This window comes from Triturus cristatus, chromosome 12 (assembly GCF_964204655.1).
Source record: "Triturus cristatus chromosome 12, aTriCri1.1, whole genome shotgun sequence".
Lineage (NCBI taxonomy): Eukaryota > Metazoa > Chordata > Amphibia > Caudata > Salamandridae > Triturus > Triturus cristatus.
In genome coordinates this window covers 492,174,182-492,318,360 of record NC_140595.1, presented here as the reverse complement: position 1 = coordinate 492,318,360, position 144,179 = coordinate 492,174,182, and the positions used below count along the sequence as shown (strand labels likewise).

Sequence of the window (144,179 nt, the reverse complement as noted above, 5' to 3'; positions counted from 1 at the left end):
GTACCCGGTGGGCTCTTTCCACTTCAAATTGGGTCGACAGTGTTCCCTTTGGCATGAGGTCGCGCTGACAGTTCTCCACATATTGTTCCGGGTACCGCCCCTCCTCGCCTTCTGGCAGTCCCACAGCGCGGATACTGTTGCGTCCTCTGCTCTGTCCTCCAGGGTGTGTATGCGATCCAACATATCCTGCAGGGCAGCGGCATGGCTTTGAGTGACCGATTGCAGTTCCTTGAGTGTTTGCCCTTGGGTGGTAACTGTGTCCGCCACTTTGCGATGATCTGCATGCAGGAGCGTGAAGTCAGAGGTGACTTTGTCAATACGTTTTTCCAGGGATGTCCTGGTGTGGTCTAAGGCGGACCCTATTTTCTCCACTGCTGCAAGGACAGAGTCCATTTTGGCTGCGAGTGCTGTGGTCGTCGGCTCTGTTTCGCTCTCATCTCTCAGGTGCACGGGGGTCGATAGAGCTCGTGCGCAGCAGCCCCTGCTGCATCTTGGCACGCATATGGCCCATCACCAGTTGTTGTGCCGTGGGCATTCGCACTCAGCGTCCATGGAAACGAGTGTACGGATGGTGCAAATGCGTCAGCAGTGCAGGAAAGAGGCTGTTTGACTGCTAGGCGTGCGTTTCTCAGAGGATGTGACCGGGGGAGGCCTTGAGTGCGACCCCAACAAGGGAGGCTGCCAACGCACCAGGTTCACGTCTGTTTGTTGGACGGGTCTCCCACCCGTGGCAGGTCGCCGCAGCCCCCAGCAGCAGGTCCACATCCGCGGGGGTCCTCTGTCTGGCAGGATAGTGGCGGAATGCTCGCCTCCTTCACAGCAGCCTGTTTCAGCCGTAGGCCGCGGGAGCCACCAGTTCACCAGCCGTGCCCCTCCCACGGAAACAGTGTGCAGGCCAACACTCTGCACGCTGTGTGGGGTCCACGAGGCAGGATGGCCTCGACTCAGACCCCGCATCATCCCGGTGAGTCTGTCAACACCCCACGGCCCCGGCCAGCACCACAGGGGCAGCCCCCTGCTCCGCACACCTCTCACCAGATACACCGCCACCAGGCGCGGGTCCGCAGCTGCCCAGAGGCCCACAGGTCTCGCAACACCATACCTCCGGGTCTCAGAGGGCCTCCGCTGGGTGGTTCACTGCCGACCGCAGCGGCGCAGCGACATCCGCCTCTCCCGCTGGGTCCAAAGTCACGGAGGAAGCCCTGCGCACACTTCTCGCCGGTGGGGTAGTAGCACAGCGGCAGTCTCGATGTCATCACCAGCGGTCCTCCAGAGGTCGCCGCAGTGTGGCCTCACCACGCGGAAGCCGTGCTAGGCCTCTTGCCTGCAGCCGCTGCTAAGGCGATGGAGGTAGCTCAAAAGGGCACCGTCTGGCTGCAGCAGCTCTTCCTCCGTTGGATGCCATGTACTACCAATGTGGATGACGCACAGGTAGGATAGTTGTGCCGGATAATAGGGGATATTGGCCGGAACGTTAGAAATCTGTGTCTGCCATGTTGGCCAGCTAGCCACGCCCCCGTGTCTAAGTAGTTTAATGAGGGAGTGTGTGAGTCGCTGAGTGGGTCTGGGAGTGGGTGCGTGAGTGTCTGAGTACATTCTGTTAGTAGTGGCTTGAGTCTCTGATTTGTTCTCTGTATGGGTCTATGAGTGGGTGTGTGAATCACTAAGTGGGTCTGTGAGTGGCTGCATGAATCTCTGAATAGGTCTGTGAATGGGTGTGAGAGTCTCTCGGTGGATCTGTGAATGGGTGTGTGAGTCTCTGAATAGGTCTGTGAGTAGATACAGGAGTCTCTGGGTGGGTCTATGAGTGGGAGCATGAGTGTCTGAGTAGATCTGTGAATGTGTGCAGGAGTGTCTAAGTAAGTCTATGAGTGAGTGTGTGAGTGTTTGAGTGGGCCTATGAGTTAGTGGGTTAATGTCTGAGTGAGTCTGTGACTGGGTGCATAAGTCTCTGAGTATGTCTGTGAGTGAGTACGAGTCTCTGAGTTGGTCTATGAGTGGATGCATGAGTGGGTCTGTGAGTGGGTGTCTAAGTGTCTGAGTAGTTGTGCGAGTCTGAGTGGGTGCATGAGTGTCTGAGAGGGTCTCTGAATGGGTGCATGAGTGTATCAGTGTACCAGTGAGTAGGTCCATGAGTCTCTGAGTGGGTGTGTGAGCCTCTGAGTGGGTCTGTGAATGGGTGTATGGTGCTTGATTAGATCTCTGAGTTGATTGCGTGCATCTCTGAATGGGTCTGTGAGTGGGTACATGAGTCTGTGTGTATCTGTGAGTGGGTGTGTGAGTCTCTGAGTGAATCTGTGGGTATGTGAGTGTCAGAGTGATCCTGTGAGTGGGTCTCTGAGTGGGTTAATGAGTGGGTGCATGAGTCTCTGAGTGGTTCTGAGAGTAGGTGCATGAGTATCTGAGTGGTTCTGTGAATAGGTGTGTGAGTCTCTGTATGGGTCTGTGAATGGCTGTATGAGTGTCTGAGAGGGACTCTAAGTAGGTGTGCAAGTATCTGAGTAGGCCTGTGTGTGGGTGCATGAGTCTGGGTGGGTTTGTGAGTGGGTGCTTGAGTGTCTGAGTAGGCCTGTGAGTGGGTGCATGAGTCTGGGTGGGTTTGTGAGTGGGTGCTTGAGTGTCTGAGTAGGCCTGTGAGTGGGTGTGAATGTCTAAGTAGGTCTATAAGTGGTGTGTGAGTGTCTGAGTGGGTCTGTAAGTGGGAGTATAAGTCTCTGACTGCATGAGTGTCTGAGTACATCTGTGAGTCAGAGTAGATCTAAGTGGGTCTGTGAATGTATGTGTGTCTCTCTGAGTGGGTGCATGAGCATCTAGGGATATCTGTGAATGAGTGTAAGAGTCTGAGTGGGTCTGTAAATAGGTATGAGTCTCTGAAGGGGTCTGTGAGTGGATGCATGAGTGTCTGAGTGGGTGTGTGAATGAGTGGGTTTGTGAGTAGGTACATGAGTCTGAGTGGGTCTGTGAATGGATGCATAAGTGCCTAAATAGACCTATGAGTGAGTGTCTGTATGGGTCTGTGAATAGGTCAGTGAATGTATGAGTGTGAATGGGTGAATGTCTACAAGGGTCTGTGAGTAGGTGACTGAATATCTAAGTGAGTCTGTGAGTAGGCGTATAAGTGTCTAAGTGGGTCTGTGAATGAGTATGGTAGTCTGAGCGGATTTGTGAGTGGGTGAGTGAGTGTCTATGTAGGTCTGTGAGTAGGTGTGTGTGTCTGAGTGGATCTGTGAGTAGATACATGAGTCTCTAAGTAGATCGGTGAGTAGATGCATGAATGTCTGCGTGAGTCTGTGAGTAGGTACATGAGTATCTGTATGTGTCTGTGAGTGGCTGTATGAATACCTGAATGGGACTTTGAGTGGGTGCCTGAGTGTCTGGGGGAATCTGTTAGTAGTTTCAAGTTTAATGTATTGCATACTTAATTAAAACCTTTGCAATCCAAATATAATCATCAATTAAGATTGGGAATGTTAGTATGTCCATGTTTCTCTACATGGGTGTGTGAGTAGGTGTAACAATGTGAATGGGTCTCTACGTGAGTCCATTATTGTTTAAGTGAGTATCTGAAAATATGTTTTTTTATTTTTTCGGCAATATTCACAAATTTGTCACAATGTTACGCTGAGCGTTGTGACGAATTTGCGAATATCGCATCTGAAAAAAAACAGTTTTTTGATGTGTTGTACATATAAGTGGTCCCTCAAAGACCCCTTGATCACACCACTGGAGTCAGGGTACTTCTACCCTGACCCCTTATATAACTTGCCACCTTTATTTTGAGCCCCCTGGACCATGTCCCGTTATATGAAATGGCAGCCACAACTTTCTAATCAGGTTGCGGCCAGCCAATCACAGCATCCCTGTTGGTGTCTGTATTTGCAATGTATAGCAAATTATTTATGAAGGCGTCATGTTTCTAGATATACAAATCGGCCTTCCCCAGAATTTACAATTAATATCCCAAAAATGAAAGAACAGATTAACACCAGATCACAAACAGGGCTCGCCGCATGAGAAAAAATATTTTTTTAGGGAAATTTCTTGACTTTCATGGGTCCCTCTAGGACTCATTTAACACACCCATGGGGTCAGGGTACCTCTACCCTAACCCCAACAATCAGTTTACATTTTAAATATTAAGCCCAGGGACCATACTCCGATTGATAAAATGGTGACCAAAACTTCCTGTCAGGTTGCAGCCGGCCAATCATGACATTGCTGTTAGCTCACAGATTCGTGAAACACGACGATGAATAGGCGTAGGGTCCGGGTCCCTAGATATTCATATTTATTTTTTCTTCAATAACTCCACAATTACTTAATGGATTTACACCACATCACAAAAAGGGCTTTTTCTGGACCTCGAGCTAGCTTTCTGCTAAATTTGGTGTAATTCCGTTCAGTAGTTCGGGCTGTAGTTGAGCTCAAAATCAGAATGGGAAATTGTATGGGAAAACACATTTTGAGCCCCCCCTTTTTCTCATCTCCCACTTGACAAATCACCCAAAATCTTTCCAGACAGCAGCTGAATTGAGGTGTACAATAGTTGTAAAAAATTCATGAAGATCCGTTGAATGGTGCCAAAGTTATTAGCCACACAAAATCTTTTTCTTACGGAAACTAGGTCCTAACTATAACTACCTGCTGGTGAACACCAGTAAGTTTTTTTTTATATATATATATATATACACACACCATGGCCTTTTAGACTTTGTGTGCTGCATAAATAAATCAAAATCGAAGTAGGAAACCCTGAGTAGTTCACAAGTTTTAGGGAAAGATCACCGCCTATATTATTTTATAAGCAGCTCTCTACAGCACCTCAGACACTCAAAATATGCTCAACTAAAATTTGATTTTCAGATTACATTTTTAAGCATACGATTAGCATAGTACCGTCCGTGCCAAAACCTGCGAGCTACCAAAGTTTATTGTCAAACATGATTGGCACTAAAGGATTATATTTCATTTTACTGCACATGTTTGATTGCTGAATGTATTTGTGACTCTCTATTTTATGTCTATGTGGCAAGAAATGAATGTGTGTGTGTTGCACATTTAGTTTTTAATGTTTAATTTAGATGTCTTAAAAAATACCCATAATTAACCCAGTCCTTCCTAGGGGTATTCTTCCAAAACATTATATTTTAAATATTGTGCCACATATATATTGCAGCAAAAATATTAACTATAGCATAGTCCACTAATTAAGAAAGTAGCCATTTTCTATGTCTCCAGCAGCTGTACATTATATTATTTATAAACACATTACGCAATTTGAGTCATGGCTTCTTCATTGAAGAAGCCCACTGTTAACCAATTTGTCTAATGAAAAGTTTACAAACTGGCTCAGAACTGGAAAACTCAGGCTCTGAAATTTGTTGATGAACTTCAAATGTACAACTGTCAGAAGTGGCAATCAAAGCTTATTCCCAAGTTCAGGGCCTCCCCTGAGGTAGTCTCATCATTTACTCAATTCTGCATGTTTTACATTTACTCAATTCTGCATCTAAATATATATAGGCAGGTATAGATTTCCTGCTCTCACTCCAAATATATGTACCTAAGAAATATCTTAAAGGTATGTAGATATGGAGTTTAAAATAATAAATCCATACCTACCTAAATATACTTACTATGATGATTATGTGGCAGCCAATAATGTGGTTATGATTCTTCTCCCCAATATTCGGATATACAACCTTCAAGGGGGTATCTCTTTACTGTCCCAGTAGCAGATTGATCATTAGAGAGAATCTACCACATGGTGCTAGTAAGAAAGACACCTTTGAATCATGTCATTACTCTACTCATTTCAAACTAAGGATCTCCAATGTCCTCTACTTATCCAGTGTTTTCCCTGGTAGAGATAGAAGTCTTGTCATCATGCTGACTTCTCATCCACTCAACTGACTATGAATGTGTCTTTCAGAGACCAAACAGAGCCCATTCAAATCTATTTCCACTGCAAAAAAACCTGAATGTGAAATTGCACAGTGGCAGGGTCACCACTCCAGGAACCTTGGCCCTAAGTTATCAACACATTTCCTCCTTCACACAAAATGAGATTTCCCTTTGATATAACAGGCCCCTTACTCACATTCATATCATCCCATTCTATTAATTACAATCCATTCAGGGCAACAAACCAAAATGTATAGTATAAAATGCAGATGTGGCTCATGCATGGGAAATGGACCAATTAAAAGAAATGTACACTGAGTTCCAGTTCATTGTCGAGACCTAGTCTCTTCATTATCCTGTTCCTCCTTCAAACTCAGCATCACGGAGGACTACTCCATGATACATAAAAAAGAAACCTGATAAGAATGGAGGTGTCCTAGTAATCATCTACAAGGACAAGTGAAAAGGAACTCTTTTTGGCAGACATCAGCTCTCCTTATTTGAACTCCTGTTGTTGCTGCTTGAATTGAAATTCCTTAAAAATCAAAAGACAAGAGGTGTTTGGCAAAACAGAAGAGTTTGTTTAATTAAATAGCTCAGCTGAGAGAAAAGTTACAGGCACTAGGTCAGAGGACTGTCTCAATTCGGGTTTGTGCTCTTGTATATAAAATTACAACAAGCAATAAAAGGTTTCCCGCGTATCATATATGGTAAGGAATGTTGGTTGCTGCCTTTAGAGCCATAAATTAATGGTCAATGGTTACTACAGGTGGGTCTTGACCTGCGTGAACACAGTGTGATGATGGTGAATGTGTCTAGATGTCCAGCATGAGGAGCGAGTGATCACAACGTGTGCTAGACCTTGATTGGCTATGTGTTCTAATTGTTGCAGGGATTCTGCTCAGGAATGGAACTATGCTTGGGACCATAGAACAAAGGGCTGATTGGAATTAAACAAATGTTCCCGGGGTGGACGAGACACAACAAAACTTTTAATTTGTTGACAGATGTCACAACCTAAAACATATTTTCGGGTTTGCTGATATAGACCTTGCTACCAACAATGTTCCTGTAAGAGTGAAATAGTGGCAGCAACTCCCTCATGTGCGGATGTGAACTCCTTGATGGGTGGCAACTAATAAAGTGTGTCTGCAATCAAGGTTGGGGATACAACGATCACCAGTCCCAGGTATAGTCACGAAAGGAAGATTTTGTTCATTTAAAAAATAAGAGTATTTTATAAAAAAAACTTTAGGTAAAGTGGTGCCGACTTGAAAAGCATGCACAGTAGCCAAGATGTCATTATCAATACATGTTTTGGAACACATAGCTGCTGCTATTTTACATGTGGCTACTGCAGATTTGGCTGCCTCATCAGCCATAGAATGTCCTACTGCGTGTGCTCCCACATGTTGATGATCCAATGTATAAATTACATGTGCAGGTGGTCATTTATTTTTAAAATCTGCCACTTTAAACCAAAAACACTTTATGCTTGATTGTGCTACCTTAGGAATTCCTAAAGTCATTTTGGCGCCAAAAATGTAAATTATATTTAAATGATTGTACACAATGATTGTACACAATAAAATGAATCACACACTATAAATGTGGGGAATTCAGGATTTGTATGTTCAAGTGCAAGAAAACCTTCAGTTCAGCCCATTGTGCAGTACAGTTGCCTAGAGACCAAGTATGAGTAATAGTAGATTGAAAATGCTGGGAAACACCTGTTAAAACGCATGCTTTACTACGCAAGATTTCACCCCGCACGCCACTACAAAAAAATGGCTAGGGGATATAAGGTGTTGGGTTTAACTCCAGCACCTTCCCCACTGTTGCACAGACTGGAGTTGAAATAGTAAATTATACTATTCCAAACTACAGCACGCTCCCGACAGCAAGTTGTTGTAAAAACTTGCCTTGTAACGGCATGCGGGGTAAAAGCATGTGTTGTACGACATACAACCAAAAAACGCCATCTGACATAGTACCTAGAAGGATAGCACATGCAGCAGAGTATTGCTGCTTAGAACTTATAGCAGGTTGCGCTGAACCATCGCTATAGATAATACACTTGTATTCCTCAAGTGGAAGAATTGATGATGGTGCAGGAAAAACATGCTCATACTGTGACAATTCCTGTGTCTGTAAAGAAGAGTCAAAAATAAAGTCGGCATCAACTGCTACTAAGGACGTAGCCCATTGAATCCACTGGGGATGAAGGGCTTTGGGATTAGGAACACGAGCTTTCATGACAGCGTTTAAGACAGGCACAGGAGAAAGAGAATAATTCGCCTACCTTGAGCTAAAGGTCATTCCTTAAGGATGGTCATTTTACGGCTGTTAGTATTTTTTCAACGGATGCAAAACTCATTTATACCTGGGAACATAAATGGGAATCATTTGCAGTAGGAACTTATCTTCCTCATTAAATGTGACTGGTAAAACCAATAGAACCCGGTACAATCTGGGTGACCAAATTCGTTGTATTCAGACATATATGTAAGTGTCGCATTTCAAGTAAATCAGATTGTAAAGATCTGAGAACCTTAGTGTGTTCAGGCCTCCAACAGTACGCTGAAAACTTTGGACATATCAAGGCATATAGTGATTTAATAAGTTGAGCATAGTCTGGAATGTAAGTTCTTCTGAAATTAAAAAGCCAAGCAAAGATTGGTCAATTCATTACCAGGGAAAAGGACACTGGTGAAAGCAATGTGAGATTTTGGGAAATTGAACTTGTAACCAAGGTCAGCAAACTGCAAAATGATGCGATCTACTCTAGATAAGTGAGGATTCAAATCATCATCTGTTAAGTAGATGTCATCAACAAAGGACAAAGCATTAGGGTCAATTTCATGGAGAATCAACACAATTTGATCTGCAAAACCGTCTGGGCTCTTTTTATACCACATAGGCAAACAGGCGTGTCGCCACTGGGAGCCAAAAGTGGGAAATGTGGACCATTCACAGCTCTCAGGAGAAATTGTGACTGAAAAAACCATTAGGAATATCAAGTGTGGTTTTAGATTTTTTACGAACAATATTATTAATCAAAGCTGTACTGTGTGTATTTTGGGCAGCAAAAGTGTGAGTATGACTGTTCAAATTATTTATTTATTTATTTATTTTGAGATTTATAGAGCGCCTGGTGACCCGAGGGCATCCCCGCGCTATAAGAATGTAAAATCCAGGACAGGCGGAAACCAGGAACTATTTGGGGAAGAGGAGGGTTTTGAGTTTTTTGCGGAAAAGTGCGTGGCTAGGTTCCAGGCGCAGCAGGCGAGGGAGAGCGTTCCAGTTAGAGGCGGCCTTAACCGAGAAGCGGCGGCCACCGGTGCGCGACTTCTTGAATCTTGGGACTGTGGCCAGATGTTCGTTGTCCGAGCGAAGGTTTCTGTGGGCTTTATAAGGTGTGATCATATCTTTGAGGGCGGCAGGTCCAGCCCCATTGATGAGTTTGTGCGTGATGCACATGGCCTTAAACTCTACTCGCTGGCGGACCGGAAGCCAGTGCAGAGATTTAAGGGCCGGTGTGGTCGGGGCTCTGGGAGGAAGGTTGAGAATGAGTCTCGCCGCGGCGTTTTGTGTACGCTGGAGTTTGGCCAGGGTGGATTCAGGAGCGCCGAGGTATGCGGCGTTGCCGTAGTCCAGACGTGCTAGAATGAGCCCTTGAACTAGAAGTTTCCTGGACAGGGGGGGCAGGAGGGGGAGGATCTTACGAATTGAACGGAGAAGGCCAAAGCAGGTCCCCGCGGTCTTGACTGCCTGGGTCTTCAAGGAGAGGTCCTGCTCCAACCAGAAGCCCAGTGTTTTAATTTCTGTCTTAGGCGTGGGGATGTCACCGAAGGAATCCGGCCAGACTGAAGGAGGGACGGAGGACCATTTGTTGCCCAGAAGCATGATTTCTGTTTTTGTCCCGTTCAACTTCAGCGAGGATTCGCACATCCAGGTGTGTATGTCTTGTAGGCAGTTAAGTAGGATTTTAGGGTTATTGTCCAGCTGGGAAAGAGAGACGACGAGTTGGGTGTCGTCGGCATAATTGACTATTTTTATCCCATAGGGGGTAACCACATCCTCTAACGGGGCCATGTACACATTAAACAAGGTGGGACTAAGCGAGGACCCCTGGGGCACACCACATGTGAGCGGAAGGGGGTCTGAGCGGGAGTTGCCGTCCCACACCTGAAATGAGCGACCCGAGAGGAAGGATTTGATCCAAGCATGTGCCGTTCCCACAATTCCTGCCTTGGCCAGGCGATGGAGAAGGACACGGTGGTCCACCGTGTCGAATGCGGCACTGAGGTCCAGGAGGATCACTGCCACTGATCCTCCTGAATCCAGGATACACCTAGCCTCCTCGATGACGGAGAGGAGTGCGGTGTCTGTGCCGTGGCCCGGCCGGAATCCGGTTTGTGACTGACGTAGAATTTTATTCGTTTCGAGGAATTGGGAGAGTTGCACGTTGACTAATTTCTCAGCCACCTTGCTGATGCAGGGGAGGAGCGAAATGGGTCTATAATTTGCCATATCGTCCGGGTTCAGATTGGGCTTTTTCAGCAAGGCCTTGACAACTGCGCTCTTCCAAGAGGAGGGCACTGTGCCTTGGGCAAGAGATGTGTTAATCAAATCCCTAATGGTAGGTGAAGTACTGGGAGAAACGGTTTTTAAGAATCTGACGGGTGCCGGGTCCAGGGGGGATCCACTTCTCATTTTGGCCAGCGTGGTGGTGACCTCATCGAGGGAGACTCCTCTAAAGGAGGACAGCCGTGGGCTGGTGGAGCAGGCGTCTGCATCAACCGGGATGGGGGGGCTAATTGGGGGAAGGGACTCCAAGATCCGCGTGATTTTGGAATCGAAGTATGAGGCTAAGTCCTTGCATCTGTTCGGTGGGGGAGGAGAGGCAGCGGGAGATGAGGGGATGTTGAGCAGTTCCTTAACTATCAGGAAGGATTCTTTTGCCGAATTGGTCGCATTTTTAATTCTGTTGTCGTAGAAGGTGGTCTTGGCTAGTTTAATGGCCGATTTGTAGCGTCTTACCGCTATGTTGTAGGTATCTTTATTACTATGTAGCCAGTCTTTCCTCCACAGTCTTTCCGCTCTTTTGCATTCCTTGCGGAGGTCTCGGAGTTCCGGGGTGTACCACAGGGCATGGCCCATTGTCCTATCTTTGATCTCCCGACTTTTTATGGGAATAAGGCTATCGAGGGAGGAGGAGAGCCAGCCTCTTACTTGGGTGTCAGCCTCGGACGGGTCAGCCGCAAGGCTCGGGGTAGAAGAGTCCAGAGCTATGGACCAGTCCACCGCAGAGAGTTTGGCCCACGATCTATCTTTAGTAAAGATGGGGGCTTTATGGGGTTTCTTGGTGGCCCCAGGAATGTGGAAAGTGATCAAAAAATGGTCCGTCCATGGAAGTGGTTGGGAGTTAATAAATTGGAGGGAGGGGATGTTCGAAAAGACTGGGTCAAGAAGGTGCCCTTTAACATGTGTTGGACCGGTGTTGGCAAGGAGAAGGCCATGAGATGCCAGGTCACAGATAAGATCGGCAGCACCTGTATCCAGCGGGTCGTCAAAGTGTATGTTGAGGTCACCTGTTATGAGGAAGTTTGATGACAAGTGGGCTGAAGAGGAAACAATTTCCAAGAGGGAAGCTGCGAAGGGGGCGAAGTGGCCGGGAGGATGGTACACCAGAAGGCCTGACAGGGAGCTGGTCGGAGTAAGCTGAAAAGTGAAGAAACAGCTCTCTGATTCCGGGGTTGCCATCGTGTTGATGCGGCAGGCGAGGTGGTCCCTGAAAATGATGGCAATACCACCTCCTCTACCTAAAGGGCGTGGTTGGGACAAGATGAGAAAGCCGGGGGGGAGAGCCAGTACCATGTCGGAATTGGAGTGCTCAGTGATCCAGGTTTCTGTCAAGAAGAGTATGTCCAAGTTTAGATCGACCATAAGATGATTAATATGCAGGGCATGCTTCGGGAGCGATCTGCAATTGAGTGTCGCCATTTTGAGGACAGGCGGTGGGACCGGGGATTTAGGGAGGAGTAGCTTCGTCGGTTTGCAATTGCTGCAGCTGAGGTAGGGAAGGTTCGGATCTTGCGGAGCGTGGCATGCGCTGCTTTTTCTAGGTCTAAGGCTAAGTAGCTCTCTACGAGAGTAGCTTACCTTTGTAGTTGGAAGGACAGGCATAGAGTCTGGCCCTGGGCCCGATCGTGCGCGGACTGGCGCAGACGGGCTTGCCTTAAGCGCGCCTTCGGCGCGCAAACGGCGCTCCCGCTGCGCTCGTCCACTGCGCGTCCTGTGGTTGCACATCTTTATGGGTAGAAAAGGGGGCGGGTGGGCGTGGCCTCAAAGTGGGCGTGGCCTCAGTTCCTCGCCGACAATGGCGGTCTAATGTTTGTTTTTAAGTTTTGATCGGTGCAGCGAAGGAGTCGCTGTTCAGGCGAGTCTCGAGGTGTCAACCGGGTGAGTGCCCAGTTAAAAGTACAAGAAATAAGGAGTGATACAAAGAAATACAATTTTTAAAAAGCGGACGTCTCCCGGCTTCCGCCTCAGGAGATTAGAGGTTCTGATCAGTTGGCGCTGATGACAGCGCTTTAGTACTGTGGCGGGTGGGCGTGGCCTCAAAGTGGGCGTGGCCTCAGTTCCTCGCCGACAATGGCGGTCTAATGTTTGTTTTTAAGTTGTGATCGGTGCAGCGAAGGAGTCGCTGTTCAGGCGAGTCTCGAGGTGTCAACCGGGTGAGTGCCCAGTTAAAAGTACAAGAAATAAGGAGTGATACAAAGAAATACAATTTTTAAAAAGCGGACGTCTCCCGGCTTCCGCCTCAGGAGATTAGAGGTTCTGATCAGTTGGCGCTGATGACAGCGCTTTAGTACTGTGGCGGGTGGGCGTGGCCTCAAAGTGGGCGTGGCCTCAGTTCCTCGCCGACAATGGCGGTCTAATGTTTGTTTTTAAGTTTTGATTGGTGCAGCGAAGGAGTCGCTGTTCAGGCGAGTCTCGAGGTGTCAACCGGGTGAGTGCCCAGTTAAAAGTACAAGAAATAAGGAGTGATACAAAGAAATACAATTTTTAAAAAGCGGACGTCTCCCGGCTTCCGCCTCAGGAGATTAGAGGTTCTGATCAGTTGGCGCTGATGACAGCGCTTTAGTACTGTGGCGGGTGGGCGTGGCCTCAGTTCCTCGCCGACAATGGCGGTCTAATGTTTGTTTTTAAGTTTTGATCGGTGCAGCGAAGGAGTCGCTGTTCAGGCGAGTCTCGAGGTGTCAACCGGGTGAGTGCCCAGTTAAAAGTACAAGAAATAAGGAGTGATACAAAGAAATACAATTTTTAAAAAGCGGACGTCTCCCGGCTTCCGCCTCAGGAGATTAGAGGTTCTGATCAGTTGGCGCTGATGACAGCGCTTTAGTACTGTGGCGGGTGGGCGTGGCCTCAAAGTGGGCGTGGCCTCAGTTCCTCGCCGACAATGGCGGTCTAATGTTTGTTTTTAAGTTTTGATCGGTCGAAGGAGTCGCTGTTCAGGCGAGTCTCGAGGTGTCAACCGGGTGAGTGCCCAGTTAAAAGTACAAGAAATAAGGAGTGATACAAAGAAATACAATTTTTAAAAAGCGGACGTCTCCCGGCTTCCGCCTCAGGAGATTAGAGGTTCTGATCAGTTGGCGCTGATGACAGCGCTTTAGTACTGTGGCGGGTGGGCGTGGCCTCAAAGTGGGCGTGGCCTCAGTTCCTCGCCGACAATGGCGGTCTAATGTTTGTTTTTAAGTTTTGATCGGTGCAGCGAAGGAGTCGCTGTTCAGGCGAGTCTCGAGGTGTCAACCGGGTGAGTGCCCAGTTAAAAGTACAAGAAATAAGGAGTGATACAAAGAAATACAATTTTTTAAAAAGCGGACGTCTCCCGGCTTCCGCCTCAGGAGATTAGATGTTGATAATCTATTACAACACGATAAGACTGATCAGGTTTTGAAACTGTAAAAAGGATTTTTCATCTGTGACACACATGGTTCAATTACTCCACGGTATTCCAATTCAGTAAGATTGTCTTTAACGGGTGCTTTGGCTACTGCGGTTGACGCTGCGTAGTGGACCATATAAGAATTACATGGAAAGGAGGATCTTCGTCCCATCCAGCCTGTTTGTGATATAAAGCAGGAGCCAAAGCAAGGGCCCATTCAGAAGCATAAGCCTGTTTAACTGCATCTGGAACAATATACAAGAATGAAGGGAGGATAACATCCTCACCTTGGGGACAAGCAAGAATAAAAGGAGGAGGCAAATCAACCTCGCCAAAAGATTGTCATAACAAGAAGCTAAATTGTCCCAAAAGATAGCTTTAATGGTGCGTTTAACGTCACCTTCAATTTGAATATCTAAGTGATAGAGTCTGTCAGGGGGTGCAATGCAGAAGTACGTGGTTTCTACCATGACAAAAGTTTCAGTTGCTCTCGCCTCCAGGAGCTGGTGGAGTATCTTGTGCATACGGTTACTTCTGCTGTGCCGTCGAGGAGAGTCACTGCCCAATTCCTGTCCAGAAGAAGGGTTCTCACCATCTGGGGCATAGTTTGCTGTTAATGCCGCAACTTTCTTGTTCTGAAAGGGGGGCTTGTAAGGAGATGGTTGATCCTCCTTTTTGATTTTCACATCAAAAGAGCATTGTGAGTCCCGTTTAGGTTGCACGTACTATCCTTGTCTACAATTAGATCGCCCTCCTCTGACATATTGTTGATCAGATGAGTCGTGAAAGGATTGAGTAGAATGGGGATCAGGAACCTGAAAGCGATTAGGAGTTTTAATCTTAGAATGGTCACAAAAATCATAACGCCGTTCAGAGTATTTCTGGGGTGGTGTACCGCCACAAAGTCTTTACTTTTGTTGTGGTTGTTTAAATTTATCCCATTTTTCTTTGCAAATCACGGGCAGGGTGAGTATCTTTGTCGGAAGCAGGTTTTACAAGGGTGGAGACTGGAGGTCTGGTTCCCAAAACTATTACGTCATAATGACGTATACACTCGTGAAATAATAGTAGGCAACTCGCACTCATGGTCTGCAATTGCCACAGTGGCAAACCGCTAGTGTATAGCCAAGGAAGCTGCTTCACCTTTAACATTAGAAAGAATAATTTTGGAGACTACAGGAAAATTCCCAACAGGTTTTATCCCCAAATTACAGGCAGGACCTGCCCCATGTTCATTCTGTATTTGTTTGAGGATGTTCGGCTGAACACCCATCAAGAGTGAGCCACAACAGAGAGTATTCATTCACTGTGACAAACACACTCCTAGGGGCAGCTCCTCCTCTAAGGCGTGGGAATATCACCCGCCTGCTCTCAGAGCTGGAGAAAGGAAAAATAAAATGATAATAACCACCAGGCTGCAATACACAGCTTGGTGGTGAACATGTCCAGGCTCCCTGTCCCCATCTGAGCACCGAACCATGGCACTCATACCAATCCCAACACTGCATTGCAGTGTTGTGATTGGCTTAAGGGACAGAGCCTGTGTGCTTCCAGCATCCACTGAAGCTGAGGAGAAGGCTGCAAGAGAAGGGACCAAAGCTGTTGAGAGTAGGCGGCCGGCACAAGGTAAGTGATTTATTTTATTTTTTGTCCACTCCTACCGCCTACCCCGCCACGCCCACCACCCCTATTCCCTGCCAGCTGACACTGCACATGTTTTCCTGTGGGTCTGTAAGAGGAAACACAGCATCAAGCTGATCAATTTTTGCGGCAATCCAAAATGGAATGCCTTCACGATAAGGTGAGCGTTTGCCATAACTGAATTCACAATCACCAGACTAATAGCAAGTCTTGCAACTTCTTGAGTCGGAGCAGGTGTGCCAGCTCTAGCTGGACCCGCCAGAACTGCACGGGAAACACATTGTGTCAAACGTCTATACAAAAGAACAGCCTGGTCACAAAATGCATTCGTTTCAGTCAAATTTAGAGCAGCTAAATTTGGATAAGGTGTAAAGCCAGTTAGAGTAGGCCTGGTTGTCCTGTCAATACTTAAGGGGCCAATATGAACAATCCCGGCGACATGGGAAACGGCGTCATTAAACCAAGGCTGGTGTTACAGACCATAAGAGGAATTTAAAGAAGTGCTTATGGATGATAAGCATTCAGTACTGCAGCAGCAGTGTAAGTATGAAACATATTATCATTAGCTTTGACAGCCAGAAAGGTGACCCTGGAATAAAACACTTCAAAGCGGTATGCTGCATCCGCTTCAATCACACACACTACAGGGGCCCCCACATTAGGGATACCATGGTGAAGTAAGTGTTGAGTAACTGCCGGGCGGCAATTTGATTCAATGGCTACAGCCATAATTTAAAAGCAAAGAATTCAATAAGGCAGCACAAAAGGTGGTATAAACCTTTTAGTATTCAAGTTTGAAAACCAACAGAACTAGGTAGTCCCTAAAAACTGTGGAGGGAAAATCCCAAACACCACGGACGTCTCCACAAGACGGTGCAAGGGTATTGTAGACAACCACAAGCGCTACGCAGATTTCCCGCAGGTAAGTACCAGACCAAACGTTGGCAGCGCCATGTTGCAAGGATTCTGCTCAGGAACAGAACTATGCTTGGGACCATAGAACATTGGTAGAAAGGGACTAAGTCACCATGACACCTCAATACCATTAGCCCAAGTCCTATTAGAGTCTTATTTCCACTCCTACTCATAACCAGAGAGACAAGTGAATTGACACCCCAGAACACAACACTCCCGACCTTCTCAGGGATCACGGTGACAGGACACTCCCTTGCACTCACACAATCATGCCCGTCCACAATAAGATATGAAAGAGACACAAAGGAAGTCTGACATGTTTATTTAAATTATCGTGCTCTAGAAAGCAGTACACATTCCACAATCAGAAAACAACTGCCGAGCAAAAATGCCCTCAGTGTTGAGAATAAACCATATGCTATGCAAAGCCCTTTCATAATATAAGACAGACTAGCCTAATCCCCCTCCTCATCTGCAGAAACAAACTGATTATACTGCAAAGATATCTGGGTTTAGCACCGGACCCCGTACCACATCATACACAGATGGACGTTCTACATCTCAGATACAGCTGTGATCGTCTCTCTGGAAATATCTGTCTCTTTCTGTGTGTTACTTTGCTGTGCATACCTATATGACAAGGTTCACATGTTCATAAACAACAGCTGCGTTTCGGTGCTGTGTCTAGGTGCAAGTGCCTGACCAGAACAAAATAACAAGGGGCATGTACTGCTCGATTTTTCCGGTCTTATTGTGTTGAAGGGTGATTTAGGTGACTTCAGTCTCTTTCCATTCAAGTCTAAGGGTTAGAGTAGTGTATAGAGCCTATTTATTAGGCACTTCGACATGATCCTGTGTTCTTCCCCATAGATCAGGGTTTGCATATATATCCTAGGGGATAGATTCGTTAGCATTAGGGGTAATCTGTTCTGTAGTGAGGGTATTTCATGGAGCCGTGCTGAATTCAGGCCTGGTAGGCCTTAAACGGGAGAGACTCCATCTTTCCTCCTGCTCTGGCAGCTTGGGATGTTTCTAGGTCATAGGCAGTGTTTTAGTTAGGAGGTGTTATTCGCTTGGAGAGAACCGGTTCAGGCCGGCCCTTATCGAAGGATTGTATTTTTCTTCATGCCGAAGACACTACATCAGGCCGGCCGGCTGGGAACGTGTCCTTGGCACGGGGAGGTACAAGAATTTGGTGGGCGGCAGGTTACGGGCTGGAATTTTCCATGAGGAAATGCACGTCTATATTAGTAAAAGTTTGAGGCAGATACTGGCACTTGCTTCTAGTCCATAGGCGGCACCTGGCCGTTAGTAGTAAAGCTGCTACTTATTCCAGGGAAGACAGATGACAAACTTGGAGGTGGAGAAAAACCGAGAGATAGATATTCCAAAGAGAAGAGAGTAGCCGATGAGGAAGAGGTCCCAGTGACTCGGAGAGGGAGACGGGAGTAAACCCGTGATTGCGGAGGTGTGACTTCCAGGCGAAGCCGAGGCGCAGACGAGAAGGGAACCTAGATGACCATTGAGTGCAGGCTACATACGACCAAGGTGATGTCAACCCCTTACTATTAGAGTGTACAACTTAATCTTTCACTTTTCTTTGCAGGTTATGTGATATGTATTATGTTCCGTGAGTGTGCATGTAATAACTAAATAAAGTATTCCGTTTGAGGTAAAGCAATATGTGCTACGTGTTCTTGTGTAAGAGGGTAACCTATTCTTCTAGTCAGCTGTGACTTGACATGAACAGATGTTAATCCTGATCAGGTAGGTGGTAACTGAATAAGGGAGAAAGGAGCCCTTCGAACTGGGGAACAAGTTGTGCTCAACTAGCTGTATAGTAACACTGATTCCCTTGTTGTATGTCGTGGTAATTATAGGATGAACTCGTGCTAAGGCTGCCGTCTGGGCAGGAAGTCCTGGGTCCGTTTGGGACCGCGAGGCTGTGGCTGCCGTCTGGGCAGGAAGTCCTGGGTCCGTTTGGGACCGCGAGGCTGTGGCTGCCGTCTGGGCAGGAAGTCCTGGGTCCGTTTGGGACCGCGAGGCTGTGGCTGCCGTCTGGGCAGGAAGTCCTGGGTCCGTTTGGGACCGCGAGGCTGTGGCTGCCGTCTGGGCAGGAAGTCCTGGGTCCGTTTGGGACCGCGAGGCTGTGGCTGCCGTCTGGGCAGGAAGTCCTGGGTCCGTTTGGGACCGCGAGGCTGTGACTGCCGTCTGGGCAGGAAGTCTGTGGCTGCCGTCTGGGCAGGAAGTCCTGGGTCCGTTTGGGACCGCGAGGCTGTGACTGCCTTCTGGGCAGGAAGTCTGTGGCTGCCGTCTGGGCAGGAAGTCCTGGGTCCGTTTGGGACCGCGAGGCTGTGACTTGTAGGTCTTGGTATATATAGTAGGAATTCCCTGTCCTTAGGTGGTACATATATGTGGTTATTTAGGTGTAAATAGGCCCTAGGGAGGGGGTAACGTTCTGGTTTGGGTTAGAGAGGCTCTGCTGAGCGGGTTCTATCTGATCCGAAAACCCAAGCAGAACATTTGGCGTCACGAACCGTTTACGAAACCTGTGTGCGTTGTGGTTGTCTTGTGTTTGCTTTCGGCGCGTGCGTGGTTTTGTTTGCATTTTATTTTTGTATATTTCTGTGTATAGTTTTTATTTTTCTTCCTTCTTTTCTTTTTCTTCTTTTCTTCTTTTTCCTTTTTCACGATGTTTTCTAGAAGGTCTAAATCTACTTTTAAGTTGCCCGTTGATATTCCCGGATGGGATTCAACGCCTTATGAAGCCTTGGCCCGTGAGTGGGCTGATTCTACTGGTTTGAGTGAGAATTGGAATTCTTCTTTGGAGCTGGCAGAGCCGGCTAATGTGATTGCTTGTTTGCAGAAGGCACCCCTATCGAAGGGTGAGGAGATTCCCATTTTGGGGCGCAGAGGTTGGATTCTTTTGTCTGCATACAGGATTCTGCATGAGAGATTGTTGAAGTTACAGATATCTCTTAAAGATGTGGAAGCGCACTTTGTTGAGATTCAGAATTCTCATACTTTGTTGCGGTGTCAAAATAAGTTGCTTGCTGATAAACTTGAGACTTACCAAACTATTGCCGAACGGGTGGCTGTGCGATTTGCTCGTTATAAATACAAGAACAGGCGCGGTCGGGTTTCGACGCGAAAGGTGCGTCTGGTCGTGGCGACAGCCGGGCTGGATTGGAATCCTGATGAATGGGATGGTAATATCTGGAACTCGACTGATTCTTGTTCCTCGGGTGAGGAGTCTGCCAAGCGCGAGTCTTCTCGCTCCCGCCATGATTGTAAGTCTGCTTCTCGCACCTTTGATGGTGCACCCCGTGATTACGCTCGTTCTTCGAGTGGGATCAATGCTTCTTACACTGATTGTCCCTCTACGAGTACTGATCGGGCTCCTTGTGATGCTCGTCCCGCGGTTTCTGCGCATCCAGTTTTCCGTCGGAAGTTGCAGCAGTCTCCCAATGCTCCGCAGGGTATTTCTTTGGACTGTTTAGAAGACTTTACTCAGCAGGAAATTAGTGATATTTTGCAGCGATTTCGGCAGCGAGCTGGTGAGTCCTTGCTCACATGGATGGTGCGCCTTTATGAACTGGGCGCTGCTGGTATTATGTTGGATACTGGCGATTGTTTAAAGTTCTGTTCCTTGAGTTTGGATTCTACTGTGCAGGATCATTTTCGTAACTATAATGGTGTTGGTCAGATTTCTTTACTCCAATTGGCGACTGAGGGTTGTAATCTAAAATATCCTACTGAATCTGACTGGCCTGTGAATGACAAGCCGTGGTATACTTTGCGTGATGCTGCTCAACGTCTCAAAGAGGAGGTGATGAAAACGGCAATTTTTCTGGGTACTGCTGACAGGTTGCTTGATGGTTCGTTGACATCTTCTGTGCGGAACCGTATCATTCGATCTTCCCCTGTTGCCTATAAGCAGGTCATGATGACTTTATTGATTAATCAGACTGGTAACGTGTTATCTATGGTTTTGGAATCGGTGCGCCAACTCGGTGAGTTGGGTGAGTGGTTTAAACCTGAACGTCAGTCCCGGCCTGACACTCGTACTCCTGGTGAAAATAAACTTACTAGACGTGATATTTTTTCTGGTCTTCTGGCTGATGGTGTGCGGAGGGAGGACATTGATGGTGAGACTACCGCTCGTTTGTGGGAGTTGTTTCGCAAACGTGGGTTGGATCGAAAGGAGGGTGCCCGGCGTGTTCGGACCACTGAGTGTGATCGTGGTGGTTCTGACGGTAGCGGTGATGACGACCGCCGTGGGCGCTCTGTTCGTCGTGATGATCGACGTTCTGCACGTGATGTGTCCCCCCGTCGAGAGAGAGACGGGGAGAGAGAGGGGGAAAGAGAAAGGGGGAGAACTGACTATGTTTACAGCAGACGTAGAGATGATAGGGATCAATCCCCTGAGTTGAGGAGGAGAGAGGATCGTCACAGTTTGGTCGATCGTAACCCGCAGTACAATGCAGAAGATACGAATCCGTTCCGTACTGGGAATGGATATGAACAGGAGGTACCGATACCTAAGAAGCGTGAGAGTCTTTATCCTGATTTATCCTGGTATACAGAATGCAGTAAGAATGATTAGGAAAGAGGTCAAGCTCCGGTACACAGATGGGCTCACAGAGATAATAGACCCTATGTAGATATTGACATTTATTGGAGACATCGTAATATCCAAAGGGCCCGAGCATTGGTAGATACAGGAGCGGAGGCCACTCTTATTCATGGAAAATCGAAGAAGTTTACAGGTCAGCCTTTTACTATTACCGGATTAGGTGGAAAAGAAACCCCTGCAGTTCAAACTTTGCTTGAAATGAGAATAGGTAGAATTCCTAGAAAAGAGTATTCTGTACTAGTAGTGCCACTTCTAGAATTCATAATTGGGATTGATATTTTGAGAGGAATGACTTTGCATCTAGATGACGGATGTTACCAATTTGGAACAACGCATTATATATCGTCCAGACCTATACGGGTTGGTCGTTTAAGAATGCCCCCCATACAAGTTCCCCATGCGACAAAAGTGGTTTGTCAGAAGCAGTATCGTATTCCAGGTGGTCATGAGGAGATTAGTACCACTATTCAGGAGTTAGTGGATGCAGGAGTCATAACCCCAGTTACTTCTGCTTGGAATAATCCTGTTTGGCCGGTGCGTAAGAGTGATAACTCTTGGCGCATGACCGTTGATTATCGAGAATTGAACAAGCACACACCCTCTTTGACTGTTGCAGTACCGGATGTTATTACACTAATTGAGAGAATCCAAAAGCATCCAGGTACATGGTACGCGTCCATTGATATTGCTAATGCTTTCTTTTCAATTCCGATTGCCCCAGAGTGTCAGGAACAATTCAGTTTTACGTGGAACGGGCGTCAGATGACGTTTAGAAGTCTTCCCCAGGGCTATGTGCATAGTCCTACGATATGTCACCGGCTGGTGGCAGAGCATTTGGCTGAGGTACCGGTTCATCCCCAAATTCAGATATGTCATTATATTGATGATGTTTTGATCCAAGGCAAAACACAAGAGGAAGTTCAGACCCAATTAGACAGAGTCATTGAGTGCCTGCGTGAGAAAGGTTGGGAAATCAACCCAGATAAATTGCAAGGTCCGTCCCAGGCTGTAAAATTTTTGGGTATTAATTGGCATGAAGGGCACCGTGAAGTGATCCCTCAGGTTAAACAGAAGATTCTTGATTTTGCAGTTCCTAGAAATAGGAAAGAAGCCCAGAGCTTCATTGGTCTGTTTGGCTTTTGGCGCCAGCATATTCCTCATTTGAGTCAAATATTGGCCCCCTTGTACCGGGTCACGCGTAAAAAGAATGCATTTGAATGGGATAAACCACAGCAAGATGCGTTTAGTCTGGCAAAAGAGGCAATTCAACATGCTCTGGATTTATGGCCTGTACGTGATGGTGACGTGGATTTGAATGTGTCTGTACAGGGCCTTTATGCAAATTGGAGTTTGTGGCAGAAACAAGGCAGGAGTAAAGTACCGTTAGGTTTTTGGACCAAAAAGTTACCTGATGCTGGTGAGCGTTACACACCCTTTGAGAAACAGTTACTTGCTTGTTATTGGGCTCTGGTGGATACCGAGCAATTGACTTTGGAACATGATATAGTTCTGCGTCCGGAAATTCCTATCATGCAGTGGGTTCTGAGTTCGCCGAAAACTCACCGAATTGGACACGCTCAAGAGGCGAGTGTGATTAAATGGAAATGGTACATACAAGACAGGGCACGTGTGGGCCCGAAAGGAGTTGCTTCTTTACATGAGCAGGTGGCGCGAGCGCCATCGACTGAGACTGAGAGTGAATGTTCCGTACCTTTAGCACAGGAGTCTCCTGTCAAGTGGGGTAAGCCTTTTGATGATTTGTCCGCAGCGGAAAGAAACCATGTTTGGTTCACTGATGGTTCAGCGAGGTTTATAGGGATGACACGGCACTGGAAGGCGGTGTCCTATAATCCGGTCACACAGAAATTGTTGAGCACAACTGGTGAAGGTAAAAGCAGCCAATTTGCCGAGCTTTACGCTGTTTACCAAGTTTTGAAACAAGAGTTACCTGGTACATGTCATATTTTCACTGATTCTTGGTCTACTGCCAATGGACTGGCTGTTTGGTTGCCAACTTGGCATTCCCATAATTGGAAGTTACATTCCAAAGAATTATGGGGAAAAGAGTTATGGCAAGAAATTTGGGAGATGCTCCCACAGAGTACTGTTACAATCTTCCATGTGGACGCTCACACCCCGATAGATTCTCTTGACAAATTTTTTCATAACATTGCAGATGAGAAGTCTAAAATTGCTGAGGCAGTGGTGGACAGGCAAGATTCTGATATTGCGGGATTGGCGAAATGGGCACACCAGAAGGTAGGACATTTTGGAGAGAAGGCCACTAGCAGGTGGGCTGCTGATCGAGGAATTTATATTCCCTTAGATTTAATCAAAAATGTTATTTTACACTGCCCCGTTTGTCAGCATATCAGACGGCGTAAGGTGCCCCAAATTGTTAAAGGTCATTTACATCGCGGCAAACTGCCCGCTCAAATTTGGCAGATCGATTACATTGGTCCACTTCCCATGAGTAGGAATTGTCAATATGTTTGCACTATTGTTGATACATACAGTGGCCTGCTGGTAGCCCTTCCCTGTAAGCAAGCTACCCAATTGAATACCATTAAAACATTAGAATTAATTATGATGTACTATGGTGTGCCATTCCAAATTCAATCTGATAATGCATCCCATTTTCGTGGAAGATTGGTACAGGAATTCTGTGCGGAAAACAATATTGAATGGATATTCCATATCCCCTACTACCCACAGGCCTCGGGCCTGGTGGAGAGATTGAATGGCCTGCTAAAGGACCAGCTGCGTAAGTTAACGGATGACAAGTATAAAAATTGGCGAGACTGCCCCAAGCACTATTGATTTTGAATAATCGTCCTTTTTTAAATGCTGAATCTCCACTTATGCGTTTGTTTCCCCCGAATGCTGAGGCTATGCCTAATGAAATCAGAGAAACTGTGATGTATTGGGAAATTACTCCCGGAGCTTTGGCTCCATGTAGAGCGACCCCAGGGTCGGCAGGTTTAGACTTGCATGCTATGGATGACATTGTTATAAAAAGTAGAGATCGAGTCATCATAGAGACAGGTGTTGGTGTTCAGATACCACCTGGAAATTTCGGATTGATCGCCCCTAGATCGGGGCTGGCTGTAAAAGGCATTCAGGTGCTTGGAGGAATTATCGACAGTGATTATCAGGGAGAGATTAAGGTGCTCCTGCTGAATAGCAGTGAGGTTGACTTACTGATACATCGCACTGACCGAGTGGCTCAATTACTCATAATGCCTGTTTTCAGTGGTGTATTAATGAAAGGCACTGCTCCAACGTTGCTAACTGTACGTGGCCAGAAAGGTTTTGGCTCCACGGATAATCCTGGGGCCAGAGTTTGGGTGCAGTCGCCTAAGAATCCCCCTGAACAAGCAGAGGTCATTGCCACCGGTCAGGATAATACCATTTTGGTTATGAGACCAGGGAAAGATAGCTGGGAAGCGGTCCCGGCTGATAAATGTTATTTACGAGAATGATTAATGCCTGTATTTGGTTCTCTTTCAGATCATTCTTTGGATTGTTGCTGCAGGATGTGTCGGAGCAGGACTGTTTTCGGACTGGTACGACGAGAAAGGAGGGATCCTATCAACCCGGGATGAACTGGGAACCCGAGTGTTGCGTTCCTTCGCTGCATGGGATTCATCATCGAACTTTTGGACCGCACTTGCTAAGAGGGTGACTGACGCCCCTCACTTCTGTTTGACACCGATGAGATCTGTACATGACATTCTGGCGACCTGCCTGGTTGCTGTCCCCGCCTCATTGGAAACTTTAACTCATATTTTTAATGTCTCGAAGGCCCGTCCCAATATTCTCCTGGGTGATTTTGCTACCCATGTATATTGCCCCCTATGTATTGAATTGCCGAACGAGCAAACCCCCATCCAGTCCCAAATACTTACTTATAATATCACACAAGGTGATTTGTGCTTCTTTCTTACGTGTAATCCTAGTGCGATCTCTGAATGTCTGCGCCTAAAACTAAAAGGCGCCACTTCGTTTACAACTCACGAACGGACTTTGTGCTTTCAAAGGACACCGACCACATGTGTTTCAGTTCAGAACAATATGACTTGTAATAGTTTGGTAGTTACCCCCAGTCACTATCGCACGATGTTACTACCTGCCGGATGGCTTTTCTCATGTGGTAATACTTCCTGGCCATTTGTCCCTGCAAACATTTCTGGAGGCCCTTGTGCCATTACGAGACTCAGTTTGTTGATGTTCGCATCACATCCGAATGCCAACTCTCGTGTGCTTCGAGATACTGTAATGTTACAGGAGGATTGTGACCCATCTTTGCATTTATATTCCAAGTCTGAATACCTTAGCTTAGCTGTTTCAATTATTGGTGTTCCTGCTTTGGCGGTTTATAATGCCAAATCTATTGGGAAAATGGCCTGCTGGATGGTGAAATCTATTAATCATACTTCTACAATTTTGTCTGACATGCTATTAGACGCCCAGGGTGAACGTAGGGCCATTTTGCAAAACAGAGCAGCCATTGATTATCTTTTGCTTAAACATGGACATGATTGCTCGGACTTCGAAGGTCTCTGTTGTTTTAACTTGTCTGACCATACACAATCCATTCGTGCTCACATCGACAAGTTGCGTGACTTAACAGAAGAAGTTAGAAAACACATTGACCAGGGCTGGTTTGACTGGCTCTTTAATTGGTTACCTGATATACACATGCTACGCCAAATATTAGGTGGTATTTTGATTGCTGTTGCTGTTTTGATTTCTATCTGTTGCTTTATTCAGTGTATTCCTTCATTATTTCAATTCTGCACACTTGGTACTAGACATAGATCAGTTAGCTTTGTTTCATATTATTCTTCCACAGATGTTAGCTCCATTTAATGAATGTATAATAGACTGAAGTCAAGGGTGAAATGTACAGCTCGATTTTTCCGGTCTTATTGTGTTGAAGGGTGATTTAGGTGACTTCAGTCTCTTTCCATTCAAGTCTAAGGGTTAGAGTAGTGTATAGAGCCTATTTATTAGGCACTTCGACATGATCCTGTGTTCTTCCCCATAGATCAGGGTTTGCATATATATCCTAGGGGATAGATTCGTTAGCATTAGGGGTAATCTGTTCTGTAGTGAGGGTATTTCATGGAGCCGTGCTGAATTCAGGCCTGGTAGGCCTTAAACGGGAGAGACTCCATCTTTCCTCCTGCTCTGGCAGCTTGGGATGTTTCTAGGTCATAGGCAGTGTTTTAGTTAGGAGGTGTTATTCGCTTGGAGAGAACCGGTTCAGGCCGGCCCTTATCGAAGGATTGTATTTTTCTTCATGCCGAAGACACTACATCAGGCCGGCCGGCTGGGAACGTGTCCTTGGCACGGGGAGGTACAAGAATTTGGTGGGCGGCAGGTTACGGGCTGGAATTTTCCATGAGGAAATGCACGTCTATATTAGTAAAAGTTTGAGGCAGATACTGGCACTTGCTTCTAGTCCATAGGCGGCACCTGGCCGTTAGTAGTAAAGCTGCTACTTATTCCAGGGAAGACAGATGACAAACTTGGAGGTGGAGAAAAACCGAGAGATAGATATTCCAAAGAGAAGAGAGTAGCCGATGAGGAAGAGGTCCCAGTGACTCGGAGAGGGAGACGGGAGTAAACCCGTGATTGCGGAGGTGTGACTTCCAGGCGAAGCCGAGGCGCAGACGAGAAGGGAACCTAGATGACCATTGAGTGCAGGCTACATACGACCAAGGTGATGTCAACCCCTTACTATTAGAGTGTACAACTTAATCTTTCACTTTTCTTTGCAGGTTATGTGATATGTATTATGTTCCGTGAGTGTGCATGTAATAACTAAATAAAGTATTCAGTTTGTAGTAAAGCAATATGTGCTACGTGTTCTTGTGTAAGAGGGTAACCTATTCTTCTAGTCAGCTGTGACTTGACATGAACAGATGTTAATCCTGATCAGGTAGGTGGTAACTGAATAAGGGAGAAAGGAGCCCTTCGAACTGGGGAACAAGTTGTGCTCAACTAGCTGTCTTTGTGTGATCTGATATATAGTAACACTGATTCCCTTGTTGTATGTCGTGGTAATTATAGGATGAACTCGTGCTAAGGCTGCCGTCTGGGCAGGAAGTCCTGGGTCCGTTTGGGACCGCGAGGCTGTGGCTGCCGTCTGGGCAGGAAGTCCTGGGTCCGTTTGGGACCGCGAGGCTGTGGCTGCCGTCTGGGCAGGAAGTCCTGGGTCCGTTTGGGACCGCGAGGCTGTGGCTGCCGTCTGGGCAGGAAGTCCTGGGTCCGTTTGGGACCGCAAGGCTGTGGCTGCCGTCTGGGCAGGAAGTCCTGGGTCCGTTTGGGACCGCGAGGCTGTGGCTGCCGTCTGGGCAGGAAGTCCTGGGTCCGTTTGGGACCGCGAGGCTGTGACTGCCGTCTGGGCAGGAAGTCTGTGGCTGCCGTCTGGGCAGGAAGTCCTGGGTCCGTTTGGGACCGCGAGGCTGTGACTGCCGTCTGGGCAGGAAGTCTGTGGCTGCCGTCTGGGCAGGAAGTCCTGGGTCCGTTTGGGACCGCGAGGCTGTGACTTGTAGGTCTTGGTATATATAGTAGGAATTCCCTGTCCTTAGGTGGTACATATATGTGGTTATTTAGGTGTAAATAGGCCCTAGGGAGGGGGTAACGTTCTGGTTTGGGTTAGAGAGGCTCTGCTGAGCGGGTTCTATCTGATCCGAAAACCCAAGCAGAACAGGGCATTGTTGCTTGACCTTTTCTGCTGTTCAGACTAAATCCCAGGAAAAAAAAGAACAAGAAAACAACTGCAGGTTATGTGTGAAAATATAATGTGGCACAGAAGGAAACATGTGTATTTAGCAATGTGTGCAAAGCTAATGCAGCCTATGTCATGCATAGTTAGACTAACCTACGGAAAACTACAATGGGCCCTGTACAGGACACATGATAGCATCTGGCTTTATTGTGTTTTTAGGAGCGCACATACCCCCTCCGGCCATGTGTGCTTTATTAGGGCAATCTTCCCTGACCATTGTAATGTTCCTCCGCCTGTCTGTGGGACTGATCAAGAGTTTCCTACCTCAATGCTTGCCTGCCAGCTATGCACCCTCCCACCTGTGACCCGTCAATTAGAAATCCCGGGCCTAAGTCGCAGGGCCTGCCTGACTACTTACTTGAGTGTCGAGGTAGATGTGTATTTCAGAATGGGCGATACTTTTAATGAGGATGATAGTAGATTTTTATCGATAAGTGCATCGATATGACATTGTCAACCATCAAATTTTCACACAACATTCAAATGAAACAACCTACTGATGATTTGCAAACAGAGCTAGAATGTGGCATTACAGTTCTGAGGGTGGGGAAGATGCAGACCCCTCAGAAAGTGGCAGTATGAAGGTTATGATCTGATGTGGTGCAGTTTTGAAGAGATGAGTCTTCAGCACAGAATGTCTGAAGCCCAGACCTTTCTTTCCTTTCTTTTCTTATTTCCCATCTGACTGTGATAGTTGTGCAAGTTTTGCTGGGTGTCTTGGTCAAAAGGTTTGGTGATGTATTGGAGTTGATAGTCTTGTAGATGATGTAGCAGGTTTTGATTGTGATGCATGCAGGCAGTGGTCCCAGTGGATTTCTTTAAGAGTTGGATTAATTCTGTCATGTTTATAAAGACCTTTAACAAGATAGACTGCTTCCTGTAGAGCACTCTTCAGCGATGTCTTCATTGCTGCAGTAGATATATATAACTTCATATCTGTGGAACAGAACAAAATTAGCCACTTTCATTCTTTGGGTCCAAAGAATTAAGTAATATAGGCACATGCAAAAAGGAGTTATTACAGGTGATAATACTGTTTTCAATGCAGTTATAGTCGATTTTGATCATTATTTAGTACCAGAGAAGTGCATTGGAATAACTCATTATAACTTTTCTAGATAGAGCAAATGTAAGGGGAACAAGTAGATGGCTAAATTTTGTTCTTTAAAATCTGGCTTTAGTTTACAGTTTGACGGTGGTCCTCCTGTAGGACCGCAACTGCTGAGTTCTCAGGATGACCGGCCAGCCTGTGGGGCACCTGCCCAGCTGATTCCGCGTTGAATCCAGGGCAGGCAGGTGGCACAGCGGCGCTGTCATGGCAGCGGTCTGTTAGGCCACACAGTGCAGGAAAATAGGTGTGAATATACGTAGGCTCAACATGTGCCCCCTGCATGCATTCCCATGGGCAAAATCATCCAGGGGCTTTGTTAATACCCCCTTACTTACATGCCCACCACCCTTTTCATGGTAAGCTCACCACCATGAAATGGGTGGTGGAAATACAACTCAGATTATGCTCTGCAGTGCCGTATTCGGCGCCGCCAGCATATCCTTGCCCCTTTCCACATCGCCACTGCCGCGGGATCCTGAATTCCGGAGAAAGCGGCTGTCCTGTGGCGGTCCGACTGTCACACTCGAAATGGGGGCGGTTTTAGAACACAGGACAAAGACAAAATCTAAAGACTTGTTATTATTTTACAGATGTGATGGTATAGATGAGCATATAGTAAATTATGCCCAGCAGCTAAGCAAAGATGTGCAGTGTGCAGTATAATAGGACATTTTGGGAAGGTGTGCAGCAAGAGAAAGGATAAAAGTGCATATTATATGGAAGAAGGAAGTGCCGATGAAAATCATCGTCTGAATGCAGAAATGAATAGTATGGCTTATAAAATGCATTCCAGTGGCAGTTTTGTATTGAACATCACGGATGCCCCATTTTGTCAGTAACAAACCAGAATGTGTGATGTCAGGTGGGGGAGGGAAATTAAATTAAATTGCTGTCTCAGGTTAACCATTCAATATCGTCAATGGAATCGTGTGGAGAGAGAATTTTATAAATAGAAACAGAAGGAAAGAGTTTGAAGCTGGTATTCACCACCACCGACAACACCACCACTACTGATGATTTGGAAATAGAGCTAAAATGTGGCATTACAGTTCCGAGGGTGGGGAAGATGCAGCCTCCTCAGAAAGTGGCAGTATGAAGGTTGTGATCTGAAGTGGTGCCGTGTTGAAGAGATGAGTCTTCAGCACAGGAAGTCTGAAGCCTTGACCTTTCTTTCCTTTCTTTTCTTATTTCCCATCTGACTGTGATAGTTGTGCAAGTTCTGCTGGGTGTCTTGGTCAAAAGGTTTGGTGAGGTATTGGAGTTGATAGTCTTGTAGATGATGTAGCAGGTTTTGATTGTGATGCATGCAGGCAGTGGAGCCAGCGGATTTCTTTAAGTGTTGGAGTAATTCTGTCATCTTTATGATCTCTGAGGTGCCAGCCAGCAAGGCATTGCCACCCTTGCACCTTTTAACACTAAGGACTTAAACTGAAGAAAATAATTAACCAGAAAACTAAATACACAAGTCTCCCTACGAAAAATGACAATACAGAGAAAATTAAACAAGGATCTTTTACTCTACTTAAACAAAACTCAGTCCAATCCAGCTGCAAATCACCCCTAAATATGCTTTCTATTCTAACAATTTCAAATGCTTGAATCCGACACCCCAAGGCATCGTCCTACAGTCATCTGAAAATGTTTACAAAATTGCAAACAGAGAAAATATTTAATGGTTCTGGAAACTGTTATGAATACTAAAATTCTAGAGCCTACTACAAAGAAGTTAACGTTTGCAGATTAGTATAGCGTGGCTTGTCATCCCTGAGGGTATTCAGTCGCTGCCCATGGGCACGGAGGGATTAAGTGATTTGCCCATAATCACAGGTTACTGCGCCGAAGCCGAGACGCAAACCCAGGATCCCCAACTCCTAAATCGCCAGCTCTGACCGCTGCACCATATCCCGCCCTAGAAACTTATCACATTTTATACAACGTGAAAGAAGGACTTGTTTAAAAACAAATTGAAGACTGTTCTTGGGTATCCATGGAATAGACATCATTATTTATGGGTAGGTATTTATAACAGTTACCATATCCTACTATTGGGAATAGTATGTAGTGGCAAGGAAAGTGAGAGGTGGAAGAAAATGAGAGTGTGGAATTGTACCTAAACATTTTCTGACTTTATTTCTACATTGTTTTTGAAAACTTTTGTTGCTAAGAAAGCCTCTTTTGTGGTCTCACTATGGACAAATCCAGCTGTCTGCCACAGACAGCATTGTACACAATACTGTGCAATCTACTCTTGCTCAAGATTAGATGGATTTTGTTAAAATTTCAGTTTCCTTTCTATTATTTGTGGCTTTCCTCCCTTTGTATGCTTTAAACAGGAGCTGTCTGGTTTCTCTGTCGGTAAATTCGTTATTCCTCTGAGGAGTGGCAAACTAATAAGATGTGCATCTGCAGACGCACCCTCCCCCCCCCCACCTCAGCAAGGTGCAACTGTAATGACTGCTGAGGTGCAGGGAGAGACAGAGGACAGTTGCAGATAGAGGAGTGAAGTGGAAGGGGTTTAAAAGCGTCCTGTCTGTCGGTCAGCTGCTGCACAAGTGAGCGCTGTGTTACTCTAGATCTGCTTTCACAACAGTCACATACACAATAGAGTTGCTCCAGTTCCACCACAACACTACTTGCATAGATGCACAAGTGCCCAGGAGGGAGACCTGATGCATCCCAGTGATGCATAATACACTGCCAGTGTGTTAATATTAGCTATTGCTTTCCTTGACCCACCTAAATCAGATGGAGGTGGGGACAGCACTGCCACTATTGTTGATGGGTTCTGGGCTTTGTTTTACAAATGAACGCAGCTTACACGAGGTAGGGTACAAAATATGTTTTAAGGAGGGTAGCACATACCAGATAACGCTCTTCACCCAAATGCAAGTTATCTAATCAGCACTAGCTGATGACCAGACGCAGAATCATTCATTAGATGCATTTGAGTTGGGTTTCCAGAGCTTTTTTTTCTTGTGAAGTGAGGCGAGTGCTGCAGCCACATGGAAACATTTTGTCCTTCCTTTATTCATTTATTGTTGTGGATGCTTGAGCACATAAAGGCGAACTGAAGTGTAGAACATGGATTGGGTGGAATGTGGAGTGTGGGATATGTAGGATTGAGAGGGAGATGGTTGGTAGGACCTAGGAAAGTGGTTAGAGTAGTAGTGTCCCTGGTTCAGTAATGGAATAAACTTACCGTAAACTGAACCTTGTTGTATGTTGCATCAATTAATATACACAACAAATATGGCAACGAGTTCTTGACTTGACAGGAGTGGAGTAAAGAAAAAAACGTGTGTAAATGAGATGTTTGTTTGCCAATGCTGACCCAACACTTTAAAGACGAATTCGGAAAAAAGGAGGCAACACATTTCCTGGAGGTTTTGGGCAATGAAGCCAGTTAACACGCTTTGATGGAAATTTGATATTAAGACGCAAAAGCAACAGATTTTGACTTTTTAAACCAGCTGTTGAGTAACATGCGTGACACTGATTTTGAGCAATGGGTAGACATAATTATAGTATGCACAGCCTTCGATTGGAATACACAAAGAGAAGTGAAATTCAGAAGTGTGCCACATCATTCCCCTGTCTGCTTGCGTTGAAGCCACCAATGTGACCTATCGTGACGGCATCTTGAATGGCTAATAAAGTGCTGCAGAGGGTTCACGTGTTGCATTGAGGAAAGTCGATAAATATATAGCTCAAAGAACTATGGCTGAGGGAATGAGCACCAGGTACTGCCAGAGGTGGGTGCAATTGATTTGGGATTTTATGATCAGTTAATGAGGTGAGAAAAATGTAGTGCTAACTGGAGGAGTAAGCTCTTAGCTATACGAATAGGTTTTCACAAATTAGATTGTATGCGGTTGCCATTTGCCTTATGAATGAAACCTTGACTCTGTGATGCAATTAACTAAACACAATTTGATTCTGTCCTTTAGGCTAAGGCATAATTTGAGTTATAATGTGGGAAGCAGCATTTTGTGTTATGTAAATACTGTGTGACCAGAATTCAAACACAGCATCGCCTTTTGGAAAGTATTTGTACACATTTACATCTGAGTGACCATGAGTGCTTAAAACTGCTATAAGTACATCTTTGATAGTTTGAGCATAGGAGAAGCACCATCCATGAGATAGAGCAAGGAGAAGTAGTATTTCCCAAATTTCATTGCTGCACTTGATGAATATAATTTTATGTCTGTGTAACAGAAATAAATGATCTACTTGCATTCTTTGGGTCCTCAAGAATTAAGGACATATAGACAAAATGCAAAAAGAAGTTATTACAGGTGATAGTACTGTTTTCAATGAAGCACTAGTGGATTTTGATGATTATTTTGCACCAGAGGCGTGCATTGGAATAACTAATTATAATTTTTTCCAGAGAAAGCAAACCTAAGGGTAACAAGTATATGACTACCTTTTGCCCTTAAAAATCAGACTTTAGACTTAGGGACCGATTACAAGTTTGGTGGTCCTCCTGTAGGACTGCCACCGATGCCCTCCCATGAGGACCGCCAAGCCCGTGGTTCAACTGCCCACTCTTTCTGAGTTGAATCCCAGGCAGGCGGTGCAGCGGCATTATCATGGTGGTGGTTTGTTAGGCTCATAGGAGAGCCTAAGAAGCAGACCCAGAACCTGACAGTGCCTACTGAATGTTCATGCACGGTGTGACATGTATCATGTCATGCATGCTACACAGTGCAAGCAAAAAGGTGCAACTATAGGGGGGCACAACATGTGCTTCCCGCACACACACCCATGGGCAAAAATGCCAAGGGGCCCTGTTAGGACCCTCTTACTTGCATCACTGCCATGAAATGGGGGGTGGAAAAATTCGGAACATGCTAGGCAGTTGGCATCACCACCGCCAGCATATTCCTGCCTCTTTTCACACTGCCACAGCTGCGGAATCCTGGATCCTGGCGGAGGTAGCGGACCGGTGGCGCGGCAGTAAGAACACCTCTGACAGGACAGCCTTCAAGACCTTCCTCAACCTCTACCACCGCCTGCAGGGGGCAACAAAGAAGATAGCCCTTGTCGCACGCATCAAAACCAGCGACAACAACACTAAGGAACTTTTCAACATTGTTAAGGAATCCTCCAACCAGGCTGCCATCGTAAGCAACATCACACCCTCACAGGAGCTGTGCGACAACCTCGCCCACTTCTACCATGACAAGATTACAAACATATTCAGAACTTTGAACCCCAACCCACACCTATGGACATCCTTGACAGATATGCCACCACCGTAACTGACATGAACCACACACTGACCACCTAGAACATCCTCTCCACCCTGGAAACCACTTCACCAAGAAATCCATCCACTCGGGAGCTCCCTTAGACCTATGCCCACACCACATCTTCAACCTCTGTAACCAGAGGATCAGCCAGGAACTCACCACCCTGCTCAATACCTCTATCACCATGCAACATTTCCGACACCCGGAAACACGCCGAAGTAAGACCACTAATCAAAAAACCCTCCGCTGACCTCAGCAAACTCATAAACTATGGGCCAATCTCCTTACTCCCATTCCCACGTAATGTACTTTAAACTCATGACACACCTGGAGCAGAACCAGCTACTAGATGTATCCCAATCTGGCTTCTTCAGCAATCACAGCACCGAAACCACCCTGATCGCAGCCACAGATAGTATCCAAACCCTCCTCAACAGAGGTGAAACAGCAGCCTTGATCCTACTCAACGTCTCGGTAGCCTTCAACACCGTATCCAACCACTCACTGATCAAAACATTCCACCACATCGGCATCCAAGAAGATGCTCTCAGATGGATCACTTCCTTCCTTAGCAGAAAAACCCAGAAGATCCACCTCCCACCTTTCACCTCTGAATCGAAGGAGATCACCTGAGGTGTCCCCCAGGGCTCATCCCTCCGACCAACGCTCTTCAACGCATATATGACCCCGCTGGCCAACATTGTCAGATCTCACAGTCTCAACATAATTTCCTACACAGATGACACCCAACTCATCCTCTGATTCACCTACGACCATACCACCGCCAGAATCAACTTCCACAGACGCATGAAAACTTTGCCGACTGTATGAAGACTAACTGCTGCAGGTGAACACAGACAAGATGGAAGTACTAATCTTTGGCAACAGTAGCAATACATGGAGCAGCTCCTGGTGACCATCAGACCTAGGACCCACACCCATTCCCTCCGACCAAGCCAGTAACCTTGGAATCATCATTGACAACAAGCTAACCATGAAATCACAGATCAATGCATTCTCCTACGCCTGCTTCCTCACTCTCCGCATGCTACATAAGATCTTCAAGTGGTTACTCCTACACCCGAGAAGCACACTGACAAAGGCCCTCATCACCTGCCGACTTGACTACGGCAACACCTTCTACATAGGAATTGCCACACACCTCCTACAGAGGCTTCAGACCATACAGAATGTCGCAGCCGGACTCATCCTCAGCCATTCTCTGTCGAACCAAAATCACACCCACCTCTGGCAACTCCACTGTGTCCCCGTACAGAAGAGATGCCATTTCAAGCTGCTTACCCATGCACACAAGGCTCTACACAACCAGGGACCAGCCTACATTAACCATCGCCTGAACATCCACCAACCATCGAGAAGATCACGCTCTACTTCCCTTTTTCTTGCCCATACTCCCCACATCTATCAAAGCAGAGGTGAAGGACGCTTCTTCTCCCGCATCACAGTAAAGACCTGGAATAGCCTCCCCATGCAACTCTGGACCATCACCTCACTTCTGGAATTTTGAATGACCCTCAAGACCTGGCTGGCCGAATGAGCCTCCTGGATCTGAAAGTGCCTGGATACCCTGTTGGGTGATTAGATGCTATATTATATGCTCTGACTAATATGGATGAAGTACATTTTTCCTGGAATTAGCAAAATTCTATTTTAGGTATGTGTCCAAATAATTTAGTGAAATGTGTCCTGTAAGACAGCTGAAGAAATTGAAGGTCAAATTTCAGTGAACATGAGTGTCAGAAGGATTTTAGAGTTGCCAAGGAGGTGATAGTGAAGTCCACGGTGCTGAAGGAATTTCATCTAAAGTTGGAGAATGTTATTACAACTGATGTCAGAGGAAAATAAATTGGGGTGGTGATGTCACAGGTGAATGACCTAGGGAAGAAAATATGACTGCTTAAGTTTCCAGATCACTATCTTCAGTGGGAGAACAATTTTCAGTCATAGAAAGTGAGGCATTGCCTGTGGCATGGTCTTTGGAGCATTTCAGGACATGTTTGGGGGAAACGAGGTGGAGTGTGTTAGGATCATAAACAAAAATAAAATGGTGGAAATGATTGACAACAGAAAGAAGAATTAATATAGCAACAAGAATCACCACATTTTCAATGAGATTGTAAGATTTTTATTGTAAGGTATCCTATGTTTCGGTTAAGAAGAATCACATAGCTGATTTTTTTTATATGCCCACACAACTGGAAGAGTGTGAGGAAGAAACGGAAATTAATTTGTACCTTGCTTTGTTACAAGATGAAAGTTTACTAGCAATTAGCAAGGAGCTGTGGGAATGTAGGTGTAGTCAGGAAGTAACAGTACAAAATGTGAAGAAGTTTGTTGGAAAAGATTGACAAAGAGGAAACTTTGGCAATAAACACTGGACCATACAGGGAAGTGAGAGCAGAGTTATCTAAGGAGAAGGAAGATATTTTACGTGGTAGAAGAGTAATTGCTCCTAGATCTTTGTTGGAGACTGCTCTGAAGCTAGGACATGATGGAAATGTTGGGATTTGGAAGGCAAAACAGGTAATTAAACAATTGTGTTGGTTGCTTGGAATGTTTGTTGAAAGAATTGTAAGCAAGTGTATCCACTGTTCAAAGTAAACACAAGGAGATGATGGACGGAGCGCTGAAACTTTTCAGACATTCATCCCCAGTCACAGATCTGGGTTGAATCCATCATCATTCTTTAGCTCACTACGCCACCTCAATTCAGACCCAGCTATATGCAAATCAGTCTTGACCCTGTGCCTCATGGGAACAGTCCAGCCCGAATTTCCAAGCCAGGTCTTCCCTGAACCAGAAACAAACACCCTTCATCAGCCAGGCTAGCTTGAATCCAGTGGCAAAGTGAGCAAGGGACCCACTTCCGGGCATACCCTGCCAACTTAGGGCAAACAAAGAAAATACAAGGAGATGATGGGCGTAGCGCTGAAACTTTTCAGACACTCACCCCCAGTCAGAGATCTGGATTGAACCCATAATCATTCTTTAGCTCACCACGCCACCTCAGTTCAGACCCAACTATATGCAATGGGCGCAGGGTCAAGACTGATTTGCATATGGCCGGGTCCAAACTGGAATGGCATGGTGAGCAAAAAGACAATGGATTTAGGCCCAGATCTCTAAACTGGGGTGAATGTATGACATTGTTCTGCATTCTGTCCATCAATTGTTCTTTTAGCATTTGTCACCCCGAGTGGGACGGGTATGCATAGACGTGACTCCCGTGCTCTCCATGCCACTGGAGTCAAGCTATCCTGGCTGATGAGGGCTGAAAGCCCAAAACCAGTCCTAGGATGCTTGTTTCCAGTCCATGGAGGACCTGGCCTAGCAGTTTGGGCTGGACTGTTCCCATTGGTTGCAGGGTCAAGACTGATTTGCATATGGTAGGGTTCTAACTGGAATGGCATGGTGAGCAAAAAAATGATGGATTTAGGCCCAGATCTCTGTACTGGGGTAAATGTACGACATTGTTCTGCATTCTCTCCATCAATTGTTCTTTTTGCACTGTTCAAAGGCAGATAAAAGTTTGAAAACTTTAAAGCCACCAATGTGTAATAGTGATGTGCCCATAAAACCTGTGAGAATGTGAGGCAGTAGATATTCTGGTTCCACTTGTCCAATCCTTTACGTATATAATTGCTTCTCATTGACAGTTTTTCTAGATCAGGGATCTCCAGCCTTTTCTATAATAAGATTTTCTTATGTTCAATGCAAATCACCCCGAGCTATTATTAGTGTTGCAATAGTGACTACATCAGCCAAAATTACATTATTAACCATTACATTCCTCGCTCCCTTGAACTCACATTTGAGAAACATTTTGAAATAGAGCGAGCACACAGGATTCCTCCAGGTAAAGCTCCCAACACCCCTTCTGCCTCATTGACGCAACCAAGCACAATGATTTTCTGCCCATTGCACTATCATCATACGGAAGCAATCCTATCTCACATGAGGAAAATCCAATACATTCATTGAAATAGAGCCAAAATATTCATAGCGTAGGACTACCCCAAAGAAACTGTTGCTAACAGGAAAGGCCCTGCACCAACTACTGCAAGATCTGTCCATCCCTTTCACCTTTGCGGGACAGGCCAAATTATATGCCCTGTTCAAAGGAAAACCTATGGGCCCAATTCACAGAACTAACTTCAGACAAAATCCTAAACTTACTACCATTTACTCATTTTGGTATTCACAGAAGGCACTTACTCATTTTGGTATTCACAGAAGACACTTACTCATTGATGAGTAAGTGCCTTCTGTGAATGCCAAAATGAGTAAGTGCAATTACTCATTTTGGTATTCACAGAAGGAATTTACTCATCAATTAGTAAGTGCCTTCTGTGAATACCAAAATAAGTAAGTGACTTCTGTGAATACCAAAATGAGTAAGTGCCTTCTGTGAATACCAAAATAGTAGTAAGTTTAGGATTTTGTCTTAAGTTAGTTCTGTGAATCTGGCCCTATGTTCTTCACAACCCCCTCGGATCTTCAATCCTTCATAGACACTGCAACTCAAACGGACATTGTGGCTTGATGCTGTGACAACTGGAGCCTTCCTGATTGCCTCCAGACACCTCACAACCTGTGTATGCTGTTTATCATGTTATACATTGCTCACTATAGTTCTCTCTCTCATGTTCTTACGTGGTGGAATCCTGAGCACAGATAGCATCTGACCTGAATCTCACTATCTTGTGCTTACGCCTACTTGGTATGCTCTTTATTTGTGTTTATATAATGGTGGGTGAACGGATTCCTTCAATAATGTTCTAGCTGATGTTTTAAATGTTTTACATATGAGGAGTGGGGTTCCATAATTGACTAGCGGTTCTTCCTCTTTTCTTACTTTTATGTTCGTCTCTCCTCTTCTTGCTGCCTTGCCCCGGCATCCTTTTTCCCTCCCCGCCCCATATGGATCTTTTTGGCATGACTGTAGCACGACTCAGCCCTACTAAAATCAGTATCCACATTTTTGGCAGTTATCCTATGTTCCCTGTAGCGTCCGGATTGATACGTGTGTATAAGCACACCTTACACCCCGTCAGTTTGATTAATTTACAGGCTAATACAAGTGCCACACACACACATGCTGACGTGGGGTTCTTTCCTTTTCTATCTACTACATTCACCCACTCGACTTTCTGCTCATCATATGGATGGTGCAACATAAGAATCTTTTGCTAAATACTAAGGGTCTGAATCACCATGTGAAGTGCAAAAAGATCCCAGACTACTTCATTAATTTAAAAGGGGACATAATATTACTACAAGAGACACTTCTCGAATTCAGCAGGAATGCCAAATTTTACAGTTCCTGGATAGCCGACTCTGTAATTTCCCCAGCACTGAATGAAAAAAATGGAGTCATCACTCTACTTTTTAAGGAAATCTGAAATTACTGTACTATCTCACAAATATGATCCTCAAGGTCAATGGCTTGTCACCAGGGTTGAAAGAAAAGACAAGGAATATGCTAATGTGAACATAAATGCCCCAAATGATAACTTGGTGGACTTCTGGAAATAACTCAACAAATGACTTTCAGAGCTCCCTGACAATCTGCAAATCCTCATAGGTTGGGATTTCAATCTCCTGATGGGCAGGAACTTAGATAAACTGTCAGCACACACATTTCTTCTGGATAGCAGATCCCACACCCAAATGAAACTTTGCTGTAAGTATATCTGCCAGGCAGTGTTTGCACATGTTACTTCCCACCACACCACTCCTTCTCCAGGATTGGTTATATCCTGGCCAGCAACGCACTTCTTGCAATGGCCCAAAGACCCAAAATTGATTTGATAATAGTCTCGGACCACGCTTGTCTATCTTTAAACCTCACACTTACCGATTTCTCTCCTCCCCTAAAACAATGGCACCTTAATGATGTCCTCTTGGAGGATGACAATACCAAGTAAAGAATTACTATTTTGATTACCCAATTCTTAAGAGAAAATGACCCTTAGGATACCTCTGCCACTATCAGATGGGAGGCCCTAAAAGCCTCCCTTAGAGGAACCCTGATAAACCTGGTCTTGATGCTCAAAAGTTTGACGGACATACAATTTGAAATATAAAAACTAAATTAGTCTCTTAGACACACTGCTAGTTCAGCCTCCATACCAAAATTGTGCAACTTACAATATGAGTGCAATAGGCTATTGAGCAAGAGTGCTTAGAAGTGGGTGGAGATCGTAATGCCGAGAAAGCAGTATCTAGAAACTAAGCTGGGAAAGTATTGACAAATTATTTGAAATACACTAAGACTAGGGCCATCACGTCTGCTATTAACATAATATGTTAGTTAATGTTATATTTCGGGCAAAGCTTGGGTTAGGGTTAGGTTTGACTATGAATTGGTTAGGCCCTTAAAGAAAATCAGAAGAAGGACTGGTAAAGGGATGGCATAACAAAAACATAGGAAGAAGGCATAGGACAAATGTGGCTCTGGGCATGTTTGGGAAGTGGAGGTTGGTATGGTTGGGCCATTGGGCACTGGTCAGCACCTCTTATATACATTAAACTGAATGGTTGAAAAGAAGAAAATTAAACATAGGAAGTGACATAATTAATGAAGGGGTTGTGGACCATTTATATTTTTGGCAAGGAAGGAATACCTTAACAAATGCAGCAATTGTCAATGAGAATAAGGAACTAGACTTACCACTGTCCCCAGCAACCTTTTGCTCCATTCGTGCCCTTTGAACCTGGTTCTCCTGCTGATTCTTCTCCACACTGTCCTCCTGGGCAGGCTCTTAAAAAGTCATATATTTAGTACTATCACTACCAAATGCACAAGCAAAAAAGAAATACTGAAGACAACACTGATGACATCTCAAATGCCACCACTGATGACATTATCCACAGAACAACTTACACACCCAATCACACCCCTATACTACCTCCAATATACCCACCCACACAACCACTAACATATACATTCACAGACCCATACAAGTACTCACACAACCACTCACTTATCCATAGAGCTACTCACACACCCACTCACTCATCCATACAGCCACTCACACAACTAGTCTCTCACACATACAGTTACTCACACAACCAGTCACTTACCCATACAGCTACTCACACACCCACTTATTCTACTATTCAGCCACTCTCACACCTGCTCACTCACCCATACAGACTCTAAAAACTGCCACTGACTCAGCATACAACCATTACCACATTCACTCACACACCAGCACAACCAGTTACATACCCATTCACACAGCCATCTATGCACCCACACATCCACTAATTCATCCATACAGCCATTCACGCAGGATCTCACTTTTAAATACAGCCACTCACACACAAACTCACTTAACCAAACACCCACTCAAACAGCCACTCCCTCACCCATTCAGCCACTTACACACCTATTCACTCACTCATACAGATATTCAGACACCTACTCACTCACCTTTACAGTCACTCAGATGTCATCAGTGATGTCACTGACCATATCATGAGTGATGTAATATATGATATCATAAGCAATGCATTGCGGGGTGTGAGTTACAGTTAGCTCAGGTAACTATAACTGCTGAATTTCACTGGTTTTGTACGAGTGAAATCTGAGTTTAACTTGAAAGTCCCTGTAAACTTTGTTTCTTTCTGTGAATTTCTAAGGTTATTTACATTTTATTTCCTTACTATAATGTCCTTCTAACATTTATTTTTTTCAGTGAATTTTGGAAAAATGTTTTAACGTTAAGTAAGATGCCCTTTATAATTCACAGTGGGGGGATTGATTACAGGGCTTAGCCTGGCATTGTGCTGCCTCCACACAAGCTTGCTGCTCCTGCTTGCCATCCATGTCCATGACCTCACTCCCTCATTACAGCCATGTGTGGCCAGTTTTCTGCCACTACCTTTTCTGCTTGCCCTAATAAGTTAGCTTGCTGCCCCATCTACCTCCTCCCCACCCTCTGTTGTCTCTGTCCATGCATCAGCCCCTTCTCTCCTGCACTACATGTACCAATGTGCTGCTACTGTCCTCCATTTAGCTTGATGTCTCTGCCCACTCTTCCTGTCCTCCATTGGACAATTATAAGCCTCCTCATTGCCCTCCTGCTTAGCCTTGTGCTTAGCTTGCCCCTGCCCTCCGATGTATGTGTGCATGCCCCTGCCCCCATCTTTTGACTCACCATGTTCCATAGACCTGCCACTGCCCCTCCTATCTACTCTAGGTGTTCTGTTGAGCTGCCGCTGCCTCTCCCACCTGCCTAGCACAGTCAGATGGCTACCAACTTTCCCTTTCACCTCCACCCTGCCTGTCCGAGATTCGTGCCCCTATCCCTTTCCTCCTGTACTCCATGGTCCATTTTGCTGTCACTCTCTTCTGCCCTCCATGCTCTATTGTGCTGCAACTGCTCCTCCTGCCTGCCCTGTGTGGTCTGTTGTGAAGCCCCTTCAGCTGCCCTCTTTTGTCTGTGTTCAGCCCCTATCCCTCCCTTCTTTCCTCCATGGTCCTTTGTGCATGCCCCTGCCCCCTCCCTCTTGCCCACTATGGCATGTGCTGCCACTAACACTCCCACTTGCCATGCATGGTCTTCTGTGCTGATACAGCCCCTCCTATCTGCCCTGTGTGGTCATCTTGCTGCCCCTGACCCCTCCCACCTTCCCTCAGTTGTCTGTGTGTATGCCATGATAGTCTCACTGTTGCCCCACCATGGTGTGTTGTGCCTTCGGTGCCCATCCCACCTGCCCTCCATAGTCAGCTTGCTGCTCCTGCCCCCTTGCCCCTGCCCTCTGTTTTCCATGTGCAGACCCCTGTCCCCTCCCTCCGGCTTTCTCTGGTCCATTGTCATGTTCCTGCCCCCTCCCTCCTGTTTGTCATGGCTCGTTATGCTGCAACTGTCCATCCTGTCTGTCCAGTATGGTCAACTAGCTGCCCTTGCCTCTTTCCTCTCTGCTCTCTGTTGTCCATGTGCATGGTCCTGTCCCCTCCCCATTGCTTTCCATGGTCCATTGTGCTGCACTGCCATCCTGCTTGACCTGTTTGGTGTATTGTGCTTCTGCAACCCCTGTCATCTGCCCTGTAAGGTCAGTTTGTTGCCCTTGCCCATCTCCCTCCTGCCCTCTGTTATCTGAGTCCATATCTCTGCCCCATTCATCTTTCTCTCTGTGATTCAATGTACCTTACTTCCCAACATTTTGAACTTGGTAAGAGAGACAAACAACCTGGGGAATTGATTTTCCTTATTGAATTACATAGCAAAAAGAGAAGAGTTTAGGCAAGAGATAGATAAAATAAAGCCCTTTTGGGCTTAAAAAAATAGGGAGTCTCCGGCTTGAATCGGGTCTGTTGACATGTATGGTTGTACTGCCACTGCTTTTTCCTTCTGCTCTCAATGGTAATTTAAGTTGCTACAGCCTCTCTTGCCTGCACTGCATGTTTAGCTTTAGATGATGTAACAGTATTAATCTTTTTGGAGTCATGGATGGGTACTTGAGAATTGCGAACTTGCAAATTATCTATGTTTACACATTCCTTTGAATTTTGTCATTGTAAAGTTATGATGGAATAAAACAAATGCATTCATAAAGTTGAGATATACCATACCAGTCTATGGACCTGATTATGATGTCGGCCGGACCATCACTGACAGGCCGTCGGTGGCGGCCCACCCGACAGTCAGACCATGGGTCCGACCGCTGCATTACAATGCAGGTGGTCAGACTGCAGCGGTCGGGGAAAAGACTGCCGCCTCAGACAGGATCTTCGGATCCCAACAGGGCGGTGGTCAGACTCCTATTCCCGACATGAGTCAGTGCTGAGACAGGCACCACCATCGGGATTACGGTATCCCTTTTCAACAGCCTTATCGTGAAAAGGCAGTCGAAAAGGGACATTGGAGTCCACAAACAGAGCCCCATCTCTCATGGGCCACTGCAAAGTGGCCCAGGGTACAAATGTATTGCCCCATGCATATCCATGCACCATGTGCCATGCATCATATGGTGCATGGCACACAGTGCATGGATGTGCACAAAGTGGTCATTTAGACTGCGGCTTGCGCTGTGGCCCTGGGCCACAGCACAAGCAGCAGCTGAAATAAGCACTTTCTGACCGCCACCACTGCAGTCATAATGTAATTGGGTGGTCGGAACGCCGACCACACAATATCCTAATCGGGCCCTAAGTCTTTTTGAATAGTGATTTTAATGAACTAAACGTGAAGAAATTAAACTGGGTGAAAATTAGATTAATGTAGGCGGATGTCCCCTTCTGCCGGTGAGGGGTATTCACAGTTGCAGGGCCTGGGGTGTCTGGCAGGTGGTTCTTCCTGTAGCAGGGCCTCCATTTGCTGTGGCTGTGGCAGATGTAGATGGGCCAGATGTTGTTAGACCACAGGAACGGGTAGATGGTGATGGGAAAGCCCTGCGCATATGTGTGTAAATGTCCTGCAGCACCCCAATCAGGGAGCCCATATTGGAGTTGTGAGCCTCAATATGAAAATTGAGCTCACTCTGCAACTGCTTCATCTTACGGAGCTTGGTGAGTACCTTGCCCATCCTGTCTTGGGGCTGTTGATGTGCTCCTAAGTCTTGGTTGATGATGGTCTTGATGATGGTGACCCCTGTGTCCCCTCTTTGCTGGACCACATTATACCTCCTATGGCCCCTAACCCTGCAACCCTGTGCCCTTGGCCCAGTGTGCCCCATCTGGCTGCTTCCTGGGTGAGCTGGAGCTGCTGGTGTTGTGGTCTCAACTTTATCCAGGACTGAGGGGCACACACTCAATGTCAAAGTAGTAGGGACACAGTAAGTGGAGTCTCCCATTTGCTGAGGTGTTACAGTTGGGGTGGAAGGTGTAGTTGTGGGTCCAGTGAGGGTCACTGAAGATGTCTTCCCAGACTGACCAGATGTACTAGGCTCCTAATCGTCCTCCAGATTACCAGGAGTTTTATCCTCACTGACGGCTTGACTCTAGGCTGGAGTGGAGGTCTCTTCAGTGGCAGATTCCTAGCCAAGTGCTCTGCCAGTTGGACCTATTGAGAAATTGACAACATTTTTATTAGAAAAAGTGTGTATTGTACAATTAAATATTTTGAAACAAACAATGTAAATACCTAGAAACAATAGGTAGAGATTATTGTGATTTCTTCAGTGGTATTACACATTTTACCCTAACGTTTAGCAATTATAAACAGTACAAATTCAGAAAAGCAGGTAAGAAGATGTCCTGAAATGTTCATGAAGTGAGAAGGAAGTATACCTAACATCTTCCAATCATTCAGGCCAACACATTGGAGAGGTGAAAGGTGTAATTGACAATCCCAAGGCCTAGCTGAGTTCAAAACAGAAATTTCAACAACTTGGATGGATGTTTGGCGTTAGTATGCTTAGAGTCAGGTTTTGCACATACCACTTATATTCAGCATAGTAATTAGCATACCATACAATTTTAGTGTCAACACAGTTTGATTTGTGAAACTCATGACATCAATTCAATTGTTTGAGAAGAACAGGACAACATTCAGAAAACAGCACCAACCATTTTCAGAAGAGATCATTGAGAGCATTGATCACAACATGACACTTTACCATATGATGAAAAATGTCCGACAAGATAGAATAAGCAAAATGAAATAGAAATATTCTTTTGAGATACAGAAATAGGGCATCATGGTAGTTGTAGTCAATTGAAAGACAACTTACTAACACTTGCAAAATGGCTACTGCATAAAACCTATGGAAAATACGGAGAGGAATTAGGGCAGACACAATTTGACACACATATCGGTAATGGGTTATTTGGTGTGGTAACACCTACAGGTACCATACCATCATGTGACATGTAATGGAGATTGGCATTTGCAATCTTAGATACAACAGAATACATTCACGCAAAAAATCTGAATGATCTGAAAGTGATAGTTTGAGGCACACATTAGCAACAGCTAACTTCAATGCAAAAAGGACATTGAGGCTTAGGGAGCGAGGGTAAAATGTAACTTGCCAGACTCCACTCCACCAGGTATTCCTATCAAGCTTTCAGGATTTAGGATCTGCAAGACCTTTTCCTCCCACCACCACCATAGGCCTCCAAGTGATGCTTGGAGGCCAGGGCACGCACCCTCCCCCGCAGGTTGTTCCACCTCTTCCTAATTTTCTCCTGTGTGCACAGGTTGTTAGCTACAGTTTTCACTCTATCGACTATTCTGTCCCACATTTGCATTTTCTGCTATAGGGGTGTATTTTGGACTTGGGCTCCAAACAATTGCGGCTCTACTCCTATGATTTTATCCACCATGACAGACAACTCGCCCTTAGTAAAACTGGGACTTTTGTGGCCTGGCATTGTGCAATAAAATAATACCAAATTAACAAATTGACCACAAGGTGAAAAATGAAAAAAAATAAAGGGACAAACAACAGAGAAAAGAAACAAAAAAGACCTGGCTTAACTGGGTAAAGCTCTGCTGGCAAGTGGCATGGTGCAGTGGAATGGCAATGGATCAGGGTCTGAAATGGGGTGTGTTTTATAATGTGGTATGCAGGTGTTGCCATTTGGCAATGGACATCAGGTGTGTTCTACTGGCATCCATCCAATTGCCACAGTGATGGTACATTGTTGAGCGCATACCGCAACAGACTCACTTCATCTGGGAACCACGGCTAGGAGACCACCAGCACAACTGTGAAATCTAAATCTGCTCAGCGGGAACCCGCCACCCTGATGCAATGGAGAAGTATTTACCAGCACTGGAGTCTGCCACGTCGGCAGTGGTGTGCAGTGACCATGGCAGGAAACACTCTGTCGATGCGGATGGCGAGGCAGCCTGCATGCATCTAAATACACCGGGTGAAAGACGGTTGATTTGGCGGAGTACTAGGGACTGCCGCCACTGCGCAACAGCGGTAAGACTGCCAAGATATGAATCGGGCCCACTGCCTTGCATGCCCTGGGTACCATATACTAGGGACTTAAGTAAGTCAGAACTTGCCGTTTGGGTATAGCCAATTCGACATGCACTTTGCAATGGTAAGAACACTGGAACTGAGGTCTGGTTAGCAGGCCTCACTGCACTCTCAGATTTTTTAAAAAAACACCAGCATCACTCCAAAAATGTGGGGGTGAACATGCAAAAAAGAGGTACTTCCTTACAACAATATTTATATTTTTTAATGTTATGTGGATTAGATTAATGTTTTTAATCGCTTTGTTTTATCACATTGAACTGTTTGAAAATTGATCATTCTGATTTTTTGATTTATATAGTCAATGTAATCACATTTGTTATATTTTTAATGGCAATATTTTTGCAGTAAATGTTTTTGTATTTTAAATAGGGTGTTTGAAAAGTCAATAATTTTGTAGATTCTGTTCAGGCAACAGTTTTTCCCCACAATATATTGGTTGTCAATGTTGTGACATACAACCAAGTGTTCACAATCTTTGTGAACTTCAAGGTTTCTTTCAGTCACAGTAGGGCCTGGTACAAAATAGCACCTTAAGCGATGACCATGATTGAGTCTTAAAATACCTACACTATACAAAAGTCCTCATTACAAACCCCTTCAAAACATTCCCTCAGTCCAGTCTCTGCAATTAGTTTTTAAGGTAGTTATTTCATACTAAAGACTATTTTTCCAATATACTTAAGTGAATGACTGGTCATGAAGGCAGCATTAGTTTTGAACATTTGAAAATGCTTCTCCATAGTGGACTATTAGGTTTCATTTTTTAATGGCCACACTAACTTCAAATTTGTAATTTGCAAATGTCATCCTTCTCTGGCAGGAAATTCTAATTTAAAAAAGACTCAGGGCCTCATTTATATGATTTCGATGTAGGGCCGCAGGCTTTCCTGCTGCGCTGCCCTACGGCAAAAGAAAGGGCCAGGAATGTGCTATATCTATCAGATACGGTGCATCCCTGTCCTTTTCCCCTGTGCTGGAGAACAATGGGCTGCCATGCACCAGTGCAGTCACCATTGCGCCATAGTGCAAGGGTGCCTGCATTGCAGGGATGATTGTTTTTGTTGAAGAAGGGAATCTTTCCTGCACAAAAACAATCACAAGAAGTGTTTTCCTCTTTCTATGTGTGCTGCAGAATCCAGCACACATATAAAAATGAAAAACGAGGAGAAATAAAGGTATTTCTCCTCGTTGAGCCTCCCTTATGCCTCCCCTGGGGAGGCGTATGTTTTTGGCGCTGCTTCAGAGTTACGATTCCTTGTAAATCTGGAGCTGTTTCAAAAAGCCATGGGTGTTGCTGGGAACACCCACAGCAACACCCATTGCATGCCCCTTTAACACAGAAAACTTTGTTAAAGGGAACAATATTTACAGGGCCACATTAAGCCACACAAAGTTACTTTGTCCTGCTTGGTAAATACGGAGCTCATTGTAAATGATCCCCTCAAAGTTAATATTATGCACTGTTTCTTTAAGGGTCTAAATAGCCATCAGTAACAGTTTCAAGGATTATCAAAACAGGTCAAAAGGAATGACTTCACAAAGGGCTTCTTGCCTCTCTTATGGCAGCCTCATCCAATGGTTTTCCATTGTTTCTTGCAGTAAGGAAACAGGAATGAACAATTCAGTGATAAGAAGTGGATACAAGATAGTGCAACATTGCGGTGGGGTGGTGAGTCAGGGAGGGGCGGGCAGGGGGTAGTCCACAGACGACGAAATAGGGAAAATTTAATAAATAAATAAATAATTCCTATTCTGCCCCCGACCCCACCCTACCCCACCGCGCTTACCTGCACAGACCTCTGCTGCACAGTGAGTCGATGATCAAGTCAGGAAGCAGCTGCAAATGTAAACAGAAGAGACAAAAAAACATTTAGGTTTGGCTCAACAAAAATGGATATTACAGACTGTATACCTTTCACAAAATTATGATTTCCAAACCAAGAGGGGTATATGTACATTTTACTTTAAACCGTAGAATTTAACTTTATATAAGTTGAAAACTTTGCGACCGCAGCAGCATTACCAATCTGTATGAGGTAAACACTTTTAAAGGTATACGAGTGAGACCATTCTGCTGCCTTACAATTTTCTTTGTGACTACCACCTTAAATAAAACATTTATATACCATAGTATCATGGGCAGAGTCAGCATCAAATTTACCCATGTCAAACCAGGTCAATTAAAGGCACATACATGTTCAGCAGGCCAACATTGATATCAGAATTTCTTAAAAGAGGGAACAGAAGGAAAGCATATGTTGAGGGAAAGTCCTGAAGGTCTCTGTGTTCTGCTCATAGACCTGTAGGCACTGGATAATGCATTATGTAGGTATACCCATAAATTATGGGTGAAACATAGTGGAAGGAGATGTTTTGGTACACTTTATCAGAAAACAACATATAGCCTCTGGGCTGAACACTCTAGTCAAAACCTCCATGGTGAGCCTCTTGCAGCCCAAATCTTCTTCAGCAGGCCAACCTGCTAACAGAGATAGAACCAGCTTGACAACGCAGAAGGAGCTGTTATGACAAAGACGTTACTATTTAAATGAATACTCCTAAAAAGGCCACAAATCATGGCCATCCTAGCCCCAGGGGTATCATCATTCGGAGTGTGACCAGAAGGAATGGTAGACCTGTTCAGTTTGACAGGGCAGATTTGCTCTTGTCAGAGAGAAAGGCCAGAAAATTGCTATATTGAAACCAGAGCAGCTGAAAGGGGATGCAAACTCCTTGCATACAGCAACATACACAGGGACATCAAGCTGATGAAGATGAAAAATCATTGCAAAGGGTTAAAAGAAATAAGGTTGAAGGTCAGACCAATATTGGGAGAAGACATCCAGTGAAACCACTTCAAGATCATATTGCCAGCTGATGAAGAAAGGGGGTTGATGGTTCTATTTCAGGACTAAGGGGTTTGAGGAGATGTGAATCCACTTTTGTGCAAAAAGTTATAGCTTGCACAGAAGTAAGGTATAAAGGAGAATCTACAACGAGATGTCAGCCACAAAAGGACAAAAGGAGGAAGAGAAGATGCCATGGGATCTTCTGGCTCCTCAGGGTTTCCGCAGAAAGAAATCTGGCCATCTAATTTATCCACAATCACAGGTGGGGCCTATAAAAAAGGATGGTTCCTGGAAAGGGAAAGCCCCTTAGATCCTTGACCCAAGCACAAACACAATCCGGACAGACTCTGCACATATGCTCAACCTTCTCAATTTCAATGAAGGCTCAAACATACTTTGAGTGTTGCACAAGGAAGCATGTCCTGAGATTTGGAGTCTTTTTTATGTTGAAAATTCAGGCAACCAGGGGATAGTCTTTATCACAATACCTTTTTATATTTGGTTGTGTTGGCATTGCCCAAAAGGACAAAGAGTGCACTGAAGCCACCCTCTAATGTCATCTATATTCAAGTGGGGGTCTGGTCAAGGGAACAATTCCACCAAATCTAAGCTTTTAGGAAGAGGTCCAGCTACATCGAAGGACCCGGTTTGAAGAGATTTTACCGATTTAGCCAGACCTTTCTAAGGGTTTTAGTTATATTTACATAAGAAGGAAATTACTTTATGGTCAAGGTCAGGTATCACTAGTAGCTTAGAGTCCAAAGAGAGGCAAAGGCACTCTGAGTGGATATGAATGTGACCCTCCGTGGGAATAACTCATTCAGTAATCCATGTAGTCAGTCATGATAGGTGACCACCTTGGATAGAAGAAATTATGAACAGCCAGGAGATTGAAGATGGGAGGAAGTCTTAGTATCTCCTCCTTTGATTGTTTATGTGTATCCTTGGATAGCTTTCCAAAGCCTTTCCAGCGTATATAGTGGCAAATCAGAGTACGCAGTGTCAGAAGGGTAAAGGTTTGAAGAATAGGAAACATAAATCTTTCTAGCTTCCAATGAATTATCGCAGAGGATTATGGGCAAAGACAAGCTGATGAAGCACTCTCTAAAGGAAGTGCATAATGGGGACTAATAAGGCATCTAGTGAAAAGGTGCTGGTCTTAGCATCCTATTGAAATTTGTTAGAGGAAATCTTGAAAGAGATATGAACAATGTCAAGGGATTAACTGTCTATCCTGGAATCTTGTGGGGCAAGGTTAGTGTCTTGCGCTATCCATACAAAGTGTGAAAAGAAGATTTTGTCACAAAACTGTGGCACCCAAACAAACCTTTTCAAGGGATTACTGATGATAACTTGTAATTTGGATGGAGAAAGACAGCAATGTGTGGAGTCCTTTGAGGAAACAGGGTCATTAATAAGAAAAAGAGAACTCAAAATGGGAGTTAAATTACACCTGCCAAACATTGTAAAGAGTGCTGATAAACCAGATACCCAAGCTTGAAAAAAGCCCCAGAGGAAACATCTTGCATAACCTTGATCTAGGACTGACTAAAACCTTTACAGAGGTGACAGAAAGGGTGAGCATCTCTTCATTGCATAGGTGTAAAAGCCTTTTTAGGGTAGTATGGTTCATGTGAAGAAAAAAGGAGGTAAGAGTGGTTACGTTTATAGTGGGATCAGAATAACAAAGTAATAAAGGACATGTTGCAAAGAACTGAAGTGGAGATCATGGGTAAAAGGGTAAAGGCAAAGGAATAAAAGAAATAAGAACAATAGCAGGACGCGCGCGGGCGGCGCCGGGCTAAGCCCGGGCAAAGGGCGGGCCCTCTGTGGCCCTCAGAGGCCTGAGGAGACTGGACTGGGCCAGAGACGCTGGTCCTGGTCACAAGATCAGTAAGAAGCAGCGGGGGTGATATTGAGTCTTTGCCAATAATCGTTAGTGTTTTAAATTGTTATGTAAGTAATTATTAACGGACATAACGTTCTATCAATTCAGCAGGCTTGTGACGAGGGTGTGACTGTTTACAATATGTCTAGATCTAAAGCCTCTTCGGGGCCACGTACAATGGATAACTATTTGGTTCAGAGGGTTAATAAGATAAATTCTGAAAGACGACAGTCATTGGGGAAAGCTAGTACCCCACCCCGAGAGAGCCCCTCAGGAGGTTTATCAACCTCCGGCATGGAGGATGCAAACAATCACTTTGATACTACCACCCCGGAGGTGGTTGAGTTAACTGAGCTGGGGCAACTTGATTCTGTACATATTAGCCCCAATGAGTTAATAATAGATGACTGCCACGACAGGGTGGAACAATGTTCACCTCCCCCCAAAAAACGATCAGTAAGAACATGCAGGAAATTCCAGTCTAAAAAGGGGACATTATGTAATGGAAAGAAATCTGCAGACCAATCAGATAAAGACATTGGGAATACTGCCTTGAGCTCAGTCAATAAGGCGGGAATAGAGGATAATATTGTTAGTAACATTGAGGAGATTATTGGTACCAAGATTAAGGATATAATAGATCCGCTGGTTTTCAAAATAGAGGAGTTAACGGAAGAAGTTGTCAGATTGGGCGGTTTGCTAAATAAGGCCTTAGGCAAATTGGGAGAAGTGTCTGCTTCTACTCCGGTTATAGAGGTGGTAGCCGACACTACTAATACCCAAAGTAAGAATCAAGGACAGGGAGACCCTGCTAAGAAAGCCACAGGGAACAAAGCGAACGATAGTGCTACTCTGGTAAAACCACAAATAGGCACCAACCCATCAGGCAGTAATTTGCCTGTTTTAGATAATATAAACAGCTGGGAGGGAAATAAAATGAAGGGTGCTGTTAACCTCCCACCTGAGTGTGCTCCCTATGTGGTGGTACTCACAAATGTGCCACCGCTAGACAACAAGGTTCCCCAAGAAACCCACGATTCCTTAAAAAACAAATGTTTGTCGTGGTTAAATAGACAATGTGGTTTCCCATTGAATTTTTCTGACAATATTTTGACAACCAGAAGAGCCAACTGGATTGGGAGTGATAGGAAAAGACTAAAAGGGGACTGTGTAATTATTAACTTCAAATACCCGCAGCACGTCTCTACCGTCCTCCTAAGAGCGGCATCTCTCCCAATCTTAGATGGTAATGTATGTGCTCGAGCGCTAGGATACTTTTATAATCACCTTAATGTCAAAGGGAGGGTCAACAATAGAAATTCTATTTATCCACCTATTTGTAAACCCCATTTTGATATCCCAACCCAGAATAGATTTCTTGCACTTAGCACTCTGGACTCTAATGATTGACGTATAAAGGAGACGGAGATATGTGCGGGAAGGGAAGAGGAACTGAATTTGGAGGATCACAGAGATGATTGCATATCTGTAATCTCTGGTATAACAACTTTGACCCCCAGATTGGTGCCTGAACAGGATGAGGCTGAGACCATACCAGATGGTTGTATGAATTCTGGTGATTTGGGCCAAATTACTGAGGCTGGCATTATGGAGGGAGATACCCAAGGTACTCCTAAAGGGAGAACAATCGGAGCAGGTATATGTTCCAGGTTGGTGTGCTGGAACGTAGCTGGTCTGAAAACTAAAAGTAGGGACCCGGGTTGGAACTCCTTTATTAACAGGTATGATATCTTATGCTTTCAGGAAACCTGGTGCAAAGATAATATTGATTATGAGGGGTTCGTTTCATATAACCTGCCAGCATATGGAGAGGGACCGGGTAGAGCTAAGGGGGGTTTACTCACCCTTGTATCGGTCCATCGACAGATGACGGTGATAAAATATGTGCCGGTAGGAAACTTAATACAGATGATTTGGATCCAAGAAGGTAAAAGCCGTAATATCCTTCTGATCAATTATTATAATAACATTTTTGATAGTACCAGGGGCAGAATTGTTACTGATCTGACTAATGCTATTGAGAACCTAAGTTCGATTTCTCATGAAGTATTTGATATCATTTGGTGTGGGGATTTCAATGTTTCATTATGCGAATTACTATCCACTAAAGCTTGTGGGGTTACAAACAATGCTGGATGGGAGGTCCCACATTTTGGGCATGATATGTATGGGGAAAAAGTGAATGCATTAATGGGGTGCCTTGACCTGGAAATTTTGGATTGTTGCAGGGATAGTAATGGTTCGCCTATCCCCACATTTAGGAATTGGCGTGCCAATTCTGTAATTGACCATGTGTTGGTATCCTCCAGTATTGCCGATTGTTTTGGCCCACTTGAAATTGAAATAATGGATACCAGTGATCACAACTGTATTATCGTCCCCATGACTTTGTGGGAGGAGAATGATGAAGAGGCAGGGGCTACAGTTGAAAACATTGAAGCACACAGGGTTAATGGGGTAAGGCTGAGGTGGATAGGTGCTAAAGCATCTGAATTAACCAAATCTATTATCATGAAGAATTTAGCAGACATTGTCTTTATTTTAGAAAATAGATTAGATCATGAGCGGGTCTTATCTAGTTTTAAAGGTATCAACAATGCCATTAACGACAAGTTCACAAGTGGTAGTAGGGGCAGTAAGAAGCCTGGCTTTGTTTGGTTTGATAAAATTTGTTCGGCTGCCCTGACCGACCTTAAGCAAGCCCTAGTAATAAGACCTAGGGATAAAAAACTAATAACTATTCTGAGGCTAGAATACAAAAAGGCTATTAAAGAAAGGAAGAAGGTTTTGCAGCTACAAGCGTGGGAATCTCTTAATCAGGCGGCAGAACTATCGAATTCTGTATTATTTTGGACAACAGTTAATTCTCCGTTCCTTAAGGAAACAAATATCCCTGAGTTAACAGCAAATGTTTCCTGTGAAGGATGGATTACCCATTTCTCTAGTATCTTTGACTCAAATAAAAATAGTAATGTTGGGTCAGAAAGATGGCCTATCATACCACTTGATATTACTGTGGAAGAAGTGGAAAGTGGGATAAGAGCAAGTAAGGGAGGAAAGGCCCAAGGCCCGGATGGGGTCCCAAGTGATGTATATAAGGAGACGCCAGAAGTATGGGGTCCGTTGTTGGCTGTTGTTTTTAATGCCGCAGTTTGTATAGGCCCTCCACAAACTTGGGAGGAGTCTATAATTGTACCTATATACAAGAAGGGATCTAGGTCCGATGCGAAAAATTATCGACCAGTCTCATTATTGGATGCCTCAGTAAAAGTAATGAGTAGGATTATGCTGGTCAGACTGGAAGAATGGGTAGAACAGGACCATATTCTGACAGATAGCCAATATGGCTTTAGGAAAGGTAGGGGTACACTCGATCAATGTATTAATTTAGAATTATTGATCGGGAAATACAGTGAAGCCAAATCTGGCCATATTTACATGTGCTTTGCTGATTTAAGTAGCGCCTTCGACATGGTCGACCACTCTATTTTGTGGATGACCCTGTTAGAATTAGGGGCGCCAAAGGGCATAATTTATTTTCTTGCCAGAATGTACGAGAGATTAAAAACATGTGTACGTTTTGGTAGGAAGGGTGAATGCACTAGGAACTTTAGCGTTAAACGCGGTATAAGGCAGGGTTGTGTTTTAGCTCCTCTTTTATTCATTTTATTTATAAATAATGTTGATGCTATTTTAAAAAAAGTACCTGCAGATGCCCCAATGATTAACGGTACCCCCGTTCCGGTGTTATTATACGCCGACGATGCTGTAATGCTGTCAAGAACTCCGATAGGGTTACAACGATTAATGGATAGTTTTGTATCTTTTATTAAAGATAAAAAATTAGTTATCAACAAAAGCAAAACTTATACAATGATCTGTGGCCCAAAGAAAATTAAACATGCAGCGAAAGGGTTTTTTATAGATAAAATAAAAGTGCAGCAGGTGGACAAATTCTGTTATTTAGGAATAACCTTTGCTGAGGATAAAAATTGGACACATGAATTTAATAATATACGCAATAAAATGGCTAGAAATGCACATGGAATTTTCAGATTTGCTCAGAAAATTGGGGATCGTAGGACCAGAGACATGGTAAAAATTTATCAGGCTAGATGTGTTTCGATTGCATTATATGGGGCTGGAATTTGGGGCTACAATAGCGTACATGAGTTGCAGCTGGAACAGAATTCTTTCCTAAAAAAGGTATTGTGTTTACCCACTTCGGCCTCTAATGCATTATGTCATCATGAACTGAATGTTAATTATTTATCCGATCTTTTGTCACTTAGACCTTTGATGTTGTGGAGATCAATTTGGTTGAATGAAGAAAAATCTTTCACTAGGTCTATAATCCAGGACTGTATGCGATTAGATAATGTAAAGGCAATCCCCTGGATTAAATACATTATTATGTGCTTTTCGGATATTTTCAACCTGAATATCATAACTGATCCAAATGCTGTTTTATCAATCCCCAAGACTGAGCTGAAAAGGATTTTTCTAGCCTTTGCAGAGAGGAAAAGAATAGTAATTGCAGGTTCTTTGTCCACTGTTATGTTTTACAACAGATATCTGTCCATGGATGGATTTCCCGTCTATCTAACTCTTGTCACCAGACCAACACATAAATTTGTACTAACCAGACTGAGATTTGGAATAGTGCATCATCTGGTGGCACATCCTGTAATGAGAAAATACCCTATAGGTCCTTGTAGATGTGACGGTTTTTCCAAGCAGAGCACAATGCACTTTATATTATTTTGTAAGCTGTACTCTAACTTCCGTGTTATTCTGCTAAAGCCCATGTTTGTTAAATATGGTACACGGACGGTTGAGCAGGCTATGAAATTGATTTTTAACTTACAATCTGCTGATATTTGTTTTTATACCGCTTCCTTTTTAAACAAATGCATCAACCTGAGGAAAAGTATGTGTTTTTTAGATGTAGATATGTAATTTTAAGCTGTATTACGTTTTTAATGATTAATATTGTATATGAAATGTGATTATGTCTGCTGTAAGTATTCATGTTATGTATTTGTGAATATGACTGTGATTGCTTTTATGGACATTAACTTGCTCCGAATAAAGCTGAATTGAATTGAAATTGAACAATAGCAGGAATCAAATAAAGGGATTAGTGAAAAGGCAAATATTAGACGCAAGTAACAAACTAGCAATAAATTATTTTTAAAGAGTTGCAAAAACATTGATGGGAAGCTGAGATTGTAATTGTAAAGACACAAATGGCTGCGTGAAATGCTGTAGGTAAGCACATCTCTAGAGTGTGAAAGGAGCAATGAAAAGAATACCTAAATAGAAACTAAAATCTCTTCAAGGAAGGCACAGCAGCTAGAAAGAAGGAAGATCCTCTGTGATGTCTCTCCTTATGATATGTTTTGATTATTTTGAGATTTATATTGCTGCTGGATTTATGGCACTTTAAAAATAAGTGTGGTATGTTAGCCTCTGTAGCTTGAAGTAAAATTGTGTCCAAAGTGAGTTTATTGCTCCATTCTTCCCATCTCTTGATATCTCTTAGAAATAACTTAGGCTAAGGTCAGTCCTTCCTAGGCTCAGCAGCAGCTCTGTCTATGACAGATAATTTCAGGATTGGGAGACTGTTTAAGGAAAGATGAAAAGATACAAGGGACACACATTGGATATCCAATGTTTACAGTGCAATATAATCGCCTATGATATCAATGCAATTCAATTCAATAAGCTTTATTCGGTTAGTATAAAACAACCATAAAAGCACATAAAAAAACATAATTAAAAACAGTATGATACATTAAATTGATACAATTCTGACAATTAAAATATCTTTAAAATATCATGCTTTTCCTTGCCTCAATTGATCTCAGAATATAGGTCGCAGCATAAAAACATATATCTGGGGGCGTGGCTTGGACGCCGAAGAAGATGGCCGCCTAGCACGGGAGCTCCGCTATGCCGGGACGATGTTCCGCGATGTCCTGCGCTCTCGAAACCGTGACATGAGCGTTTGTGCTGAATTCCAACGTTGGAGCCTGCCGCCTGTCTTTTGAGGTCTGCATTTTGGATTTTGGTGCCTGCGTGCGTCACTAATGCCGCTTTTTCGATCCTCCTCAGTGCGGCCGCCATTTTGTGTATCTCGGAGCGCTCAATGCATTCACACAGTCTGACATAAATGCTGCCTGCTTACTTTCCTAATGTATGTTTTCCACGCATTTTTGAAGCCTTTTTGAGGAGACACAGGAGTGGTTTCTGCACAGGAATGCTATGGAGGTTTGATATTTACTTCTATTTTACCTGCTCCTCCACTTGGTTTTACCAGCTGTGAATTTCTACTGAGGTGATATTTTATGCCCTTTTTTGCGCTATGTGTGGAATGACTGTTTTTATGGCTCTAACTTGCTTTTGGGCACTACATTTTATTCTTTGACTTGCCTTCACTACTTTTTTGAGGAGATTCTTCAGGATTACGTTTTTGAACCATGTGAAGTGGCACTGGACTTCCCTTTGTTATAAATGCCTTCATCTGGCGCTGCGATCCTATTAGGTTTGATGATAGCTGTGGTGGTTGCTCGTGCACATTTTTTGTTCAGCTCTCATGGTTTTTTTTTTTTTTTTAATAAAATCCACTCTCACCTCGGCGTTTATTGAAGCGCTGCACCTTTTTCTGCCTCAGCTTTTTCAGCAGGGACTTGAATGTTTTTTGCGACACTTCGCTCAGTTCAGTCTTGACCTCACATCTGTGCCGCCTATCTGCACTGTACGGTGCCTGCCTGTCAGGGTCAGGAAGTTTCTTTTTCTTCTCTTCCTCCTAGCCTTGGTACATTGGGTTACCTGGCCCCTCAATACCTATGGGCAAGTTACGTAATCCGAAGTTTGTTTTTGTGCCCTCAAAAAACGCCTCTGCGACGTCATCTGCCTCCTCCTCAGCTGCTGATTTGTCTTCTACTCCAGACCAAATGGCGGCTTCAGCTCCTAACCGTGCTTCCTCCTCGCAGCCCTCTTCAAGTAAGGTCTCTTCTCCTTCTACATCCTCTAAACGCTTGAAGCAGGATTCTCCTCCTCCGGACAAACCTTCTTCTCCTATCTCTCTGGAGTTACTCCTGGAGGAGATCCGTGCTTTACGCCCATTTGTTGAGGAGACTAATAACAAAATGCAGAACTTTGAACTAAAATGGTCAACTATGGATAACAGAGTTTCTTCGGTGGAACAGCAGGTTTCAGAGATCCAAGTCAATTCTCAACGTATTGCCTCATTAGAGAAGTCCGTCCTTGCCCTCCAGCGCCACACTGAGGAGTTAGAAAATAGAAATAGGAGGAATAATCAGCGCATTTATGGCCTTCCAGAGTCCCTGGAAGGGGTTGATCCTGTTCCGTTTTTCTCCTCCTTCCTCCTGAAACTTTTGGATTTGCCTGCCACTACCTCTCTTAGCATCCAAAGAGCTCATAGACTTGGCCCTCGCTCCTCCACCTCATCCAAGCCTCGTGGAGTTATCATTCTCTTCTTAAAGTTTACAGATCTTCTTCTGGTCCTTTCTGCGGCTAGAGCCAAGCATCAAGTTTCATGGTTAGGTCAGAGGGTTTTTCTTTCCCAGGATGTTTCAAACGCAACTGCTGCAAGGCGGAAGGAATTTTTGAACCTTCGTGCCCCTCTACGCTCTCTTGGAGCCAGATACGGCTTATTCCACCCTTGCATCTTTAAAGTTACTCATCAGAACCAAACCCGGACTTTTCAAGATCCTGCGGAACTTAAAAACTTTATTCACATTCAGTCTAATGCTGGCATGGATACTTCTACTGCTTGTGGTTGAATGCTTAACTCTCTTTTTTTCTTGCAGGTTTTATCTAAAAGGTTTTTGCATTGCTTTGTGTCTTATTGTGCGTTTCTCTTAGATCAATTTTTTTTTTTTTTTTTCATCTAACAGATTGTTGTTTCTTTCTTTTCCACGCATGTTGTTTTATTGTTTTTTCCTCCATCTGATTTGTTCACATCCTCTTTTTCTTCATCTAGGCAGACTGATGTGTTCTCCTTCACTCCATACGGTTTGTCTTTTTCGTCTTCCGTCCTGACTCGGTGTGTTCTCCTGGTTTTGGGTGGTCAGTCTTCTCGAATCCTTCCACAACCCCGCCACCTTTTCTATGTCCCCCTCAGGTATGTTACCTTCAGTCATCCTTTTTGGATATGTACTGTCTCTTCTTGTACTTTTTTTCTCTTGTCCTTTATCTCTTTTCTCCCTCATCTTTTTCAACCTTTTATTCTCTTTTGTCTCTTCTTTATTTGTATCATGTTTTTATCTTTCTGTTTATATTCTCCCTTCTGTTTCTACCTCCCTGCATTTGTTGCGATTTTCCTTTTTGTTAGTATTTATTGTCTTTGATATGATATCTCCTTGCTTTTTCATTGTTGCTGTAGGTACTGTTTCTATTCATGTTCTATTGCGTTTAAATTCCGAGTATTTTCCTTTTCTCTCCCCTGTACTGGTTGATCAATTCCGATTCTCGTTTGTTTCTCTTTACCTCTCTCCTTTTCTCAACCTACTTTATCGATACTTCTCAAAGTTTTCTCCTTTTCGACTTGTCTTTTGCGTATGCCTCTTCTTCTTTACCTCTTCTATTCTATTTGATTCTATGTTATTTGTTAATTCAAAGTTATTACCTGGAATGTAAAAGGTTTCATTAACCCTATTAAGCGGCAGAGAGTTTTGTCCCATTTGGCCTCCTACAATCCAGATATTCCTCTCTTGCAAGAAACTCACCTTAATGATGTTGAATCTCTGAAGTTAAAAAGAAGTTGGGTGGGTACAGTTTTATTTTCACCCTCTGACAACAAAAAGAATGGAGTTGCTATCCTCTGTCACAAGAGGCTTAAATGTACGGTTCTGTCCCAGGAGACGGACTCTGAAGGTCGTTGGATACTGGCCAAATTACTGCTAAACTCTATCCCTTTGACTGTTTTTAATGTCTATGGGCCTGTACAAGCAGACTGTTCTTTTTGGCCTTTGATTACAGAGAAATGTGTTCAATATAAGGATGTATCATTTGTTTTTGGTGGTGATTGCAACCAGATTGTTGACCCGTTCCTTGACCGTAAATCCACAGTCCGTTTCACACCACACAAACCCCACAAACAATTTCTTAATACTATTTCACAATCACACCTTATCGACTCTTGGCGTCTTTCACACCCTGACACGTTGGATTATTCCTTTTTCTCTCCTCCTCACTCATCTTTCTCTCGCCTTGACTATATTTTCCTCTCTAAATCGTTATCTCAGAATGTTCTGTCTTCTTCCATTGAACCTATTGTCATCTCGGACCACGCTCCCATCGTGACAGATTTTGACCTACTCCCACCACATCCTAAACCCTCCCGTTGGCGCTTTAATAGTGCACTTCTTACAGATCCCAATTTTTCTTCTTCTTTTCGCTCTTTCGTTGAGGAATTTTTTTCTCTTAATTCAGACCCTAGCATTTCTTCCCACACCCTGTGGGATTCCTTTAAAGCCTCTGCGAGGGGTTTCATCATTGACTTTGTCTCTCGGAAGAAGAAACAGTTTACTCAAAAGCGGAAGTCCTCCCTGGCCCATATAAAATTTCTGGAGCACCAGTTCTACACTTCTTCTGATAAACTTATGTCACCAGATCTCCTGCGAGCTAAACTAGAATTCAACAAATTAACTACGGATAATGCTTCTTCGATTCTTCTTCGCAGTAGTGCACGGTATTACGGAGGTCGCAATAAATCTGGTAAGCTCTTGGCCAATTATCTTAAATCCCGTAAGGAGCGCACTCTTATAGACTCTATATATTCTTCTGCTGGCAGTCTTCTCCACAAAGACAAAGAAATCCTTGAGCAGTTTCAATTGTTCTATCAGAATCTCTATACCCCAGAGTGTCCTCCCACTCCTTCCCTTATTCAGAGTTATTTTGAGAAACTCCCTAAACCGTCTAATTCTCACCTGAATTTTCCGGACCTTGACCTCGATCTTTCTCTCCATGATCTCTCTGCAGCCTTGACATCCCTTACTAAAGGCAAAACCCCTGGCCCTGACGGCTTTCCTGTGGAATTTTATTTGCACTTTTCAGACATTTTACTACCTAAACTTTTAATCCTCTTTCAATCATTTTCCTCATCTGGCAAGGCTGAAGGCACTTTTCAAGATGCTACCATCTGTCTGATCCCCAAAGAAGGTCGCGATCACCAATTTTGTAAAAATTACCGACCGATTTCGTTAGTTAATGTAGACTACAAAATCTTTGCCAAATTACTTGCAATGCGCCTAGACCCCCTTATGCCTCATCTCATTGGCAAAGAGCAATGCGGCTTCGTTAAGGGCAGGCTTACTTCGGACAACTCTCGCCTTTTTCTTAACGTCCTAAATAAAGCTCCCTCACTTTCAACCCCTCTTGCTGCTATCTCTGTTGACGCAGAGAAGGCCTTTGACAGGGTTGACTGGTCTTTTTTGTTTGCTTCATTGCGGTGGCATGGCTTTGGTCCCAAATTGATATCCCTTATCTCTCTCCTGTATTCTGCCCCCAAGGCCTCGGTACTTGTGAATGGACAACTCTCTCCATCTTTTAATCTTCAGAGGGGTGTTCGCCAAGGTTGTCCTCTTTCCCCACTTCTTTTTGTCTTATCTCTCGAACCCTTTTTATCCTCCATTCGCAATAACACTTCCATTTCTGGTTTCCCATATGGCTCTAATCAGTTGAAACTTTCTGCCTATGCGGATGACATCTTATTATTTATTTCTGACCCTGAGTCCTCCGTTCCCCCCTTGTTATCCGAGTTTCACTCCTTTTCTTTGGTTTCCGGTTATAAGATCAACTCGGACAAAACCGAAATTCTCCCTCTCACCTCATCCTGCCTCCCCCATCTTTTCACTGCTACTGGTTTTGCCTGGAGTAGCTCCAAGATTAAGTACCTTGGCATTCTGTTTTCCAATTCCATCTCATCCTCGGTTAAATTGAATTTGTCGGCAGTTATTTCCAGGATTGATCAGTCGCTCTCAGCCTGGAATCCCCTCTTTCTTTCCTGGTGGGGTCGTTTGGATTCAATTAAAATGATGATTGCCCCTATTTTAATTTATACCTTCTCTATGTTACCGGTTCATATCCCTACATTTTACTTTAAAAAAATTGATTCTCTCCTTTCTCGTTTTCTTTGGAAAGGTAAGAAATCCAGAATTTCTATTGCCACCCTCCGCAAGCCTAAATCTAATGGTGGGGTTAACTTCCCTGATTTCCGTCTTTATCATAGATCCTTTTCTTTACGTCAAGCTTCGAGATGGATCTCATCAACTATTTCTCCTTTTACGCCCCTTTGGCTTCTCATTGAACAATCTTTACTATTACCCTTCTCCTTTGCTGAGGTGATGCGATTCTCTGCCAGGAATCCTTTTTCTCTTTGCCCCCTATTCAAACATACCTCTTCTCTTTTAAGTCCTTTGGTTCTTCCCTCCGAGGTCACACGTACATCCTTCTTAAATTCTCCTATTTGGTATAACTCTCTTATTCTTTTCAAAAATAGACCCATTTTTTGGAGAGCATGGAGGGTAAAGGGCGTAATGTGGGTCAACCAACTTTTTGACGGTGTATCCCCTTGCTCTTTTCCCCAATTTCAATTTTTATTTCGGAGCCCTCGTTCCTTTCTGCGGAAATTCACAACCCTCATGGCAATTATCCTTGATCGTTATTATTCTCTTCCCTCCTCATCATCATCGTCACCTCCTCCTTCTCTTCTTAATATTCTTGCTACACTCCCTAAAGCATCTCTCATCTATAAATCTTTTGTATCTCCTAATCCTAATCGTGTCAAATCTAAAGTGGAGCTTTCTTGGGAATCGGATTTTTGTTGTACTTGGCCGATTGCTCTGTGGGATAAGTTGTGGTCCAGATCTTTAAAAATTTCCCGCTCTGCTTCTCTTACTCAATCCTTATTTTATCTGTATCACAGGCTCTACCTTTCTCCCCTTTCTTTATCCCGCTTTTCTCCCTCCTCTGACTCTAAATGCTGGACCTGTGGCTCTTCTGATGCTGACCTTTTTCACATGTTGTTTCTGTGCCCAGTTGTTTCTACCTTCTGGGGGAAAGTGTGGTCATGCCTCTCTCGTATCTTCCCTCTCCCTTCCTCTTTCACAAACTCTTTTCTCTTTTTGGGTAGCCTCTCTGATTCCTTGGATCTCCCTGCTCATCTACACGGTCTCTTTGACTTGACACTTGCGCTTGCCTTCCAACACATTTCTTCAAACTGGAAATCTCTAGCTTCTATTTCCTTACAAGGCTGGTGGAATTCATTATGCCACTTTCACAGATTGGACGTCTCCTTTGCCTCCACTTGTAAACCTGTTCGTAATGTTGATTTTTTCTGGTTGCCTCTTACCACTTATTTGGACTGCTTGGCCCTAAAGAAACCTATATGTCTCAATGCAGGAAATTTTAAACCTCCTTGAACGTCTAGAACTCTCTCCTCTTGCTTTCCAGTATGGGTTTTGTTTAATACTATTGCTTGTTTTATGATGGTAATTTTGCATCGCTGATTTATACGATTTGAATATGTGTCGTAATTATTAGATAATGTATGGTCTATATTATGTTCTTTATGTCTTCCTTTCCCTTTCCCCCTCTTTTCCTCCCTTATCCTATCCCTCCCATTGCCTCCCTCAATGTTAAAATTCTCTTAAAATGCTTTGTAGGTTTTTAACAGTGATATTAGCAGTGTTAAGTTTTTCAATGGTTTCTGTATTATTGCAATGTATGCTGATATCTTTCTTTTGTTATCAACTCTTTAATAAAAGCTTTCAAACATAAAAAAAAAAAACATATATCTGGTGCCCGCATTGTAAACAGTAAACTCATAGCAGCATTTGTGGTTAAAGTGCAGTATTTTTTAAACAAAGGTTTAAGAAAGGCAATACGAAAATTTAAAAACAAATCGCCTATGATATCATATGGAAAGGATTGAGGGGAGTTCCGTTGTCAAAGGTTGTTGCATAATATATTTTAAAATGAAAAGAAAATGGGGTGGTCATCTCTATATATAGTTCTTTCTCTGCCAGTCAGATTTAAATTGAAATTACAAGCAGTATATTGATCAGATTCCCCAGGATTTTGCGGCTTTGGGTGGCAAATTTAGCGGCCAAAAAAGAAACATTTCTCTACCAAAACCTCAAAATTCATTGTATTTTTGCGGTGGGCAAAAAATATGCCTGCCACAAAAATACTGAAGGCCTGTGTTCTGTCACTTCTGAAGACTGTTCTATGTAACAGTCTAACATTGCAGACTCTCCAGCAGCGCAGAGCATGGAACCGGAGGGTGTCTGATGCCAAAGAGAGTAGAATATCATATGACACCTTCTCTTTTTGGCATCAGACAACCTGTGTGTGCAGGGCAACAGGGGCTGAGGCTATATTTTAAAAAAAAGAAGAAAAAAAAGAGGAGACATGGAGAGGTTAGGGGTAATAAGATACAGAAGGGGGTCAATGGAGAGGAGTGCTGTGGGGAGCAGAAGAGCCTTTCAAGGGCCTGCAGAGTCTGCAGGGGGCACACAAAAGTGTGAAGCAGTTGCAGGATAATTGCACAGGATGGGGGTCTATATCTCAAAGGCAGGTGGAAGAGAAAGTTAACACCTCTGCTGCCTCCTGGCCTGTTGCTTACCCTCCCTTAACTGCCTCAGAAGCAGCACAGAGCCAGTAAAGAGAGGGTTAACACCATGGTTTTGTGTTTTCTAAAACATATTTTGTGAGTACTTTTATTTGCCAATTTTGTGATTGTTTTGCAAATTGCAAAATCTCAATATCCTGGGGTGGGTCTAATTAATACCTATACAATGAAAGTATCTTACCCATAGTTTCCACTAACAATGTCAGACAAATTGACTTAGAGATGTTGTGTCTTTGCTTGAAAAATGTAACCTATATAATCAAAGTGTACAATAGAGGGCCACAAGGGATTGATCCATTCTTGAATTTCAAGATTAATGCTGACCACCGAAATAGCTTCCATTTAAATAAATGTCTTGTAAATTTATATTACATGGATGCCCTGAAAATCTGGCATGACCATCAACGTTGGACTCCTCTACAGCATCCTAATAATCTGCTACACACTCAGGTGTGTAGCTACCACTGGTGCAGCTTGTACACTGCACCAGGGCCCAAAGGTGTGAGGGGCCCATTAGGCTCTTCACCAGCTGAAGTATTTTTATCTAAAGCCGGCAAGCTGCCAATGTCTGACTGTGACCGGGCTCTATTTACTTTTGGAAAGGGTAGGGAGGCACAGAAAGAAAAGCAGCAGAGACAGGCCCCAGACAGACAATGGAGATGACTGTATTCCATGCAGGGGTGGTCTCCCTAGTGTCACAGACCATCTTGTTTTATAATAGATTGACTGTATCGTCAGTCATCCAATTAAACAAGCTTCAGTGAAGCCAATAGGTCTCGCCTTTGGGATCTACTTCCTTTGCCAATGGTTTTTAGCAATGCAGTACAGCATCTCCAATGCCGTGAAACATGGCTAAGGATTTACATATAAAATAAAGCCTTGGGTCCGGCCACTTGTGTCGCTTTGTAGACTTTCACAAAAAAAATGTGGCTGTTTATTCCCCTTTTTATGTACTGTTGTATTGGTAAATAAAAGAAAAAAAACTGCAAAGTCGTTTTAAAATCAGGTGGGTGGATGGGAAAAAACACCGAAGGTAAAAGCAAAACAGGAGGGCAGAAGCAACATGAAGGGCACAGGTGTGGGAAGCAACATGAGGTGCTGGGATGGGGGACAGATGCAACACAGGGGTGCAGGTGGGGGAAGCAACAAAGAGGGCATGGGTAGGGGATGGAGAAAAGCAAACATTTGAGAGAGAACAATGTGGAGCACCGGGAGAGAAAAGAAAACATGCGAGAGGGAGAGAGAGCACCGTGGGGCTGGTAGGGGAGACACACACATGGGAGATGGCAATGTGAAAGGGCAGAAGCACACGAGGGCGAACACCTCAAGGAGGGGGTGGGAGAGAAGCACACCTATAACAATGACCAACATGGACTATAGAGCTGGGAATAGAAGCACACTAGCGAGAAAGCACAAAAACACACACAGTCTTATGGAGTTCCCTAAAAGTGAGCACTGGAAGGCCACAAGTAAATTGGAAGTGAGTCAGGAGAGGGACAGACACATGATGTACAAGGCAAATCATTAAATAGTAAGGAGACAAATGAAAGTGACAGTAAAGCAAAGCAATGGTACGCAATGGGCGAGCTGTAATGCCTGAAATGTTTATGGTAAGCCTACAATATGTCTTTCGCAATCATTCAGCTATGCTTTCTGATCGGCTTGATCTAAAACCAGTGCAGAGAGCGTGAAGGTGGCTGTCCAGCGTGGCCACCTATGTGCACAAGTGGGTGGCAGGAGCAGAGCTTTAAATAATAAAAGTCCTGTCAGTGTTCACTACCGGAAGTAATTAAAAACTGACTTTGAAATGGGTCCACACAGGGCTCAATATTCATGTCCTTAACTTTACAGGCAAAAACGCCAATCGATTTCCCGAAAATTAGTGTAAAATGACTTAGGTAATCCTTTGGTGTCCCTGATGGAGCACAATTGAGAGCTTCGAAGTTGGGGCAGAAAATTGATAGTGCGAGTTTCTAACAGTGCCTGTCAATGGGGCATAAAACGTTCATAACATAATCATCCAATTCGTGGCCTCTTTGCAGAGCACAACAAACAATGGTGACTTATGTGGCAACTATAATCAGCATTCTACAGGAAAGTGAGTAAAGGAGGAATTCCCAGCTTTTGAAATGTTAAAAGAGTCAAAAGAAATGAAGATGGTGTGCAGGTGTATGTCAGAGACATAGCTGTTAAGGGCCCAGTGGAATCAGAGCCAAGAGGTGGGAGAGGGCCTTGTGTGCTCTACTTTAGCTTCAGTTTACTTAATTTCCAGACCAAGGTTCATGTTTTTTTGCTAGTACCTGCCTGGAATCTAGACCTATGTTTACTCTTCCAAGAATGAAAGTTACATTAATACATGATGAGCAACACAGAGAGGGGCAGAAGAAGTTTCCGAGGTTGTGTGGGGCAGTCTGGTGCTTGCAGGGAGATTTGCTTCTTTGTAAGTAGACGACTGAAGCATCAGTCACCAAATAAGAAAGCAGCTCAGCCATAGACAAGAATGAGCTCTGAGGCACCAAGGTGGAAAACTGGCAACTCCTGTGTAAGTGAGTTCCAGAGGAGTATGGCTGCTGCTCTTGAGAAAAATCTAATGATAATTAACATATGTCATAGACAATGAGTTCAGAAAACAACTTCTACTAAATTTTGAAAAAAGGATATGCTAACAAAATATTGTGGCCAAGAGAAGAAGTCTGTCCATTTGAGTTTCATTTAACTTCTTGAAGATTTTAGGCCTACAAAATGTGCTAATATAAGGGTCTAGTTTCTATTTAAACATCAGCAGGGGAGTTGCTATCAATGGTGCAGCAGTTACAGTGGCACCAGTGCCCAGTGTTCTTTGGGGCCCTCTGAACCCGAATCATAACTGTATTTTAGTACCCATCCAATTGCCAGGGTGTTCATTTTCTGTGCTTGCACCAGGCCCATGACTCCCTTGCCGTGCCACCTATTACACTCTTTGGTGAGGAACCTCTGTTATACTTCATTGTGAAATGGGTACTCAAACATATAATAAGGATATCAGCTTCAAATTGAGTCACATTTGTGAATTAAAATGGATTGCAGCTTTTCATTTTAAAGCGCCATGGGGAGGGGGTCAGTGTTTTCTGCAACAAACTACATGAACTAAGGTAAGAATCACACAGATCAATATGAGAAAGGCAGGATCAAGTAAGGTTTATTACTGCCCCATACACAGATAATCATCCTTCAAATCCCTTCAGTGTTCCAGCACATGGAACTTAGAACCCAGCTATGGCACACAATGGGTCCTCAACTTAGCCATAGCCAATAACACACATCTTCCCTTTTTCGTTTGAAAAGCTTTATTAAAGCAGTTAAAAACAAAGGTACAACAATATTGCAACAATTATAGAAAAAGTGCAAAAACTAACAGGTAAAATGTATGATAAGGAGGGATGAAAAACTGATGAGAACAACCGATATCAAAGGATCAAAGGAGTGAAACCAGAAAATGGAAGCATTAATAAAAGGTTGCACCTTAAAACTAATAGCGTTTTACAGTGTTTTGAATAAGGGGGTTACAGAAAGGAAAAAAGAAGAAGGGGAAAGAAAAGAAAAGGGAGAAAAGAAAAGGAAAGAAGAGAAAAGAGAGAAGGAAAAGAGATAACAACATCCTATCAGATAAACACATGTAAGGCTATTACAATACAATCAATACATAAGGTGCAAACAAAGTAGAATTCGCACAATGAAATATAAAAATCTTGTAAAGAAATCAAAAAATACATTGGTGGTTGATAGACGAAGGAACTGTCATTGTTGCGTAATGCTGAGGAAGATAGAAAATCGGTGAGGGGGACCAGAAGGCCTCCTTCCAGAAAAGTTGCTGAGATGTGGTGACAGAAGCTCTGTCCAGTCTGTGATGATAGCAAAGAAAGTTCCACCATGCAGAGAAAGAGACCCTGGTAGCATCCTTCCAATTAGACGTAATTACCTGAAAGGCAATGGCAATTAACAAATCCACAAAAATGCCCACCCTGCGAGAACCAAACCAACGCAAAGAATTACTACCCAAAAAAATGGAGTAAATGTCAAAAGGGCAAGTAATGGAGCAAATGGAGGAGATTGATTTAGCTTGTAACCTGACAAGGCGGCATAGGAGGAGAGTAGATCAGTGAAGGCGGGCAGGGAAGTAAAGGGATTAGAAATATATAGCACAATATCGTCTGCATAAGCAGTACATTTAATTTCAGTTGCCGTATGAAGGAAACCAGGACAGTTGGCGAAAGACGTAGAGAATGAAGAAATGGTTTGAGAGAGAGGATAAAAAGAAAGGGAGAATGGGGTCACCCCTGACAAGTGCCACGCTGTAAAGGAAAATAGGAAGATTGAGAACCATTGACAAAGACTGAAGTGGTAGGTGAGGAATATAACAGATTGATAAGGGAAAGAATGCTGGGACCAAAGCCATGCCATTTAAGGGCTCGCATCATAAAAAGCCAGTGTATGCGGTCGAAAGCTTTCTCCGCGTCGAAAGTTATGGCAGCAATTGGGGAAGAACTCTTGGAGGCAAGATGAATAATATTAAGAAAAGTTCTGGAATTGTCTGCTAAGGTCCTACCCTTAACGAATCCCATCTGTTCAGGACCGATCAGGTCCGGAAGTACATGATTAATACGAAGAGCCAGTACGTTAGCGAACATTTTACAATCTAAGTTAATCAATGAAATGGGCCAATAGTTAGCGCATAAGGAGGGATCCTTATCTTTCTCAGGAATTAAGCAAATCATCGCCTCAAGGAAAGAGCCGTGGGCCTCATTGTGGGAGACAAAATATTGAAAAAGATACAAAAGATGGGGTAAAAGTATTTGGGAGAAACAAGAGTAAAATTCTTCAGTAAAGCCATCTGGCCCAGGAGCTTTGTCTTTGGGTAACTTAGAGAGAGCTGCCTTAATCTCGGAAAGGGATAAATCGGTTTAAACATGGAACAATCGGGAGAAGGGGAGGGACGGGGGGTAATGAGTCACAAAGAGAGTCTAAGGTGACATCAGATGGAGATGATTCAGGGGTATACAGCTGTTTATAGATGTCCAGAAAGCAATTCAATATCTCTGCATCTTTAAAACGAGGAACATCCTTGTCATCAGTAATCTTAACTATTCTAGAGCGTTGAGAGTTGATCTTCAAATAGTTCACCAGTAATTTACCGGCTCTATTTAGCCCGCTGTAAAATTTATAATTAACTTTAAGTAGCGTCCCGGAGTCTTCCTCAGTGGATTTTCTATTAAAGGCCAATTTAGCCTGAACCAGATTTTTAAGCATAGTCTCATCATTGGAAGAAAAATATGCATGCTCCATGTTCTTGATGGAGGATAGAATGGAAGCAGAATCTTTACGACATTGTTTCTTTTTAGTAGCCACATAATCAATAATAAAACCTATGGCAGTCGCTTTAAAAACGTCCCAGGCGGTGGAAAAGAGGAGATCAGGGTTGATGTTGAGAAGAAAGAATTCTGACAGAAAATCTTTAAAGTGTGCAATGAAGACGGGATCTTTACGAAGATCATTATTGAAGTGCCAACGGTGGGAGTTAGAGGGTGAAGAGGGAAGATTCAAATTGATAAAGACGGGGGCTTGATCGGAGATGAGAATAGAACCAATCTCGGCATGTTGTAAATTGGGGAGAAGGTGTGGGCTTAAAAAGAAATAATCAATTCTGGAGGTGGGGTTGTGGGTGGGAGAATAAAAGGAGAATTCCAAACAGTCAGGATGAGATATCTTTCAGGCATCAACTAGGTCTCTCGAGAGAATGGTATTATCGAAGGTTTTTTGCATTTTGTTCGGGATATACCTAGAAGAAGATTTCCTATCTAGATAGGGATATAGGACCTGATTGCAATCCCCACCCACTATAAGATTAGATTCAGAGCAGGAGTGAAGGATATGGGACATTGATTGCCAAAACTGGGAATCAATTCCTGTTGGGCCATAGATATTGAGAAAGGAAATATGGGATCCATTAATGATGGTTTGAAGAAGAAGCCATCTGCCATCTGAGTCCCTTTATGTACTTTCAATAGTAAGAGAAAGGGACTTATGGAAAAGAATGACCACTCCATTCTTCCTATCTTTAGCGGGGGAAGTATATACATGGCCTACCCATTGTTTATTAAGGGAGTTAACATCTGTATCATGAAGGTGCGTTTCTTGTAACATAGCAATCTTACATTGTAATTTGGAAAGGTGCGTGAGAACTCTTTGTTTCTTGACCGGGTTTCGTAAACCCTTAACATTCCAGGTAATAATGCTTACAGTATCAGTCATCACAGAGGGGGGGAAGCAGCAAGTATCACCATGAATATTATGAATTTGAGAAAGGCAAGTGAAATAACAATATGCAAAATTTGAAAGTAAACATGGTTAAAAAATTGAAATAAAAGCAAATTAGAAGGAAGGATGTGAGGGAGGAGGAAAATAAGATCTATGTAAGGAAAGAGGAAAGTGGGATATGATAGAAACAAGAAAAGATAAAAGAAAGAAAATAAGAATTTGAATGGAGAAAAAGAGAACCATTGAAAAGGATAGGAAAGGTGAAGAAAAAAAGGAAAAGGGAAAGAAAGATAAAAAAAGAGAGGTTAACAGGAAGCCGGAAGGCTGCAGTCAAGGAGGACGGAATACGCATGTAGAGGGAAAAAAGTAATAAGAGGAGGCTCCAAACTACCAATGGCGCCTGCACCTGCATGCTGTACCCTTACAGCACAGGTGTTCTTCTAAGATCAGTACCATCCCTTCCCTGCAAGAATGTTATCCTAGTGACACTGTCCTGAGGACTCCAGCCCTCTCATACCTCTTCCAATGCCTCTGTACACCCATGCACAGGACTGCACACAGCATGATGGACAGCTACTAACGAAGAACTTCATCCTGACGTGTTGGGGCAAAATCCCACTTGTCGCTAGTGAAATAATGTAAGAATCAAACAGGTCAAGATGAAACAGACAGGATCAAGTAAGGTTTATTACTGCCCCATCCACAGCCCAACTGCCTTCAAATGCCTTCAGTGTTCTAGCATATGGAACTTAGAACCCAGCTATGATACACAATGGGTTCTCATTTTAGCCACAGCCAATACCACACTACACTATAAAGTCTCCCAAGCATTCATAATGTTGTGGAGGTACCCCGGCATTAGGTCTTATGTCAAGTAAGAGGAGTAGTTCTGTGAAGAACTGAGGCATTTAGGTAACTTTGAGGACACGCTGTATGTTAACACAAAAAGATAACTACCCCGCTTACTCGACATAAGATCTGGATGCCGGGGTACTTTCAAAACATTATGAATGCTTGGGAGACTTTAGTAACAGTATACCTTCTCCGAGCAATGAGAAAAATATACCTCATGATCGCACATTCCTGATGTTCCTTAATGACGTATATGACTTGAAATATACAATAATTTAGGAATGACCCCACCTGTAGATAATTGTCATGGTTTTTAAACATATGGTTCAAAATAATAAATCCTATCAGCTAATGTCTGAATACACCCAAGATGTTTTGAGATTTGGCGACATAATATATAGAGGGTAAAATCTTCAAAGTCAAAACCTAATTGAACCACTCCATTAGGTATGTACGCACCTTCTGTAGAAACATCTTTTGGCTGCACCTTCAAGGTGGAGGCCATAAATCACTCATATTTTCAAGAAACCTTTTTCTCCCCCCTTTTTCTCCCCTCATATCTACATAAAAATTAGAGTATGACTACAAAGGACACCACCCCCTTCCTGATTAGCCTACCGGTATCCCGTAAAATCTAGGGTAAGGTGCAGGTTTTAATTAAATAATAAAAAATAAAAAGATTTTTTTACTATACACAAATTAGATGAGTGATCAATAGACACTACTAATAGCGAATGGATTATCAATCTGACTGTGTTATTTTGCATGTGAAGACAGAGTCCCCTATCGCCCGACACTTGTAGTGATACTAATTAATATATATTGACACAATTCTGCCACTACTGCACGTGTGTGGTGGATATCGCTCACCTTAGGTGAGTGTTTGGGAAGCTACGCTAAGAAAGTTACTCTTACTGTATAGTCAATGTGTAGGAGAAATTAATGTGCATCCCCTTACACTCATTTTTCTGTTTTCTTTTTTTATTTATTATCTCTAAATAGGTTTTCTACAAGAATTGCTTTGAAAATCCACAGGTAGGAATCACCTAGGCGGTTATGATGTTTGGTAATTGGAAGACAGGGTTGAGCCATTGTGCTCTTCCTACCCGCCGAGCTAAATGTTTTTAGTCATACCCAAAGTCCTCACGAATAAAGGTGACAATCATGGAACTTTGAGGTATTTTTAAATTTCCTGGATCCAGCTCTGTCCGGTAAGTTTTATGTACGAACTCCCTCTTACCGCCAAGTCTTCGAGGAGGTTGATTCCACCCTGGTAGTACCATCTCACCGGGGTGGGGAGAGGATGCCGATGATGAAGCATGACACTATTATGTGTGTGAGACATCTTCTTCAATTAAGGATGGCCTTCCCATTGTAGTCTGACTCCCACCGAATTTAGTGGTAACGGAGAAACTACTCCCCCTCGTGAATACAGGACGGGGGCATCTCCATGCCATACATCTCTGATTTACTTGATAGGCTCTCTACTTCCATGTGATATATGATTTATGTACTGGAGGTGTGTAGGGTGCTTAGTCCTCCTATCCATTCGTGTTTTCAGTATTTTAGAAAAACTGGCATAAGTTGAGAGCCTTATTTAATTATTCAAGCAATGTTACATACAAATACCGCATAAAGTCACCCGGCTACATAAATAGAGGCTTCAGAGTAATTCAATTGGTTCAAAATCCCATTTCCAAATGTTCTCTAAATCTCTTTTACAGTATATAACAGAACAAAGAAGTACACATACTTAAAGTGCGGATTAACATTTCAGAAATATGTTTCTCCCTTGGACATTGCCCAGACAAGCGAAACTCCTCATGTTTAGACTGACAGATATAAACAGACTCTTTATCTACACCAAATCACACAGTGTAAGTGTGATGCGTCTGTGGGCCCTGCCTTGAAAAAACCTATGCAGTTAAATGTCAAAACTATTTGAACTGGTTTTATAAGTCGACTTTCAAGACTTCAATGGATATTTTGAACTTTGAAGGGAGATTAATAAAGCAATGCTGACTCTATGTGACTCTTCGTAGCAATGTGTGAGTTTGAACAGCAGTATACGAGAGGTAGCGCTACAGTATACGATACAGACGAAGCAAAATGCTGGAGGCCTCCAACTGGAAGTTTATTGTTGTGCATGTGGTGTGCCAGATATGGGTTGGATATCTGTTCTATGAGTTACTGTGCGAGTTATTGATTGTGTTTCTGGCCATAACCTGCAGATTTCAGAGTTTTTTTGTTTTTAATTTAGGACCATAATTATACCGTAACTGGATTTTTTCGATGAATTACTGATGTTTTTGTCATATTTTGACATGTTATAACCGAAGCTAACCACAACACCACTTTAACCTTTGATTTTCAGGGAATTTGTGTTTTTTGTACCATATACCACAACCAAGAGTTCCCTGCACCACCTTCTTCGCAGACAGCAAAACCCTGACTGTGAATAGTCTTCAGCCGTGCACAGCAAGGTTGGGTGTAGGGCTTTACACTTAGTAACGTCATGCACCAAAACTCTGAAAGGAGCCAACACTTTTACCATGCACAGCGAGATTGACCAGAGGGCCTGGACTCCACAGGTAGCCACCAATCACTTCACACAGCCCCGTGGCTGGGGCTTAGCTGTAACTACATATATTGCCCATGCCTCTAAAAATGAAGTGGCCCAATAATACACGCTATTTAGAGGAAGTATAACGCACATTCACACAGTCATTACTACAGTGTATATAGGTCAAACTTCATATCATTACCATAGTACAGGAAACTGACATGAGAAAATGCTGCTTACAAATAAAAAAGTATATTGAGCGGTGTGACTGCATTTTCACTTCTGCAGGTGTGGTTGGCACCTTACTTCACATTTTCACAGCTATAATATATCTGCGACCCACTGAGCAAATTGCAACAACCTAGGCAAAATATTGTGCGGCATGCTGCCTTTAGGCAAGCCAAATTTTTTTCTAGTTCACTGAAAAAGATCAAACGATACAATGGGGGTTCCAAAATGTGTCCCTTAGTCAAATAACATGAGATATGCTATAACATTATTCTCCTTGAATGGGTTCAAAACCATTACACAACATATAGCTAATTGTAATGGCTCAGCAGTCTTTCCATCGTTTAGTGTCTTTCTTGTTTTGATACATTTTCACCTAGCCATTTTGGTGATATTTCACAAAATGTGAGCCATCAGTGCATAGGCAACAATCATTTGTATGTCTGTAAATGTTCACGAATACCAGAAAATTGTTGCGAAAACCAGGTAGTGATGAAGGTGTGTATGCTCCAGATGTCTGTATAGTCCAACTGGTAATCCAAAATCCTTTTCTCTCAATACAATTATAGCATAATCAAAAAACAGGACATTACAAGCAACACGACTGACCAGATTAAATGGGTGTTTTCTAAAACATGAAGTACCTCAGAAGAACTTAGCAAGTTTAAATGAGACTACTGTTTGGAATTTATAATTCCATTCTTACAAGGATAAGGACAGATAAAGCTAAGAAACACAAATCGAACAGTAAAGAAAGTTGATTATTAAGTATATCATTTGAGGAAAAGGGAAAAAAGATTTTCATACATGAGGAAATCTATGGGGAGCCTTATTGTCCTTGAAGGTGCCTGTGCTAATGAAACAGGATCACAAAAGCTAATAACCAACTGGATTTATGATGCAATATGGAGTTGTAGTCCTGAATATCGACTACAAAAATGTTAACCCGCAATAATATTGATATCTAAATAAAGACTACCATAATATCGAAAAATAGATGCTCATAATTAGAACAACAAAACATTGTCCTATAAAAATACCTAAAGTTAAAAATATCTAATGCAAAAGTATAGATTACAAAATCGTATTGAATTTTCAAATGAACAGAAAAACTAACAACAATATTAAAAATTGGAATATAGTGTGATTAAAATATCAAAAATATAATGATAAAATATTAAATGTATTTAATTAAAGGGTTGCATTTTATGAAGTTGCAAAAGTATAAAATAAGCCCATTTAAATCTGCAAAAATATAATATAATTTTTAATTCATTATTTCTTTACATTAAATAACATATTTGTGGGGGAGTCAAATTTACTAATCCAAAAACAAATAGAGAGTTTCCCAGGTTTAGCCAGAAGGGACCGGGTACGTAACAACGTTCAAAATTAACAAATTTCCCTCATGGATTTACTCAATAGTCTCCAACTGTAAATTTCAGATCAATATATATTGAACCAAAGACAAGGAGTCCATAAGACTTAAACACAACAAAGATAGAATATATTGTTATTTTATTTAATTTAAAACTTGTTGTATACCTCAGATTGTATTATAACGATATGTCCACAATTATCAAGTACAATGGGGTAAGCATCTTCATAAACAACATACATATGAAAAATTAATAATCAATAAAATAACTCTCAATAACAATTCAAATCAGTATTTACACATAATTAAATCAAACAAATCAAACATTCAATATGAGAATCAAGGATGTATTACATACATATAAAATTGGTTTAAAAACACAAATATGATTTTGTCCTCTTGTCGACGCGTTTCGGTGTAAAGTGTGATTTGTAACACCTTCTTCAGGACCAATACATTAAAAACAGCTCTCTCTATCAAGTATAATCAATCTATAAAAAGAGAATATATACAATTATAATACATACATGTACTCATGGTGTTCAACCCTATCTTTGGTTCGACATACTTGATTTTGGATGACTGAAAACATTAAGAAAGTTTTCTTGATTTATACAAGGTCTGTTATGAATTAAAAGGTGCAGAAAACTGCACCAAAAACTGTCACAGCCTCGCTATTCTATGACCTACATTAGGCCTATTCTCTTGTGGCCCATCGGTCTATTTAATCGCTAAGGTATAATGTTATTTACTTTAATTGAGGACCTCCTGAAATTCATTACATTTTGTAAGAGGCATGCATTAAATAAATCCTCCCCAACAACAATTATTACCAAGAGTATATTGCTGTTACTTCTGTCATTGCTGTAATTGGCCCATATTGAATTTTAGGCATATACTCACATGAGAATAGGATCTTTAATCGCAGTCCTTAAGTGACCAGAGTGGCGTGTTAACTCAGTACATCGTACTCCAATCTAATTTAAAAAAAGTTATGGAGATTGTATCAAGATTTATCATTTTTTCAATTTTATCTATTTACCTCTTATCTTCGTAGGCAAAATGTAATGAATTTCAGGAGGTCCTCAATTAAAGTAAATAACATTATACCTTAGCGATTAAATAGACCGATGGGCCACAAGAGAATAGGCCTAATGTAGGTCATAGAATAGCGAAGCTGTGACAGTTTTTGGTGCAGTTTTCTGCACCTTTTAATTCATAACAGACCTTGTATAAATCAAGAAAACTTTCTTAATGTTTTCAGTCATCCAAAATCAAGTATGTCGAACCAAAGATAGGGTTGAACACCATGAGTACATGTATGTATTATAATTGTATATATTCTCTTTTTATAGATTGATTATACTTGATAGAGAGAGCTGTTTTTAATGTATTGGTCCTGAAGAAGGTGTTACAAATCACACTTTACACCGAAACGCGTCGACAAGAGGACAAAATCATATTTGTGTTTTTAAACCAATTTTATATGTATGTAATACATCCTTGATTCTCATATTGAATGTTTGATTTGTTTGATTTAATTATGTGTAAATATTGATTTGAATTGTTATTGAGAGTTATTTTATTGATTATTATTTTTTCATATGTATGTTGTTTATGAAGATGCTTACCCCATTGTACTTGATAATTGTGGACATATCGTTATAATACAATCTGAGGTATACAACAAGTTTTAAATTAAATAAAATAACAATATATTCTATCTTTGTTGTGTTTAAGTCTTATGGACTCCTTGTCTTTGGTTCAATATATATTGATCTGAAATTTACAGTTGGAGACTATTGAGTAAATCCATGAGGGAAATTTGTCAATTTTGAACGTTGTTACGTACCCGGTCCCTTCTGGCTAAACCTGGGAAACTCTCTATTTGTTTTGGGATTTTAACAGCTCTTGTAGCTGGAGAGTCATTTTGTGAGTGCAATGGACACTCTTCGCACATTTGGGTTTTCGGAAGACCAATTTAATAAAATAATAAATTGTACATCCAAGACTATTAATACTGTAACCCTATCAAAAGGAGACGATGAGAAATGGAATAATTTGTGGAATCTAAAGAAAAAAATGATTCGAACCGAACTCCATTCTGATTTTTTGATAGAGTATTGCAAAAAGGGCATAATCCCTAAAGGGTTACAAATTAAAAACGAACCCGGATTATTCGTAAAAAATGAGAAATTTAAAGAAAATTGGACCCTAATAGCCAATCGCTGTAGTCGCGATTGGATGCTGTTGATAATCGAAACAGCCCAAGAAATAATTATAATTGAAAGGGAAGAAATAGAAACCCTAGAAAAACAATTAAAAGAAAATACAGCCTTAGAGGATGCTAAACGTAAACTGGAAGAAATCCAGGAAGATATAACCGGCTATAGGGACTACTTAATAAATAAGAAATCTAATAAACTACGTAAGGACATTGCTAAATTCAATACAGAGTTGATATATCCCTAGTTACAAAAAGATTATTATGATCAGCCGACACCTACAGGATACGGACCTAGAAATCAGTATAATAAGAACAACTATTTCAAAAAAACTGTTACTTTTTCAGATACCTCTTACAACAGCTCTGACTCAGAGGGAGAGAGAAATACTGACATTAGACCAAGAAATGATCCTAGAGAGGAGGTAGCAGGCAGTAGCCGGGATTATCCGGTTTTTTTAGGACAACAACAACGAAGACACCCCCAAACATTCAGAACGAGAGGCAGGGGCCGCTCTGGGAATCAACAAAGGGAAACAGGACAGAGGAGACCTTATATGCGGACGCGCAGCCAGAAAATTTGGGACTAGCAACGGGTTCCCTTAAAGCCCCAATCATTAATCTATCCAGCAGGGTACTTACAACAGATGAAATTGCCACTTTGGAAAAGGGTTTAGGTTTTGCGCCTAGTGCGCCAGCATGTAAATACACGATGGAGAAAGACATACGTGACCTCTTTAGAAAGATTAGAATAAAAAAATTCTTTGAAAACAAGGAACCCAGGCCCACTCAAAACAGATCCGGTATGAAACCCCAGTCCACATGGACACCAACAATTGGGATGGTAAGCCAAGAAGTAGACACTTTTGAAAAGGTCATCACTAGGGGATTAGAAGTTATGTTTGACAAGAAACAATGGACGGATAGGAATTTAACGAAAAGTCAAATAGATGCCCTTAAGAACCTTCATGACTGTGACTCTATCACAATTAAACCAGGTGACAAGGGTGGTAGTATAGTGGTCCTTGACACGGTTGATTACAATAGGAGGATGCAAAAGCTATTGGATGTACCGTTACATTACAGGAAATCCAACGCAGATGAATGGATTAAATTGAAAGATAAGGTTAGCAATCTATTGAGATTGGCGAAAGAGGATGGCGTAATTTGTGAAGAAGAATTTCGCTTTTTACACAACGATCATCCATTAATTCCAGCTATTTACGGCCTCCCGAAGGTACACAAAAACATCAATGACCCTCCTATGCGACCCATCGTTTCAGGGATTAATTCAATTACAGAACCACTCAGTAAGTATGTCGACAAATTCATAAGCCCCCTTGTTAAAAAGTTACCATCATATATAAAAGATACAACAGACATGATCTCAAAGGTAGAAGGACTCAGTTTTAATCCAGAGACTGAATGGTTGGTGTGTTTGGATATTGAGTCCTTATACACCAACATACCCCAACAAGATACAGTAGAGATGATAAAAGAGATACTTAGTGAAGAAGGAAGAGATCTCTCGCCCTTGGAAGTGTTCATTGTGGAATGCATAGAAATTATTCTTATGAACAACATCTTTTTATTTATCAATACATACTATTGCCAAATCAAAGGCACCAGTATGGGAGCCACATGTGCTCCCAGCCTGGCTTGCCTCTATGTGGGCAAATTTGAGGACCGCCACATCTATAATGAAGTCACTCCTTATTTTGAAAACATAAAGCAGTGGTCCAGATTTATAGATGATGTGTTCTTTATCTGGCAAGGAGACGAGGTGGAACTGGTTTCTTTTCTAGATTGGCTCAATTGTGGTGATGCCAATTTGAAATTCACGGGGAGTAGAAGTAAAGAATCAGTAGATTTTTTGGACATTACCATAAAAGTAAAGGATGATAAACTAAAAGTTGAACTCTACACTAAACCATCAGATAGGAATACACTACTACATCACACGAGTCATCATCCCAAGTGCCAGAAGGATAGTATTCCTTTCAGTCAGTTTTTAAGGATTAGACGAAATTGTAGTGAGAACAAAGATTTCGAACATCATGCACTGGTTTTGCAACAAAAACTCCTACAACGAGGATATCCTAAACGACTCATTAAAGATGCGCATAAGAGAGCTAAATACTATAATCGGGATAGCATCTTTGAGCCTAATGATAAGCCCCAAAAAGCCCCACAAGAAATTGTCATGGTGACTAACTTTAATGGCTTGAGTAATAAACTTAAAAGTTTGATAAATAAAAATTGGTATTTACTGAACAAACCAGGCCAGTGCCCACTCAGTAAACCTATATTTTCCTACAGAAGGAACAAAACTATTCGAAATCAGCTAGTAAGAACCTTCAGTGAACCTAAGATGAGTATACAAACCAGTATCTATGACGGAACGAAGTTAAAAGGCAATTTTCCGTGCAGTTCATGCATACATTGTAAGACCATCGTTAAAGAACAGAAGATTGTACTAAATAACATATCACATTGGATAAATGAAATGGTTAACTGCCGAACCAAAAATGTGGTATACCTTCTAATTTGTCCCTGTCAAAAGGGATACGTAGGTGAGACAAGCAGAGAGATGCGGTCTCGCCTTACAGAACACAGGTCAGCCCTTAAAAATGGCAGAAAGAATGCCCCTTTGGTTGATCATTGGCAAGAAATGAAACACAAGGAAGATGATCTCAAATGGTTCATTCTTGAAAAAATAAAAATCTCAGTGAGTGGCGGTGATACGGACAAAAGAAGAAAACAAAGAGAACAATTTTTCATGTCTAAATTCAAGACTTACTACCAGGGTCTCAACAATAGAGAAGAGTGGGAAAGAATCATTAGGTAATTGGATTACATCACTCACAACATAAATTGTTGTTAACGTTTTCAAAGGGCTTTTTATCTTTATACAATTTTCAGCCCTGTATCTTTGTGTCTCTTATAAGGTACTACAAATCTATTCCTAACTCACTCTATTTACATGAAAAATATGGCCTTTGAGTCCTTCTAAGTTTACAATGAAACGTGATCACGAATGCTAATATTAGCAGGATGTATAATACCTTATTGCCATTTATAAGTAAGTGAAGGAAATAAAATATGTAGCTGTTATTAAAACACTCTTAAAGATCGAATGGAAAGTAAACTTGAATCTATAATTTCGAGAAAATCATCTCGAAATAAATGTGTCTGTATAACCCAAACTTAACACTAATCAACTAGACATTCCCTTAAAAAGCGACACGCGTTGCGAGGCTTTTTTATAATTTATACCAACTAATCTTTTAACCTTCGCACACAGTGGTGTTGGCGTATATCGAAATTAAGTTTGGCTTCAACTAAAAGAAAAACACCTCAGAACAACCAAGAGGGCCATACTGCATGCAAATACGTCAAAAAAATTATTTGCGAGTAATATAGAAACGTATATATTTTTTTCAAAAAACGATAAGCGCTGCGAGGTTTGTAACAATAGATACTGTTAATACCTAATAGATGTGGCGGTTTAGATTTAATAAAGTTTTTGCAAATGTGGCTTTAATCGCAAGAAATAGAGCGAGGAACTACTAAGATGGCCGCACTGCACGTAAACACGTAAACAAGCGAATGCCGGAAATGCGGTCGTCTAAACCTCAGTTTGACCCATTTGAGGTGGCTTCTTGGATTCCATAAAGTTTGTGCAAACTCAGCTTCAATCGCAAAAAAGACAACTAGGAACTACCAAGATGGCCCCACTATACGTAAACACGCAATGAAGTAATTGCCGGAAACGCGGATACGTATAAAAAGAGAGGTAATGAAGACGATGGTGGTGAGCCATACCAGAGAATCCGATACGAGGTGACGCTACGCTCCTTGGAAGGTAAGAGTTTGAGGTCCGTGATGGATGAGTTTAGAGGTGCTACCACCAAATTGAGTGCAATAAGCGGGTAGACCCTCTGTCTATTAACAGAAATAACTTGTGACATAGCGTCACGTTAAGACACATAGCGCATAAATATTGTCAGTCGTGACACTATGTATTCCCCATGAAAGAGCACAGCGCTTTCTTAAATATTTAAGCGTTTTAGTTCTAGTGATATAGAGAGTAATGTCACTATATAACTTATGGGGTGAGAGTACTTAACCCATGATAATATTCACAAATGGCTCCAGAAGTTACCGTATACCGACCCGATTTCTAGCATCCTATAAACTAGTGCGATTATCTCCTTTAATCTTAGAAACCGGTCCCCGCCCAAACGAAACACGAGGGTCACAAGCACAGACACCTTGGTCCATAGTGGAATGACTGGCAATTCAGCGTAACTAAAGACAAGAAAGTAATGAATACACTGTTGCTGACTCTATGGTAAGCCAAGTCATTGCGTAATAGAATCATTAGCTATCAGGGTGTACTATTTATCTGGATACTAATTAAGTCTATATCCAATTTGTCTTAATAGAATTAACTGAGCTTGAATATGAAAAGCTACCTATAACGCTGACGAGCGGTTTTAGAAGAGATACACGCTCAACTAGGGTGAGTGGTACCCACTAACTCTAAAACAATTGATATAACAATCTCTTTAGAGTAAATAACTATGAAGATAAGAGATAAATAGATAAAATTGAAAAAATAATAAGTCTTGATACAATCTCCATACTATTTTATATTAGATTGGAGTACGATGTACTGAGTTAACACGCCACTCTGGTCACTTAAGGACTGCGATTAAAGGTCCTATTCTTATGTGAGTATATGCCTACGAAGATAAGAGGTAAATAGATAAAATTGAAAAAATGATAAATCTTTATACAATCTCCATACCTTTTTTTAAATTAGATTGGAGTACGATGTACTGAGTTAACACGCCACTCTGGTCACTTAAGGACTGCGATTAAAGATCCTATTCTCATGTGAGTATATGCCTAAAATTCAATATGGGCCAATTACAGCAATGACAGAAGTAACAGCAATATACTCTTGGTAATAATCGTTGTTGGGGAGGATTTATTTAATGCATGCCTCTTACAAAATGTAATGAATTTCAGGAGGTCCTCAATTAAAGTAAATAACATTATACCTTAGCGATTAAATAGACCGATGGGCCACAAGAGAATAGGCCTAATGTAGGTCATAGAATAGCGAGGCTGTGACAGTTTTTGGTGCAGTTTTCTGCACCTTTTAATTCATAACAGACCTTGTATAAATCAAGAAAACTTTCTTAATGTTTTCAGTCATCCAAAATCAAGTATGTCGAACCAAAGCTAGGGTTGAACACCATGAGTACATGTATGTATTATAATTGTATATATTCTATTTTTATAGATTGATTATACTTGATAGAGAGAGCTGTTTTTAATGTATTGGTCCTGAAGAAGGTGTTACAAATCACACTTTACACCGAAACGCGTCGACAAGAGGACAAAATCATATCTGTGTTTTTAAACCAATTTTATATGTATGTAATACATCCTTGATTCTCATATTGAATGTTTGATTTGTTTGATTTAATTATGAGTAAATATTGATTTGAATTGTTATTGAGAGTTATTTTATTGATTATTAATTTTTCATATGTATGTTGTTTATGAAGATGCTTACCCCATTGTACTTGATAATTGTGGACATATCGTTATAATACAATCTGAGGTATACAACAAGTTTTAAATTAAATAAAATAACAATATATTCTATCTTTGTTGTGTTTAAGTCTTATGGACTCCTTGTCTTTGGTTCAATATATATTGATCTGAAATTTACAGTTGGAGACTATTGAGTAAATCCATGAGGGAAATTTGTTAATTTTGAACGTCAAATTTACTAATCCCACTCCAACCTAAACAAGATTTGGTAAAGCGATGGATTCTGGGTAGTAGAGGTCAGAGTTAATATGCACACTATAAACTAAGCAACATAGAGGAAAGGTGGAAGCAACACTAACAAAAGCATTGGACACTGAGGGGGGGTGAGGTTTACAGTTCCCACTCCATACTATAGAACATTATGGAAAGTGTTGGACTCTGGATGGGCAGTTAGGTATACTATTCCTGCTCCAAACTAAGCAACATTGAAAAAAGCACTGAAAGCTTGGAGGTCAAATTTACTATTTTCATTCAAAACAAAACAAAATGTGGGAAAACGTTGGACTCTAGAGGGGAAAGATTTACAATTCCCACTTCTAAATAAGCACCACTAGGAAAAGGGTTGCATTCTGGTGAGGGTGGGGTACGATTTACTATACTCAGTCCCAACTAAGCAACATTGGGAAAAGTGTTAGACACTGGGGTAGGAGATGGTCAGATGTATTATTACCACTTCAAATTAAGCAACACTGGGAAACGTGCTGGACTCGTGGGAAAAGGCAGATTTACTGTTCCCCCTCCAAACTATGGAACATATATCTAAAGTCTTGGACTCTGGGGGGTCAGGTATACTATTTACACTTTAAAACTAAACAAAATGAGGAAAAATTTTGGAGTCTGGAAGTGTCAGATTTACTATCCCCATTTCAAACTAATTAACACTAAATGAAAAATGGAATAAATGTTGTTTTCTTTGAAGTGGGATTTGAAAATCTTACCCCTCTCCCAAATATATGTTAATGTACAAAAAATATTAATTTATTTTTAAAAAAGAATATTTTTGTAGCTTCAAATCAAATTATTTTATGTTTTTTAAATTTAAGAAAATGCATTTAGTTGTGAAGGTATTAAAAACAGTCAGCCCCGGGAAAGGCGCCAGCAAAGGTAAAGACCTGCAACCTCACGGAACGGGAGAGAAGGCGGCGGGGGCCGAGGTGAATTCTCACCCGATCGTTATTGGTGTGGGCAAAGGGAAGCAGACGCTCCCCGCACTCTTCAAGGTGCAGACGGCAAAAGTCAAGAAAGTAGAGTCTCCCACGAGCAGGGGCGGTAGCAAGCAGGAGCCAGTAGTCGCTGGAAAAATCACAAGTAGTACAGACACAGAGGCGGCAGAATCGAGTGTAGGTTCCCCGATTACTGTAAGTCCGTCCAAAGAGAATCAGCAAGTGCTTGCCCAAGACCAAAGTAAGTCTCAGCTTATGGTTTGTTCACAGGCTTACAATGGGGGCAATGGAAGTATCTCGGAAGCAGATTTGGAGGGGAAAAGGGAATCCAGCACCATGGCTGCTCTCCCAAGTAGGGGAATTAAAGGGAACTGTAGTCCCGCACTTGGAAAGTCAGATTATTGGAACTCAGCAAAACTTACATTTTCCTACCAAAGACATGGTTCCTACAGGACTGGAAGTTCAAGGAGCTGGCTCAAAGGATCTATATGATGTTAGTGGGTTTGGGAAAGAGCCTGAGGGAGATAAATGTTTCTCAATGTCAGACTATACGGTCTCGTCTGAGGATGAAGGTGCAGACAAGGAATGGACGGATGATGATGGCGACCTCACGGAGTGGTGCTTCGGAGAAGGGTAAAAAGGCGAAGTATCATTTTGAGGTGAGGGTACTGTTCGTAAGCCCTAGAAACAAAATAATCAAGGGGGCCTCATGACAAATAAGGCCGCTGGGGCAATGGGATCAATGACGTTTAATTATTCTTTCTCCACCCAGCCAGGATCAAGTGGGAGTACCGCTGTGGATGGGGCTAGTGCTACGGATTCTATTCAGGGACTCCCTGAAGAGATAACATTGTCCACCATTTACCAGATCATCATGGCACATCGAGAAGTAACGCGCCAAGAGAGCTCTCGCACGCAGGGTGCGTGTCGGAAGATGCAGAATTCGATTCGGAAAGTGGCCAAAACATGTTCGGACATAGCCGCCAGGATTGTCGAGGCTGAAGAAAGGATATCAACGTTAGAGGATGATCTCGCAATACAGAAAGGACTTACGGATTCAATTAAAGCACAAAGAGACGACGTTGTGGAAGCTGCCCGACTTGGAGAACTGTGCCAGGAGAAATAATTTACGAATTCTAGGAATTCCGGAAGGAAGAGAGGGGTCGGATTCTCGACAGTTTGTCGGAGAACTTTTTTCGGAAGCATTTCCGGACTTAAAGCAGTGGGACCGGCATGCTGAGGTCCAACGAGCACATCGGTTTCCTTTTAAGTTGAAACAGAAGTCTGGCTTAGTTACGAATAAACCCCGGGCGATATTAATTTGTTTGAATAATTTTCTAGCCAGAAAGAGAGTATATCGGGGGGCAAGATGGCCGCTGCAACGTTGTGCTGAGAGGTCGCATCCTCTCCCTCTCCCGCACTCATGAATAAATTGCTGTGTAAGATGCTGTGCTATCCGTGAAAATACCCCTGATGGAGATCGAACGATGGTGGCATAAAGGGATACATAAAGTTCAGCGTATCAAGGAACAAGTGCTCTGGATCGGACAGGGTTGGATTCGAGTTAAGCAAGCAATTAAGAGATATCTAGACGGACATCCGATGGCTCCTAAAATACCCAACCGAGCAAATCAAGAGAAGGCAAGTGAGAGGGGAAAAAAGACTTCGGATCCTTCAGCTGCAGTGAAGACTGGAACAACTGCTAGCTTAAAAATAGACACTCCCGCAGGGAAGAACACCGGCGCGATCAAGAAAGTGTTGGAGAAAGTGAAAAAAGGAGACACGCGGAAACCGAGCGTGGCTGCTAAAAGTAACAGTGGAAGTACTGGGGATGACCGCAACGCGAATAAAGTTAATCCCGGGAAAGGAGACGGGAAAGGAGACGAAAACAGGAATCGGGACGCGGGAATGCGGCAACCTACCATGAAAGAGATCCTATCAGTGAAGCTCCTCGAGACGCCAGAGATACCGGATCCCCTCAGTGAAACTGACGGCGCTGTCATTCTGGCCTCGGGAAGCGTCCTCGAGGACGTAACTGACGGCGAAGAGAGTCTGGCTGCTAGGCAACAAGGTGAGCCGGTGCCGGTGCCGAGAGTTAAGCAGAATACTGCAGAAGTGCAGATACATGCGGCAGGCGGATTAGACGTTGGGGGTGAGCAGCAAAAGGAGTCTAATAATGGAGGCAAAGAGGAGCCCAGAGGGGGTCTGGTTACTGGCATGAGGAGTATGGGTGGCACCACTGCCGATATGCTGGGAGCTTTAATGTTAATGGAAGAAGAGATTAATTCCTCTAAGAAAATGATCGGCACCTGGAGCAGCAGGGACAGCTTAGTAAATCAGAACTTCTTAGGGGGGTCAAACACCGGCAAGCACCCTCAGGGGGGAGGGGATTGTACCTCTCTAGAAGGGGAAGGAGAATATTATGCGGTGAATGAAGACTCGGGATCAGCACTTTCATCAGAGTCTAATACAGAGGAGGATGATCAGGATGATCAGGAAGGTACTGAGTCAGGTATCAGTACATCAGGGAAAGAATCCACAGCGAGGAAAAGTCATGTAAAATTAAGGAGACAGAACCCTGACTCACCTAGACACTTAGAGAAACGGCTAATGTGGGATTACTTTGCAACCTCGCAAGTATACCAGGAGGAGAGCAATTCCGGCAACGTTGCTGAGGGTGCGGCAGTTGGCCCTACTCCTCCCCAACGGGATCCCTTTCATACTCTGTTTACCACTCTTAAGCAGATGCAAAGCGAAGCAAGGGCAGAAAGCCGCAGAGCGAGACAGGCATCAAAGAAAATTCAGAACAGCTTAAGAAAGGTTAATAAACTATATGATGTACTTGTGGATCGTGTAACAGAGGTCAAGGAGCGCACCGGTAAACTTGAAGACGATGTTGGGAGCTGGCAAATATTTAAGACGGAGCAGGAAAAAATGGCTGTGGATATGCGCTGGAAGATGGAGGATTTCGAAAATAGACAGAGGAGGAACAATGTCAGATTGTTGGGTGTGGCGGAGGGGTCAGAAGGGCAGGATGTTAGACAATTTGTGATAAATCTCTTGAAGGGGGCCTTTCCAGAGTCCCAGTGGCAGTGGGAAACAGAAATACAGAGGGCGCACAGGTTCCCATTCACAATGAAGAAAGCTCAGGCCACAGGAGGAGCAGGGAGGGATGGCCAGCAGAACCACCCGAGGGCAATATTAGTGTACCTAGGGAACTTCTTGCTCAGTGAGGAGATTTTGAGTAAGGCAAGGCCAGATAGCAGAAGGATTTTTGAAGGCAATTCGTTTTTTGCTAGACCTGACTTTTGTCATTTTACCGTAGAGAGGAGATGGAAGTTAAGGCAGATGATTGCTCCCTTTCAAACCCTAGGCTTGGAGGCATATTTATTATACCCTGCTAGGCTTAAAGTGATTGTGAGAGGGAAAATCTGGATTTTCACTTCCGAGATCAAAGCTGAGCTTTTCTTGGAGGAAATGAGGAAGCAGAAGGGGGGCTAGGATATTTGTACACACAAAAGTGCCACCTGAACATAGACAATAGGGCCAGGGGTAAAAGGGTAACACAGAATAGTTAAGGCACCTTGCGGGAGAGGGATGCGACTCGCGCAACATAAGGCGGGCACACATAGGTCACAGACCTATTTGCCTGTAAAGGGGAGGAGGGTGGGGGGGTAGTGCAGGGTGGGAGAGGGAGGGGGTGGATGCAGGGGGGGGAACAGCAACAATTTTTTTTTGCTATATTATAAGATTTGGCACATTGTTATTTATGTAGGAAACACTAGATGTACACAAACTGGTCTGATGATGGTAAATAATGTTTATCTTTGGTTGCATTTACAAATATCAGCAATATGGCGTGCAGGATAGCATCAATTAATGTATGTGGTCTCAACGAGGTGAGCAAGAGGATGAGAGTTGCAGCGTATCTAAAAACTATGCGATTGGACTTGATATGCCTACAAGAGACTCATATAGAATCAAGTAAGACATACCTCTTGGAGCAACTAGGGTTCAAGGTGCTGGCAAGTACTAAACAGGGGACTAGGACCAGAGGGGTGGCAGTCTTGGGTAGACAAAGGGACGTGGTTGTAGGGAAGAAGAAGGAAGATCAATGGGGTAGATGGGTTATTCTGGAAGTATGCTTTAGGGGTCAGAAACTAACTCTTGTTACAATTTACGGATCTACGGAGGATGATCCAGATGTATTCCAGTTCCTTGATACAGAGTTAGCCCAGTGGCCTGAGCCCATAGTATGTTGTGGTGATTTTAACATTCATGATCTAGAGAGCTCATTTACACGTCAAGATGCGATATACCGGGGTAGAAAGAGGAAAGTATTTAGGGCATTAGCTGCTATGGTTACACACAATGCCTTGGTGGATCCATGGGTAAAGTTACATCCCTATCTAGATGGAAGCACCTTCTTCTCCGCCCCACATAAAATAATGGTTAGGCTTGATTATTTTTTTATATCTAACTGTCTACTCTCGGGGTCACAAGTGGAGAAGTTACCTAGGGTGATTTCAGACCACAGCCCGGTGATTCTCACTCTTAAAATTAGCCAAACACCAAGAACACCCTCATCGTGGACCTTTGAGAGAGGTCTGTTAAAGGATCCTGTATATAAGGAGCACATGACAGCCTGGATTAAATGTTTTTGGGATATCAATAGGGGGACAGCAGCTCCAGGAGTGGTTTGGGACACTTTTAAGGCAGGAGCACGGGGAGAAACAATTAGTTTTGTTTTGGGAAGACAAAAGAGAGAAAGAGATAAGAGAGAGCAGGTTGGGCAGAGACTATTGAGAGAGGAAGGAAATCTAAGTAGGGCCATAGCACAAAATCTACCTTTAGAAGAATACCTGATGAAAATTATAGCTCTAAAAGCTGAAGCGGTGGAAGGGTTGGCTAGGCAAGCTGTAGATAACTTCCTGACAAAGAAGGAAGAGACGTATGAACTTAGCGAGAAGGTGGGGCGAGTGTTGGCAATTAGAACCAGGCAGAGAGCGGCTGCAGCAGGAATAAATGAAATTAGGGATGCATTTGGGAACATGGTTATGGATCCTAATTTAATAAGGGAAGTATTCAGAAAGTTCTACGCAGATCTGTATACCCCAGAGGATCCAGTGAGTTTATTGGAGGTTGAAAAATATTTGAGAAATATCTCTTCACCGATAATGTCCGAAGAAGATAGGGAGATATTAGATGGACCCCTACAGTTGGAAGAACTTAATGAGGCCCTCGGCAATTTACCAGCTGGCAAAGCAGCAGGGCCAGACCAAATTCCGCTCGAATTTTATCAAATATTTAAAAATGTACTTCTGTCAGACATGTTCCTAATAATGCAACAAGCGCAATTGGGGGAATCCAGTCCGGAATCATGGGGAGGGGCTGACATAATTGTAATTCTGAAAAAGGGGAAGCCGCCAGAAATGCCAGGGTCATACAGACCAATTACATTAATGAACTCTGATGTTAAAATATATTCTAAAATCCTAGCAAAGAGGCTGGCGGGGATCATTGAGCAGTTGGTAACCCCCTCACAGCATGGATTTATTCCTGGAAAGGGGACAACACAGCACGTTAGGACTGTTATCACTATGTTTGATTCTGTAGGCATCCTAGGGGGTCCTGTCGCAGCACTTTTCTTAGACGCTGAGAAGGCTTTCGACAGGGTCTCCTGGGATTACCTTTGGGAGGTTATGAGGTGGTATGGGATGGGGGAATCGTTTATTAAAGCTATACGGGTACTCTACAGCACCCCAACAGCGAGAATCAGAGTGAATGGAGGGCTGTCGGATACAGTAAAAATTGCTAGGGGTACTAGGGAGGGATGTCCTTCCTCCCCCCTCCTTTTTGCACTATATCTCGAACCGCTATTGCGACGACTCGAAGCTAACCAAGATATACCACCAATGAGGGTAAACAGCTGCGTGGTGAAGACTCTGGCCTATGCAGATGATGTAGCTATTCTAACCCCGAACCCCACTCTAGCTATAAAGGAGGTTGAGACAGAGGCCCAGGTGTTTGGACAGATATCGGGGTATAGCCTATATAGATTAAAAACGCAGATTATTAAAAATAGCTATACTATATGTAATGATGATAGGGTGGTTAACTCAGCAGTGTATCTAGGGGTGTCATTAACGGCGGACTTGGATAAGATTGTAGAAATGAACTTGACCCCTCTGATCGATAAGGTGAAGAGAGAACTGGAGAGGATGAACAACTTACATCTCTCTCTTATGTGGTGTACTAATGTGATTAAAATGTTGATCCTGCCTAAATTTTTATATTTCTTTCGCTCTATCCCTTTGGTTTTTGAAGTTAAATGGTTTAATCTGCTAGAGAGAGTTTTGAACAGGTTTATTTGGGCGCATGGGAAAACCAGGCGGGCCTATAGGTATATGACCCTCCCAAGAGAAAGAGGGGGATGGGGGACCCCGGATTTTAGGCTATATCAAATGGCTGCAGCATTACAGTATATGCAGGGGCTGATTGGGGGTGGGGGACTCGACACAGGAGTTACGACCCTGTCCACGGAGGTCTACTCTATAGTATTGGGGGCAGAGGCAGAAAATAACTTTTTAAATAGAGTGGAGTTTGGATATCATAAAAGGACTAGATTTAAGACCGTAGTGGCAGCATTTAGGATTTGGAATGCCTTCCTTAAAAGAATGGGACTGGGAAGATATAATAGATAAGTCAGGCTCTATAAGAATAAGTCCTTCCCTGCAGAAGTTTTTGCTGATTCGACAATGGCGAGGTGGACTCAAAAAGGGATAGTACAGATTGGGGATTTAATGGATGAGGAGGGGATAGTCCAGTTTGTAGACCTCACCCTTAAGTATGGTATTGAGAGTAAGGACTTCTTTAAATACCTACAGGTAAGGAGTTTTCTTTGTCGTAAGCAAGGTGGTAGTGTGGGGTTCAACAGTAATGAAGTACTGGAGAAAATAAAAATAGGAGGGGATTGTACAATTAGATCCTTCTATGCATGTCTAGTAAAAGGAAAGATAGATGACATGGAAAAAGTTAGCAATAAGTGGGTTGGAAAACTGGGGGTGGAGCCTGGAAGCTTTCAAGAATCCTTGGACATGGGTTGTAATATTTTGTGTTCGGGTCCCTTGCAATCGCAGCATTATAAGACTCTATTTTCATTGTATCACACCCCCGCTAGAATAGCTAAGTGGGGAGGTTCCACTGGCACTACTTGCCCCCGATGTAATGCAGGTGACGCAGATATAATTCATATGTTTGCTACCTGCCCTCAGCTGTATACCTTGATTAAAAATGTAGAAGATTTTCTTGGTAATACACTTGGTATACGAATAAAATTGTCACCTATAATGATTCTGTTGGGGAGAGACAATCAGGACGGACCTGAACACAAGGAATTTGTGTTTATGGCCGCCGCAGTTTTGAGGTTGACAATAGCAAGAGCATGGTTAGATAAGATACCCCCGGGAATGCAAATATGGCTGGCAAATTTATTAGTTAGCTATAACCTTGAGAAAGCAATATATGCACGTAAGGGGAAAAGGGGAAGAAGGCTAGGGTTAAAAATTTGGGAACCAATAGCGAAATGGAAAGAGAGTATGGTATTGTAGGATAATGTAATATAAGATGAAATATAGGTTACACCAAATTCCTTTTTGTTTTTTACCTGCTGTCTAAATTGTTCTTTATGTTATTTTGTTTTGTATTGTTTAAATTTCAAACCAGTCAATGTAGAAATGTGGAAGTTTAAAAACTGATTGGAAAATGTACAAATGTATGATATGTAATACAATGTGTATATTGAGAAAAAGGGATAAAATAAAATAAAAATAGAAAATCAAAAAAAGAAAGAGAGTATATGACTTAGCGAGGCCAGACAGAAAGAGAGTTGGGGAAGATTGTGAATTTTTTGTCTGGCCCGATTTTTGTCAGGCGAAAGTCGAGCAGAGGTGGCAGCTCCGACAGCTAATCGGCCCATTTCAGGCAAAGGGGGCGCAAGCCTTTTTGCTTTATCCATCTAAACTGAAAATAATATTTCAGGGTCAGACAAGATTTTTTTTGTCAGAAATTCAGGTGAAGGCATTCCTGAATTCTATCTAAAAAAGTATTAATACACTCACTGTTTTTCTTTTTTTCCATCACAGGAATTATTACTGTTTAGGAATTGAGGTGGGGGTCGAGCTATTGAAAAGGGTTTTTTTTTTCTTATGGGTGTTATGTTTTTTGTAGCAGCTCAGATCCCTTCTCTGGTTAAAGGGGGAGGAAGGATCCAGGGTATAGCGGGGTTAGCCAGTCTACACCATCACAGGGGCTTCGGCCCTGTTGCCAGATAAGGGGGGCGGAGTGTTGGGCTGGAGTAGGGGTTGGGGTAAGGGGTGTGGGTAGGTGGGGGGTCAAGGGGGTTGGGGGTTGGGGGGTTTGTTGGGTTCTGGTTTCTAATGGTAGTCATGGCAATTGCATTGGAAGAGGTGGTGCAGGAACAGAGATTATGAGCAAGAATAGAGGTGTTAACATAGTATTATTATCTGATGAGTTGACTCTAGGATTTATGTCTTTTTTAAATGATGCGGGGTAGGCTGCGTGTCAGTACTTGGAATATCTGTGGCCTAAATGATGGCAAAAAGCGGAGACTTCTATCCAAAGTTCTACAGACGATGCAAGTGGACGTCCTATGTCTACAAGAGACACATATTCCATGGGGTAAGCGAGAGTGCCTAAAAGGGTTAGGTCTCGATTTAGTAGCCTGTTCAAGGCAATCATCAATGATCAGAGGTGTGGTCATACTGCTGAGATGGGGAGTCAGGATTTGTAATAGAGTGAAAGAAGATAGAGGGGGTAGATGGGCAGTAGCTGAAATTATGATTAATAATAGACCTGTCTCTATCTGTACTAGCTATGGTTCAAATCGAGATGATTCAGAGGTCATGAAATTCCTAAATGTCGATTTTGCACTGTGGCCGCAACCACTGATCGTATGTGGGGATCTAAATATACATCTGGCAGGTAATTTTAATTTGTCAAGTAACCAAGAGTATTTGGGGAGGAAACAGAGAGTTTTTAAGGCTCTCCAGACTCTAGTTTGTGAACACAGATTGGTTGATGCTTGGTTCAGGCATAAAAAAGACGATGATGGTTTTATTTATTACTCTGCCCCTCATAGTAAAATGGTCCGTTTGGATTATATTTTTATATCAGATCAGTTGGTAGATGATGTATCTATTGAGTCTTCCCCAAGAATACTTTCTGACCACAATTCGGTGATAGTAGAATGTCTCTGGGGGTATATAGATAGAGTGCCAAGGTCGTGGACATTTGAAAGAAAATTACTGCTGGATCAATCCTATTTGGAACATATGTCCCTATGGATAACTGAATTTTTAAATATTAATAGAAAGACTGCCCTGATTGCATAGTGTGGGATACATTTAAAGCCGTTGTATGGGGTGAGACTAAGAGCTTTGCGGCGTATCACCGGAAGATGGTGCAGGAGCAGACTAAGGGACGCATTGAGCAGCTACGGGTAGCAGAGCTGGAGCTAACTCGGAACATCATTGCTGGTCACAATATTGACCAAAATCAACAAGTGGTGGCAATTATTAAATCAAATTTGTTGGAATTCTTTGGGGAAGATTTGGCCGCAAAATACATTCAATATCGTACTATGATGTATGAATTTGGGGAAAATTCCGGTAGAGTCCTTGCTAAACGGTTACAGCAGAGAAACATAGCCAATAAAATACTTAGAGTTCAAGATCAGGATGGCCATATTCAGGATACGCAGAAGGGGGTTATGGGGGCATCAAAAAATTCTACGCTCAGTTATATAAGGAAGAAGGTACTGTGTTATCTAGTAAGTCTTCGGTGATGGGGTTCCTGCAAGATATAGAAACTCCCAAAATTACGGCACATCAGCCCAAATTTACGGCACATCAGAATGAGGCTCTTTCAGCCCCAATTACATGGGAGGAGGTTGAAACAGCCATAAAATCCTTGGCCAATGGAAAGGCCGCAGGTCCTGATGCTATCCCGTTAGAATTTTACAGGGCTGTGTCTCAAGAGATCCGACAGGATGTTCTGTCGGTTTTTTGGGAGGCACTAAGGGGGGGTTGTACCTGAATCTTGGAGGAGAACAACCATTGTTCTCTTCAAGAAAAAAGATAAATCTGAGTTAAATCCTGCATCCTACCGCCCTATCTCGCTTATAAACACAGACAGCAAGGTTTACTCCAAAATATAGTGTCTAGACTTGCTGAAGTCATCACACCATTAGTTTCCATTAGACAACACAGGTTCATTCCCGGAAGGGATACTGCTGATCATGTTAGGCGGGTCATTGCTCTGTTGGATTGGGCACAGGCCACAAGTTCGCCTATGGGAGTGATCCTGTTGGACGCTGAGAAGGCGTTCAACAGGGTCTCCCGGCAGTTTCTGTGGGCAGTGCTCCGCTGGAAAGGGTTTAGCTCTGAATGTATACAGGCATTACAAGCACTATACATTTCTCCAGCTGCGACAATTCGTATTTCAGGGCAGGAATCAGGCGTATTTAACATTAGTCGGGGCACCAGGCAAGGCTGCCCGTGCTCGCCTTTGCTCTTCGCTTTGTACATTGGCCCTTTTCTTACTATAATCGAAGGGAATCACAATATCTTGCTGTTTAGGGTCAATGGTACAGAATATAAGACGTTAGCTTATGCGGACGATATTGTGGTGCTAACTAGGGACTCTGCTTTGGCATTTACAACCTTAAAGTCCCTTGCAGAACAATTTGGTGTAATCTCAGGTTATAAATTGAATCTTGAGAAAACGCAGATTCTACACTCAGCCTTTAAGTGCCCTCATGATGTTCCCGTGGTTACTGAAACAATATATCTGGGGGTTAAAATCTCTGCTTCAGTGGCTAGTATCCCCGATTTGAATATCTTACAAGTGGTCGAATCTATAAACACCAAACTAGAAAGATTAGATCATCTGCATCTCTCATTGTACGACCGCTGCAATATACTCAAAATGTTGGTTCTTCCAAAGCTTATGTCTCTTTTCAGAACTATCCCCTTAGAGTTCTCTCAAGGATGCTTGGTCAAGGCTGAGGTGATCTGTTATAGATTTTTGTGGGGTTATCGTCGATCACGGAGGGCAGCTAAATGGATGTGTCTCCCTATAGAACGTGGGGCTTGGGCGGTTCCCAACATTTTATTGTATTACTGGTAATCCATCCTACAACATTTTGGAGTACTTTTAGTAGTGGATAGGGCCGAGGTTCCGATAGCTAATTGGCCGACTATCTATGAAATAGGTCTGGTAGAGGTGGCAAAGGGTAGCTTAGCTCGGATACTGGAACCAAGCTATTTCAAGAAAACGAGGCTCAAAGTAATCGGCGCTGCCTACTGTATCTGGCGGAAAATTCGCCGTAAATGGAAAATTCCAAACGTCAATGCTTATACGCCGTTTACGGCTGCCGGAACTTTACCACCGATATTTCAGGACCAGATTATTTTCAGATGGCAACAGTTGGGGCTGAAGGTCCTTGGTGATCTGTGTTGTGAGGGGCAATGTGCATCTTTTTCTTTTCTAAGGGAGAAGTTTCATATAAATAACCATGATTTCTTTAAATTTCTCCAGATCAGAAGCTTTCCTGATAAGCATCGAAATGAGGGTATCCCGGTGTTTGAAAAGATGTCTTTAGTCGAATTAGCTCAAAGGAAAGCAAGAATAGGTACAATTTATCCGGTTTTCCGGATGATATCGAGGCTCAAAACATCAAGTGGGAGAGAAAATTTGGCAAGCCAGGGGTGGATATTGTTCATACTTTAGAACTTTCTAGTCAGATTTTAGTCTCTGGTAGCTTACGGACTCAATGTTATATGGCGTCATTTGATTTATATTATACACATGCGAAGATAGCAAAGTGAGGGGGCGGAAGGGTGATAGTTGTGGCAGGTGTGGGCTACAAGCAGCCGAAGCAATTCACATGTTTTATCTGTGCCCAAGATTGGCTGAATTTCTTCAGGAAATTGAATACTTTATAAATTCAGTATTAAAAATCCCAGTCGTATTCTCCCCAGAGCTGGTTTTAACCCCTTCCATGCTGCGCAGATTCCGCCGCTGTGCTGACGGAATCTTGCGCGGGCGTGGTCATGACGGAACGGTTCCGTCATGAGCACAGCTCAACCGTGGCTCATGACGGAACCGTTCCGTCATGAGCACCGAAGGGGTTAATGGGCTATGAGGATATTGGGACGGCTGCCAGATCTAGATACACTACTGCCTTTTTGTTTGTTGTAATGGCAATGGTTCGGCTGTGTATCACTTCACAATGGGTAGGCCCGTAAGCCCCTACTTTTCTCAAATGGAGATCTAGGATGCTCGTACTGTATAATTTGGAGTCCTCTGTGTACCTTCTAAGGGGGAAAAGGAGGCGGGGGATGGGCATTAAAATATGGGCACCCATCAAGGAATGGTCCCAAGGATAGTTGCTATAGATGGGTTTGGCTTTCAGTTGTCTGCATGGGTCGGCTAGTATGTGTCCCATCACACTTGTTATTTTCTGTTCCTCAATGCTTACCCTCTGCTTTGTTTGCTGTCTTTTTAGGCCTCATCAGGGGCTTTCTGAAGTCTATCTCATGTTGCAGATGGGCAAGTCTCTGTATCACTGCCTGCCTTTATTTTTGTATTCTTTTTTTTCTCTATGTATATTGTGCCTGCCATGAATTGTGTTAATAATCAAATAAAGAAAAAGAGTTTTAAGAAAAAAATATATATATATTATGCTATAATTATAGTGTTTGATATGGTTTACCATATATTTTGGTTTTTCATATTTTTATTAATTTTAATGTTAATTTAAAAACTCAATATTATTGTAAACTATATTTTTACATAACATATTGTTAACCTTGGATAGATTTTTTTTGTAGGAAGATATTTTGGAATCAAAATTTAAGTTTTTTATATATAAGCTTAGAGTTATCGATATTATGGTTGTCTATTTTGATCTCACTGTTATTCAAAGTTGATATGTTTGCAGTCAATATTCAGGACTGCAACCTGAACAAATTGTGTCACGCAAGCATTGGATTTTAAACTCTCACTATGCACCAATCTCCGTCACCCTAGATCTGGGCTTCCTTTTAGAGAAATACAACACATGGGTTAAATATAGTTTAAAAAGAAATGTTAAATTTAAGTTGTCAAAAATGTGAGAAAATCCTAGCTAAGTGTCTGAAAGGCAAGAGAAAGAAAAATGGGATTTTGGAAATCCCATACGAAGATGGCAGCTTAAATTTTTATGAAAACAGTATCAATATTTTCCCATTGTATTATAAGAACCAGTAATCAAGATTCAGCAGGCAAAGAGGTTAAAAACTACTTTCAAGAAAAAGATTCAGTCTTAAACAATGTCAGAAGTTCTCTGAACTCGCTAGGCTTACCCATTACAACACATCATAATTTACTCACATTATTTAACTCTAAGAAAATGTAGAACTCTGGTGCATCATGGCCCTGGATAGTGAAACATTTTTGATTTGAAATGGCATTCTCAATTTAGACATTATCTTTCAATGGCTCCTCCTTAAATTTAGTTATATGCCTATAGTTCACCCGGAAATTGCAATCCTTATTGAAGACTTGATCGTAAGACATGGATGCTCATTGTCCCTGATCCTCTTTAAATTTTCCTTAGAACCCATTCTAAAATGGTAAAGTTAAATTCTCAACCTATGCTGATCAATCCTTATGCTGCCAATATCTTAACTGTGCAATTCTATTCAGATTGATCCCAAAACAAATTAATAACTTTGACAGAGTTTATAATTATAAACTCAATAGGAGAGACATGGTGTGTTACCATCAATAAAAATCTAGAATGGGCTGAGATGTCCTTAGAGACACTATTCTTGGGGAAGACCCAGAATGTATTTTTAAATACTCAAAATCTGAGTCTATAACTCAATTTCTATTCCTCTTAGCATATTAGTTTATTTTGTACCTAGTTAAATTACACCAAAGTCGGCAGACTATCTGGTCAGTGCTGGACATTTGTCTAAGAAAGCCTTCCTAAACAAATGACCATTCATTGTACAGTATTGGCTAATTTCTGGTCCAAAGCTCAAGAAACATTAATATGGCCAGAGATATCCTCTAGCCTTTGAGAGTTGCTCTAGGTCACTCTAAAATCAAATAAACGTCAATGGCAGTGGTAGCCCAAGCTAGTCTACACCATGGCCACCACAGTCCTAGAGAAGGCAGGAATTCCCCCCATCTGCTACTATGGTAGCACAGTCAATGTTTCACCCATCACCTAGAACACACTGTAGAAGATCATTTAGGAGAGAATTCAGTTTTGCGTGTCTCAGGTTTTTTTCTTTCTGAATTACCAACACTTGACAGTCCACAGCTCAAAGAAAACTAGAACTAAGAATGAAGAGGTGCATGAACCACCTTGTCATTGGCCTGTTTCATTCACAGGCATCCTCCATCTCAGCCGTTCCATCTCAGAAAACACCATAATGTAATCCATCTCTGTTACACCATTATTCCAGGAATTCAAGACAATGATCTAATGCTAACTCTATAACCAATTCTGCCCACAATGCCCAAAGAAGCTGATTCTAAATTGCCCAATACAGGTGAAATGGGAGTAAAAGGCTTTCAAATACTGTTTCTAGCCAGCATCCCCACCCCAGTACCGAGCAATGATCACTTTTCAGCACGGAATGGGAACTAACACGGAAGTCCCTGATTTACTGCACCTCTTCCTGCATGCATTCCCCAAATTATGAACCCAATCATATTCACAAGTTCCACCTACTTTTAACTGGTGGAATTTGTGAATGTTAACGAACGTGTATTTACAGGGTACAAGTCTGAAGCAATAAAGTCATGATTGTGCTGAAATAGCCCTTTGCGCAACTTTTACCCAGTCTCTTTGTCCGAAGTGCCATTCGTTCCAAGGGCCATCCTCCTTTTAAAAGGTCTGAAAATTATGCTCTGTTGCCATTGTATTTGGCTCAGCCCTCCTACCATCTATTCTAAGAGTAGGGTCAGAATGGGACACAAAATAGCCCCAGTCACCAAAATAAAAGTGACCCCCGTTAGTGAATTAGATAGATATAAAAATGGCCCATGTTTGCAAATTGGGGCAGCTTTGAGCTTTAAAAACAGACTGTATAAATGGTCTGCAAGGTATGGAAGACTGCATGGATTTGAGCTTGCTGCAGGCAATGTTTGCGACTGCCGGCTTTAGGGCAGTGCAACCAGTACAGCTGCACCTGGCATTGTCCTTGGGGAGCGTTGTGTTTAGAAATAAGTTATGGGTTTAAAAGATCCTGCTAAAGAGTTCCTTGTTTGCCCAGCAGTTTTCAGGCAACAGTAAAAATGTCAAAATGATGCTGGTGATTAATGTTTCTGCTGGAGAGCGATGCAGCTTTGTCTAAATAGCAGTTTTGGCTGATCATAAAGGACTGCAAAGGGTTAATATGCCCGCAGAAGAGCATGTACTGTTCAGATCACAGACTGTATTTTATATGTATAGCACAGTGGGTTACTGCTTTTGTCACAGAAATCCTTTTGTTAATTGCGGTTCAGAAGTTAAAATCCTAATATAGGACAGTGGCCTATGAACTGTCATCAAAGAGCTGCATGCAAACTGCATGGTATACGGTAGAACGTTATGTTTTTACCCCCAGTTTTTTATTATCCTGATGTTGCTAAAAAGGGTTTGTTTTGGTAGAAATATATTCTTATTAGTAATGCAAACCCCAACCACCGTGGTACGTTTTAAATTCTGATTTTTTGCTTCTCCAGACCAAACACTCTAAACATACACTTTGGATGGCCTGTGATTCCTACACCTTGTAATCCTCTTTGTCTCATGTAACATTTTCTATAGACTGATTTACACACATATGATTAATTTTCTCTGAATGATGGGTATGTGATGCATAGTGCTCTGACATCCTACACTGGCATGAGTAGCACTATAAAACAAATTAAATAAATTTGAGAGGGGGGCTATGGAGAGATGAGTACTGTTGGGGATGGTAATGAGGGAATTCACTGAGAAGAGAGGCCATTGAGGGGGCGCTAAAAAAAATTGTCGCACTGGGCACCACCTGCACTTTTAGCCCTGGGGCCGCATTACAGACAAGGTGCATTTTCATTGTTTACACTGGGCACACCTTTTAAAGGTTCGCCTGGCGCAAACAATTAAAATGCGCCCTATTATGAGGAATGCGCTGCCCCCAGGGCAGCTGCGAACTCGCACTGCCCATTCAGTGAAAAACAGAGCATCCGCTTCACAGCCGCTCTGTGTTTAGAGATCCCCTTGGAGGCGGATGCAGTCAGTGACTGCTCCACCTGCAGGGGGATGTCTGGGGAGTCCAAGGGACCCCCTTTCTCCCCTTCAGCGGGCTCCTCTCAGGGGGCCCACAGTCAGTGCACCTCCTGAGAGTTTCTTTGCCTCTACGCCTGCTTCTGTAATACGGCACAGGCGCAGAGGGGTTTCCAACATTTGCATGGTGCCCATGCCCCCATGCACATGCGGGAATGCCCCCTGCAGATGGCACTTTATGTGCAGCATCGCTATCGGTATTATGGAAGGGGATGCACAAGCATCTGCTGCCCCGTCTGTAATACCAAAGTGCCCCAGGGGCGCACAAAGCGGGCGCAAAACCCTGTTGTGCCCCAGGGCACTTTCTGTAATAGGGCCCCTGATGTTTGTTATTATATCAGGGAAGTCGATGGGGAAAACCGACCCGCAGACCATAACGCAGGCCCACAAACAGCCCAAAAAATCAGTTCACAGACTATAAGTCAGTCTGACCCTGCCTACCAGCGCATAATAAAGAAAGCTCTTCCACAGTTTAATGTTAGTTTGAAAGAAGTATTCTTTTTCATGTTTCCCACATTGGACATGATCTGTTTTAGAACATATGATCGTAAGCCAAATGTCCTATTTGTCTTTAACAATGTACTTTTAATCTGAAAAATACATTTAAATTGTTTATCCAAAAAACAAAAAAAGGAAAGGTAGTACTGTCCCTTGATACCAATCACTTTTTGCAGAATACTAGGTAGTGCACATTTTCCCGGGGCATGAAACAGGCTCCAGCCTCCCTCTGGACGGGAGCCCATAGGAGGAGAATGATTGCCACAAGCCAAACCTTGGACTATTTTGATAGTTTGGGTCGATTTTTAAATTCACGATATTTTAAAAAGAAAACTCTAATGCAAATGTACTGATTCATAATTTAATTAGTTGAATTAACACTTTTTATTTTTGATTGGTGTTGTTAAGAATTCCCTATTGTCAATGTTTTTCTTTACTCTGTAAAGTTTAGTCGTCTTCTATGTCGGGTTCTTCCACGTGCCTGATTTCTTTCAGTTCCGAACCCTTGAATTGCATAATCAGTAGCCACTTTAGGATTATTTTTAATTTTTAAGCAAGTGCTCCTCAAGAATATGTCCTTTATAAGTGTAGAACAATCTGGTGAAGTAGAAGCATTGCTCTTGCCCACGTCCTTTTTGAGGTCTTCTTTTTTTATCTTTTTATTGAGCAGAAACATAGACTAAACCATTACTCTAATACACAAAGTAAAATTCGCATATGAACACTATCATGTCAAATATTAGAATCCTCGTTTCCAAAAGATGTTATATTCTCAGTTAATTATTTGTCTAAAGTGCAATGTGCAAAGTCATTCATTGGATCTTCTATGTTCAATTATACACCTTGGTTAAAGCATTCAAACAATACAAGGTGCTATTTAATAAAGTGCAGTGCATTTGACTCCCATAAAGGGCATTTTCCTGTGGCCCAATAGGATTGTTCTAAACCTTGATAAAGTGAATCAGCTCTTGTTCCAAACCTAGCAGCAAACAATTCCTAGAACAAAGTGAAATTGTGCTCAAATAAATGAGTCTAAAATGATCCTTCCCCTTTTTCCTTTTTGATAGCACTTTGCCTCATTCTTACACTTGCCCACTTCCTACCTCATCCATATGTTTCCATAAAGTAGAAGATCTTTTAATGGCACCAACCCTTTTAGCATAAGCCTCTTCGAATGTTCTTGTTCAAATCATTTTATTGTGCCATTCTAGGTAAGCTGGTACTTTATTTGTCCGCCAGTACTGGAGAATTTAAGGCGCATGCCACGAAAGAGGTCATTACTATGAATGTTTCCTCCCCTCTAGACACTGGCAAGTTTTGTCTCTGCCTTGCAGAGCCAAAGAGCGCTATTGCCGCCTCTGGTTCCAGTCTTCTCTGCAAGCCAAGGCTTTGTGCAGAAAAGACTCTCTCCCAGAACTGTCTTAACATCGCGCAGGTATAGAATATATGAGGCCAGCCTCCCTCTCCTAATTGCTGAGAGCGAAAACATCTATCCTCAACTTCTGGATGCATTTTATGGAGCGCTTTGGGGGTATAATATGCCATCCAGTGTGATAAAAATATAATTGTTTTCAAATTTGCCGCTCTCAATGCCTTGCTGCCTATTGCGAGATGGCTTGCCACTCGGGCTCTGAGAAAGCACATTGTGTTGCCTGAGTGACCCTTTCTAAAAGTTGTTAACTAAAAGGGACTCTCCTTGGCTGCAAAAAAGGCTATACCAATTTCCCACCCCTCTTAACTTTGTTCTAAAGAGAGCGGTCTGTGCTAGATGGAAGGCAGTACTTGTTCAATAGATGTATAATCTGAAGATAACCAAAAAAGAAAATCTTGCAGCGGCCTCCACACCTGTCTTGGACCTCCTGCCAGTTACTATATCTCCCTCCAACTATAAAATGACCCAGCTCAGCTCTTTAAACCCTTAGCTTTCCAAAACCTTAAATGGCTATTCTGGATTTGAAGGCCCAAGCTTTTACATTCTGTTAGTTGCAAGTGCTCGTAGCCTACAGAGTGAGCCTTCGAAGAGTAGTATGAGTGAAGTCTAGTACGATACTCCTGTAATGTCTTGTATCTAGTTTATTTTCGAAAGTGCCACCCCCCCCCCCTTCCTCCGATTGATGTCCAGTTACGTCCTTTTTGAGGTCACGTGTGCACGTGCAAATACTTTCACTACCACCCAGCAGGCTGTGCTGAACACTGCTTGAAATTAAAAATCCATGGTTTTCTTTTCATAAGAACCACATCACATTTAAAACCCAGAAGTGAAAGTCGAATGAGACACAATTTAAGGATTTTTAACTTGATATTATTGTTAAAATAAATTCCTGGCACGCTTCGTCACGCTCTCAATCAACTATGTGGCTTATTAAGTAAAAGACTGCATTTTATAAGCAAATCAAAAAGAACGTCTGGGCCAGGCTCGTTGTGCATGGTAAAGTCGCGGTCGACTTCAGCCGCATAAATATTTATCTTTTAACGCGGTTTTATTCCAATTCCGCAAATACCATTGCCACTTCTAACTCTCTGCGAAACATCAAAACAGCTTCGTCTTAAGTAAACGGCTGGAGACGAGCATTCGGGTTACGTGCGTATTATCAGGTTATAGCAGAACAAACACATCGAAGCCCGGCATCGGCGCTCTTCCCAGCAGGATGCGCCTCTCTTTTTTTCCTCAGAATCTTTGAGCCGGAGATCAGACGGGAGGAAAGATTAAAACAAATATGAATTTAATCAAGGGATTCTTTTTTTCCTGGTGTGGGAACAGGAACACGCTGACACAAATAGAGGGGCCGAGCACTGGGGCGCCGGAGCCAAATCAAAGCCAGCTTGCTTACCACTAACCGCTCAGATGAGCCATAGCATAACAGCAACAAAAAAAAAAAAAAAAGGAAAACAATTATTTATTCCTTTTGATGTCGAGGCTTAGATGCAACTTCATTTCCGAAGAGCGCAAGGTCAACGCCATGCTATTGTTTTTGCATGAAATTTGAACTGTGACGCACTTAAATATAATGGGTACAGCGCGGCCTGCTGGGTACAGCGCGGCCTAAATCGGCTAGTGTCAATCTGAAGAAGTTGGACAGTTAAGTGTAAAAAAAAAAAAAAAAATGAAAAATGAACCGGTATTGCTTTGCTTTTATGGGAAGAATCATCAATAAAAAAGAGAGATAATGTAAGAGAACCCTTTGATATACTTACTGCATGCGGTTTAAACACCCTATCTGGAGAAAACAGCAGCAGAGAGAGTGTTTTAGCTCTCTAAATGAAGAGAGTGGAATCTGGGCGCCTTCCCTCTAATCTATTAGGCTTAAATACTTCAAAGCGCCTCCCCGCCCCACTAATGACAGTCACAGAAAAAGACGCAAACAAGCCGAGCCCTGTGCAGAACGCCGCACTGTGAGAGCCGGTGTGTTATCTAAAATCACGAATTTGCCGGAAACGGCATTTCAGAAATAATCTTCAACTGAAAGACATAGCATGTTTTAGAACTATAATTATATTAGCTATTAAGGAATTAAGGGCACTGAAGAAGGCTGTTTCCAGAAATGCGTGACCTTTGTTTTCCTGCGTGACCTCTACATTAGGTAGAAGGGGGAAGTGAAGCGTCTGCTACATCAAAGCAAAAACGTAAAGATTTCTCTTGATACACGAAGCAATTGCTATGCTGGTAATCTGTTTGCAATCGAAGATGAATCTTGAAACAATAGCAATAAAAGTTAAACCCAAACATCCTGCTAAGTTCTATCTCTACCCTAAAGCGGGCTGGTGCGCCTGCAATGACCGAGGCCCAACAATGTCCCAACACCCAAGAGGATGAACAGAGGATTTAGGAAGATATAATTCTGTCAAATTCCACATGCGAAAAAGTCTCTACCTTCACCTTCAAAGCACAGGTCAGAAAGGAAGCTATTAAATTTACAGTTTTTAAGTGCGAAAAGGAGGTTGACCAACGGGCATGGGTGCAAATTCAGGACGGGGAGTTCCAAAATTCCGAACATAGGGCCAACATTCAGGACACAAGGTCAAAATTCAGGACAAAAGACGGGGGTTGGGGGGAGGTACGTTTTACAGACACATCAGAGGAAGTTGCGCAGTAGTATAATACATAGGGGGGGGGGGGCTTTGGTGAGCCAACATTATTCATTGGCCTGTTAAATTGTAAATTGTTCAATTTACACTTTGCTTCAGCCCACCACAGCATACAGCAAGGGGCTATAGGTGAACCCACTTCAGTGTGAGCGATGGGACAAAGTCACAGCCACTGTTCGTATTTGCCTAAAAATAGTTCCTTTCTCTTAAACTACAAAGTAGGTGAAAAGTGTACTTTTTGAATTAAATTTTTTTATTAATTTGAAATATGGGCGAGTTGTTATATTGTATTCACTTCTTTTTAAAGTTCATGGTCTGTGTGTCTCCTAAAGCTTAGGCATTCCTGCCATGGTGCCCTAGGCTGATGTAGGCACACACACACACCCCACATGCTGTAACTGCAGCATGGCCCATTGTCATTCTTGTAGAGAGAATCACAGAGACACAATGCCAATGGGGCTAATTGACAAGTCTGGGAGGAGCTGTGGAAGCCTCTTCACTTGAAAGAAATGCAAGCTGGCCCCAAGAGTGACTGCTGTGAAACTCCTGAGGCTTCTCAAAAGGGTCATGACAGCCACACTTCTCAAAGGGGTCATCGCAGATTCCTGCAAACCCAGAATTACGGACAAAAGGTGTCTGTAAAAAGACAACGGACTAGACACCGACATAACGGACCGTCCGGGAAATTTACGGTCCGTTGGTCACCCTAGTGAAAAGCGGTGACCATCTGGTAAATCTGAGGGGAGAGGAATAAACTGAGCACTGAACTTCAACAGACAGTACTAATTCAGGAAGCCAGATTCCGATAGCCACCCCCCCAACCAATATTAAAAAATGTCAATCTTCCTATGAATTAGTTTAAGAAAGCTTTCACATATATTTCTGTGTGCAGTGTAAGGGTGCACCCCAGGGATTGTTAGGAGCTGTAAATGCATTCACGAGGTGGTCAGTATTTATTAGAGACCTAAACACTGCAGGGCCGTGTTTCCCTCTAACAGGCAGTTCTACGCTGTGCCATAATTTCAAACCTAACACTGGCAATTTAATGCTTCCAGAATTACTTACTCAAATCTAGCTCTTTTTAGGTGCTTTCCTGAAATCAGCAGTGGACAGTGGCCTAGAGTATTATTTGGTATGATCAGCAAAGGCCAACAACCAGATCAGGGCTATTTGATGTCCTCTAGATTTCCCACTGGAGCTAAGGACTTAACAGGCGTGTTACCAGAGGTAATGAAGGACTATCATGGGCAACATTGCGGAGTGACAACGGAAGACAGGAATCAGTGTTTGCTAGGCAGGTTGGTAAGCACATAAGTATGTATTGAGTTAGGTAATCAGGTCATTTGGCAAGTAGGTAGGCAGTGCAAAGAGATGTGGCACCAGAAAGCAGTAATACCCGTGGGATGCCAGGCACCGGCAAGCCGACTCAACTCCTAGGCTGGCTGCATCTGCGAGTGTCGTGAGGCTGCCCCATGCCTAATGCGCTGTGTAAAGGGTAAGGGATAGATGATATAGACCTACACACTTGTCGCTGTCCTTCAGCACCCTTATCAACCAATACAGTGACAGGCAAAGTGAAATGTACTGCCAGACCTGTGGGTGGGCTTACAAGCGACTACTAAAAACTAAGAAATACAGTCATCAGCACCTGCTATGGGAGAAATTGAAGCAGGCAGCAGCCAATAAGATCTCCAAGTACTTTTGGAGATTAGTTAATGATATCGAGAGGGAAACCACCGATCAGATAAGCCTCCATATCGGCCCTCAGGATTGGGAAGATCATTTTAGCAACTTGTACAGGGTGGAAAAGGAGTCGGCACTCTTCAGGTCATGGTCATGAGCCCAGTATTGCTGATCAATGCGAAATTGCTCATCTGCAACTTTTAAGACCGGAAGTTGAGTGAGCACTTCATTTCATGAACAAAACCAAGGCACTTGGCCCAGATGCTGTACCCTTAGATTTATATCCGACAAACCCAGCTTACTGGTCATTGGCCCTGAACAAAGATTTTTAATGCAGCTATAAATAGCGGTTGTATGCCCGCTTCCTGCCGTTCCGCAATTATGCTACCAGTTCATAAAAAAGGTAGACCATCAAATTATTGCACAATCTCCCTTTTTTAATGGAGTAGGGAAAATATTGGGGAAAGTACTCCTCTATAGATGACACTGTTTGGTAGTTTCTGGCAATGTACTGACATAGTTGCAGGTGGGCTTCAGAGCAAAAGTTAGGACAGTTGAGCAGATATGCTGCTTATACATAGCCAGCTTCAAATATACTGTTATTTATAAATCTTCGTTATACCTAACTTTTATTGATCTGAAGTCAGCCATTGACTTAGTCGATCGCTCTAGGTTATGGGAAGCTCTGGAACGGCCGGGGGACTCATCCACGTTTTTACAAGTTATGACAGAATGGCATCAGGATAATACCGCATCTGCATGCGATGGGAAATTGGGGGTGTGCACTGCTTCATTTCCAATCCAACAGGGGAGTAAGACAAGGTTGCACATTAGCCTCACCACTCTTCACTCTATTTATAGCTCATGTAATAGAATACCTTCTAGAAAAGCTCCTTAATGTCCCAAAATTGTAGGTGGCAAGGTCCCTATTCTCCTATTTGCCGACAACGCTGGATTAACTTCAAGAACAGAGAATATCATTCATAAAGTGTTGACCAGGTTCATGGATTATTGCACTAGTAAGGACTTGGTCATTGATGTTACCAAAACAGAGGCACTGGTAATACATCCGTCCCCAGCATTAAAAAGAAAGATCATGATAATTGAAAAGCATATTTAGGTGGTTACCCATTCTGATTATCTTGGCATTCGTCTGAATACCGCATGAAACTGGAACAATCATATCACTAAGGCGACCATATCCTGCAACAAACGAGCTGTACTTAAGTTTAGATATAAGGCAGGTTCCCAGCACTTAAGTCTAATCCTGCAAATATCCAAACAGAAGGCGGCAGCAGCTGCCTTGTATGTAACCAAGATATGGGGTAATCGAAAAATGGAGAAGCTCTACGTAACTGACAACAACTTCTTCAGATCTTTTTTGGGCCTGGGATGTGGTACCCCTGTGGTTCCGGTTTTTGAGGAGCTTGGTGTAGTCTCCATCAAAGACCAGGCCAGGATTCAGCCAGTCTTATATTGGATTAGACTAGTCTGGAATCTAAAGGCCAAGAGCTATTTAAAAGCCGTAGAGGAGGTGAGCAGGAACACCAGTCAAGGGGCATGTCTGTGGTCCGCCCACATAAGGAAATGGCTAATGGCTATGGGCCTGATCAACCTATGAGAAGATCCTGGGCAGTTGTGGCCTGACACAGCAGATTTGGTTAAGGAGCGGTATTGCAACTTTCTAAGGGATGCCAAGACTAGAAACGCGCGACCCAGTGGACTAACACACTCATATCTCAGGTCTAAGACTGAGGTAGGGTTTTAAAGATCATCTGGATAAAATACAGCCTAGTCAAAGAAGACAGGTATATATTCTGGATAGGTTAGGGGTATTCCCAACAAGGTCATACCTCGTGAAAACAAAACGGTTCAGAGAGGAGGATTCCTTCTGCAATTGCGCCATAGGTGGAGAGGAGAGTAGCACCCATCTGCTCTTGTTTTGTTCTAAATATACTCCCTTCCGAACCAGATGGCTGCAGCCTCTTCTTGCGCTATATGGGATTTGCAGAAATATAGGCGCACTTGAGCTATGCAACAGGATAGATAGGGAAGATATTTTTAACAACGTATCAGCCTTCCTTTGGGGGACATGGACGGTCATTAAATAACTGACAGAAGAACTCAATAAATCCCTCATACAGTAAATACTCACAGTTTGATATGAAGTCGTATGCAGAGCAGCCAGTTGCGAAATATATAGGTAACACTACATGGAATTCTTCACATCAGGTTAGTATCAATATCGAAAGTTTAACTATGATAAATTGATCTGCAAGCAGAATTTTGTATAACTACCTCTTTCCCTGTAGAAGTAAGAACTGTGCCCTATACTAGTCTGTAGTGTACTGTTCTAGGCATTTAATAGCTGCTAGCGCTTTAGACCATGTGGCGCACCAGCTGGTGGCAATATCCAGTTTTAAATTTGTTTACTACGCTAGGCATTTTATTCCTGTCTATATCTTACATTATCCGCCATCCTATATCATTATCCATGTAACTATATATTTTTTCTCCTATTTTAACGTTTAAAAAAAGTATCTTTTATCACCATGCAGCTTGCGGCCTGCTGTAACACTCTGTAGGCTGAAGTGGGATGTGCTAACCTGGCGTAGCTGTGCTGCTGTAGCGGGGCTGTCCGGACCGGAGATGAGGTCCTTAGCGGGTGTGCCAACCCATGAAGCGGGCGACTGCAGAGTCTACTGGAGTTCTGTGGATGGCAGGGGTCACTGCACCAACCCGCCCCTGGCAAGGGAAGTGGTGGCAGGGACAGGGCTGGTGCTGGCGTGTCCCCACCTGTGAATAGAATGCTGAGGGGTGTCCATTCCTCTGGCCCGGGAGCACGAGGTGTGGGATGGCACGGCCCTCTGGGTATGGGCGCCCCTGGTTGGACCTTACATTGAGATACCACCAGCAGTAGAGAGAGCCGCATAGTTTTGGGCAGTGTGGCCTGACCGCGGCATACCAGACTTCCTCCCAGCAGTGTAGATAGTGAACCGCGTATTGTTTGTGGATGGCGGGCACTGTGGGCTCTACAAGTACTGCTACCATACTGCAGAGAAGTCCAGAACGGGCTCCTCATCGTAGAGCTGCGAGGACGGCAGCAAGGGGCCCGGCCCAACCGGCTCGCCACAGGTGACTTGCAGTAAGACGAGGAAGCCCGCAGTTGAATACATCCCTGCATAACCCCTGGGGAAGCAGCCCAGAGGAGTCCCAACCAACACGAGGGATCTGGAGCCTGTAGGGTGGTTCTATGCCGGCATGCTGCTTGCGCCTCCCGGATTGCACTCCGAATAGTAGTAGTAGGCAAGTGGAGTTTTCTCTGGCCCAGTCACATTGACTTCCTCTGTTTTTGTGTTCTAGAGCTTACCAAACACTGTGTATTTAAATGCTTATGGGGTTTTTGAGGTGCTGACTCCACATTGGCCCCAGTTCATACAGCTGCAGTACAGTGATCTGGCACGAACAGTATTCCTGATAATGGTTGACACCCCATCTCCTAATAATAGTACACTCTTGATAACATTGGGTGCATTGATGAACCCCAAGAGGATTGCTAGATCTAAGAAGTCTCAGTGTGTGTCAAAGTGGCGACAACAGGCTCTAGGGGGTCTGCATGTGAATATCTGACCCAGAAACATTGCTGGGCTGTGTGTCTCGGGTGCTGCCCTTAAGAGGCAAGGGGAACCCTTCTGTGTGGGGAGATTGAACTCGGAAAACAACTCACAGAGTCTGGAGGCACAGCAGTGCACTGTGCAGGAAACCACAAGCTGAGATGCTATGGTGAATGACAATGGAGTGAGATCAACCCAGGCCAACATGATAGTTCATTACACCCACACTATTCAAATGGCAGGGAAAATGTGTGAAGGTCCGATAAGAAATTTGGCACTTCAAGTCACTGTACAACCCATGCGAGACCCATCGATGTCAGACTTAATGAAGACCAAATCTTCCCGGGCAGAGATGGTCACTAAGATAGATTCAGTAGCCATTGACATTAACCTACTCAGGATTGACTTCTGCAGGGTGGTGGAACATGTAACGATCACAGAAGGAAATGTAGATGAACTTCAACGAGTTGCTGTGTTGTAAGAAACCGTGTCCTCTTTGCAGAAGTTGACCATGAGTCTCAAGGATCTCTGAAGGAAGATCCATGAGGAATACCCTGCACTTTGTGGCATTTCTGGAGAAAGTGGAGGGTCAGTCAGCAAAGCTCTTATTGCGGATTGGCTTACTAAAATCATGCACCTGCAGGAATTGTCAAACTTCTTCATGATTGAAAGGGCTCATCGAGCGTTGGACCCTCTACCTCGCACGGGGGCGCCGCCACGGGTCCTCATTACCCGTCTGTTTAACTTCAGGGACCGTGACGCAGTCTTGCAGCATGTACCCATGAGGTGCCCATTGAACTCCGAGGGGCAGCCCATCTCGATCTTCCCGAACTGTACCCAAAAGGTTGAAAAAATCAATGCAAAACACTCTTAGAAATTAAGAAAAGACTGCAAGACCCTAATCTGCAAAACAGCCGAATGTTTCCAGTAAATCTTTGAGTGATGCATGATTGGAAAGTGCACTTCTTCTCTACAGCTGATGAGGCCAGCGACTGGGTGTATACACAGTCTGGAATCTCATCCCTCAGATCAAGGTGATCTGGAAAGGCCTACCCGCCTATGCAGAGACACTTGGCTCAACTTTGGAGAAGGACTACGGGAGGTAAGTGAGTGGATGCACCGTCCCTGTTGGATCGCATAGTGATGTGCTCGGATGGCACAGAAGAAGTGCCGGACACGCTAGACTCCTTCCAGGCTCAACGACGTAACTCTGAGTCTGGCACAGATGGGGGCCCACCCTGAAGGCCAGGACAACTTACAGTGAGTACAGATGCGTCATCGTAAAGGTGCAAAAGACTACTTGCAGCTGTGTTGCCTGTTGGCCAGCGGCTGCACTTACACATGCTGAAACTAAACACTGGGAACTTTACTCCGTAGAGATATTGAACCTTTGTTTGCTGGTTAATCATTGGGTTGGCTGTTAACACTGTTTTACATACTGCATATTCCTTGCAGTAGATGAACAGGAGGGGAACATGGATGGGTTGCCTGCTTGTTGTCATATATTTTGTGATGTCTTCGGCTGTCAGGAGTAGCAGGGTCCAGGTGATGGGGAGGCTGGACTGGGGCCCCGCCTCGTGACCACCACAGTGCACTGAACTCTAATGAAGCATTCAGTTGTTTGTTTCTTTGTATTCTTGGTTTGATAAGTATACAGAGCATTGGGAATGGGGCGTTAAACATCTGCTCTTGCACTGTCTAGTAATAGACAGGGTGCGTTTTAGTTACTGCCCATGGGTTGGGGGTGTTGAGATTGGCTGAAGTTTTCTTATTTTCACTGTTTAGGGGGAATGAGAACTGCTCATATGGATGGAAGTTGTGGTATGTGGTACGGATGGGTACTACCGTCTTGATGTGGAGAACTATGGCTGGTGGGGTAGTCCTTGGGATGGTTTTGCACTGTGAAAATGATGGGAGATGAGGTATTTAAATTCCTGACATGGAATGTCAGGGGGCTGGTGCAGTTGGAGAAATGGTGCTGAGTGTATGCTTACCTCATGCAGTATCGTATGTCCATTGCATTTTTACAGGAGACTCATGTGTGGAAGGACTGAATGCCGAGTCTGCACAAGCTGTGGAAGGGACAGATGTATGCAACCTCATGCTCAGGTTAAGCTCGGGACACCATTATATGGGTGGCCCCCAGGGAGCCTTTCCATCATAAGGGGCATGTTGTGCACCCAGAAGGCCACTTTGTTTTCCTATACAGGGATCTGGATGGACATGATTTGTGCCTTCTTAATGTACTTGCTCATAATGCAGATTGTGCAAACTGCTACACAGGAGTGACGACGGCTGTCGCCCCTACCTGACAGTAGATGCGGTGTTAGCGGGCGATTGTAATCGTGTGCTTGATGGGATTTTTGATCATGACCCACCACGTAGAAACTCAAAACCGCACATGACAGGGCAAGTGAGAGACCTAATGCTGAACTTCAACCTGCTAGATATCTGGAGAGAGTGGCACCCACACTTCAAAATGTTCTCCTGCAATTGCTGGAGCAGAGTTTTCTGTTGAAAATCTATTGGGTTTTTTAAGCTCTGGTTTGTCTATTGTCGAAAGAAATTAAAAATTATTAATTCATAATTACTAATTATTTGTTTTGTGTAAATGTTCTAATTAACCAATAAGAAATAACAAGAGAAAACTACACGTGGGGAAGCATTTGTGTCGTTTACTAATAATGTGCATGTTTATTAATAAATGTTGCTGAGTGCTGTTTATTTTAAAGCACGAAAACGCTTTTTAAATGTTATGTACTAATGCTTTTCTTGTGTTGCAAAGGCTAGATAATTACATACACATAAGGGTATTAGTGGGGTTAACACTGTTTAATCACTATGCTCTGGTAACGTTGTTTTTGTCTCTTTTTATTAAGATGATACGTTCTGGCCTAGTAAAAAATGGCTACCGTTTAAAGCCTAAATTTGAGTGCTGAAACTTTGATGAGAAGGCCTTGCTGAACATGGTCGAGAGTCATCTGACCACAGTCTTCGCCTGGTTAAAAGTTTTCCGTGAGGACAGCAGCTCTAGGCGGACATCCAAATGTCCTTGGAAGACAAAGGAGCCTCAATGAACATTATGATCATCATGCTGGTTCCGAGGAAATATGAAAATGGAAAAGAAACATTTCAAGATTTAGTTCCGTCTTCCGTCTTTTTATTTTTGTGATTTTTCTGAGCGGAGATTTTCCAAATGTAGCGATGCTACATCCTTTCCTGCTCGCTTTGCTCAGCGGTTCAGCGGATATCGAAAACATTTTATGTTGCCTTCTATTGTTTGATTCATTATAAATATTGTTAGCTTAGAGAGGGTTCGTTCGTTGCATTTTGGATTCTGAGGCCACTTCTTTCCGAACTTGCATTGGTGAGGATCGATGCCGTGAGGACGGTGATCTAAGAGACTTCTATTGAGAGACCTGTCCTGATGACCCATTTATGACATTTAGCTAGAATAGGTAACTATGAGAATAATGTTTTATTTTGATTGCTTTTCTATTTGAACTAATTTTAGATAAAGAATCATAATTTTAAATACAGTGTTGGTTATTATTTCTTGTCAATTATTGAGTACTCTATTTTGATTATTGTTGATTATTATTGGTTAAATCATGACTCGAGACAGTGTCAATTAGGTCTTATCGACCATAAGTGTAGATGCAGGGTGTTTAGAAGGTTTCTTTCCACAGGTTCAGTGCTAATGGAGTAATCTGAGTGTATGTTAGTGAAATGGGCCCAAGCGTATGATGAGTGTATGTGCGTGTATCTGTGAATTTACTCTATCCGTGGAAGTAGGGAGAATTTGTACACCCCAATCTGCACCAATTTCCTGGTAGCAGAATTTGATGGTTATTGATGATTGTCTTGATCTGATTAGATTGCTTGTACATTGGCTTTTGATTTATTGATTATTGAGTGATGTTGGTATATGTACTAATACTAAATGTTGAAGTCGTCATGTTGAGTTTTATGTAGTGCTTCTGGAATTTGGGAGCTGGTAGCAGTTCCGTAGTAGGGCAGAGGGAAGTATATGCTGCTCTCGGGAAAGACGGGATTGTTGGTCCTGTACGTATGCAGGAAAAACGTGTGACAATTGAAGTTGCGCGTCACATTGTCTGGGTTCGGAATTAGTGACATCGTTGTGTGTTACTATTAGAAATATTTCTGGTATAAAAGGAGTGTGTATGGTAGCGAAGGTTATCTGTGAAACTCTGGTCTTAAGTCCCAGGGATCCGTAAGGTTCACCGTTAAAGCTTATCGCGGGAGGAGTAATAGGTATTCTCTGAGCTTGTTTGAAGGACTGGGCAGAAGTAAACACTGCTTGGTTAACGTATGTTATAATTCTGTAGTGGAGCAGATTGTTCGCTGTTCTCGGGAAAAGCAGGATTCTGTGTGTATGTACTACATTTTCTTGTATGAATGTGCGTGAATGCTCATATGTTTAGTTGATTGTAAAACTCTTTGGAGCAGTCCTAGAGGAAACAGTTAATGAATGCATGCTACTGTGTCAACGGTATTCTTGTGAAATAGATTTTCTTTACTATTCTTTGGTTAGCGAAGCAGACAATGGAGATGTTTATATGTTGTAACTAACAGATTTTGTAGAATCTGACACGAAGTCTACTGAGAAGTTTTGTAAAGGAGGGGTAGACGACTGACAGGAGACAGGAGCAGGAGAGACTGCAGCGACTGCTGACGTCAAACAGACCGCACTCTGATTGGATATTAGAGCAGAACAGTGCTCGCGCTGAGATTGGTGCGTTGGTGTGAGCCGCGCAAGGATTGGAAAGAGTCACCTTGTATTCTTGTGACGTAGACGCTCCAGGATTGGTGCGTTAGTGTGAGTCGCGCTGTTATTGGACAAAAACATCGTACTATTCAGTTGTATTACGGAAGGGATTAGAAAGTTTGGTAAAAGCTAAAATGTATTACCAAGAAGAGAAAAAGAAAAAATCTTTGTTCAGAAAGATTAAAAATTGGTTCGACAAGGATAAAGATGTTAAAACGAGAGAAGGTGAATTGTTACCTCCATCGAAAACGCCTGCATCCTTCATGGCTGCGAGATATGGGTATCATACCTGTATATGGTTGGAGAATTGGGTTAGGTATACTAAAGAGGATGGTGTTCTAGCATTTCCAGAACATGGTTCATTTAATCTGGCCGTGTTGAAAAATTTGCGGGAAAAGATGTTATGTCTTGACCCAAGACCAAGGCCGACACAGTTTGAGGCTTTAGTGGAATGGGAAGAGGAAGTACATGAGCGAGAAAAACAAAGGTCTGGGGGAAATTATAGGTACATGTTTGGGAGGAGACATGATCGTGAAACTCATCATGATCGAATGAAGAGATGGCGAGATGCTAGTATGTCAGAGGGATTATACCCTATGAGAACAATTGAAGAGAAGGGTACAGAAAGGGTTCCTGAGGCAGAAGTGAGAAGATATGGAGTTAATGAGTATGAGGATGAAGTCTTGAATGACATGATTTACAAAAGACCACCTCCATATAGACCAGAACCAGAAGAGAGCACACCAGCTGTTTCTCCGATAAGAGATACATTGCGTATCATTGAGACAGAAAATGTGACACCTGAGTTAAGAAGTGGTAATCCTTTCAGGGAAAGAGAGAATAGAAGCGGTGGCGAGAATACGAGAGAATTAGCCAGAACTACATCGGAGTTGACTGAAAAGATTAAAGAGCTGACAAAGAATCTAGACGCTGTTACGGTGCCTGTAACCATAGGTCCAATTATGCCTGTTTTTGATAAGCAGAGGACAGGTGAGAATGGTTTGGTGATTCCATATGTTGGGAATAGATTGACAAGTTTGGCTGGTCCTTCAGGAGATTCAGGAAAAAGGAAAGAAAATGATGATTTGAGACAATCCAGACATGAGACATGTAGTGAAGGATTAGAGATACAGTCAAATTCAAGATTGGATGCTAGTGAAGCTAGTTGTTCAGGGATGCCGATTTTAGAACCGCAGAAGAAAGTGGTTCCAGTGAGAAAATCTACTGAAATAACAGCTGAAGATTTGAATGAATGGATGAAAGTTCTTCAAAAGAGGGTTAAAGATTCACAGGCAATTGATGTGGCTAGGTTACGTGTAGAATTAGAAGAGCTTGTTGCAGGGACAGTTCCTACGGAAATTCTGAAAAATCATCATGATGGTGAATTGTTATTTATGTGTAAAAATATCACCTGGAGAGCTAAAAATACACATGACAGATTAAGAGCAATAGCGAATGAGCATGGAGTTGACATTGATAATGTGAAAGCTTTACAGAAGTCTTACAGGATGGATTTCACAGACAAAGATATTGAAAATCTGAATGGTGCTGGTAGAACAGGACAGATTAAAGAGATGATCGCTTTATTGCGAAAATGGGGTGATGTTGAGAAGTGGAAGGATAGGTGGTACAAGAAAAGAGAAGAATCAGGAGATAGGACTTATTCAGCATTTCCTGTGAGAGAAAAAGAGAAAACAGTGGATGCTTATCCTATGAGAGAAATACCTGGAGGAGGATATGTACATGTTCCATGGACCAGACAGGATATTTTATCATTTACGAATGATTTCCCTCGACTGAGAGAAAAGCCTGTCGAGTGGTATAGGCAGGTAGACAGGTTTGTGAAATTGTCAAAAGTGCTGTGGATTGACCTGAATAGTCTGTTTGATATAATTGTTCCAGCAGACTTGTGGGCTGAGTGTAAAATAGTTGTAAGTTGGCCTACTGAGGAATATCCAAGAGATCAAAGAACAGGAGCACCAGATCCAGAAGTAATGAGAAAGTATGAGCAGGTGATCGTATACCTGAAAAATAAAGTACCTCCAAAAGAGACAGACTGGGTTAAAATAGATCGAACACATCAGGAAGCAAAAGAATCGGTTCATGCTTTTTATGAGAGGCTGATACTGGCTTTTAAACAATTCAGTGGGGATGAACACCTGGGTGACAAGGATTTGAGTCATTTTGTATACAGATTTGTATATGGCCTGAGACCTGAGATTAGTGAGAGAATTTGTGAGCATACAGTGGACTGGCAGAGTAAGAAAATAGATGAGATTTTGAGACATGCAAAATACTTCAGTGATGAAATTGAAGCAAAACAGAGAAAGCTGAAAGAGAAAGCAATGTGGGCACAAGTGAAAGTTGCGGAAAGACAGGAAGCACAGTTAGTGGAACAGGCGAATAATGCAGGAAATAATCCAGGGAATAGACCTAGATATGCAGGGAAAGGAAAGGGGAATCTTGAGGAAGCCAAGAAAAAGTTCCCGTGTCACAACTGTGGCCAACTGGGACATTGGAGATCTGAATGTACCAATCCACCATTAGCGAATAATGAGAGTAAACCCTTAAATCAACAGGTGCAGAACGAAGGGAATAATCGACAGCAGCAACAACCTTCTGTTGTGAAACAGCAGAGTCAAGAGCCAAAACCGCCCTTGCCGCAGAATAGAGGATCACAAAAGTATAATAAGGATTCGGGATTCTACAATGATGAGCAGGTAAACAAACCAAGGCGTTCTAACCAGGTACAGCAGTACTTGTTAAAGAATGATGGGAGTGAGTCTGAAGGTGAATATTGACGGTGCCGAAGAGAGGAGGAAGAGTGCATACTTGGTGCAACTCTAGAAATAGATCAGGCAGGACCATTTGTGGATGGGAAAATAAATGAAGAAGGTGTTACTTTTTTAGTAGACACAGGTGCGACAAGATCAACTGTCAGGTCAACAGATATTAAAAATCTTCCTCTCTCGGATGAAGCAATCCAAGTAGTTGGTGTAGCCAATACACAAATCAAGACACGTCTTACTGAACCAGTAAGAGTACAAATAGGGAAATTTTCAGACATGCACAGATTTATTGTCTGTGACACTAGTCCAGTGAACCTGTTAGGCAGGGATCTACTTTGTAAGATGAACTGTACAATTTTTTGTACACCGGATGGAATAGCTTTTGAAACACCAGATGAGGATGTTTTGTACCGAGTGACTCTAGAAAATAGAGAGAGTGAGTTAATTGGTGCATATGCTGTGTTTAATCCGGAGGATTTGCCTCAAGAGCTGAGAGACACAGTGAAAAGGACAGTTTGGGATTTTACTGGAGAGGATGTGGGATTGATGAATAATGTAGATCCTGTGAAAATTGCAGTGAAAGAAGGAATTACTTATCCTAACATTCCTCAGTACAAAATGACACCAGAAATAATTGAAGGAATAACTCCTATAATTGAGAAAATGATTCAGCAAGGAGTTTTGAGAGAATTATTGAGTAGCCCGTGTAACTCACCGATAATGGGGCTAAAGAAACCTAATGGGAAGTTCAGGATTGTACAGGATTTGAGAAAAGTTAATCAAATTGTGGTGGCATGTTGTCCTATTGTGCCAAATCCGTCAGTGATTTTGTATCAGATTCCACATGATGCTGAGTGGTACACAGTGATTGATTTGTGTCATGCTTTCTTTTCAATTCCATTGCATCATGACAGCCAGCCGATTTTTGCATTTAGGTTTGGCCAGCGTATTTTAGCATGGTGTCGTATCCCACAGGGGTATACGGAGAGTCCTTCGATATTCAATCAGTTATTGAAAAAGTCATTAGAGAGTTTGATTATGCCTGAAAACTCAGTACTAGTGCAATATATTGATGACCTACTTGTGGCATCAAAGACACGTGAAGCTTGTGAAGTAGATACCATAGCTTTACTGAATCATCTGGCAGATGGAGGGTTAAAGGTATCTCCAGCTAAATTGCAATTTTGTAAGAAAGAGGTGCATTATCTTGGACATAATATTGAAAAAGGTCTGAGAAAAGTGACTGATGACAGGATTAGAATTATCAGAGAAATGAAAGCCACGAAGACCCAGAGGGAAGTGAGAATGTTCCTGGGAATGGTGGGTTATTGTCGTCAGTGGATAATTAATTTCTCGCTGATAGCAAAGCCACTGATTAAGCTGACAAAAAGTGATATGACAGATCCATTGGAACTAGATGGAGAACAAATGGCAGCATTTGAGGAGCTGAAGAGCAGAATGTGTGAAGCCCCTGCTTTGGGTATGCCAGACTATGAGAAAGAGTTTGAATTGTACTGCAGTGAGAGGAATGGATGTGCACTTTCAGTGTTAATCCAGAAGCATGGATTACTGAGAAGGCCTATTGCGTACTTCTCATCGACACTTGACCCTGTAGCTGTGGGTTTACCAGGTTGTCTAAAATCTGTGGCTGCAACATGCAGAAGTCTGGAACAGAGTGAGGGAATCATAATGGGATATCCTGTAAGGGTATTCGTACCTCATAATGTGGCAATTCTTTTGACAAGAAGCAGAACTCAGTACATGTCACATAGTCGGCTGACTAAATATGAGAAAGTCATTCTGGGAGCATCAAATGTGACTCTGGAGAGATGTGTGAATGTGAATCCAGCGACATTGTTGCCGGATATTGAAAATGTGGGTGTGAAGACAGAAGATGATCACAATTGTTTGGATGTGCTGGATTACTGTACAAAACCGAGACCAGACATAAGGGATCTTCCCTTACTTGAGAGTGATCATGTGCTGTTTGTAGATGGATCATGCCTGAGTAATGATGAGGGTGTGCTGAGTGCAGCATATGCAGTGTGCAAAGTTTCAGAAGTGATGGAAGCATCACCATTGAAAGGAGTGAAATCTGCACAAGCTGCAGAATTGGTGGCATTGACGAAAGCTTGTGAAATTGGGAAAGATCTGAGAGTGACTGTGATGACTGATAGTCAGTATGGATTTGGAGTTGTGCATGATTTTGGCCAACTTTGGCTACAGAGAGGTTTCTTGACGTCGAGTGGGACTCCAATAAAGAATGCTGAAGTGATTGGAAAATTGCTTGAGGCGATACAGCTGCCTAAAGAATTAGCAGTTGTGAAATGTGCTGCTCATGGACAAGGAGATGATTTTGTGACTGTTGGCAACAGATTTGCTAACGACATTGCACAATATTGTGCTAAGAACAATCACTCGATTAATAGGGAACGAGAAGGAGAAATGTCTTTTTGTTCTGTGATGTTTACTAATGTCCTAGAAACGTGGGATGAAGTGAAACAGTTGCAGGATGAGGCAGGAAAGGAAGAAAAGAAAGACTGGATCAAGGCAGGTTGTGCCCCAAGAGAAACAGACCATGTTTGGGTTTATAGAGATGGCAGACCAGTCATGCCTAATTCCATGTTGTCGACAATGGCAAGGATGTATCATGGCCAGGGACATTTGGGAAGGGATGCGATGATCAGGTCTTTTAAACAGACTTGGTACAATGCAAAGTTCAGGACAATTGCAGAGAGCATCTGTCAGAGATGTTTGATTTGCCAGCAATTTAACACTGGGAAAAAGACAGTGGTGAGTCTAGGAACAATAGGTAGAGAAGGTGGTCCTTTCACGAGAATGCAGGTAGATTTCATTGAAATGCCCCAAGTGAACAGACTAAGGTATGTTCTGGTGGTAGTCTGTTTGTTCTCAAGATGGGTGGAGGCCTATCCGACTAGGAGAAATGATGGAATAACAGTGGCAAAGTTACTGTTAACAGAGTTGATTCCTAGGTATGGGTTTCCAGTAACGATTGAGTCTGATAGAGGTGGACACTTCTATAATGAGCTCATGAGTTTGATTTGTGAAGCATTGGGCATACAGCAAAAGCTACATTGTGCATACAGGCCAGAGGCTTCTGGTGTGGTTGAGCAGATAAATGGCACAATCAAGAACAGGATTGGTAAGATGTGTTTAGCCACTGGAATGAAATGGCCTGATGTCTTGCCTCTAGTGCTAATGACTATTAGATCTACTCCAGATAGAACTACTGGGTTGAGTCCGCACGAAATTTTGATGGGACGCGCAATGCGACATGCATATGTGCCTGTCAATAAGTTGATGACAATAACTGATGACATGATTTTGGATTACTGTAAAGGCCTGGCTGACGCAGTTCATTCTGTGTTTCACCAGGTTGGAGAAGAAGCTACCACACTTGAGAAGAAGCAAGCTCATGATCTGAGTCCAGGGGACTGGGTGAGGATTAAAGTACACAGAAGAAGAAATTGCTTGGTTCCAAGGTGGGGAAGACCAAGACAAGTTATTTTGACTACGACAACTGCAGTGAAGTGTGCTGGTGTGAAAAACTGGGTACATGCGAGTCATACTCTGAGAGTTCCAAACCCAAAGGATGGGACTGGCAAGGAGTATTTTGAAGAATCAGATTCCAGTGATGATGAAGACCCAGAACCAGTAAGAAAAAATCAAAGTTCAGGAAAAGAAGCAGAAAAGACTTCAAGAGAACCATTGAGAGTCTCAGAAGGGAGATCAGATTCTGTAAGAGAGCCTGAAGTTCCAAAAAGCAGTGGGGGAAAAAGAAGAGAAAAGAGTAATTCCACAGAGACTCCTGAATCAGAGGAGGAGATTGAAGAACCACTTGAGATTATACCTGAAGAAGTAGGGTCAGAAGAAGATAGAGAGGGACAGATTGCGGAAGACCCCCGAGGAGGTGTAGGGAACATTCCTGATAAGCTAGGTGAAGGGACAAGTAGACAGCAAGAAGATTGCGTGTCGGAGACTCGAGGAGGGAAAGAAGTAGGGAAGTCTCAAACAGTGGTGAAAAAGACTGTGGAGCGAAAGAAAACTGCTGAAGAACGAGAGGCATTTGAAACAGAATCGGATGAAAGTGAGAATGAAAAATCAGAAGGTCGAGTTCTGAGAAAGAGAACTTGGATTGGAGAAAGAAATAATACAGAAACAAGATCGAAAAAGGTTGTAAGAGGAGATTTTTGGCCTAACAACAGAGTGAAGAGGCTGAGATACAGACTGATAAGAGCAAATACATCGAAAGCTGAACAAGTGAATGAGGTGTCGAGTCAAAACGAAGTAAAAAGAAAGGAGCAAAAGGAGTCAAGAGAACCTGAGGAGATAAAGAGAATTAGAAGACCCAACCAAAAGTACAGATCACCGGAATGGTCTTATGTGGCACTGTCTGAAGGAGGAGAAGAAGAAGAAACAGTGAATCAAGACAATCCGGAGGGGATCTTGAGAAAAGTGGTTGAGGAAAAGGAAAAATCTGTTGGAATCTTAAAAGTTATCCTGACTGACATTAGAGAAGAGTCGGATGCACAGGATGTTGTTGATGATCTGATACAATTTGATGATGCTGAAGAAGAAGGAGTGAAAAGTGATGAATATCCAAATTGAGTGAACTGAAGAAATCACTTGGAGAAAAGTGAAAAGGAGAAAGTCTGAAATTCAGCTGTTTGAAGTAATCCAGAAATAAAGAGTAATACAGTAGTGGAGTAGTAGAGGCTAAGTCAAAAGACACGGTCAAAGTAGTAAAATGGCTAACATAGAGAATAATCAAAGTAGATGTGCCTTCTTGAGAAGATGGTGTAAAATGTGCTGTTGCTGTACTGGATTATTAATGCTACTATGGGGTGTTTTAGCTTTATTAGTTACATTTAGAGTTACAATAGGTACATTTGAAATACATACTGAGAATGAGACTAATGTAGAGAAGAGTTCACAAAAAGTAGTTCCAACTAGAATTAGTAATATTTACATGCATAAAGATAGGTCAATTAATGATTTTTCTAGCAATGTTTTTTCGAAATTGTTGTATGAATATTTGAAGACAATGGAAGTGAGGGATTGCTATGTTTGTATGCAATTACCTGCATCCGTTTCAGAGGGTGTTACTTATCACCATTTACCAGCTACGTATGGAATTTCTTGTAGTGTGTTGAGTAGTGTTTTTTATTTGCTAGGGAAAATAGATTATAAGATGTCTAACAAAGATAGTATTTTTGGGCAATTGCCTATGAATGAAAAGCTGAATCCAGCTAAAGAAGCTAACATTTTTGGTGAGATTTTTATTGAAAAAGAAGAATTAACATTAGATTACATTTTTAAGAATAATTTAACTTGCAGTTTGAAAGAAGAGGAGAAAGCTTTCCTAAACATGGTGGAGGAAAGGAGATTGAGCATGCATGAAAAGGCAGGGAAATACAAAGTGAGTGAGACAATTTGGGACATTGAGATGGGAAAAGAATTGAGAAATGGAGCTAGTCCAACTTTAGCTTTAGATGCACCACAGAAGGGTAAGCTGTGCATAACAAGAAGGAAATCCCAATATGATACATACTTTGTTGGGACTAGTGAGTGTCATGATACATACTTCATTGCGACAGGATGGGGTTTTAGAGGAGGAGAGGATCCAGTTTTCCCAGGAGTGTATTATGTTTGTGGGAATAAGGCTTATTACAAGTTGCCTGACCATTGGTATGGCACGTGTTATGTGGGCCTGGTCTTTCCAAAGATTTTTCATATAGATAGAATAGAAGATGTAGAACATATTAATTTACTAACACGTTTTAAGAGAGAAACTTGGTCAGAAATAGTGGGTGACATTTTTGGAGCTTTAATTCCAGCAGTGGGAATTTCTTTGAATGCATATGGAATTCGGAAACTGTCAACAGTGGTGGATCGCTTATCGACAAATACCGCTGGAGGGTTTGTTTTGGTGAATACGGAATTGATTGCCGTACGTGCCATGTCTATGCAAAATCGACTTGCCCTTGATATTCTATTAGCCAAGGAGGGTGGGGTCTGTGGAATATTGAAAGTTCAACATTGTTGCACTTACATTCCAGACGAAAGCAAAGACCTGAAGGTCTATATCAAAAATATTACTGATTTGCATGAAGAATTAGTACCACTGAAAGCTGAGAGTATTTGGACTAAAATAGCTAATAAAATAGTTGCTGTTAAGAGTTTTATTGCAAAGATAGGTAGTACTATTATAGGTAAGATATTGTTTCCTTTGACTTGTATAATTGTTGCTTTATTGATACTAAGATTGGTGTGTTTGTGTTGTAAAAACAGGGGAGGGAAAAAGAAATTAATTAAAAGAAATAATGAAAAGAGAAATAAAAGGTTGAAAAGAGATCCACAAGAAATAGAATTAGAAGAATTGAGGGAGAGTGTTTATTTGGAGACAAAGAGGGATGATGAAAGGGAGTCTGGTGTCTAGTGTTGTCAAAAAGAAAAAGACATTTCCAGTTTCTCCTAAAAATTGGGACTTAAATTTTACTAATTTTTTTTTGGGTTGTTTATTTGGTGATAATATCACCAAAGGGGGGATTGCTGGAGCAGAGTTTTCTGTTGAAAATCTATTGGGTTTTTTAAGCTCTGGTTTGTCTATTGTCGAAAGAAATTAAAAATTATTAATTCATAATTACTAAATATTTGTTTTGTGTAAATGTTCTAATTAACCAATAAGAAATAACAAGAGAAAACTACACGTGGGGAAGCATTTGTGTCGTTTAGTAATAATGTGCATGTTTATTAATAAATGTTGCTGAGTGCTGTTTATTTTAAAGCACGAAAACGCTTTTTAAATGTTATGTACTAAGGCTTTTCTTGTGTTGCAAAGGCTAGATAATTACATACACATAAGGGTATTAGTGGGGTTAACACTGTTTAATCACTATGCTGTGGTAACATTGTTTTTGTCTCTTTTTATTAAGATGATACGTTCTGGCCTAGTAAAAAATGGCTACCGTTTAAAGCCTAAATTTGAGTGCTGAAACTTTGATGAGAAGGCCTTGCTGAACATGGTCGAGAGTCATCTGACCACAGTCTTCGCCTGGTTAAAAGTTTTCCGTGAGGACAGCAGCTCTGGGCAGACATCCAAATGTCCTTGGAAGACAAAGGAGCCTCAATGAACATTATGATCATCATGCTGGTTCCGAGGAAATATGAAAATGGAAAAGAAACATTTCAAGATTTAGTTCCGTCTTCCGTCTTTTTATTTTTGTGATTTTTCTGAGCGGAGATTTTCCAAATGTAGCGATGCTACATCCTTTCCTGCTCGCTTTGCTCAGCGGTTCAGCGGATATCGAAAACATTTTATGTTGCCTTCTATTGTTTGATTCATTATAAATATTGTTAGCTTAGAGAGGGTTCGTTCGTTGCATTTTGGATTCTGAGGCCACTTCTTTCCGAACTTGCGTTGGTGAGGATCGATGCTGTGAGGACGGTGATCTAAGAGACTTCTATTGAGAGACCTGTCCTGATGACCCATTTATGACATTTAGCTAGAATAGGTAACTATGAGAATAATGTTTTATTTTGATTGCTTTTCTATTTGAACTAATTTTAGATAAAGAATCATAATTTTAAATACAGTGTTGGTTATTATTTCTTGTCAATTATTGAGTACTCTATTTTGATTATTGTTGATTATTATTGGTTAAATCATGACTCGAGACAGTGTCAATTAGGTCTTATCGACCATAAGTGTAGATGCAGGGTGTTTAGAAGGTTTCTTTCCACAGGTTCAGTGCTAATGGAGTAATCTGAGTGTATGTTAGTGAAATGGGCCCAAGCGTATGATGAGTGTATGTGCGTGTATCTGTGAATTTACTCTATCCGTGGAAGTAGGGAGAATTTGTACACCCCAATCTGCACCACAATACCCCTCCCATGGGGATGCATAGTTGTCTAGACTACTGCTTTTTCACAGCAGGTAAAGGAAGTTTCCTTATCTGATCATTTCCCACTCCTGCTGTGCCTGGGGAAAGGCTACACTCGCCCGTGGTACTGCTATGGCACTTGCGCATAGAGGCACTGATGGACCTACACTTTGTGGCTACAATGAGGGAGAAACTCTCCCACTATTTCCATGAAAACTGGGGCAGCTCAAGCAGCAAGGACCATGAATGGGATGCGATGAAGGTAGTAATAAGAGGGATCTGTGTTAAAACCTTGTATGGCATCAGACAGCAACTAGAACGAGATCTGGCCTGTAGAGAATCCCAATTACTGGATATGGAGTGGGCGCAACACTCTCCTCCGCAAAAACTTGAGAAATGGTGTTGCACCCATAGAGAAGTTTTAGATGATTGGTGCAGATTGGAAAAACACACTTACATGGCACACCAACCAGACAGGCACCATGTTGGCAGGATTGGTGAGACGGCAGGAGTCCCGAGAACCAATACTGGTGCTACATGACATTAGCAGCACTTTAGTCACCTCCCAGCTTGCGATTAATAAAGTATTTTGGGCCCACATCTGTGAGGGATTCGCGGAACGTGGGGTAGGGGGCAAATGTCCATTGAACGGCCTTTCTTGGTGAGATAGAACTCCCTCAGTTAGGAATAGAGGAGAATGCAATTCTTGAAGAGCCCATTACAAGTGAAGAGCTTCTGGCACTAATGCAACAGCAGAAACCTGGAAAAACACCAGGAGACAATGGCCTCTCGGATGAATTTTACCACAAGTATGCTGATGTGGTAGTTGATAAATACCTATCAAAAAGTGCCACAGCAGGGGTGACTCCCTGACACCATGTGCGAGGCCCTCATAATATTGTTGCTGAAACCGGGAAAGGACCTGATGAAGGTGTCATCCTACAGACTGCTCTCGCTCATTAATGTGGAAATCAAAATACTGAGTCGAATTCTGGCATCGCAGCTGCTCCCATATTTCCCGACACTGATACATTAAGATCATTTGAGTTTTATCCTGCAGAGAAGCACCATGGTATGTTATGTTATGTTATATTATCAGGGTTTTATAGCGTGCACAGATACTCAAAAGATTGTCCCAGCACGAGCCCAAGAGTCAGCAGGAAGGGGGAGAGAAGAGTGAAAAAACAAAAGCACAGAACTAACTCAGTTGAAAAGGAAGGTTTTTAGTTTCTTCCTAAATTGGGTAGAGTTTTGTAAGCTGCACAAGTCAAAAGGGAGGGAGTTCCATGTCATCGCTGCTAAAAAGGCCAGGGAACTTCCGCCCTTTCTTTTCAAGCAGAATCTAGGGATTGTGGCCATAAGCATGTTAGAGGAATGCAAGTGTCTGCTAGGAATGTAGAACTGAAAGCGTTTCCTGAGATAGAGGGGGCCATACTCATAGAACGCAGCATGAGCGTCACCAGGGCATTAAAAGTGACCCTTGCCTTCACCGGTAACCAGTGCAGATTGCGTAGATGTTGCCTGACACTGGTACGTTTGGGGAGGTCAAGAAGCAGATGGGCAGCGTCATTTTGTGCCACCTGAAGTCCATTAGGTAGCAGGGAAGGCCTGCATACAGTGCGTTCACGTAATCAATGCGGGAGGTAACAAGAGCTCGGACGACTGTTTCTTTTGCTGCTAGGGGCAAGGGGGGCAGAATGTTTTTGAGAAGCTTCAGGATGCCGAAGCAGGTGCCTGTCAATGTACTGATTTGGTTGCAGAAACTAAGCTTTTCGTCGAACCAAATCCCAAGATTTATTAGTGAGAGCTCCGAAGGTAAGAGCCTGGGAGACTCCTCCGGCCAAAAAGTATGCCAGACCTGAGGGGGAGTAAAATCTCGGTTTTATCTTCATTACATTTCAGCTGAGTGCACATAAGCCAATTGAACACCGCAGCCAGGCAAGTTTTAACATGGGCAGTGGATGTCTCTTGTTTTTTCCAAGTGAACAAGAGCTGAGTGTTGTCAGCATAAGCAACAACTTTAGCTCCTAGTTCCTCTGCCAGCTGAATGAGAGGAGTCATGTACACATTGAACAAAAGTGGACTCAGTACGAACCCTTTGCGGGACCCCTTTCAAAAGGGCTTGGGAAGTGGACTTGAAAGGGGGGATCCATACTTGTTGAGTTCTGCCTTCTAAAAAAGATACATGACACCTTATTTCTGCAGGCAGGCTAAAAGGAGTGAATGGGGGACAGTATCAAAAGCAGCAGAGAGGTCCAAAAGGACCAGGGCTGCCCTGCCCCTCGCATCCACAGTCTCGCGGATGGCTTCCGTGATTTCCACCAAAGCTGACTCTGTGCTGTAAGAGGCTCTGAATCCAGATTGAGCTGGATGCAGAAGGCCATGCTGTTCAATGAAGGTGGTCAACTGCTTATTAACCATTTTCTCACATACTTTGGCAATAGCAGGGAACAGAGAGATAGGGCGATAACTGGCCGGGAGGTTGGGGTCCAAAGTCGTCTTTTTCATAAGAGGAATAAGCAGTGCCTGTTTCCACTCAGTGGGAACTGAGGCCAATGTCAGTGAGGCTCTGATCAACTGATTAAGGAGAGGGTTGATAACAGCAGTGTCAGGATGTGTCAGCAGCGCAAAACAAGTAATGCCACTAACCTCTTAAATCTGCCAGCGGGGTCGAAGGTTTGCAGAGGAGCCCCCCTACTCCCCTGAGCGTAACCTCCCACAGAGTAATGATACACTGCTATGCAAGGGAACACTCCGGGGAAAAGGGAAGTGGATAAAACAACAAACGATACTGCTTGGATGGTGTCTTCTTATGCCTGTCTGGTCTAGTATTTTGGTATATCTTCAGAAGCCACCCCACAGGTAAGTACTGCATGCGAAAGAAAAGAAAGATGTGTAAGAGGTAGCACATGGATTAGCATACATACCACTGGTATGGAACACACAACTGTTTTGCATACTCACAAACACTTATGCAGCAATTTCCAGAAAGTGAAACATGAAATGATAATCCATTGAGAAACCACATATGTCAGGGAGACAGTGAGAAGCAGGAAATGAAGGTGGTCTCAGAATCAAAGAAAGTACTTGGTTAATGGAAACAAATGTCACGATCAAATATACATTGCTAAAGCAATAGTTAGCAGATTTTGTAATACTGTCGCACTCCTGCAGAAAGCATGTAAATATTCTTAAAAGTCTTTGTGACACCACAAATGATATAGGCACAGGCTGTTCACATCACAGCTATAATCGTGCTCATTCCGCTGTTGCCAAAACACAGCGTATTGAGCAGGGAGAAAAACCGCCCATGCACTCCCACTGTTCCAAACAACGGAGTGGGGCTGAAATGAGCAAAGTCATGGTGAAAAACTGCCCACGCACTCCCACTGTTCCAAACAACGGAGTCGGCCTGAAATGAGCAAGTCACGTATGCTCCTGCGCTTCCCTCCCGACTTCGGTATTACGATACCTGACAATGGAGTCTTTACTGATGCAGGGAAGGACGAAAAACACCAGGGAGGTCTGCTTCTCCGACAGGTTCAGGATAGCGAGCTGGCAGCATTCCCGCTTTGGCGAGATGGTGACCCGGAACCTTTCCCCGAACGAAGACTTCAAATCCGGATACAAACAGGATTGTCAAGCCCGGACCCCTGGAAGGGGAGGGACTTTTTAGAAATGTATTTCGAGGTGGTGCCTGATTCTCATGTGTCCCAAGGAATTCTGGGACATGTAGTTCACCAGGCGTCAACTGCCTAATGGTGACGCCATTTTCCCAACAGACATAGCATCATACACACAGGGGAAGGAAGCCTTATGTGTGGATGCAATTAACCCCTTCATTCCAAGCCCCCGCTGAGTGATCGCGACAGAACCCCCTCTCAAGTACCAACCTCTTGGCGGTCGCCCAAGCTTACCCAGATGCAGGGTGTGAAAGCGTTCCAAAAAAAGAGGACAGTAGAGGTTGTGCACAGGTTCCCAGGTTCTATCTTCAACCCCAAACCCTTTCCAATCCACCAGATACTGCACCCGTCCCTCACTAGTCGGGAGTACAGAAGCTCCCATACCTCATATTCAGTCTGACCATCAATTTCCAAGGGCAGGGGTCTCGCCTGTAATCTCGTGCTCGCTAGACAGGGACGGAGCAGTGACACGTGAAAGACAGAGTGTATGTGTCATGACTGGGGCAAGGACAACTTCATGGCAACGGGATTGATTACTTCCTCAACACTATAGGGGCCTACGTACTTAGGTTTCAGTTTGTTTACCCCCTTGAGATGCAGATTCTTGGTGGCCAGCCACACCTTATCACCCACATGGTAAACGGGTTCTGGAGCCCGCTTCCTATCAGCGAAATGTTTCTGCGCTTCTTGTGCCGTAGCCAAATGATGTTTGGCGTTGATTAACACTGCTTTGAGATGGGCATGGTGTTAATGTATAGTAGGGTGATTGGAAACTATAGGCCATTCGAAATGAAGCATGTTCGAATTGGGCCCATTCAGGCAAAAAGAATGGAGAGCAGCCCAATGTAGAATGTTGCACATTATTGTAGGCAAATTCTGCCACCCAGATTAACGTGTACCAATCCGTGGCATTCTGCAGGGTAAAGCAGCGTAGGTACTGTTCCAACGTCTGGTTGAGACATTCTGTCTTTCCATCCATCTGAGGATGGTAACTGGTGGACATCTGGCTTCCACCCTCATGATTTTGCATAGAGCCCTCCAGAAGCAAGAGATAAACTGAGTTCCATGGTCTGTGATGAGAACACAAGGAATTCCATGAGCCCACACTATGTGCTGGAGGAAGACGACAGCCAATTCAGAAGAGGTGGGCAGACGTTTTAATGGAATAAAGTGCCCCATCTTTGACAGGTGGTGCACTACAACCAGGATAGTGGTATACCCTTCACTGGGGGGCATTTCCACAATGAAATTTATAGACACGGTGTGCCAAGGGCGAGGAGGAATGGGTAATGGACGTAACAACCCGGTAGGTTTCATGTGACTGGAATTCCCTTGTGCACATACGGCACAGTTCCTCAAGTACTCCCTGGCATCTTTCCATAACGTGGGCCACCAGAAAGTACTCTCAATGCAGGAAATGGTTTTGTACTTCCCCAAATGCCCTCCCAGCGTCGAATCATGAGCCCAGGCCAGTACTTGTAGTTGCAAGGCAGTACCCAGTGTATATATTGCATGATAATGGTACAGTAGGTTCCAGTTTTCTGGTCGGTGTTCAGGGTCTTCTTGTTTACAGGCCAGAACATCCACGTCTGCCAAGGACACCTTTACGTCCTCTATGAAGTCTTGTGATGTAATCAGGGTGATGTAATCAGGGTGGAATGCTGTTTCTGGGAGGATCGAGGGTGGCTCAGGTATATCATTCTGTACATTCCCTTTAGGTTCTTCGATACGGGAGAGGGCATCTGCCTTTCCGTTTTGGGGACCAGGCCGATACTTAATAATGAAATCAAAATCAGAGAAAAAGAGGGACCATCGCAATTGACGTGGCGCTGGGGCTCTGGCAGTTTTTAGAAATAACAGATTGCGGTGGTCCGTTTATATATCAACAGTGTGATGCGCTCCTAGTAAATAATGCCTCCACTCCTCACAGGCCCTTTTTATGGCTAGCAACTCCTTGTCGGTGATGGAATAGTTCCCTTCACAGGGGGTGAGTTTATTCGAGAAGTAAGCCACGGGATACAGCTGTGTCTGAATGTTGTTGCTAAAAAACACCCCCTAAGGCATACTGAGAGGCATCCGTCTTGACGACAAAGAGCAGTTGTGAGTCAGGATGTCGTAAGATGGGAGCCTGAGTGAATCGTTCTTTCAGAGTTCAGAACGACCGGTCTGCTTCATCTCTCCATACAAAAAGAGCATTCTTTCTCAACAAGCTGGTTATAGGATGTATGATCTTGGAGAAATCTTTGATGAAGCACCGGTAGAAGTTAGCGAAACCCAGGAAGCTCTGTACAGATTTAACGTTAAGAGGAGCCTTCCACTGCGTAATCCCTTTCACCTGCCAGTATCCATCTGAAATCCTTGCTCGTTTATTACATAACCCAGGAATCTGACTTCTTTGACATGGAAGAGGCATTTCTCCAGCGTGGCGTATAATGAATGTTTTTGGAGTCTGTCCAACACTGCCTTCTCATGGGTAACATGTCCTTGGGGGGTTGATGAATAGATGAGCATGTCATCGATATAGACATTACAGAATTTTGCCAGGAAACCACGGAGTACTTCGTGCATAAAATACTAGAAGGCGGCAGGGGCGATGCACAGCCCGAAGGCCATCACTTGGTATTTGTATAATCCGAATTTAGTTCGGAAAGCCATCTTCCACTCATTGCCTCTTTTTACTCTTACCAGATGATAAGCGACACACAAATCCAGTTTAGTGAAGAGTCGAGCACCCTTGAGCTGGTCCAGAAGTACCGGTGTGAGTGGTAGAGGGTACTGGTTTTTAACAGTGACCCTGTTGACAGCTCTGTAGTCTATACAGGTCCTAAGATCGTCACAATCCTTTTTGGTAATAAAGAAGAGAGGGCAAGAGGCTGGTGACGAGGAATGCCTAATAAAGCCGGATGCAAGATTTTCTTTCACGTAGTCTTTCAGGTATTGTGACTCTGGCTCGGCGAGGGCATAGACACTACTACATGGGATCGCAGCTCCTGGCATCAAATCAATGCGACAATAGTACGTTCTGTGAGGCAGCAACTGGGTGGCTTTCTGCTTGTCGAACACTGGTTGGTATTCTTCATAGATCCCAGGCAACGTAGTGGAACAGCAATACAGGAATTCCTAACACCCGGTTGCCAAAAGACCAACTTGCGTACCACGGATTCCTTCCTGACGAACGTGTTGCTTGGTGCAATGCTCTCTACAGAAGCTGGAACTCAAGGAGACAGTGAGGGCTGCCCACCGGATGACAGGATCATGTATGGTTAACCATGGCATGCCTAGGAAAAGACGGAAATGTGGGGCATCTATGAGGTCGAATTGAATTGTCTCTAAGGGATCATCTCCGAACTGCATAACCATGGGAATGGTATGATATCTCACTGGTCCTGAAGTGAGTGCTATCCCATCAACTACTTTCACGGGTTCGGGGGACTCCTTTTTCTCACACGGAACACCAATTTTCTGAGCGTACTTCTGGTCTATAAAGTTTCCAGTCGCTCCAGAGTCCAGTAAGGCATTCATCTTTAGGGTTCTTTCTTCTGTAATCCATTATGTGGCATCTACGTTCAGATGGGCGATGGCAGTTTGTATAGTATTGGCTATTATTGAAGAGATCGTTTCTTGTTGGCCACCCGAGCCAGAGACCTCGTTCTGACTTGGGCTCTTCAGTTTTCTGTCGCATCCGGTCTCTCTGATTGTTGAAGTATTGCAGCTTGCATCCGTTAGGTGCTTGTCCTTTCCGAAAGTTTAGCCGGGGCGCAGCATTCTTCAATGAAGTGCCCGCTCTTCCCACAATACAGACACAACTTCAGTTTCTGTCTCTTTTCTTTTTCTTCAGCTGCAAGGGGACCCCGTATTCTGCCGATCTGCATGGGTTCGGTTCCTTCTGCTGTTCCGGCATGTTCTTCGGTAGTGAGTTTAGGCCTTGGGAGGTAAAAACGATTCTCACCTCGAGATCGGTCCCCTTTTTGTTCTTGTAGCCGGTGATCCAATTGTACTGTGAGATCAATCACCTCCTCGCAGGTCTGGGGTAACTGAATCACCTGAGACAGGACATCTTTTAATTCCCCGTGCAGTCCTGGTAAAACAGAGTGGTGAATTTCTCGTGGGACCAATCGGTTTCACTAGGAGTCTGTTAAATGTCGTTATGTAAGTTAATAAATCCTGGGATCCCTGTCTGAGGGTTATTAACTCCCTATCCAGAGCCATAACATGTGATTTGCGGTCAAAAAGTTTCCTCATTTCGAGACAAAAAGCTGTAAAGGTGTGCAGGATGGGATCATCTCTTTCGATCAGCGGAATAGTCCAACTCGCCGCATTACCCCCCATATAGGACATCACAAAAGCTGTTTTGGCGTGTTCCTCCTGGAACATCACAGGTTTGCATAGGAAGTGTAACTGACATTGGCTCAGAAAAACTACGAATTTCTTTGGAGCCCCACAAAAGCGTTCAGGTGGCACTAAATGGAACCCTGTATTCTGTATTACTTGGATGGTGGGAGTAGGCTCTGTAGAATGCGGGGATGCTTGTGCTGCAGAAAAGATCCCTGTATCCTGCACTTTATCAGTAGAGGGTGTATGCATAGTATGTACCCTTTGATGTAGGACCCCGATCCTGTACTGTCGGGTTTACCCTTACGGGACAGACCTGCTACTTCTCTACGTAATGTACCCATCTCCTTCTGTAATTCTTGGTTTTCTGATTGGAAGGTTTGAACCTCCACCTGGAGAGATGCAATGCTCTCCAGGAGAGAGGACAAAACCATGTTGGTATCCATCGTGCTGGATGGGCAACAGTCTTGGACTTGGCAATCTGTCAGGATATGTCAGCAGCGCAAAACAAGTAATGCCACTAACCTCTTAAATCTGCCAGCGGGGACGAAGGATTGCAGAGGAACCCCCCTACTCCCCTGAGCGTAACCTCCCACAGAGTAATGATACACTGCTATGCAAGTGAACACTCCTGGGAAAAGGGAAGTGGATAAAACAACAAATGATGCTGCTGGGATGGTGTCTTCCTATGCGTAAGTCTGGTAAAGGATTTCTGTATGTCTTCAGAATCCGCCCCACAGGTAAGTACTGCATGCGTAAGAAAATAAAGATGTGTAAGAGGTAGCACAGGGATTAGCATACATACTACTGGTATGGAACACACAACTGTTTTGCATACTCACAAACACTTATGCAGTAATTCCCAGAAAGCAAAACATGAAATGATAATCCATTGAGAAACCACATATGTCAGGGAGACAGTGAGACGCAGGAAATGAAGGTGGTCTCAGAATCAAAGAAAGTACTTGGTTAATGGAAACAAATTTCACAATCAAACATACATTGATAAAGCAATAGTTAGCGTCATTTGTAATACTGTCACACTTCTGCAGAAAGCATGTAAATATTCTTAAAAGTCTTCGTGACACCACAAATGATATAGGCATAGGCTGTTCACATCACAGCTATAATCGTGCTCATTCCGCTGTTGCCAAAACACAGCGTATTGAGCATGGAGAAAAACCACCCACGCACTCCCACTGTTCCGAACAACGGAGTCGGGCTGAAATGAGCAAAGTCATGGTGAAAAACTGCCCACGCACTCCCGTTGTTCCAAACAACGGAATCGGGCTGGGCTGAACTGAGCAAGTCACGTATGCTCCTGCGCTTCCCTCCTGACTTTGGTATTACGATACCTGGCAATTAAGTCTTTACTGATGCGGGGAAGGACGAAGAACACCAGGGAGGTCTGCTTCTCCAACGGGCTCAGGGTAGCCAGCCAACAGCTTTCCAGCTTCGGAGAGATGGTGACTCGGAACCCTTCCGTGAACAAAGACTTCAAATTTGGATACGAGCAGGATTGTCAAGCCCCGTCCCCAGGAAGGGGAAGGGCTTTAAAGAAACAGATTTTGAGGTGGTGCCTGATGCTCATTCTGGCCATGCGTCCCAAGGGATTCTGGGACACGTAGTTTACCAGGCGCCAACTGCCTGATGGTGGCGCCATTTTCACAACAGACATAGCATCATACACACAGGGAAAGGACACCTTATGTGTGGATGCAATTAACCCCTTCATTACCAGCCCCCGCTGAGTGACCGCGACAAGCAGCCACGCTAGTTATAAGTTTGGCAGGACAGGGATCATTAGGGGGGAGCCTGATTTAAGAGAGGATAGAGCACCTAAGGAGTCCGTCAGTGATATAGCATCAACAGTGGAAAAGGTGACTTTAGCAGGAGAAGTAATGAGTTGGACATGAGGTACTACAGTGGCTTGGGCATCCTGGCTACCGAACGCCAATTGAAGCGCCCTGACTTTATTAATAAAGAAATTAGAAAGCTCATCAAACCAAGTGGGAGAAGAGGCATGGGCAGTGCTCATAGCTTTAAGGGCTACATAATTTTTCACAATATTAAACAATTCTTTAGCGTTATTGCCAGACCGGACAACACAATCAGTATAGTAGGAGCATTTTGCTAGTATGATAGCAGCATAGTATGATTTGAGGGATGTTTTCAATGCATTTTTGGCCTCTATATTATAGTTCTGCCTCCATTTACTTTCCAGCCTTTTACAATGCTGTTTCTGTAATTTAAGCTCAGGCGAAAACCAGGGATTGAACAGTGGCGCGTTCCGGCCTTTGGGTCTAACTTGCAGAGTGAGATCAACCACCACTTTCTCAATCCATCTATTAAAACATGAAAGAGCAAGACTGAAATCCGCAGGAAGCTGAGGCTGACAATCATCCAAGGCTTGACAGAAAGCAGCCGGCTCTATTTTATGGGTCGCCTTACCCGTGCCCGCCCCACAGGGCCTAGATGAATAAGTCACCCTGACAATATGCCAAGAGAAAGCATGTACAATCTTCTCAGAATGTCCCATCACATCCATGCCACGCACTTTCATGAGGGTCCCTAAGCTATGGTATTCCTTGATATTAAACAAGTGTTCAAATCTGTTGCGTGGGAGTACCTCTGTTGTGTGCTAGAGAAGGTGGGTCTTGGCCCCAGATACATAGTTTGAATTAATCTGCTGTATGCAGAAATGGGCACCAGGGTGAGGATGGGTGGTATGGCATCTGTTAGACCTGGCATCTTTTGGTGTGTTTCCCCTATCTTTTTGCCTTCTGACCTCCTGTTTTTGATGGTATGCTGGACTTCGTTTTTGTTGGTTTAGTGTCTCTGCACACTTTTGCACTGCTATTCAGTGCTAAAGTGCAAGTGCTCTAACTGTAAATTGTGTTATGATTGGTTTTCCATGATTGGCATATTTGATTTACTAGTAAGCCCCTAGTGCAGTGCACTGTGTGTGCCCAGGGCCTGTAAATCAAATGCTACTAGTGGGCTTGCAGCGCTGGTTATGCTACCCACACAAGTAACCTTACCAAGGTGTTTCAGACCTGCCCCTGCAGTGTCTGCACTCAGTTTTTACTGCCATTTCAACCTTGCAAGTGACCCCACTTGCCAGGCCCCAACCTTCTCTTTACTTACAGGTAAGGCACCTCTCGGGTAGGCGTAAGGTACCCCCATGGGCAGGATACAGTGTATGTGAAATGTAAGACATGTACTGGTGTGATTTACATGTCCTGATAGTATAATACTGTGTATTTCGTTTTTCACAATTGAAAGGCTGTCTGTCCCATAGGCTATAATGGGTGATACCTTGTAACATCTTACAAGTGTAACTTTCCATTGGGACAAGGTAGAGGAATGGAGTTTAGGCTTCCTAAACTCAGAATTTCAAAATTCATCTTTTAGTGAAGATGATTTTTAGGTCTCGCCTACGCAGCGCGTCTGCGCTGCTTAGGAAAAGACCTTTAGAAATCGATGCAGCTTAGCAGGCAAAAATGTGCACGCATTGCATTGCTTGTAATAACAACGCATGCACTTTTTGGTGATTCCCTTGCGGGAGCGAGCTTTGGCGCCATGTGCTAACAATTATCGCTCCTGGCGCTGCTGGCTCCCGCAAGGGAAACGCTTTCACTTTTTCCGCCACTTGTTCTGACTGGTTTTTATATAATTATTTGACGCGCCTGTACCCGTTTGGTTACGCGCTGGACTGGGTGGAACAGGAAGTTTCCCTGTAGGCCTGGAAGACTTACTTATTTTGTCCTTGCCACTCATTTAACGTTATCACTTACCGATTGTAAAGTCTCGGATCCTCTCTGTTCTACCCTTGTTCGGCACTTTTAAAAAGTGGGCATTTTCTTGCTTAACCATCCTGTGTGCCTTTGCCTGGCTGTGTATTCCCTGTCTAGGTTGATAGTGACAGGAGCTCACAATAGAAAGACACAAGGGGGAGGTTGATGTGTGTCCTGCTTTTCCTGGGTGACTCATAGCTAGGCTGAATAGACTTGGCTGTTTTTAAAGTATTGGGAGGAGTTGTTGCTTGCACCTGAATGGACTGTGGCTGCCTTTCACAAAGCTGTCTCCCCCCTCCTGGAGTGAACCTGGCCTGAGCCAGGCAGACCTGGTTTATGTATGCCAGAATGTATGCCAGAGGAACTTTGTTAGTACCAACTTCAAAGGGAAATATGGTATAAATATTGGGGCTCTGACCCCAGGATTTGGGAACTTTTTGGGATTAAGGAACCTGCCAAGAAGAAGAGCTGGAGAAGCTGTGTGGATAAACTACCCCTTTGCTGTGTGCTTTGCTGTGTTACCCTTGAGTAGCTGCTTCTGTCTTGGGCAGTGAAAGGACTGCTCCAACTTCTTTTTCTGAGTATCTCCAATAGCTTTAGGTAGAGATTGTCCCCTGTTCAAGAAGTCTATGGAACAGCAAAGACTTTGCCTTCCTCTGGGTACCTGCATCTGAAACTGTGTGTTTCAGATGCCACAGAGGGAAAAAGCGTCATGATACCGTCAGCTATGCCGCTGCCAGCTCCGTTACCTTAAGGCACCACAGAGGGCACCACCGCGCCTCGCACCGCAACCCTGGTCTCACCCACGACGCCGTCGGCCGCTGCCACCAAGCCGCTGCTTGCACTGTGATCTGTGGGCACCACACTCCACACTGCTGCCCTGGTCTCACTGACGCCGCTACTGCACGCTGACATCAACGCCGCGGCATGCAGCATGGTTTGGGGGCACCGCTTGTAAATTACAAGATGTACCATCCCGTCCCACACCGCAGTCTTGGACCACTGACGCCAGCACCATCGACTCTAGATCATCCACTGATGCCACTGCTTGCACAGCGACCTGGGGGCCCCACACACTCCTTTGTCTCATCTCGCACCGCAGCCTAGGGTCTACTGACAAAAGTGCTCCAGGAATAAGGACGCCGCTGCTTGCACCGCAACGTGGATTTTTTCATTACATTTCTTTTAGCAAAAGGCACCTTGGACAAGCCAAAATCAAAGACTAAAACTTGGCACAGGTTAGGTGAGGCACCGCAAAAACAAAGAGATGCATTGTTTCCTTACTCTCAGGGGAGATGATGCGGCAGTTCCTTACTGCCCGGGGAAGTGATGCGTCAGTTCCTTACTGCGATGGGAGGTGATGCCTCGGTTCCTTACTGCTGCACAGGGGAGGTGATGTGTCGGTTCCTTTCTGGAAGGGGAAGTGATGCGTAGATCTCCAAACATGCCGCCTCGGTTCCTTACTGCTGGGCAATGTTGATGAAGAGACAGCATCAAAGTACGATGAGTCAAAAATCCAGACGCACTGTGTAGATGCGCCGATGGTGGAGCAGGTGCTGCTCCAATTTCACAGATGTGAAGCAGGTGATGCATTCGGAGCAGGTGCCATGGATGTCGTTGCCATAGTACTCGGGACATGGGCTGCGGTGACTTTTTCAGCCGCACTGCAAACATTGCGTCAATTCTTCAGCTGCACCATGACGATGTGGCGATTTTTCAGCTACACTGTGGTGTTGCGTCGAGAAAAAGGCCGCTAAGAGTCGATGCATGGATTTTCTTCCTCCGATCACCAAATTCCACTACCAAGGGCCCAGGAACTAGACCACTTGGCAAGTCAGGGCTCTTAGCGGAAGAGCCCAGGCACTGGTAGGTGAAGTCTTTGATGGCCCTGAGACTTCTTAACAGGAGGCAAGCATGCATAAACCCTTGGAGAACCTTGAAAGCAGGATGTAGAAAGCAAAGTCCAGTCCTTTCTGTCCCAGGACAGAAGCACCAAGCAGCAGACCAGCACAACAAAGCAACAAGCTTTGTCAGTCCCTCCTACAGCATCCAGCTCTTTTTCCTGGCAGAATGTCCTTTAGTCTATAAGTGTTCTAATTTGAGAGTGTCAGAGTTCAAAAACATATACCACTTTCTGCCTTTGTAGTGGGCAAACTTCAAAGGAAAATCTTTGTAGTGCACAAGACCCTGCCTTTCCCTGACCTGCCTCCAGACACACTACGTGGGGAGGAGACAACTTTGTGTGAGGACAGGCACAGCCCTATTCAGGTGTCATTGACAACTCCTCCAACCACTCTAGCTCAGAAAGGCCCATCAGCCGGTGATGGCCCATCAGGATATGCAAGGCACACCTCAGCTCCCTGTGTGACTGTCTAGAGTGAATGCACAAGAGCCCAACTGTCATCCTAACTCAGACGTGGATTGTACAGACAGGCAGAGGTACAGAATGGTTAAGCAAGAAAATGCCTACTTTCTAAAGGTAGAAGATAAATAGTTAATATGCACTCAATCTAAACAACTGAAACTACAAAGTTAGACAATAGCATCAAAACTATTCAATTCAGTGTGCACCTGAAGAGGAGGTACAGCCCACCTCCTACTTGAAAAGTGGGAAAACTAAGACAATGATCATAGGGCCCGATTCACAGAGCTAACAAGACAAAATCCTGAACTTACTACTTTTGGAATTCACAGAAGGCATTTACTAGTAGTAAAGTTAGGATTTTGTCTTAAGTTTGACTTAAGATAAACTTAAGACATACTTAAGACAGACTTAACACAAACTTAAGACAACCTTAAGACAGACTTAAGACAGACTTAAGGCAGACTTAAGTTAGGATTTTATCTTAAGTTTGTCTTAAGTCTGTCTTAAGTCTGTCTTAAGTCTGTCTTAAGTTTGTCTTAAGTCTGTCTTAAGTCTGTCTGAAGTCTGTCTTACGTTTGTCTTAAGTCAAATTTAAGACAAAATCCTAACTTTACTACTACTAAATGCCTTCTGTGAATACCAAAAGTAGTAAGTTTAGGATTTTGTCTTAAGTTAGTTCTGTGAATCAGCCCCATAGCCTTAGAGTGTACTACTCTAAGGCACTCCATTGGAGTACATCACATATTACTATACAAGTAGTCAGATACCACAGGTGAGTGAATGGACAAAGACAAAAATTAGAAACCAAAATATCATACCCAATAAACAGCAGAATAATGCAAAAGATGATGATGGGTGCTCAAAAAAATTATTTTATTGAGCAGACTTCATGTGTCTCCCGAAGGGAACTTCAATCAAATACGAAGAATGGCGGTTGTATATCTCACAGATTATTGATGAGTCTCAATGCATTTCGGGCATAAACAACTGCCCTTCTTCAGGGAATCTACACATGAATAAACATACTATCTTGATGTTTGCATTGCTGTGAATGCACTAGAATAAGTGCAAAACAGGTAGGACATAAGGAGAGCACAAGTTCAAAAGCAAAAAAGACTTTGGCAAATGTAACCAGATGTAAAGGATACGAGAAAAACCTCCACGGTATCCAGATACCATGGAATAAGGTAAGTGCAACCCGTCAAGATGATGAAGGAACAGAAAGAATGACAATCCAACACCAAGTGCAATCAAACAATGCAACCTTAACAAGTCAAAAAAGCATGTGTCTATCACACTGCAAAAAAAGAAACCAACATGGAAGACCCATGGAAAAGGAACAAGGGCAGAAAAGAAACCAAAGACTACACCACTTACTTCCAAATAAGATGACTACATGTAAGAATGATTTTCAATAGAATAAAGTGAGAACAGCTGTGAGGGGAGTTGGTGATGCTGTCTATATGACATATATTGTTGTTCATCTGATTTTGTGTATGTATCACTGCAATGAAACCATGATGTAGATGATCCTCTGAAAATCAATAAAAACATGTTTGTATACTCTACTCTCCTCTGGCTTACCAATGCTCTCCCCTTGGCTACCTTGCCCATGACTAACTCCTTGCCCTGCAAATGTTTCTCTCTCTAACCTCACTGTCCCCTTCCATTAATGCACCCATTCTCAGTTCTTCTTCCCACTAAATCTCAATTCTTCTCTGATCCATGTTTTTTGGAGTCCACTTGCTTCTAGTACAATCTCCTTTAGTTTTTCCTGGCCAACATTTCAACTAGCCTCAGGTAGTTCTTAACTACTATTCAGTGCCTTACTGTTGTTCTTCCCTGGGCCTTTAGTTCCCTGGCCTCTGCTTCTTTCAACAGGCCAGCACCTTCTCTGACCCACTTCTATTTTCACCTGACCTCTCCATTCTCAGCAATACATGCCTTCTCCCATGCCTTTGGGCCTGATTATGATCTTGGCGGAAGGGTTACTTCATCACAACGGTGTTGGACATTCCGTGCGCTGAAATATAAATCTCATTATATCCCATGGGATTTATATTTTTGTGGACGGTATATCAGTCACTGTTGTAATGGAGCAACCTGTCCCCCAAGATCTAATTCAAACCCTTAGTCTCTCAAAACCTACATATGCCTTAGTGCAGCTCTAACCTAGCCCACTTGTCCTTTCCACTCCCACTCCTTTATTTACCTTGACCTATCTCCTATATAGTCTGGACCACTTCTCATAACCCTTATCCCATCATCTCTGGCTCTCACCTTCTCTTAAGAGGTAAAACTCCTCCGCTCT

General features: G+C 43.2%; 1 long non-coding RNA gene across 1 annotated transcript; it reads right to left on the bottom strand.

Annotated features, from left to right (window-relative positions):
* Positions 1-44,862: 44,862 nt before the first annotated feature.
* Positions 44,863-137,190, bottom strand: LOC146776150 (uncharacterized). Its single transcript, XR_014972266.1, has 3 exons — positions 137,062-137,190; positions 48,972-49,021; positions 44,863-45,248 (listed from the first exon to the last, which is right to left on the bottom strand). It is a non-coding gene; the product is annotated as an uncharacterized LOC146776150 (long non-coding RNA).
* Between the last annotated feature and the right edge of the window lie 6,989 nt (positions 137,191-144,179).